The sequence below is a fragment of the Microcaecilia unicolor genome, chromosome 5, assembly GCF_901765095.1.
Source record: "Microcaecilia unicolor chromosome 5, aMicUni1.1, whole genome shotgun sequence".
Classification (NCBI taxonomy): Eukaryota; Metazoa; Chordata; class Amphibia; order Gymnophiona; family Siphonopidae; genus Microcaecilia; species Microcaecilia unicolor.
In genome coordinates, this window is record NC_044035.1 from 294,233,961 (window position 1) to 294,378,139 (window position 144,179).

The 144,179-nt window shown below is 43.0% G+C and overlaps 2 protein-coding genes across 2 annotated transcripts; one reads left to right on the forward strand and one right to left on the reverse strand.

The window, feature by feature from the left end:
- The first annotated feature begins 9,255 nt into the window (after nucleotides 1-9,255).
- On the forward strand, nucleotides 9,256-74,725 carry BACH1 (BTB domain and CNC homolog 1). Its single transcript, XM_030204290.1, is given in 6 exon segments — nucleotides 9,256-9,278; nucleotides 9,493-9,777; nucleotides 29,162-29,819; nucleotides 29,822-30,501; nucleotides 40,398-40,604; nucleotides 71,874-74,725. Coding segments are annotated over 5 exon segments (2,235 nt in total). The 5' UTR covers nucleotides 9,256-9,278; nucleotides 9,493-9,537; the 3' UTR covers nucleotides 72,324-74,725.
- A 31,171-nt stretch (nucleotides 74,726-105,896) lies between these two features.
- Nucleotides 105,897-106,607, reverse strand: LOC115471350 (claudin-8-like). Its single transcript, XM_030205048.1, has one exon. The coding sequence runs from the start codon at nucleotides 106,605-106,607 to the stop codon at nucleotides 105,897-105,899; it is 711 nt and encodes a 236-aa protein (XP_030060908.1).
- Nucleotides 106,608-144,179: the final 37,572 nt, after the last annotated feature.

Here is a 144,179-nt window from a genome sequence, read left to right on the forward strand (position 1 = left end):
ACGAGAATAGCATGGTGATTCAAGAAACAAATCTGGAAGCGGATGTTCGAATTCCCGCACATACTTGTTGCAAATCCCCTCTAGGACCCACTCGTCAGATGTAATCTGGGTCCACCTCTGGTAAAACTGCTGTAACTGAGTCCCGCTTGCACCAGGGGCTAGACCCCCGCACCTTCATTGAGAACTGCACACTGGACCGAAAGTCCCTGAAGCCAAGTTGTGACCTCCATGACGTGCCACCCCCCGAAAGAACTGCGTCTGCTGAAACAAAATGACCTCTGGGAGCTCCCCAAGACCTACCCAGTTGATAACGCCTAGTCTCTCAAAACTGGCCACGCACCAAGCCACCATGACCACGCGATTTGGACCGAACTTCTGGCAATCGCAGAACCTTGGCTTCTCCAAGATCTCGCACCAACTTATCCAACTCTTACCCAAAAAGCATGGAACCTTTAAAGGGAAGAGAACACAACTTAAGACTTAGAAGCCTCAAAGCCAACGGAGTTTAAATTTATTCCCATTTAATTAGAATGCCATCTTTATAACACCAGGCTTCCCAAGACAGATTGTAAGATGAACCCATCAGGAAACAAGACATCCTCACTGCCATTTGGCTATGTACTACTGTATTGTATAGAACAGTGTAGAAAAATGAGCACAAAAGAGTTTATTACGGCTATTTCTACCAGCTACAATAATTTTAATGCTGTTTTAGTGATTTTCAATATTATTTAATGATATATATCTACATATGTTTATGTTTATTTCTTTACTTGACATACTACCGCCTTTACATAGGTGAGGCAAGCTTTAAAAAAAAAATCATTATCCTCTATCTTTTAAGATACTGCCTACCTATCCAACTGGAACAGCTTTAGACTTTTTACAGATAGACCACGCATTGAGAGTCCGTTAATTCTAAAAAGTATTTTCTATTGTTTTCGCGTACGCCTTGTGGCGCTATAAAAATGATTACTAGTAGTAGTTTTCAATAGCATTTGCTATTAGTGACTGAATGTGGCGGCAAGCTCCGCCTACTGGCTTCAGCCCATTAGGCTCACGCCGTCTCCTCCTGTTCTTTTCCAACCCCATTCCACTCAATAAATCACACGCGCCCCTCCCCTTCGTCCCCATTTGGTGCCGTGCTCTCTCTCTTTCTCTCAAATCCCAATCCAGCATATGTCTTTCATTCTCAAACTCCCCACCCCCACATCCCATTAACTTGACTGCGTTCCCCAACTTCGCCCGTGCAATTTTCTTTCAGCAGCCACCCGTCCCAACACCCCCAACCCAACGCAATTTCCTGTTTCGGAAGGGCGGCTTGGGGCGGGAACACTGGTAAGGGACAGAAGTTGCGTCAGAGGGGGCGGGGCGCCTGAGAAGGAAATGGACGGGTCCGGTGGTAGGCGACTCGATCATCTGAGATTGGCATGAGTTTGAAGGTAGGATGGGGGAAGGAGTTTGAGGTTGGAGGGGACTGTGCTGGATTGCGAACGGGGAGGAGTGAGGGAAACATGCTGGACCGAGGACAGTGGAAGACAGAGTAAGATGACGGGACTGCGGGTTTGTACTCATCTAGTTATTCAAGTCCAATGCTAAATTTATATTTCTGACATTTAACTTTTCAGGGGCAGAGAGATCCTGGTTTGAAATATGTGGTGGTTAGGTTGAGCTGTTGCACTTCATGATGTGTTCTTAAATATGCTCAGGGAGCATTGCTGTGCAATGCATTCTGACAGTGAAGAAGGTAGGTCTTGCAGGGTTGTGGGCCAGGTTGCGTTTGGTTGTTGCTACTATGTGGAATAATTTTTTGGTAGAGATCATGCTTAAACAGAATTATTGTATATAGAGAAGGAAAGGGAAAGTGTATTTAACTATTATAATTATACGGTGTTTAATGATTGGTTGATGTGTGCTGAGCTACTGATGGTGATGGGTGGAGCAAGGTGGCAGCATTTGCTTTGACGTGTTATAAAACTTGTTTTGTCCTGGTGCTGTCTTTGTATGTTAATATATTAGAAGATTGTTCGCTGCTTTTGGGCAGAGCTTTTGAAGTTTTGGAATGTGGTTTGTAAGGTTTTTTTGTTTTAGTTTTTTTTAAATAAATGTGATTTTTGTGATTTCCAAGGTTTGTAAGTACCTAGTGAGGAATTATTTGGCAGTACATATAACTATTATGTAGTGTTGCACAGAAGTAGTAAGGTTCACTACCTTTTGTCACTTTACTATTCACAGAGAATAAATCAAAACACTTCACCATCAATTTAACACAAAGAACTTAAAGTTCTTAATTTTTATTTTTGTTGATACCACTGCCCTCAGGTTGTTGTAATGTTGTGCAGAGATGCATAATGAATAGTTTCTGCTCCTTACAGTTTATAATCTAGACATGACATAAGCCACACAACAAAACAAATAAGAGCCCCTTATGCCAAAACAGCCAACAAGGTTGTGCATAAGAATTAAAGTAGGTGGCTATTGACAGGATTAAACGGAGGATATTAATTTAGCTTCATTAAATATGATGCTAGGGTCTGTAAATACTGAGAAATCTGGTCATGAAAAAACACTGGTCCACCTTCTTATACAACTTCAAGCCAAGTACCTCCTAAGTTGAACAAGTTTCTACTGAGTAACCTCAAGCTCCAGTCTGCAGAGATTTTGAAATAGATTTTGTATTAAACAGTTAGCTAAGCAATATACGCTCCCTCCATTATAAAACACTATGCTTAGACTTGTGCAAAAATACACCCTACCATACCATTACAACACTAACTCCCAGGACTCTAAAGAACATTTACATTACATTATGTTACATTTCAGATTTTTATCCCGCTGACAACTTACAGTTCTAAGTGGGGTACAAAAGTCAAGAGGCCAGGACAGTCCCTGGGAATTAGGTAAACCCAACATAAAATACCCCAAACCTAATAACTAAATTTCCCGTAAAATATATTTCTTAAACGTGTTTTAATCTCCCTTCTAAACGTAAGATACTGTTGAGGGAATGCATAAAATTTACCAAAATCCCCCCAAAGCCTTGCTGCTTGAAAAGCCAATGATTTCTCAAGCAACAATCTGTGAAGAGACAGCATTGTAAACATTACATTGGGCCTAAAGCATCAATTTGCCATTGTGAGACAAAAAGAATAAACAGGACTGCTACAAGATCTCTACACCAAAGCTACATGCTAGCAGAATAGTTACATGTTCAAAACACAAGTGAACCTTTCAACAAATATGAAACAAGGGACCACAGGTGGGACACCAAAAGATCAGAGATATTAAGGCAAAAAAAAAAAACACTGAAGTGGAAACATCAAGAAGTCAGACTCTGCATATACAGCAATACTAGAGAAATAAGTACATAAGTACATAAGTAGTGCCATACTGGGAAAGACCAAAGGTCCATCTAGCCCAGCATCCTGTCACCGACAGTGGCCAATCCAGGTCAAGGGCACCTGGCACGCTCCCCAAACGTAAAAACATTCCAGACAAGTTATACCTAAAAATGAGGAATTTTTCCAGTCCATTTAATAGCGGTCTATGGACTTGTCCTTTAGGAATCTATCTAACCCCTTTTTAAACTCCGTCAAGCTAACCGCCCGTACCACGTTCTCCGGCAATGAATTCCAGAGTCTAATTACACGTTGGGTGAAGAAAAATTTTCTCCGATTCGTTTTAAATTTACCACACTGTAGCTTCAACTCATGCCCTCTAGTCCTAGTATTTTTGGATAGCGTGAACAGTCGCTTCACATCCACCCGATCCATTCCACTCATTATTTTATACACTTCTATCATATCTCCCCTCAGCCGTCTCTTCTCCAAGCTGAAAAGCCCTAGCCTTCTCAGCCTCTCTTCATAGGAAAGTCGTCCCATCCCCACTATCATTTTCGTCGCCCTTCGCTGTACCTTTTCCAATTCTACTATATCTTTTTTGAGATACGGAGACCAGTACTGAACACAATACTCCAGGTGCGGTCGCACCATGGAGCGATACAACGGCATTATAACATCCGCACACCTGGACTCCATACCCTTCCTAATAACACCCAACATTCTATTCGCTTTCCTAGCCGCAGCAGCACACTGAGCAGAAGGTTTCAGCGTATCATCGACGACGACACCCAGATCCCTTTCTTGATCCGTAACTCCTAACGCGGAACCTTGCAAGACGTAGCTATAATTCGGGTTCCTCTTACCCACATGCATCACTTTGCACTTGTCAACATTGAACTTCATCTGCCACTTGCACGCCCATTCTCCCAGTCTCGCAAGGTCCTCCTGTAATCGTTCACATTCCTCCTGCGACTTGACGACCCTGAATAATTTTGTGTCATCGGCGAATTTAATTACCTCACTAGTTATTCCCATCTCTAGGTCATTTATAAATACATTAAAAAGCAACGGACCCAGCACAGACCCCTGCGGGACCCCACTAACTACCCTCCTCCACTGAGAATACTGGCCACGCAATCCTACTCTCTGCTTCCTATCTTTCAACCAGTTCTTAATCCATAATAATACCCTACCTCCGATTCCATGACTCTGCAATTTCTTCAGGAGTCTTTCGTGCGGCACTTTGTCAAACGCCTTCTGAAAATCCAGATATACAATATCAACCGGCTCCCCATTGTCCACATGTTTGCTTACCCCCTCAAAAAAATGCATTAGATTGGTGAGGCAAGACTTCCCTTCACTAAATCCGTGCTGACTTTGTCTCATCAGTCCATGTTTTTGTATATGCTCTGCAATTTTATTCTTAATAATAGCCTCCACCATCTTGCCCGGCACCGACGTCAGACTCACCGGTCTATAATTTCCCGGATCTCCTCTGGAACCTTTCTTAAAAATCGGAGTAACATTGGCTACCCTCCAGTCTTCCGGTATTACACTCGATTTTAGGGACAGATTGCATATTTCTAACAGTAGCTCCGCAAGTTCATTTTTTAGTTCTATTAATACTCTGGGATGAATACCATCAGGTCCCGGTGATTTACTACTCTTCAGCTTGCTGAACTGACCCATTACATCCTCCAAGGTTACAGAGAATTTGTTTAGTTTCTCCGACTCCCCCGCTTCAAATATTCTTTCCGGCACCGGTGTCCCCCCCAAATCCTCCTCGGTGAAGACCGAAGCAAAGAATTCATTTAATTTCTCCGCTACGGCTTTGTCCTCCTTGATCGCCCCTTTAACACCATTTTCGTCCAGCGGCCCAACCGACTCTTTGGCCGGTTTCCTGCTTTTAATGTATCTAAAAAAGTTTTTACTATGTATTTTTGCTTCCAACGCTAATTTCTTCTCAAAGTCCTTTTTTGCCCTCCTTATCTCCGCTTTGCATTTGGCTTGGCATTCCTTATGATCTATCCTGTTACTTTCAGTTGGTTCTCTTCTCCACTTTCTGAAGGATTGTTTTTTGGCTCTAATGATTTCCTTTATCTTACTGTTTAGCCACGCCGGCTGACGTTTAGTCTTTTTTCCCTTTTTTCTAATACGTGGAATATATTTGTCCTGAACCTCCAGGATGGTGTTTTTAAACAGCATCCACGCCTGAAATGTGAGATATTAGAGATGTTCAGCCTCGCTGTATTCATTAGGTTTTGGAAATGTGCAACAAAGAGGAAAGGAAACCTGATATATATGCCCTTTATTAAGATAAATCAAATAAATTCAGGTGGTGTTTTACTAAAGGTTAGCTTGAGTTATCTGCAGCAGGTCTCATTTTATTCCTGTGGGCCGTGCTACAGATAGCTTGAGCTAATCTTTAGTAAAAGACCCCCTCAGGCTTGTAAACACACACCATGTTTTGGCACTACTGCCTGCATCAGGACTTCAAGTTTGTGATATAATACAATCGAAAATATGGCAAGTGCTCATAGAGTGCTCTTCATATTTTCAGTTGTCCTAGGATAACCCTAGATAAGCATATTTTTCAAACAGAAACTGCTGCTGTGCAGCCTTACAACGGAAAGAAATTAATCACCAGCTTGAGCATTTAGCCGTGCTTTTGCGTAGTTTGGGGTGCTGGTTGTTTTCCTTTAATGTGCTTTTCCAAATGCTGACACATTCTAATTAATACAACCAAAATAAAATAATGTTTCAAGACACTTCAATTGAGGTGAAGATCATTTCTTCATTTGAAATCAAGGGCACTTGTTGTGAGAGCTTTTTTGTTGTTGTGGTTTCTTTGCAAACAGATTGTGTTTTACGATCATTTTCAGTTAGATTGTTGATTGAGAAGGAAGTAGATTCAGTTAAAGGCTAGGTGTCATTGTTGGATATTAGTATAAGGGCTTAAATTGAAATAATATTATTAATGCTTATGTCCCACATTTTACAATTGTGTCATTTCAGTTTGACTTATATAGTTTTGAGAAAGACATACATAGATTATTTGGTCCTTTGAGTGTATGTAGTGTTTTAAAGAGCAGAGGATGAGAGAGAAAATAGATGGAGGACTGTTCGATTCAATATTTGAAGGGAGGATGTAGGGGAGGCATGTCGAGCATTAGTTGGAGTGATGATTATGATCTGATGATTAATGAGATTGGCAGTGTTAATAAATTTTCTTTGTTTTTGTTTGAAATCTTGCGTTTTTCTATGATGTGGGCTTAGTAGTTTTAAGAACATTTAGAGGCATATTTTCAAAGCACTTAGCTTTCAAAGTTCCATAGGTTTCTATGGAACTTTGGAAGGCTAAGTGCTTTGAAAATATGTTTTCTTTTCTTGATATTTTCTGTACTGGAATTGATTTCCTGTTTCATTTGAAGGATTGTTATTTGAAAATTAAAAAAAAACAATAACTTTTCTACCTTTTTGAGCATTTTATTTTTCCATTTACTTTGGCCCAATGTGTCTCTTCTGCTTTTCTCTATCACCCCACCCCCATCTTTCCAGGATCTCCTGCCCATTTGATATTTCTTTGCTCTTCATGCCCACCATCCATCTTTCCTCTGTGGCCCTATCCTCCCTTCATGTTGAGCACCTGTTCTTCGTGTCTCTATCCAACCCCCTATGGTTAGCATCTGCCCCGTGTCCCTGCTCTCCCCCTTCTGTTGGTCAGCATTTGCCCTTTATATCCCTGTCCGTCCCCCTGTTCCTACATTGTCCCTATGTGTCTCACTGTGCCTTTCTCTCTATTCCCTTCCTCCCGCACTCACCACTCACAGACCAGCATCTCCCTCCTTCCCGCCCCGCCACTCTCTTCCCCTCCCCCAGTTGTCTTTTTGTATTTCTCCCCCCCCCCCCCCCCATGTGTCCAGCATCTCTCCCTATCCACCTTCCCACCTCCCATGGTTCTCTAAATTAGCTTTTAGTGGCAAGCAACAATGGCTTTCTCTGGCCAGCCATGGGGCATCCATGTAGAAAACAGGAAGTTACATGAGAGGAGATGGGGCACAGTGGAGGGAAGAAGACCCCATGGCATTCAGAGGCAGCCTGTTTTAATAACTGCCAGCCGTCAAAGGCAAGTTTGGAGGACTGCAGGGAGGGAGAGGGTAAAAGCAGCCCTGGCTGTGTACCCCCTTCTGATGTCTTCATGTACCCCTTGGAGTACACATACCATGTGTTGAGAACCTATGGTTGTAGACTGTCTTTCCCAGTTCTGTGTAAGAACTGAGAAATGAGCTCCAGGTTTAGAGCTCAAACAGATGAACCTTAAATTCTTCCCACCCCACTATTCAAGTATTAAAAAAGAATAGGAGCAATTTTAAGCTATGTGTCAATTGGGGAGGACAGAATTTGCCAGATTTGATGCCTAAACATAGGTACATAATTTTTTAAAGAAAAGTAGACAAACATTGAACTTAGACCAGAGAGAAATGACGTTTTAGAATGTGTTAGTTTCTACTGGTTAATTTTGTTTTGACTTAAAAGTTCCGTTAAATATAAAACTTAAGTTTGTAGCTGTAGCGTCTGATGATTTGTTCCCAACTCTTTCTCTTTCTTTGCTTGCAAACCAAATTTAATGAAATTATTGTGATATGCTAATATTGGGCACTGCAAAATCCATACACATCCAGTCCTCAAGAATTTCCTTAGAAAACATGGAAAGAAATGTTCATGCTTTTACTGTCAAGAGTTGCTGGTGCCTCCACTCCTCCTGACTCTGAAAATAATATTGCTTGAGAATATGCTGACATTGCCCTACAGACCTTTCAGATGTTAGACTGTGCTGTATTTTTTCCCCTTTACCACTGTCTTCATCTCCACTGCTTGGCTCCCCCTCAACTTGGCATTTGTTCCTACATCCTGGTCTTGTCTGTACTTGAGAATGACATGGGGACAAAGTTTGTCCCTGTCTCATCCCCACGGGTTCTGTCTCTATCCCCACCCCATCCCCACAGGCCCTGTCTCCGTCCTTGAACCTGCCCCGTCCCCGTGGGCACTGTCCTCATCTGCTGAAGCCTCAAACACTTATGATTTTATATATTTAAATCTTTTTATTAAAGAATAAAAAGGAACACTATGCTGTGCATCTGTTGTGTATAAATTACAAATAGAAAACAATAATAACAACTGCCTTCCCTCTACCCTTCCAACCCCAACAATCCTAATTCACACTTAAAATGTCCAGGGTTATAAAATACAACCCGTTCTGTATGCCCTAGAGGGGAAAAATATGCCCTATGAAGCACTCTGTTTTTTTAATCTGTGGATGAATAAGTCATCATCAACAATCTCTGGATTTAGTCTAGCTCACCTGTCTTCCACAGTCCCTCCTGCAATAGAAGATGTTCTGGTAGCAGGATGTACAGGATCCCTCATGCAAATTTTGCTAGTTGTGGCCAGCATGTTTGCTTGTTTTTCCAAAAATTCAAAATATCATGGTAGGCGTCACTCAAACATAAATAAAAGTCCAGTTCATTAACAGGCTTCAAAGTAGAAAATTACATGGGGACAAAGTTTTCCCCCCACCCTGTCCCATTCCTCGTAGTTACTGCGGGCCCCCGTCCCTGTGTCATGCTCCAGTCTGTACCCTATCCCCTTTCCTTCTCCATTTAATGAGCTTGCAAGTGGGATTTTGCAGTTGTTGTTCACATTTTCATTTTACCATAATAAATAAGGAACTAGGTCATGCGGTTAAAATAGAAATATGTATTAATTCATAGGCTGAAAATAATTATAGCTTCAGAGGAGAGAGAGAACAAAAATGATCCTTTCTCTAACTTCAGTGGAGCAGTGCAGCGGTATCGGGGAGTAAAATGATTTGTTTTGGAAACTTGAAAGTTTTTCCAGTTTAGATTTTTCTACTACGGAGATGTGTTTTTGATAAGGGTAAAAACATTTAGAACAAATTTTATTCACAGGTTTACTTACTTCACTAGCATTCTTCTTCCAACACTGCTCTTTGTAAACTTCAATAGGCAAACTGCTAATTTCTGTGCCCTTCTCTTTTTTCAGATTTCTGGCTTTGAATTAGTATTGTGATTTCTTCATTGCTACATTGAATGCTGTATTTTAGAATTAACTTTAACCTTATTCTTTTAAGGTGTAATAAAAATTAGAGACATACTTATGGCATTTTTGGTGCAAAATGTCTGGAAGTGAACGGAATAAAGTGGTTTTTGCATACGAGTCTTCAGTGCACAGCATCAATGTGTTATTGAGTCTTAATGACCAGAGAAAGCAAGACCTCTTGTGTGATGTCACAGTCCAAGTGGAAGATCAGAGATTTCGAGCACATCGGTGTGTACTTGCAGCCTGTAGCGACTACTTCCTTACTCGAATTGTGAACCAGCATGTTGCAGACTTGGTCATAACACTGCCTGAAGAGGTGAGTCTTCCCCAGAATCTGTTTTGTTTAATTTAATTGAATGTGGTGCACGCAAGACAATGCACAGCATAGTATGTAAGCAGAAAACATAATAAAGAATTTAGAAGCTCACTTTGGCAACTTTGCCAGTTAATGTGCATGCTGGATTTATAGGTGTATGTTGGTGGTTAGAACCTTTGGCTTCTAGTATTAAATATTTAGCTTATTTTAGAAAAATTGCATGTCATTTATGTGCAGATTACATACATATATAAATGGTAATTTGAGAATGCTGCTGTTTACATATGTGGATGGCCCGGAATGCACAGATCTAAAGTGGGCACGGTTTGGGTGGGTTAAAAATGTCTATTTCCCATCTGACAATGGTATATAGGTATAGTTCAAAATTTTTTTCATTTGACTTTTGCAATCCTTCTGAAGCACACATACACAGTTCTGTAAAATATTCTTTTTGGCCAGGGCTTGAAACAAGTGATTGAAGGGTAATTGTGCGCTTAGTACAACCCCCCCCCCCCCCCCTCCCCAATTATCATACTTTAGCCTTCAAAATGTAAAAAGTAACTTTTTTTTTATTAATTGGCTGCACTTGTTATGTATATGTCTATCATACATGTAGATGTAGCAAAAATTGGTACTTCCATATAATTAATGACATATATATAAGATGTTGAGGGGGCCATACTTTTCTGGCATTTGTAGATTTTTTGAACTTGCTGCACCTGCTGTATGTGGTAGCAAATACATATATATTTACTGACACCCTTGTATGTATTTTACAGAGGCTCATGTAAGAGAATTGTGAACGTCCCTACCTGGACATATCAGTTTCAGGTGTTCCAAGTTACCTGCATAGCTGGTGACCTAACCTTTCCTTTTAAAGAAGCTTCTTTACAGCACAGACGGTGTATATTGGAAAGATTTACTGCAGGAGGAAGTTGTCAGTTGAGTTCTGTGTCATTTGACAAAGTACATCATGAAAGCCTCCAGAGGAAGTTGGAAAGTCATGGGATAGGAGGTAGTGTTTTATTGTGGATTAAAAACTGGTTAAAAGATAGACAACAGAGAGTAGGTTTCAGTGGTCAATATTCTCAATGGAGAAGGGTTGAAAGTGGGGTTCTGCAGGGGTCTGTGCTGAGACCACAGCCTTTTAACATATTTATAAATGATCTAGATATGGGAATAGCTAGTGAGGTAACTAAATTTGCTAACGACAGAGTTATTAAATCGCAAGAGGATTGTGAAAAATTGCAAGAGGACCTTACGAGACTGGGAGACTGGGCATCCAAATGACAGATAACGTTTAATGTGAGCAAGTGCAAAGTGATACATGTGGGAAAGAGGAACCTGAACTATAGCTATGTGATGCAAGGTTCCACATTAGGAGTCGCCGACCAGGAAAAGACTCTAGGGGTCATCGTTGATACGTTGAAACCCTCTGCTCAGCGTGCAGCGGCAGCGAAGAAAGCAAATAGAATGTTAGGTATTATTAGAAAAGGAATGGAAAACAAAAATAAGGATGTTATAATGCCTTTGTGTCACTCCATGGTGTGACTGCACCGTGAATACTGTGTGCAGTTCTGTTCACCGTATCTCAAAAAAGATGTAGTGGAATTAGAAAAGTTACAGGAATGTTGATGAAAATGATAAAGGGGATGGGACAACTTCCCAATGAGGAAAGGCTGAAGCGGCTAGGGCTCTTCAGCTTGGTGAAAAAATGGCTGGGCGGGGGGAGAGAGATATGATAGTGGTCTATAAAATAGTAAGTGGAGTGAAACGGTTAGACGTGAATCGCTTGTTTGCTCTTTCCAAAAACACTAGGACTAAAGGGCATGCAATGAAGCTACAAAGTAGTAAATTTAACACAAATCGTAGAAAATATTTCTTCACTCAATGTATAATTTAAACTCTGGAATTTGTTGCCTGAGATTGTTGTAAAAGAAGTTAGCTTAGCGGGGTTTAAAAAAGGTTTGGCTAGCTTCCTAAAAGAAAAGTCCATAAGCCATTATTAAGATGGACTTGGGAAAATCCTCTGCTTATTTCTAGGATAAGTAGCATAACATGTATTGTACTGTTTTGGGATCTTGCCGGGTACTTGTAACCTGGATTGGACACTGTTGGAAACAGGATACTGGTCTTGATGGACCTTCAGGCTGTCCCAGTATGACAATTCTTATGTTCTTATTCCCTTAAATATTGAAAGTTAATAATTGGACAGGTAAAGTTGAAATTTATCTAATGTTTTTATTTTTTTTTTTTATAAATTACGTGAACCAAAAGCAGGTGTCTGAAAAGTATAGTTGAGCACTTGTTATAGTGGAAACCCAGGATTTTAGGTCATCGTGTAAACAATGGAATGATATAACCATGGGAAGTGGTGCAGTCGAAAACAGGGACGGAATTTAAGAAGATGTGGGATAGACAGAGGTTCCCTATGTAGCATGAAGATGGAATACAAGTCAGAGCATTTCCACTTTTTTTTTTTTTTTAAACAAGGAATGGGGTAGACCTCACTGGGTGTCAGTTTTAACCTTAAAGACACAGTGGGGTAACCTGCACAGAGTCACAGGTAGAACTCTGGCAGCCTTTCTGGGCAGACTGGATTGGCCATGCTGTTCTTTAGGTGCTGTCTTTTGTTATGTTACTGTGACTAGGTTGACCTCTGTTCGTTCATTTCCAGATAAATGCATAAAGGCCAAAGTATGGTGTATGTCAGACAATTCTATTTTGTTATTTTCATAATTTCAAGGTTTTAATACCAAGATTTTTATGGCCACAGGTCAGCATTTAAGGAAAACATAAGAGTATTTAACTAAGCAAAAAGAATGAGTGATTTATGTTATTTTTAGAATGAGTAATATTAGATTTTCTACATTAGTTTTGTAGAAATGCAGGTTTCAAAGGGATGGGCTTTGGGATAGGCAAGAAGAGACATGACTAGGGGGCCTCATGAATGTCAGATGGTAATATAATCTAGAAGGCAGACTTTGTGGTGAAACGCCTGTTTAGTATTGGAGAGCATTCAGAGCTGTGGAGTGAGGCCATGTATATATTTATAGGTGAAGACAAGCAGTTTGGAAATAAGTTGCTTTACTGGTAAGTCAAAAAAAAAAAGGAGAAGAGCAGATTGTCACTAATAAAGTTGAAGAAATGAATGAAATGGCAGAATTCTGACATATTTGAAGAATGAAATCTAGAAATCCAGTGGATGCTATTGCAGTATTCTGAGCAAGGCAGACAGCATGGAGAAGAAAGTAACAAGCCTGAAAAATAAGTGCAGATTTGTGGATATTGTGGTTAGGTAGAAGAAATGTGCTAAAGGACACAGACAACTGTGAGTGACTTCCAGAACCAGAAAATAAAGGTTGCAGTCTGCTGGAGAGTAGGCATGACACCTGAACCTAGATGCGGAAGAAAATACCTTTACTTTTGGTGGGATTAAGTACCGAGAAGCAAGAGCATGTCTGGAGGGAAGTTGCCGCTAAAGAAGGATAAAAAGAGAACGTATGATTACATAAAATTTATCAGTTAAGTGGATGATGATCAAAGCATGGAACCTAGAATAGCAGAGAGTAACAAGAAAAAATCAGACACTTAACCAGAGTAACTGAAGGTGGAGAGAGAACAACATGGGGTGATTTGAATGTGAATTGTATTGAAGTTAGAAATAAAATGTCTGATATTGGAATCTAAGAGTTTAGATTCTTGGTCTTTTATTCCCAGCCCTAGAGGACCAACAACGGGTCAGATTTTCAGGATATTCTCAAAGAATATGCACGAAGGAGAAATGCATAAAATAGAGGTAGTAGGCATGCAAAATCTTTCATGCATATTCTTTAGGGATGAAAACCTGACCCATTGATTGCCTTCAACTGGGAATGAAGACCAAGGGTTTAGATCAGTTTGAAATAAAATGAAGGGAGATGGGCAACTTCAATTTGAGAATGTTAAATCTGGGATTTGCCACGTCTTCATGGCTTATATAGAATAAGACTGCAATCATTTTTGATGTCTTATCAGCTATCGGAATGTAGGTTGTCACTGAGATTACATTACAGTCCTGTACTATTTTAATAAGGCGACTAGAAACAAATGTGTCAGTCATAATTATAGCTGCAGATCATACCTTAGGTATCAAATTTGAAACTAGTAGAAAAACGCTTTGCAGTAATAGGAAACAAAGACCACTCTGACCTAAATAAAAAATGACCACCTTAATATTTCAAATGTGTGTGTAAAGACACCAGAGATACTCGAGTATACATATCTGCTGTTTAGCTGTAATCAATTGCTGATGTAATAACCATTGTTGGTCTTAAAGTATCCAAATTCAGAATTAAATCAAAACAAGCACTTAATACTGCTGACTTCCTGAATTGATGTTTTTAAGATTTCAGTGCCATGAGTCAGGTGAGTAGTCTTAATTATTTTTGAATATGCAATATTTATTTACACTCCAGTGGCTCTGAGGTTTCTATACTCACATTTGAAATATTAGAGTGGTCTTTTGTTATTTAATGTTGCACCAAGGGTCTGTTCTTTTTGGTACCAGTAGGAGGCTGGCTTCAGAATTTGAACTGGCTATTAGTTAAAGGATTTCTATAAACAAAACTGTGAGTCTAAACACTCAGTGCTGAAAACACCAATAAATTTTATATATACAGTGCAATCTGCTTAAGTGCAAGGGTCTGGGCCCAAAGAAATACACGCAGTTAACCGGAGCGTGCACTTAACCATTGTGATCCAAAATGCTTGACATAGTAACATAGTAGATGACGGCAGAAAAAGACCTGCACGGTCCATCCAGTCTGCCCAACAAGATAACTCATATGTGCTACTTTTTGTGTATACCCTACTTTGATTTGTACCTGTGCTCTTCAGGGCACAGACCGTATAAGTCTGCCCAGCACTATCCCCGCCTCCCAACCACCGGCTCTGGCACAGACCGTATAAGTCTGCCCAGCACTATCCCCGCCTCCCAACCACCAGCCCCGCCTCCCACCACCAGCTCCGGCACAGACCGTATAAGTCTGCCCCGCCTCCCGATCTTGACTAAGCTCCTGAGGATCCATTCCTTCTGCACAGGATTCCTTTATGCTTATCCCACGCATGTTTGAATTCCGTTAACGTTTTCATTTCCACCACCTCCCGTGGGAGAGCATTCCAAGCATCCACTACTCTCTCCATGAAAAAATACTTCCTAACATTTTTCTTGAGTCTGCCCCCCTTCAATCTCATTTCATGTCCTCTCGTTCTACCACCTTACCAACTCCGGAAAAGGTTCGTTTGCGGATTAATACCTTTCAAATATTTGAACATCTGTATCATATCACCCCTGCTTCTCCTTTCCTCCAGAGTATACATGTTTTGTTCAGGAAGTCTCTCCTCATACGTCTTGTAACGCAAATCCCATACCATTCTCGTAGCTTTTCTTTGCACCGCTTCAATTCTTTTTACATCCTTAACAAGATACGGCCTCCAAAACTGAACACAATACTCCAGGTGGGGCCTCACCAACGACTTATACAGGGGCATCAACACCCCCTTTCTTCTGCTGGTCACACCTCTCTCTATACAGCCTAACAACCTTCTAGCTACGGCCACCGCCTTGTCACACTGTTTCGTCGCCTTCAAATCTTCAGATACTATCACCCCAAGATCCCTCTCTCCGTCCGTACCTATCAGACTCTCGTCGCCTAACACATACGTCTCCTGTGGATTTCTATTCCCTAAGTGCATCACTTTGCATTTCTTCGCATTGAATTTTAATTGCCAAACCTTAGACAATTCTTCTAGCTTCCTCAGATCCTTTTTCATGTTTTCCACTCCCTCCCGGGTGTCCACTCTGTTACAGATCTTAGTATCATCCGCAAATAGGCAAACTTTACCTTCTAACTCCTTGGCAATGTCACTCACAAATAACAGAATCGGCCCCAGCACCGATCCCTGAGGCACTCCACTACTCACCTTTCCCTCCTCCGAGCGAATTCCATTCACCACCACTCTCTGGCGTCTGTCCGTCAACCAGTTCCTAATCCAGTTCACCACTTCGGGTCCTATCTTCAGCCCATCCAGTTTATTTAAGAGCCTCCTGTGGGGAACCGTGTCAAAAGCTTTGCTGAAATCTAAGTAGATTACATCTATAGCTCGTCCCTGATTCAATTCTCCTGTCACCCAATCAAAGAACTCAATGAGATTCGTTTGGCACGATTTCCCTTTGGTAAAACCATGTTGTCTCGGATCTTGCAACTTATTGGCTTCCAGGAAATTCACTATCCTTTCCTTCAGCATCGCTTCCATTACTTTTCCAATAACCGAAGTGAGGCTTACCGGCCTGTAGTTTCCAGCTTCTTCCCTATCACCACTTTTGTGAAGAGGGACCACCTCCGCCGTTCTCCAATCCCTCGGAACCTCTCCCGTCTGCAAGGATATATTAAACAAATCTTTAAGAGGACCCGCCAAAACCTCTCTGAGCTCCCTCAATATCCTGGGGTGGATCCCGTCCGGTCCCATGGCTTTGTCCACCTTTAGCTTTTCAAGTTGTTGATACACATTTTCTTCCGTGAATGGTGCTCTATCCACTTCATTCTAATTTGTACTATTTCCAGTCCATCGTGGTCCTTCTCCAGGATTTTCTTCTGTGAAAACAGAACAAAAATATCTATCTATTTAGCAAATTTGCTTTTTCTTCATCATTATCCACATAGCGGTTCGCAGTATCTTTTAGTCTCACAATTCCCTTTTTAGTCATTCTCCTTTCACTAATATACCTGAAGAAATTTTTGTCACCCCTCCTTACATTTCTGATAAACGTATGTACAGTACTGTTTTATACATACAGTATACAGTCTCCATTAACTGACGTTATATAGTTTCCGTTAACTGACGTTAGGCTTATTTGAAGTACTACTACTACTTATCATTTCTATAATCAGTCATAGTCCTCTGTACACTATTGTGTCTGTGAGTTCCATAGACTGTCTGCCAAATGGTAAAAACTGTCATAGCACTGACATCCAGTGGCCTCCAGATAGGCCCGTACGTTGTTGAGACTCTCCAGCGCTCTTGCAAAAGTGACAGGAGGTTGTTGAATTTCGTCAGCATGTGCCTCGCTGCTCATTTCATCATCTGTTTCATCATCAGCCGTTGCCTGCGTGTAGGTACATATCTGGATATCAGTGCTGTCGTCAGCTGTTTGTAGATCGTAATCAGCAGCTACGTAGTGATGAAACTCCTCTTCAGTAACACCGGCTGGGATGTCAATAGCCTGTTTATCTGACGCGTTTGCAACAGCTGCATCTGTTTCGTCCCTCTCCAAATCCTTAACAAAGCTTGCCCGCTTGTAGCAGTTCACAATGGTTGCCTGTGTAACATGATTCCAGGCTTCTTTCTGCATATGTAGGGAATCCAACAGTGATAGATTACAAGCTAGTTCAACAGCACGTTTATCCTTGCCAGTCTGGTCATCCATAACGCTCATCAGATGACGTAGCACAAGAGCCCGATAATGTTTTTTGAAATTGGCTATTATGCCCTGATCCATAGGTTGAATCAGAGAGGTAGTGTTTGGTGGCAGGAAGACCACCTTGACGTAAGACAGCCTGACATCATCACTGTGTGTGGCACAATTATCACAAAGCAACAAAATCTGATGCTTTTGTGCCCGTATTCTAGTGTCTAACTTCTTTAGCCACTGCTTCCAAATTTCCCCAGTCATCCATGAATTTGCATTAGCCTCGTATGACACAGGAAGTCGCTTAACATTCTTGAAGCAACGGGGCTGTTTGCTTTTTCCAATGACGAGTGGTTCCAACTTCTCACTTCCATCCATATTGCAGCAAAGGAGGCTCGTCAGTCGGTCCTTCGACGTTTTACTTCCTGTAGTTTTGGCTTGTTTGAATGCAAGTTTTCCATCAGGAATCGCTCGCCCGTAGAGACCGTTTTCGTCAGCATTGAAAATGTCACGAGGTGCAAACTCGTTCAAGATGGTAGGAAGAACTGAAACAACCCAATTTTCAGCACCAAAGTCATCAGCGTCTTGTTTTTCACCATGTTGTTTCTTGAATTTTATGCTGTTCCTCTCCTTCCATCTTTCCAACCATCCAACAGTGGCTTTGAATACAGTTAGTCCAAGACTTTCAGCTAGCTGATTAGCTTTCTCCATAAGCAGTGAACCACTGACAGGAAACTGTCTGCTCCTGACTTGAGAAAACCACCGAAGAAGAGCATCTACCTGCTCAACTTTTCCCGCCCGTTTTTGTTTCCGGTGTGAATTTGTATTGTTTTGCCGGTTTTCCAGAAGCTGATCTTTCTGCTTCAAGATACGTGAAATTTGACTGGGATTGACACCATATTCTTTAGCAATTGATGCTTAACTTTGTTTTCTAATTTTTTAAGAACTTCTATTCGTTCAGCCAGTGTTAAAGTCTTACAGTTGCGCGATGACGACGACTCCATTGTACACTCTAACAACTTTCTTTCGCTTATTCTGCCTGAGGCAGTTAACCAATGAGATTTCAAATTTATCGCCCCTTTGTCACATGCCAATCGGCTTCCATATTCCGTGCGTGTGCTTATGCGGAGTCTTTCCTGCAGAGGAGAGGTCTTAAACCATGCATATAAGCGAATCTTACACTTATAAGTGGTGCGCTAAACCAAAGTTTATCCCCAAAGAAATTGATGGCGCCAAAAACGGGACCGAAGTACGGCATGCAGTTAAACAGAGCATGCGCTTATCTGATGTGCACTTAAATGGAGTGCACTGAATATGATCAAAAAACCCATGGTACCCTATGTTTATTTTTAGTTATAGTCTAATTTTTATAGTCTTGCAAAATCTTTAAAGCTTCAACATGCCATATTCAGTCTTTCATTTCTCTGATAAAAATAAACACATTTTATTTTTGGTTCCCAATGGGATCCTGTTTCGCCCGGAGCTTTCTCAAGGGAAATACATGCGCTATCTTGTCATCTAATGCTTGCAATATTCACTGTGGGGTCTTGGATGTCGCGGTCAGCTCTGGGGAGTCCGGGGGAGGAGCTGGATATTGCCTCAGACCCTCTAGTCCCTCTTGGACTCGGGTTTGGAGGATTCTCCTCTGTGGGAGGAGGAGAAGGAGGAAGAGCAGTCTTGTGTGATCCGGCTTTTCTGTCGTCAGGAACTTTCGCGTCTTATTGAAACTTTAGTCAGCTACCCTTTAGGAGTTGCTTGCTCTTTGGGGAGGACCTGGAGAAACTGGTAAAGGACATGGAATAGGCCAGGCTCCTTTGGTTTCTGGAACTGAGGCAGAGGAGCTTCCAGGGCTTAAGCTGTTTTTGAACAACTCAATGTGCTCTCGCTTAGTCCTCTAGCTTGGTGAGGCCTTTTCATCCGCAGATGGTTCAACAGTGGCCCGTCCTGTTTAGTGAGAACATATGAAGTTCCTCGGTGGTGCAAGTGGAGGCCAGGTTATCCCTCTTCCTCACAGTGAACCCACATCATATTGGACCAGTGGGTCCTGGAGGTGATCGAGAGGAGTTACTAGAGGAGTTACTCACTGGAACTCGCCTGCCCCAATTCCCTATGCCTTCATGGCTTTCTCATGTGGCTCAGAGAAAGGGCTCAGACCCTTGCTGTCAATCACCTTCTAGCTCTCTGAACATTGGAACAGGTGCCTTGCGAAGAGCAAGTTCAGGGTCATTATTTTATTTACTTGGAGGTCCCCAAGAAGGATGGATCGTTGACTAGAAGGGGGTAAATGCCTCTTTGAGAGTGCAGCATTTTCTTAAGGAAACGCTCCGGTCTGTGATTGCCTTGGTCTGGTTAGGTGAATTCTTGATGTCTTTGGACCTCACGGAGGCCTATTTGCACATCTCCATCACAGCTACTCACAAGTATTGCCTTCGCTTCTATGTTCTGGGGAGCCATTACCAGTTCCAGGCCTTTCTCTTTGGCCTTGTTATGGCCCCCCTGCACCATCTCCAAAGTTGTGGTGGTGGCTTATCTGTATTACCAGGGGATCAGAGTACATCACTACCAGGATGACTGATCAGGGTGGGTGGATTACACTAAGGGGCCATCCTGGACACCGCTCAAGTTATTTCTCGACTGGAGCCCCTTGGTTGGGTAGTGAATCGAGGTAAGCGTCACCTGGTCCCCTCCTAGGTCCTGGAGTATCTGAGACTCCGATTCGATACTGCTTGGGTGATAGTGTTCCTCCTGGAAGACTGGGCAGAGAAGCCGTTTTTGCAGATTCGCCGGTTGTGTGAGCTTTGTGGGACCATTTACGGTTCCTGGGGTCTGTGGCTGCAACATTGGAAGTGGTGCCTTGGGCAAGGGCCCAGATGCAGCCCTGCAGATGGCCCTGTCGTTGCAGTGGTCTCTGGTCTCTGAGGAATTCCACTACCCTCTGCCTTGCCCACAGCATGGGTCAGTTTGCTCTCGTGGAGCTCTCTGCATTTCCTGTTCTGACATTATGTAATGTTGTGGCCCGCCAAGGATAGTACTGACATTCATATGGCACTCTGTATAAAGGTTCCCCTACCCCTGCTCCAGCATCTATCCTTCTTGAGACTTAGAAACCCTTGCTCTAGAACTTTCACTGAAAAATGCTTACCTTGTGCATTAATAATCTTAAGATATTGCATGTATTTTATTCTGTCCTCCTGCTCTTCTAAGTTTCATGTTTCTCATTGGTGAAGGGATAAAAATTCAGAGTAAGTTTTTTATGATGGAAAGCTATGAGTATTTGTCGTCCACTGATTGCACACAGCTGAGTGTTTTCTACTTCTGGAGGAACATACTGTTCTTAAACCATTTTAACTTCAGGAAGTAAAGTGGTGGTAAATGCAATGTGTTAAATCAACCTGAGCAAACATGCTATCCTTGTATCACCATAATGTGCCAGAAGGAAAGCATTCACTTTTTTTTTAGTTTGCTTTCAGGCTCAAAATGTAGTGATTGTGCTTAGTGTATAATGGGAAGGTAAAGTAGTTGTACATCACCACTACAGTAAGCTTTACTCTAAGACAACATTCTGACTTAGTAATATTTATGGTGTAGAGGAGGGGTAGGCAACTCTGGTCCTCGGGTGCTGCAATCTGGTTATCAAGACATCCACACTGAATATTTGAGATGCATTTGCACACACTACCTCTGTTATATGCACATTCATGGTAGACAACTCCAGTCACGTTCTCAAGATAATTCTGTGGTGTAAAGTGTAACATTTGCCACTGGCTGCTGTTGCTTCTTAAAATCTTGGGGCATGCAATCAACTGAAATAATAACTATTAGAGCCACTTTGCTAATTACATTTGTGTTTGAACAGGACTTAAATGTGATCTTGAGACTTTACTTTAAAATGTCAAAGACCCCTTTTTATGGGGAGAAAATCTGGATTTATCCTGATGTTACTCGACAGACCCAAGACAGGAGGAAAGAGTTTTTGAAAATGAAACAAGAAGTTCTGAAACTGGGAGGGACATTTTCCCTTGCATATCCTTGTAAATGCTTGGTCCGTTTTGCTGAAACTAAATATTCCTTTTTTCTTCCAGAACAGTTGAAATCCTTTCTAGATACTAAACAACTGAGATAATAATATAAGAATCATGTGAAGCCACCACGTGTAGCCTTATTGTATGTTAATCCACAAATAATTCTTCTCAAGTTTTGACTATGTCCCCGAATAGTGGTCTAAGGAAACGTTGAATATATATATAATGATATGTTATGAATAATAATGTATGATAGTTTCCTTTTTTTGGCTTATATTTAACATATTTCTGTACAAGTAGAATGCTTGTTTAAATATTGAAACTAATAAATAGATTTAAATATAAAAAATCATAAAAAAAAATCTTGGGGCATATGGGATCAACCTATGTTGGATGAACTTCTTGTTCATAACAACTGTGCTTTTCAAGGCCTTTAAAGACCACGGAGCCTGCTGAGTATCTTGATACTGTCCTATCAGGATTGTAAGGAAAGGATTTTGGATTTAGTTTATGCCTCTTAGTTGTAGCTCAGGTACAGTAGCTCTCAGAAGGTTTATAATCTTAAGTTTTCTGTCTGAGTCAGTGGAGGGTTAAGTGACTTTCTGAAGATCACAAAGAGCCGCAGTGGGGTGTGAACCGGGCTTCTCCTTTTCTGCCTGGGGTACCAGTAGGCCTTATTAAAGGGTAGGATGTGAGTGTTCCATGCTACTGCTGTAGTGGTAGTGGTGATTTCAATCCACTTATAGTTCCTTCTCCCTCGATACCCCATTTGTCTAGGGCATCAATTCCTAGAACACCAATACACCTCTACTGGGCTGATGTAAGTTGTACATTAGATTAGTGTGCAGAAACCTCTGAACCAAAAATAAAGCTGCTTTTTTTTTTTTAATTATTCCCTGTCTTTGGACATTTTGAGCCCCATCTTAACATCTGTCTTCACACTGTCCAGCCTCCAATGCTTCTGAGAGCCCACTTCTCCAGTCCTACCCTGATATGGTGAGGGAAAGAGGGGTCTGGGAAAGCAGTGGGATAAGATGAGATTTAAAACTTGGAGATGTCACGTACTGTCTTCAAAAATAGAAGTCTTGAGTCAAATTATCCTACTTTCAGAAAAATATCTGAAAACAAATATTTCCTGGTGTGAGAATCTGGTATGCTGGTATGTTGTATTGATTTTGTTTTATCTATCCACCCATTCCTGGTCGTCACTCATTTTTAACTGGGGCTACTTTGTATCCAAAAAGGCTGGTGGAGAGCTGACATTTTTTATTCACACTGCTGGCCGTATGCCAGTAAGATCATATCCCTTTTTTTAATGCTGTTTACGTTAGCTAGCAGTTTCTTTCTTTCTTTCTTTCTTTCTTTCTTTCTTTCTTTCTTTCTTTCTTTCTTTCTTTCTTTCTTTCTTTCTTTCTTTCGCACCCATGCTCTTTCCTTGTCTGAGCTGCACCAGCTGCTTCTCTGGGATCAAATATCTCTTCCTCTCTCTTTACCAACAACAAACAGGGCAAGGGGGACGACAAGTAGCTTGCAGCCACCTCATGTCTGCTCCTGTCTGGCACCATTCTTTCTTCACCTTTTCCTGTACCTTTGGTATCGGTATTGAAGCTCCGTCCCCCTCTCCCTCAACCACTTTACGTCATGGTTACAACCGAAGCTGGCTCTGGAACGAAGGGAACTGCTGTGGGACCCCCCCCCCCCCCCCCCAAAAACAAAAAGGGAGGGAGGAGGGAATAGTTCTATAATGTAGCTATGTTTTCCTCTCTCCACTGACTTGAAAAACTAAAAACCTGATGACTGTACCGGGAGCTTAAGGGAACTCCCTTTGGCCTTGTAGTGAAGATTACTGATATTATTGCCTTGTTTACCTTTCCATGTTCAATTCACATATTCTTAAAACCTTACTATTACTATGTTTATTTCAGTTTGTAGTATTCTCCTAACAATACTTTATAATTCTATTTACTATGTAAGCCGCATTGAACCTGCTGTGTGTGGGAAAGCGCGGGGTACAAATGTAATAAATAAATTATGGTGGTTGTTGCATATGCTCCAAATAAATTGAGCAGTGAAGTACATCAGTCTATCAAAATTTTACTTCACTGAAACGTGTTGACGCTGTTTAGTTCTATCACTGCCAATAATTATTTTTGTGAATTTATCAGGATGTTAACTAATGGGAAGTGTTTGTACTGATGATTGAAAGCTCTTTGAGTGTATAGCATGGAGCCATTTATTTTAGCTTCTGAGACTTTTCCTCCCATTCATCTTTTACTTTAGATTTCCTGTTGTCACTAAACTTGCAGTTCTGTCCTATAACTATAACACATAAGAGGTCATATGCTGGATTTTATAGCTTACTTTAGAGATAATGGTTGAGCATGACAATTGTCTCTCTACATTCTAAGAATTCCAGAAAATCTGGTAATTATTGAAAATAGCTGGAAGAATAAAAAGGAAATTATGTCTTGTAGGTTTCCAGATATAGATATTTTTTGGAACAGGGTCTTAACACAGAATCTACTGCTTCAAATGCTCATGGGGTAATTCAAGTATGGAATACTGCCATTTCTGGAGTATTAGATAGGTTAGCGCCTTTGCATAGAAACTTAAAGAATAAAAAAAATCTGATAATCCCTGGTACACTCAAATTTTGCAGGATTTGAAAAGGAAATGCTGAGTGATAGAATGATAATTGAGAAAAACTAGAGATTATATTTTGTATCAGGCTTGGAGGAATAGTATTCAGGATTATAAAAAGGCAATAATGGAAGCAAAAGTTCAATTCTATGATAAAAAGGTAAGTGATTCTGAAAATGCTTCCAAAACATTATTCAAAATTTATATTGAATTAACTAGTACTCATAGAACTTGCTAACATTTTTCAATCTAAGGTTAACATTAGACAGCTATTTGTATTAAATAATATTGATGCTGATTTAGCATTGATTGAATTGCAGGTTAACCAGATAGTTGATATACCAGCAGATAAATTATGGAAAGAATTTTCCCCTTTTTTTCTACAATGACGGGAAAAATTCTGGGAAGGGTGACCAAGAAAGGAAGTCCTTTGGATATTTGGCCATTTTTTAAAATTTAAAAGCAATTCCTTCTCAAATCTTTTTTTATTTATTTATTTTTTATTTCTTTATTAAGTTTTCAAAATTTACAAGATAATACTTATAAATCAGAAATACAGCGAAGTAATTAGAGGAATAGCATTATTCATCAATATCCAAAAAGGAAAAAATATTAATCTCCACAACTAATATGCTTTCTCTAAAAAATAGGTAAAATAAGCATAAAAAGAAAAGATAAATCGCTTTCTTAGACCACAATCAGTATAGGGAGAGGGGACATCTAGTTGAAGGAGAAACATAAAAGTAATACATTAACGTAAATGGCCTGGCTCGTATACCTCCAGCTTTATATACTATTTCTTAATACTCATCAATCACTATCTGGACAGTTTCTTACTATCTATAAACGTTTTAAGCTGATCTGGTTCAAAAAAGATGTACTTATTTCCCAGGTATTTAATACAGCATTTGCATGGATAAGCCAGTACAAAAGAAGCTCCCAATGCTTTAACCTCCTCTCTGTAGGCAAGAAATGCTTTTCTACGATCTTGTGTGGATCTAACCACATCTGGAAAGATCCAGATTTTATGACCAAAAAATTCTTTATTTGAGTTCTTAAAGTAAAGTCTTAATAAGGCATTCATATCCTGCTCAAAAACGAATGACACCAAAAGCGTCCTTCGAATTGATACTTCTGATATAGATTCTTCCAACAATGCTGATGTCTTGTAAATTCAGTTCAGGTGTCTGTATCTTTTCTGCTGGATTCGCCTTAGATTGTTTAGATTCAGGTAAATAATAAATATTATTTATCGGTGGAATTGCAGATTGAAGATAAGCCAAAACTTCCATCAAGTATTTTTTCAAGAAATCAATCGGGGCGATTCCAGGTGAAACAGGAAAATTTAAAATCCGTAGATTCAAACGTCTATTATAGTTTTCAAGAGTTTCTAATTTTAAGGAAACCTTGATTTTATCTTTTATCAGAGTATCTGTTACTGCTTTCAGAGATGAGATTTCAGTTTTTTGAATAGACAAATCTGTTTTAACATCCTCATGAGCTAACGTTAAAGCATCTATTTTATTTACCAGCAAAGCCATATCCTGAGAAGTTTTTGTAGCCAGAGTCGTTAGTTGTTGGATAGCTGACCAAATGGATTGTAGAGTTACCGCTTGGGGAACTGCATGTTCCATGGTTGTAACGTCTGATTCCTGGGGCAGAGTACCTCCGTCTGAGGGCCTTCGGTCACCGACTTCCGGTTCCTTCGCGTCCTCAATACTCGACCGCTGGATTGCAGGGCAAAGCGGTGGATTAAGGTCCGGGGGGGATAGCGATGTCTCTACCCCTAGTGGAGATGTCACTCCTTCTACATATCCAAATGCGGGGTCCCTCTCACCGGTTCTCGCTGGGGTGCTGGAGACATAATGCAGGAGCGTTTGCTGACCGGGGGCAGGTAATTGGGCTGGCGGTAGTAAACCCTTTACCACCCCCTTCCTCTTAGTGTGCAGCATATGGAGAAGGAAAATAAGGTTGAACAGCAGAGTTTCAGCTCATGCTAACCGCGGAGTCTCCAGCTCGAGCCGCCATCTTGACTCCTTTCCTTCTCAAATCTTAATGACTTGCTGCATTTATAAACAATATGTTACTGGAGGTTGTTTATCCTGATGAAATTGCTTCGATTGCTCGTACTTTCATTCCTAAAAATATAGACAGAGATCTCACTCAAGTCGAAAATATTTAGACCAGCGGTGAGGATTCCTTAAATAGTGAAACTCCTTTGAGTTTTTGGTGAACTATCCTCGTTTTTTTTTGTTTGTTTTTAGAGGAATCTCTGTATTTGCATTCCTCACAGCATGGTTTTCGCCCGATTCATAGCACAGAGACAATGCTTTATAGCGCTTATAATGGAAATAAAGCGATGTACAGCCTTGGGTAAGGAAGCTGGCCTATTGCAACTTGATATTTCCGAGGCATTTGACACCATGGATCATGATTTGCTGGGAAGTTACTTAGTCTTTAAACATTTTTTCATTATCATATGCGGATGACATTTTTGTTTTGTGCCCTGTTCAAGATTCTTTGGGGAATACTTTTTCATTAATAAGGTATTATATAAAAACTAGGATAAAAGGCCCGTTTCTGAAACCAATGAAATGGGCGCTAGCAAGCTTTTCCTCAGAGTGTGTGTGAGAGTGAGTATGTGATAGAGAGTGAATGTGTGAGTGTGTGACAGAGAGAGTGAGACTGGGTGCGAGAGTGTGTGTGTGAGAATGAGAGTGTATGCCCTCCCCTCCCCCCCCCACCAGTTCCAGTGTTTTTCAACCCCCTCCCAGTTCTAGGGTTTTTCCCCTCCCTCCCTCCCACCCTCCCAGTTCTAGAGTTTTCCCACCCCTCCCTCCCTCCTAGTTACAGGGTTTTGCGTTCCAGTGTTTTCCCACCCACCCTTCCTCCCTCCCTCCCAGTTCCATGTTCGTTCCTCCCTCCCTCTCTCCCTCCCTCCCTCCCAGTTCCAGTGTTTTGTGTCCCAGTTGCAGTGTTTTCCCTTCCCCTCCCTCCTTCTCAGTTAGTGCCTGTTCCTGCAGCACCATCGCCAGGTGTGTGTGTGTGTGTGGGGGGGGGGGGAACCCCTGAAGCAGCTGCAGAGAGATCTAGTAAGACCTCCCGTCAGTATCAAAAATATATTGTAATAGACTTCTGGCAGCTTAGAAAAGTATGACCACCGCTCGCCCTGTCCTCACGCTCGTAGTGCGGGAGACGGACTGAAAGCCAGGAAGAAGAAAGAGACCAAGACAAAACCCCTTTCCCCACACGGCTTCCCTACCATTTCGCAAACAGTTCTTTCGCATCCTTGCTCTCCAACCAGCGACACAGTTTAAGTGATAGAAAGTGGAAAGTAAATTTTGCAGCATGCGGCCGAGATCCTTTGAGAGAGAAGAAAACGGTGACGTGTGGTCCGTACCTTGCGCTTTAAATGTTTGTAGGGGGGCTTGCGGCGGCATTGCGGAGGCAAGTAACTCATTTTCTGTTTTCATTACCCGCCTTCGATGTCATGACGTTTTGACGCGAGGGCGGGGTGGGTGAGCGATGCTATTCGTTGAGTGCCATTGCTCTTCCCTCGACATCATCATGTTGTGACGCGAGGGCGGGGCATACACTCATGGGGAAATCGTGATCTACACAACTACAAAGTTATAACTTGGAGGAGGCTGCATTAGAACGTTGGAGGTGTGTTTTATAGAGAGATGGGGCGTGGCTAAGGGCGGGTCTATGAGTGAGGGTGAGTGGTGGTGAGAACCTATAGAGATGGGGCATGGTTGAGGGCGAGTGTATGAGTGAGGGTGAGTGGTACTGAGTGAGCTTCAGAACGTTGGAGGTGGGAATTATTTATATAGATAGTAGATGGCTGGGCTTTGGCTAACTTTTTTAAACCGAATACACAGAAAGTACGGTGTGGTGACTAGCAGAAGGTCTCTTATGAAATAATACATCTTTCCTCAGGTGCACCTTTAAAATTTGATAATAAATGAAAACTACTTGGTATAATTTTAGATTCTAAGCTATTTTATGAACGCCAGATTAATGCTTTGGTAAGGAAATTGAGCTATTAGAGCATCCTTAAGGCCTGGTGGATTTCGAACAATAGCACAGGCAATTTTGCTTCCATTATTGGATTATTGTAATTCTTTTTATTATGGCATAAATAAACAACAAATGCGCAACGCCTACTGAATACAGCTGCTAGATTAATCTTTGGATCAAGATTCCCACTTCAGGCACAGGCAGCTCCTTGTGAGTCTGGGCAAGTCACTTAACCCTCCATTGCCCCATGTAAGCCACATTGAGCCTGCCAAGAGTGGGAAAGCTCGGGGTACAAATGTAACAAAAAAAAAAAAAAAAGAAAGTAGGTTTTGTGAAGTTAGCCCCTTATGTTGGCTAAGATTATAATCTTGAATTCTATTTAAAATAGCCTGTCTGGTTTATAAATATGTTTATGGTTCTAATTAATTTATTTTAGTTTAAATGGTGTGCTGAATCAAATTCCATGCTTGTCTAGCATTGTACTGGTATGCATTGTTATGAATTAATTTTATGAAACAATTCTTAGAAATGGAAAATTTTCAACGTAAAAATAAAGCATAGGAAATATTTTCTACCTCAAATTACTGGGGCTGTCACATGTATCATATGCAGAAAACTTATAGATTGGAAACTAATTGTATTGTTATTTGAATATTTTTACTGCTATAATTTTCTATTGCTTATGTTTGATTTATTCTTATGTATACTGCCTTGAGTGAATTCTTTCAAAAAGGCGATAAATAAATCCAAATAAATAAATAAATGGCCTCGCCTGCCCTTTAAATGTCCTCTGTGTGGAACATTCAGCATGCTGATTTGTTTATTAAGTACTAGCTCTTTTTCAAGAAGGGATTGTGTTCAGTTTTGCAAATAAAATATTTGATATCATAGTACCATGAAGAACTTCAGTCTTTGAAGATCCTAATTCAACCCTTTAGTTTTTTAGTTGGCTAGGTGAAATGGAGCAAGCAATTTAAAGCTGAAATGTAAGCTTTTCTTTGGGGGGGGGGGGTTGCGGGAGGGATGTTATAAGTAGGGGAAATATCTTTCACAGTTTTGTGTATATAGTTAAAATGCTGTATGGCATGAAGCATCTTTCCTTATTTTCTGTTTTGTAATCTGAAGTTTAACTTGGAATGGTAGACTTATCTTCCTTGTTTATGAAAGAGTGGTAGTGTGTTACAGTTGTATTATCTTTTTATGTGGCATAATAAGAAACATGTTCTAGAAACTTTTTACCGTTTTTTCACAGGTGACTGTTAAAGGCTTCACTCCTTTACTTCAGTTTGCCTACACTGCTAAGCTTCTTTTAAATAAAGACAATATATCTGAAGTCTGTAAATGTGCAGAAATATTGGCTGTACATAACATAGAGGCATCATGCTTCCAATTTCTGAAATTCAAGTTTTCAGAAAATGAAAATCAGCAGCAAGACTACCCCAGAAAGAAATGCTGCAAATCATTCTGTGAGAAAGTGAGCCAGAAAATTTCCTGCGTTGATCCTGGTGATTTAGAAATAGATGAAGTTGAAGAATTTTTGGATAATGAGCACCTCAGCATTCCTTGTTCAAAGTTTCACAGATGCCAAAGTGATGAAGGGTCTGCTCACTGTCAAGTCAATGCTAGTCAAGGATGTGAGGCCTTCTGCTTAGAGAAGCATAATACTGCTGGTTTCTCTTCCCTTTGCCCCAAATACAGGAAGTTCCAAAAAGCTTTTAAAAGTGGCCAGATCTGCTCTCTAGGTGCCACTTCCAATTCTCAGGTTGTTCAGTCCATATCAAGTGAATCTTTTGCTAACGGTGACTCTCAGAAGTCTCATGACAGTGCAGATACTAAAAAGAAACCAAGATGTGAACCACATTCAGTTGAAATGCAGAAAGTAGCAGGGACAGAAGATTTAGAATCTGAAACAGATGCTTATACTCGAGTGCATTATGTTCTATAGAACAAGCTGATGAGCATACTCTTTCCTCAAGTTCTGATGTGGGACTTCATGGCCTTCATTCAGTGCCTTTTCCATCCAGTTATGAGCCATGTGGTCTACACAACAGTGAGCCTGGCCTGGCTGAGAAAAGTTCAGCAGATATTGAAAATGGACAAGAAAAACAAAGAGAAAATTTGAGCCCTAAACAGGTTCCACCATCCGCCTTAGGCATGCAAGAAGAAAATAACTTAAGTCTAACCAGTCTCAGCAACGTGGAGAGAGAAGTAGCTGAACACCTGGCTAAAGGGTTCTGGAGTGAAATTTATAATACTGAGGCAGCATGCCAGGCACCATTGTTACCTGCAGCAAGAGTGTGTACAGAACAGATTAATTCCGAAAAAAAGTCTGAGTGTCCATGGCTAGGTATGAGAATTGGTGAGAGTCCTGAAAGAACGTTTACAACCCTCAGTTCTGTGCAGTGCCCTTTTATTAATACTTTGGCAACAGAAGGCTGTTCAAATAGTTCTGATTTAAGTAGTGGAGATTATGTCAAGGAGAAACAGCAAGAAAAATGCCTTTACTCTTGTGTTGTAACTTTGGGAGAAGAGTCTGAAACTGATACTGAGGGAGACAGCGAATCATGTTCAACAAAAGAACAGGAATGTGAGGTGAGAATTTTTTCTATTTTTTCAAACCTGTTTAATGCTCAAAGGTCTCTTACAACTTTTATAGTTTTGTGCTTCACTTGCAAAAGTCCCTATTCAAGAAGGTAGTGGTGGTTTGTAGATATTGTGAGAGTTATAATTTACAAAGTGAATATGTATGATAAATTTGGAATCATGTGATCTAATTGCACATTGAGCAGCAGTGCTAGCAAAATGTAAAAAATTTGTTTTGTAACTATGAGGCACAATCATATATTCCTTTTTCCTTCTGATTTATTTGTAACTTAATAGGACATATCGTCAAAGTTTTTTAAAGTTTTTTTTTTTTTTTTTTTTTTAATGTAGTCATTTCTCCCACCATTATGAATTCAGATATATTGGGGTACGGTACTCAACCCAGTGTTGATATTACACTAAAATGTCAGGTGTGAGTACAACTTGTTCAGTATTCATGCGCCTTCAGTATCTGCGCTTACAGTAGCAGCACCAGCTTTGTTAGCCTGAAGGGGATACATTTTTTTTTTTGTATTCTCGTTTTAATATTTTTAGCAAAAAAACAATAGTACAAAAAATGTTATTAACTGCCTTTCTGAAGAGATTTCACCCAAGGTGGTGACAGCAAGAAATAAGGTACAAGCCAACTTTGAGTCACTAGAGTAATTAAACCTTTCTTGGACTAGGTTTTTAGAAAAGCTTTACATAGAAACACGGAAAATGATTGTAGATAAAGCATAGTTGTATACTTGGAATGGGTGTTCGCCAGGGACAGCAAAATCCTACAGCAAAGCAAGTGGGGTGACATTAGCGGATGGAGTCAAATTGGCTTTGGCTTTTCTCTCCTAGAACTCAGAAAATTCTGTAAGTTGTCTGAGTTTGGGCAGGTGTTTGTCACTCTAAGATAAGACAGTCCCCTTTGATTAGGTGCTGAGACAGGACCTACTCTGGAGAGGAAAATTTCACTGATGAGTGTTTATTTGCTGGGAAATTGTGTTCAAACTTGAATAGATGGACTTAGAAGTAGGTAATTTCAATGTCTTTAAATTACTCTGCTTGTTTAACTAGAGATTGGTAAACCAAGGAGGAAGTGCATGCCAATCTCATTCATATTTATTGTGAATATGTAGAAAACCTGACGGGACTTGGTGTGCCCCGAGGACTGGGTTGAGAAGCCCTGGGCTAGACTGGCAGACAGAGGTATATAGTAGAGACCTATAGGAACATAGAGAAGTCCTACTTTGTCTAGCAGTATCTGTGCTGCCATGGAAGAGAGAGGTCACCTGAAAGGAGAGTATTACCTTAGTGTGACAGGAAGTGATCCTGAAGCCAGGGTCTGCGCTCCAGGGCATACAATATCGTCTTGCACTGAGATCACAGGGAGCAGCAGTGGAATTTGAATCGGCCACCTTTTGGATGTCAAGACCGGTGCTCTAACCACTAGGCCACTCCTCCACATCCGAAGGACTGATGGTGATAGGAGTCTTTATAAAAATAGATTACACAGATAGTACAGCTACTATCATAGGTATTTAGGCATATAATAGCATCAACAACCCAAAATATTCAAAATGTGTCATAGCATATATTTCTATTACAGTGCTGAGAATGAAGTATTTAACACAAGAAAAACAAGAGTAAGCACTAATCCCTTGAACAGATTAGAACTCTGCCATCTTAGGAAACACTACCCTTCGTATTCCAAAAAATGAATACAAATAAAGGTCAAAAATGTGCTGAAGTAAACAGCCACAGGTAAAACCCCTTAATTAGACCGAACATATTTGTGAGGAAGGACAGCTGGGGGCAGTATTTTACACTCAGTGATGAAACCGGAGGCCAGTATAAAATAGGTATATCACTTCCCCTGTGAAGGAAGTGGGAAAATAAGAAAACTCAGAGCAGGGTTATCCATGTATAAATGTGTATAATGCCCACGCCCAAATAGGACATCAGCACACACAGGGTGTTAGAGGATTGGGTTAAAGGGTTTGATAATGGCCACATTCACATACCAGTGTGTTGCTTTGGTTCCATGTGTAAGTAGTGTGGTACCTGTCAACATATATTTGCCTTCTTGCAATCCCTGCGTCCATAGCAGAGCTATGACAGAATGTTTCCAATCCCATGTTACCCAGTAGTCTGTTCTGGGCCTTCTGTAGAGAAAACCAACCTGGTGACCAAGAGGTAGAGAAACTTGTCGGGGGCTGAGAGTGATCTCTGGGGTATAACTGGTGCTCTCTACTGAAGGCATCCTGTTCAGAATGGGTGAAAAGAGGCCAGACAGTTCTGCAGTAAAGGAAGGATTTCTTACCTCAATATGTAATTAAAGTCTGGAATTCTTTACCAGAGAATGTGATAAAAGCAGTTAGCTTAGTAGGGTTTAAAAAGGTTTGGACAAGTTCCTAAAAAAAATACGTCCATAAGCCATTATTAAGATGGACTTGGGGAAAATACACGCTTTATTCCTGGGATAAGCAGCAGAAAATCTGTTTTACTTTTTTTGTGATCTTGCCAGGTACTTGTGACCTGGATTGGCCACTGTTGGAAGCAGGATTCTGGGCTTGATGGACCTTTGGTCTGACCCAGTATGTCAGTGCTTATGTTCTTGGGTATCTCAAGGGGCTCTTGCCCAGGAGGGGAAGGGTTAGGATGACCATTTTAGATGGAGATTTAATTATTAGGCATATATATATATATATAGCTGGGGGCTGCAGGCCAAGAGGATTGCTTGGCCACTTGCCTGCCTGGTATTTGAAGGTGGTGGACCTCATACATCTAGATAAGATTTTAGACAGTGCTGGGGAGAAGCCACCTGTCTTGATACATGTGGGTACCAGTATTCCCTCTAAGGTGAGCATGTGAGAGATCACTCATACAAACTGGGAGTATTATTCACTTCGGATCAGTGTTCGCTCACTGTCTTGTTTCTCCCTGTTTTCCTCTCCACTGACGCCCCGATGCACCTCAAGCCCGGGAATTCACCAGCCTGTGAGCTAGGCAGTACAGTGTTGGCCCTGCCCCTTCAGAGAGTGTTATTGCTCACAGCCCAGCAAGCAGTATCTGAGTGTACCAGGTTTGAGGGAGCCCTGCTGGACAGTGTGCACTGGAACATCTTATTTGTTTTGTGAGAACTGCTGCGTCTTACCTGATTTACATCATCTTTCTGCCTCCACAACCCATGAGCTAAGTGGTGTGGCGCTGGTCACAACCCTTCAGAGAACATAATCATTCACAGCCCAGGAAGCAGTATTTGAGCGTACCGGGTTTGAAGCACGCCACCTCAGGTGAGCACTTCTGGCAGGGAGTTGAGGATAGACTGAGGCCTGTAGGGACTAGTATAGGCGAGGCGATTGGAAGTTATTCTGATGCCTTGATTCATATTGTCTTGATTCCTATTCCAAAGGCACTAGGATCAGATCTAACTAAAGTAGAGAATTATAGACCTGTTGCCAATATACCACGGCTTGCTAAATTTGCTCCTTACATAGCTCAGAGGGAAACCCTCCCCCCGCCACTCTTTTTTGGTTTAGTCTATTTTCGGCGCTCACTTGAAAAAAAATTTGCACGCATCAGGTTGCTTCTTAGAGGGAACACCAGTGGGTACCAATGACAGGGAAATGTTGGAGGGAAGTTTTGGAAACCAAATTTAGTTTCTTAAGTAGAATGTTGAAACCCAGAACCTCAAGGGTAGTGCAGGACCCAGGAAGCAGGCAGAGCCCCAGAGTCTCAATGCATCAATGAGACAATTGTGTATGGATGAGGGATTTAGATTTCTTAGGAACTGGGCAACATTCTAGGGAAGGGAGAGGCTATTCTGAAAATATGGACTCCATTTTAACTGGGATAGAACTCGAACTTTTGAAAAGAAGATAGAGTAGCTTTTAAAGTAGGACCTGGGGAAAAGCTGACTGTCGCTTGGTGTGAAGTATCTTTAAAGGATACAATCAAAACATGGAAGTTAGGACATCACAGTAAGAGTACCACAAAGATAAAAGTAAGCCAGGAACCTTTTAAGGGAAGAGCAGAGTAAAGATCGCAAATTTATCCCTGTCAACTGCTAAGCAACTTGTAAATAGAAACAAAAACACAACATGTCTGTATACAAATGGTAGAAGCCTAAAAAAAGAATTATCCAAGGGCAAATGTTACGTTCTTACCATCAACAAACACTATGCAGTATCACTTTCCCTGTATGAATAGATTTAATATCAATTTTGTTCAAATCATGAAGTACCAGAAATTTCCTCCTGATCCTCTGGGTTTCCAGCCTACTTAGAACTAGGGCTGAGGTCTAAGCACCTATATGGTGATTTGTTTTTGCCCCCCCAGTTTTGTTTTGCCTCTTAACTGGATTCTAAAATTGTTTCCTATAGTTTCTATAATCCAGATTCTCAGATTATTCTTAACTAATGAAAGGATGGAAAATCCACTAAACATCAAAATTGTGTCAAACACTAAAAAAAAAAAAAGTGGAATAACCTTTTCATTGTTAAATCAAACATATAAACGGCAAGTGACCGACTCACCTGCAAATGCGCAGTAGAGTCAGAACGCTAAGAGTGTAGAAGTCCAAGCCTCGCCTCCACCAGCAGTACAGCCCAATAGGGAGGAGGGCTTGGTCATGGGCATGGAAATCGGAGGAGGGAGCAGGGAGGGAAGGAGGGGGCGGAACTGAGGGAAACACGCTGGGGGGAGGACAGGGGAGAGAGCAGGGCTGGTGGGCGGGGCATAAGAAAACAAAAAACTAGCCCGTTGTTACTGGCTTAACGGCTAGTATACCAATATACCACTAAAGACCAAATTAGTGTAGGGTAGGAAAAAGACCTCAGCAGACCAAGTGCACTCAAGTCACAACTTTATAGCTTGTGGTTCTGCCTCTACTGGCTCCCGTTGCAATCATTGGTCAAAAAACCTCCCAAGGCTTCTCACCATAAAATAAAGAAAAACAATTGGGGGAGACCAATGTAATTCCAGCCAGGGGAACCAATTTATTCATACTAAAAATATGTAAGATACAAAGAGGCATATTTTCAAAGCACTTTGGGAGGCTAAGTTCCATAGGTTTCTATGGAACTTTGGGAGGCTAAGTGCTTTGAAAATGAGCCTCAAAGGCTGATAAGTCCAAAATATCAAGAAGACTGAATAGACTCGACGCAGTCCTGCATTTTGGAGCAGCAAGTGCCTGCCTCAGGAATCGGAGATACTTTTTAAACACACAACCGATCTCATTTCTATATATTGTGGAGACACGGTTGATGCTCCTGGGAAGGGGGTTGTGGTTGTGGTGGTGGTGGTGGTGGCGGTGGCAGTGTGGGGCATGAGAAAAGAAATAGCTGTGGATATGTTGGGGTGAAAATGATGGTAGAGGATGTCTGAGGAACTGTGAGGGGATGAATAAGGAGATTGTGGTGAGGAAATGAGGGGGTATTGAATGACTGAAATATTGTTTGGGATGGGGAGCAAGTGCCTTAAGAGGGGATTGGAGAAGGTGTGGGTTTTAAGGAGGGATGGAAGTGTGTGAATGAGGAGATTTAAAGGGGTATCCAGGAAGAGAGAAGGGATCCAAAGGGGTGTAGGAGGGTAGGGTGATTAGAGGGGCCATGGGAGAGTGGGATAAAGTAAGTGAGGGGAAGCGAGGTGGGCAGAGGAGAGAAGGGATCGGGAGTGGTATTCTGTGATGTGAATAGGGATCAGAGGTGATGTGGGAATTAGAAGTGGCAGGCAAGGAGAATATGAAGGGATATGAGGGGCTGTGGTTTAAAGTGGATCACTTCTCCCCCCCTCCAGGATCCCCTCTTTCTCCTCTACCCTCATTTCTTTCCCCTCTTCTGCTTCATGATTCTCCCAGTCCTCATTCCTATCCATTCTTACCTCTGCCTATTTTGCTTGAGATCCTTTCTCCATTTCCTAATGAGATTACTGTGCCCAAGTCAGTCACTAAGATCTCTTCCACTTTAGAAAGGTGGTGGTGGTTCACTTCTAAGAGGCATCCATCTGCTGACCTGATGTGATGTCCCAGGGAAGTATGCTATCTTCCTGGTCCAAGATTGAAGATCTTTAGAATATCAGATATGATCATGCCCAAGACATGCTCTTTTTGTGCACAGAAGTATTTCACCCCTTATACTGTACTTCTCCCTTGGGCTTTTGAAACCCAAGTGCATGATCCTGCTTACTTTAGCATTAAAGTTTAGCTACCAAATGTTGGACCATTCCTCAAGCATCACTAGATCCCTCCTCATGTTATCCACACCATCAGGGTGTCTACCCTTTTACTTACCTTGGTATCATCCACAAAGAGGCAAACCTTACCACACAGCCCTTCCACAGTATTGCTTACAAAAATGAAAACAAAAAAAAACCCCAAACCAAAACAAAATTGGACCAAGAACCGATCCTTGTAGTGCACTGCTGGTAACGTCCATTTCCTCTGAGTTAATTTCATTTACGAGTACCCTTTGTCTCCATCCACTCAACCAGCTCCTCACCCAATCAGGCACTTTTGAGTCTGTACCAAGAGCACTCATTTTATTTATAAGTTGCCTTTATGGAACCGTGTCAAAGGCTGCTAAAATTTAAGTACACCACATCTAGTGCTCTCCCTTGATCCAAATCTCTGGTCATCCAGTCAAAGAAATTAATCAGATTAGTCTGACAAGAGCTACCTCTAGTAAAGCCAATGCTGCCTTGAGTCCTGTAATAATTGGATTCCAGAAACCTTACTATTGTCTGTTTTAGAAGCATTTCTGTTAACTTACTCACCACAGAAGTCAGACTGACCGGCCTGTAGTTCCCAGCCTCCTCCTTATTTCAACTTTGGGAAGAGGGACCACATCTGCCCTTCTCTAGTCCTCTAGAATCACTTTTGTCTTGAAGCATTGAAAAGGTCAGACAGTGGAGCCTCCAGCACTTCCTTAAATTCCTTCGGTACCCTCTGCTATATCCCATCCATCCCCATTGATTTGTCTACCTTCAGTTCAGCTAGCTTCTTACAAATAGTTTTCTGAAAATCGTTCAAGGTCTATCACACTTTCATTTCTATTTACGTTTGTCTCCTGTGGTCCTTTTACGGCCCTTTATGTGTGAACACAGAACAGAAGTATTTTAACAGTTCAGCTCTGTTCTTATCTTCTACATACTAAGACGGTTAGGGCTCTTCAGCTTGGAGAAGAGGCGGCTGAGGGGTGATATGATAGAAGTCTACAAGATAATGAGTGGAATGGAGCAGACAGACGTGAATCATTTGTTTACACTTTCTAACAATAATAGAACCAGAGAACATAAGATGAAGTTAGGTAGATTTAAAACAAATAGGAGAAAGTTTTTCTTTACTCAGCGCATAGTTAGACTCTGGAACTCGTTGCCGGAGAATGTGGTGACAGCAGTTGGCCTTGCTGAGTTTAAAGGAGGTTTGGACAGATTCCTGAAGGAAAAGTCCATTGAACATTATTAATTTAAATTTTTTTTTTGTTTTTGGGTTTTTGCCGAGTTCTTGAGACCTGGATTGGCCACTGTCTGAGACAGGATGCTGGGCTTGATGGACCCTTGGTCTTTTCCCAGTATAGCGGTGCTTATGTTCTTATGTTCCACCCTTGGGTCTCAGTGCCAGTTTTACACTTCCTCCTGTCACTAACACATATCTTAACAAAAAAAACCACACACACACAAAAAAACTTATTCCCTGCCCCTCCCCCCTCACACATTTTACCTTACTGGTTGTTTTCTTCCATTTTAATCTTTACTTTCGTGATTATTTTACAAACTTCTCTTTACTTTTCCAGATATTTGTCGCCAGTCTTCCTCTTTCTATCTCTTGTCATTTTAGAAAAGCTGACTGCTTTCCCCTTACCTTTTCAGCCTCTGTTTTTGAGAATTGAGCAGCCTTCATTTCCTTTTTATTTATTTTTCTAACAAAGTTTTGTAGCTCCTTTCAGTTTTGCCCACTGCTTCTCTACTTCCCCTAGATGTTCCCATGTAGATAATATATATTTTTTAAGTCTAGAACTTTCAGTTTCGAATGAACCCTCTTCATGTGTGTTAATATTGATCCTCACCATCCGGTGATTGCAGGGTGTTAGATTTTCACCCACTTTAATATCAGAAATACTAACTAGATCAAGTATAATTCCAGCCCGTGGGCTCCATTACTAGCTGCTCTAACAGTTCTCCCGGTAAAGAATCCAGGATCTTCTTACTTCTAGATGACTTTGTAACAGGGATGCCCCAACATAGTAACATAGTAAATGACGGCAGAAAAAGACCTGCATGGTCCATCCAGTCTGCCCTACAAGATAAACTCATATGTGCTACTTTTTGTGTATACCTTACCTTGATTTGTACCTGTCCTTTTCAGGGCACAGACCATGTAAGTCTGCCCAGCACTATCCCCGCCTCCCGCCACCGGCTCTGCCACCCAATCTCGGCTAAGCTCCTTAGGATCCATTCCTTCTGAACAGGATTCCTTTGTTTATCCCACGCGTGTTTGAATTCTGTTACCGTTTTCATTTCCACCACCTCCCGCGGGAGGGCATTCCAAGCATCCACTACTCTCTCTGTGAAAAAATACTTCCTGACATTTTTCTTGAGTCTGCCCCCCTTCAATCTCATTTCATGTCCTCTCGTTCTATCGCCTTCGCACCTCCGGAAAAGGTTCGTTTGCGGATTAATACTTTTCAAATATGTGAACGTCTGTATCATATCACCCCTGTTTCTCCTTTCTTCCAGAGTATACATGTTCAGGTCATCAAGTCTCTGCTCATACGTCTTGTAACGCAAATCCCTTACCATTCTCGTAGCTTTTCTTTGCACCGCTTCAATTCTTTTTACATCCTTCGCAAGGTACGGCCTCCAAAACTGAACACATTACTCTAGGTGGGGTCTCACCAACGACTTATACAGGAGCATCAACACCTCCTTTCTTCTGCTGGTCACACCTCTCTCTATACAGCCTAACAACCTTCTAGCTACGGCCACCGCCTTGTCACACCGTTTCGTCGCCTTCAAAACTTATTAACCAAACAATTAATTGCAATTACAACTTTTAATCAAAATGCAGCCCTAAAAAATTAAAGAATGAAAAGTAATAAAAAAACAAGAAATACAAAATTCAAATTGAAAAATTACAAATTTAAGCATCTAAAACAGCATGCAGAATAGCTATAAACAGCCTTATAGTTTTCACAGCCTACTTTAGAAAAGCAAACCTAATTTAAATATCTCCATTGTATAAATGCACAAGAGGCAAGTCTATTTCAGTTGGAATGAATGGGCGTAGGATGAAATTGAAAGGAGAGAGACTTGGGAGTAATGTAAGAAAATATTTTTTACAGAAAGGGTGATGGATGGGTGGAGCTGAAGACTTAATACAAGAAAGCATGGGACAAGCATGTACAATCTCTAAGGGAGAGAAAGGGATAATGGGTAGTTTGGCTAGGCAGACTTGATGGGCCATATGGTCTTTATCACCATCATTTTTTGTTTCTTTGACAAGGACCAAATAAACTGGGCACATAAGAAATGCCAGAAAAAAAAAGAATACAACTTTTAATATGTAAATCTTTGAAAATGTACCACCTAGCTGCCACAGAATCTTGACAAAAATCTGCTGCATTAAACTAGGGGCTGCAGTTATACTGCAACATCACTCGTTGCATAACTTACCAAAAGAATCAGTTTAAGAAGAGTAACATTAATATAAAGGGCTAGAATTATGGCTCAGACATTTTCATGTTGCTTTACAGTTAAATGATACAAGAAACCTATATGTAGCCTTCAATTGTACTTATTTAATCAGATACGATTTTAGGATTTTTGTTCATAAGTTTAATATCGCTATTTATATCATTTAATTCATTGTCCTGCAAAACGCCTTTTTTGTATAAATTTGTTCACTTATATTGCAGGTGAAACTGCCATTTAATACACAAAGGATCATTTCACTTTCTAGAAATGATTTTCAGTCATTGCTGAAAATGTATAAACTGACTCCTGAGCAACTGGACTATGTCCATGATATACGACGCCGAAGTAAAAATAGAATTGCAGCACAGCGCTGTCGTAAGAGAAAACTTGACTGCATACAGAACCTAGAGAGTGAAATAGAAAAACTGGTATGTATCAAATCTAGTGCCTCAAAGCATACTGATATACATATATTCAATTTTAATAGAATAATTTTATTATACTTCACACAAAATGGCCTATGAAAATTTTGCTGTTTTATTAACATCTGATCATTAAAAGCAGAGTACTATGTATGCATTACACTTTTTTTTTTTTTTTAAACAGTTGTAATTTTTTAAACCAGTTGTTCCTAAACCAGGTCCTGGAGACACCCCAGCCAGTCAAGTTTTCAGGATATCCACAATGAATATTCATGAGAGAGATTTGCATGCACTTCCTCCACTCCAAGAACAGGTTTGGGAACCACTGGTTTAAACCATTTTCATTTGGGTTCATATAATCTAATATTATAATTTGCTCCTCCAACATTCCAGTGTGTCTCACTGGGATCATAACCACCTACTGACATCACTCCTCCAACGTTCTCCTCCAACGTTCCAATGTGTGTCACTGGGATTGTAACCACCTGCTGACGTCACTCCTCCAACGTTCTCCGTCCCCCCTCCCTCCCAGTTCCATGGGACCCTGGAACTGGGAGGGAGGGACGGAGGGACAGAGGGAGGGGGACCCTGGAAATGGGAGGGAGGGAGGGGGGCCTGGAACTCGGAAGGAGGTGGAGGGGGCAGGGGAGAGATGCTACACATGGATGGATGGAGGGGGCAGGGCACAGAAGACGTTGCCTGCATATGGATGAATGCAGGAGAGAGAGCATAATGCAGGGGAGGGAGGGGACCCTGAAACTCGGAGGGAGGCAGGGAGGGGATGACCCTGGAACTCGGAGGGAGGGAGGAGACGACCCTGGAACTCAGAGGGCGGGAGGGAGGGGGGACCTGGAACAGGGAGGGGGGGCCCTGGCACACACTCTGATGCTCACACACACTCTCTCTCACAGACACATTCGCACCCAGTCTCACTCTCTCTCTCTGTCACACACACACTCGCACATTCACTCTCTCTCTCTCTCACACAGTCACTCTCACACACACTCTCTCAAACATACACAGTCCAAGGAAAACCTTGCTAGCGCCCTTTTCATTTGTTTCAGAAACGGGCCTTTTTTACTAGTGTAAAATAAAGGCGTTAGCTTGGAGTTTTCAGAAGCTTTTGAATTGGCTCACTGCATATTCCTACCACTGTTGTGTGGGGCAACTCTGAAGGTTTTCAAAGTTTTGTTGGCCATTCAAATTGTTTTAATTCAGAGACCAAAAATCAAGTAACAATTGTTCTGTGTCAACAAGCAGAGAGGAATGGGATCCTATTTTCTATTGGAAGACTGTTGGCATATGGAACTGGTTCATATCTCATGGAATGACCCTCAGGGCTACATATCTGTGAAAGAAATTAAGTGGAATTTTACAAACGCACAAGGATGAGGTGGTGGCTTGCAAGATTTTTGTTTTTCAGTGTGGGGCAGCCCCACAACAAATCTTTTTGCCAGACTTTACAAGAAGGTTCCTTAGTTCTGCTGCACAATAGGGGCACATAGTAAACCAGCACCTAATGCCTTCTTCCTAAATTGGGGACTTCCGTATGCATATCCTCTCATCTCTCTTAGCAGACTCTTGTGAAACTCAAAACAGAGCCAAGGAGCAGTGATTCTCATAGCCCCTTAGTGGCCAAGCCAGATCTGTACCTTCTGTTATGTTTCCAAAGGATCAGTACAGACTAATGGATTATGCCCTTGTGCCAGCAGGAGGAGATAGATAGCACTAATGAGCTGTGCATTCTAGGGGCACTCAGCCAGTATTTTCTATCTCCAGCAGGTGGATAAGACGTCCTGTGCAGCTCTGTTACTTTGTGGTCTTCTGTTCTATTTGCAGGTTCATTCGAGTTTGGGGTTGAGCTATTATTCTGCCCAGGTGTAAACCTAGTGGTTCTAGTTCCCTCCCTGTTTCTCCACTTAACCACTTTCTGCCTCTGTTTCTTCCCCAACTAATTTTCTCCTACCTCTTTTTAAGAAGAAAAAAAAAAGAAACACTATCTATCTGAGCATTTCTGTCATTTGGGGAAGATTGGGCTTGGCTTTGCCTTTGAATTAAACAGACTGGCAGTGTTTTTTCTTCAGACTGTAAGTACTGCTTCTTATATGGTGTCTGACCATGTTATATCTTGTACTCGTTGTGGCAGTTGCCTTTTGCTGTCGGGCATGTGCAGTCTGTGGGTAAACCCAGCAGACTTGTCATTTCAGCCGATTTTGGGAATGGGGACCACATCTAAAGGGGTGCAGGATAGTTTCTTTACCACAGCAATTTTGGCGGGTGCTAACTGCAAAATGAGATGCTACCACAGCCGTTTTAAATTCAGTGTCCCCACTTAATTTGGCACTGCAAGAGCCAGTTTCTGCAGTCGGGACCACCTCTTTATCTTTTTTGTTAGGCATTTCTGGTTGCTTTTTTTGACCGGGCATTTCTTCAGGAGTGGAGGAGTAGCCTATTGGTTAGTGCAGTGGACTTTGATCCTGGGGAACTGAGTTCGATTCCCACTGCAGCTCCTTGTGACTCTGGGCAAGTCACTTAGCCCTGCATTGCCCCTGGTACAAAATAAGTACCTGAATATATGTAAACCACTTTGAATGTAGTTGCAAAAATCTCAGAAAGGCGGTATGTCAAGTCCCATTTCCCTTTCCCTTTCACCAGGCGTTTGTTTTAAAATGCTCTCAGTCTATGGCGGCCACTCCTTCCTCACACTCTTCTTCTGAACTGCTTCTCTCAAAAAGGAGAAAATTGTTTTGAGGGATATAAAGGAAGTTTCACCTAATTCTCCTCAAGATTCAGAGGCGGGCTTGTCAGTGGCTTCTGAGCATTTAGTTTCCCAGGATTTGCCAGACTGTGAAATATCTGGTGGTGAAGGTGGAGATGACCCTACAATTGCTAGGATGTTTCTGAAAGAGGAGTTACCTATATTGATATCCAAGACATTAGAAGTTTTGAATATTTCCTCCCTGTATTGATATCCAAGACATTAGAAGTTTTGAATATTTCCTCCCTGGCTGCTCAATCTGCCTCTACAACTCCTGTTATAGCTGGAACTAAAAAGCACCTTCATCTTCATGAGGTCATGTAAGAACTTATGGTGCAGTGGGAGACCTCTGACTGTAGTCTCAAAATGGCAAGGGCAACAGCTAAGCTTTACCCTCTTCTACCAACTGACTTAGAACAGTTTATTTCCATATCATCATGCTGATCAATCCATAGACTGGTGGGTTGTGTCCATCTACCAGCAGGTGGAGATAGAGAGCAATCCTTTTGCCTCCCTATATGTGGTCATGTGCTGCCGGAAACTCCTCAGTATGTTCTCTATCTCAGCAGGTGGTGGTCACACACAGCAGCAGCTCTGGCTAGGTCTCCAAGCCTAATTCTTAGGTTTTGTTGAGTACCTGGGGTTGAGGGCTCTTTTTGAGCAAGTGCAAACCTGGTGGTGCCAGGTCCCTCCTTTTCTCCCCCCTCCCGCTGGCTCCGTTAAAAAAAAAAAAAAAAAAAGTTTTTTTGGACGTCCTTTAAGGGCGTTTATTTCAACGTTTATATCAGCGTTTATTGCAGCTGCTCACTGGGACACCAGTTCGTCACAGCTCGGAGCGAGAAGCAGGTAATTTTACCTTTTTATAGCGGGCAGGGGGTTCCCCGTTCGGTCTCCATGTGGCTTATGGCGTCGGAGGGCGAGGGCGCGAGGATTCGCTCCCCGGACCGCATGTGTGCGTCTAGCAGGGATGCGGGGGTTTCAAAGCCTGAATCGCCTTTGTTGGGCATCAGTTTGGAGTCCGGTCAGTGTCCCGGTTCTTCCTCCGGTGCGGCGGTTTTTCCCGCCATAAGCGCCCATCCCCCGCTGCTAGCCCACTCCATGTTGGCCAGCCACTCTGCTCGGACGGCTTCTTCTTGGGCCGCCCTCGAGCTGGGAGACGTTAATGCTATGGTCGCCCTTGATACGGGCGACGGCAAGAAAGCGGCCAAAGTTAAGCACCGTTCTTCCCGCGCGGCTGCTTCTCGGAGTTTCGCGCCGGACGCCATTTTGGATGCGCAGCATGTTTCTCCCCCGCTCTTGTGAGCGCCGGTTGAGGGTGCGTCTAGGGCCGTGGCCCAGGCGGCAGAAGTGCACAGTCTAGGGGGTTTCTCCCCTGAGTTCATTTTGCTGCTGCATCAGGCTTTTCTTATGATAAACGCTGCCCCGGCTCCCCCCTCTGATCAAGGGGCTGAGGCCTCCGGAAGCAAACGCCCTCGGGTGGACTTCCAGGCCCTAGAGGACTCGGTCTCCTCTGATGTAGATGAGGGCAGTGTATCTGAGTTCTCCCAACGGTCCTTTGGGGATTCCTTGGATGAGACGGATTCCCGCTCGTATGGAGCGGATGACCCCTCTGCAGCACGGATCTTTCGCTCAGAGGATTTGCCCAACCTGTTAGTGCAGGCCATGAGCATTTTGAAGAGTTCCTCTCCGGAGGACGTCTCTCCCTCAGCCTCTGTTGGCTCTGCCATTATGCGGGGGACTAAGCGCCCACCTAGAACCTTCCACGTGCATGAAGCCATGCACACCTTGATTTCGGCTCTATGGGATTTCCCAGAAGCGAGCCTTAAAGTGGCTAGGGCTATGTCCCGCCTCTATCCTCTGCCTGAAGGTGAACGGGAGGCCTTTCTTGGGCCTACCGTGGATTCTTTAATCACTGCGGTGACTAAGAAAACGGTGTTGCCGGTGGAAGGTGGCACGGCCCTAAAGGACGCCCAAGACAGGAGTTTGGAGGCGGCTTTAAAGTCGTCCTTCGAGGCGGCTGCTTTAAGTTTACAGGCCTCAATTTGTGGCTCCTATGTGGCCAGGGCGTGCCTGACGCGCAGCGGGCTTCCCCCTCGGATCCTTCCTTGAGGGCTGATTGGCCAGCCCTGGAATCGGGCTTGGCCTACTAGTCAGGCTGGCTGTATGATGTCTTGAGAGCCTCGGCTAAAGGTATGGCTCAGACAGTCTCTGCACGGCGGTGGCTTTGGCTGAAGCATTGGTCTGCTGACCACGCCTCTAAATCTCGCCTGGCTAAGTTGCCTTTTAAAGGCAAGCTGCTCTTTGGGGTCGAGCTGGACAAGATTGTGACCGATCTCGGCACGTCTAAGGGCAAGAGGTTACCGGAGGTCAGGGCTCGGGCCAATGGTGCCCGCCCCGGTTCCTCCAAAGGACGGTTTCAGAAAGCCCATCGGTACTGTCCGGGCAAGTCGAGCTCCTCTGTCCCCTCTTCCATCAAAAGGAATTTCTCCCCCAAGCAGCATTCCTTTCGCAGAGACCGCCATCCCGGAGGTGCCTCCTCCGGTCTTCCCCCAGGGTCTCGTACCCAATGACGGGGCGCTGGTCCATGGCCCAGAGCATATTGGAGGACGCCTATCTTCATTTCTGGGCGAGTGGACCAGGGTTACTTCAGACGCTTGAGTGCTGGAAGTCATCAGAGATGGCTACAAGCTAGAGTTCTGCCGACCCTTAAGAATCGGGTTTGTGCACTCTCTCTGCAAGTCTCCGGTCAAGCTGTGGCAGTGCAGCAGACTTTGGACAATCTGATCCGCCTGGGTGCGGTCGTTCCGGTGCCAGAAGGTCACCCTGGCAAGGGACATTACTCCATTTACTTTGTGGTACCTAAGAAAGGAGGTTTTGTCTGGCCTATCCTCGACCTCAAAGGGGTCAATCGGGCCTTGGAAGTTCGGCACTTCCGGATGGAGACTCTCCACTCTGTTATAGCGGCAGTGCAGGCAGGGGAGTTCCTGGCATCCTTGGACATCATGGAAGCTTACTTGCATATTCCCATCTGGCCTCCTCATCAACGCTTTCCGCGTTTTGCAGTTCTGAGGACACTCCCAGTTCAGAGCCCTCCCTTTCGGGTTGGCTACTGCTCCGCGGACCTTCTCCAAGTTATGGTGGTCATCGTGGCCTTCCTACGCAAGAAAGGAGTACAAGTCCATCCTTATCTGGACGACTGGTTGATCCGAGCCCCCTCTTATGCAGAGTGCGACAGAGCTTCAGACCGGGTGATTGCTCTTTTGAGCTCCCTGAGGTGGATCATCAACTGGGAGAAAAGCCAGCTGTGCCCGACTCAGTCCCTGGAGTATCTGGGAGTTCGATTCGACCCCCAAGTGGGCAGAGTGTTCCTGCCAGACAATCGGATTGTCAAGCTTCAGGCTTAGGTGGACAAGTTCCTAGCAGCCTCTTCTCTTCGGGCTCGGGCCTATGGGCAGCTGTTGGGCTCTATGACGGCCACGATGGAAGTAGTGCCCTGGGTCAGGGCCCATATGAGACCTATACAGCTCTCTCTGCTGCAGCGATGGACTCCAGCTTCGGAGGATTACGCTGTGCGCCTTCCCTTGGATCAAGTGCTGAGCTGGTGGCTGAGGTCAGACAAGCCGTCCGCAGGAATGCCTCTTGTGACCCCGGAGTGGGTTTTTGTCGCGGCGGACGCCTCTTTGTGGGGCTGGGGAGCCCACTGCTTGGGAAGGACAGCGCAGGGGCTCTGGTCCCCTGCAGAGGCAGAGTGGTCTATCAACCTCCCGGAACTCAGAGCCATTCGGTCGGCGCCTTTGGAGTTTCTCCCGGGCCTGGCGCTGAAGCCAGTACGGGTCCTGTCGGACAATGCCACGGCTGTGGCCTGTGTCAATCACCGGGGAGGTACCAGGAGCGCCCCTCTAGCCAAGGAGGCCATGAAGCTATGCCTGTGGGCGGAAGTAAACCTGGAACAGCTGTCGGCGGCCCACATTGCGGGAGTCATGAATATTGCTCAGGCGTTCTTGGACATCACGAAGCGCTGGGGCCAGCCGAGCCTAGATTTGATGGCATCTTCAGCCAATTGCCAAGTGCCGCGCTTTTTCAGCAGAGGACGGGACCCTCGATCTCTGGGAGTAGATGCTCTTCTCCCACAGTGGTCGATACAGGAGCTCCTCTTTGTGTTCCCGCCTTGGCCCATGTTGGGCAGGGTGCTAGGCCGGGCGGCAAAGCATCCGGGCCGGATAATCCTGGTGAGTCCGGATTGGCCCAGACGTCCCTGGTGTGCGGACTTGATCAGGCTCTCAGTGGACGGACCTCTGCAGATGCCAGCGGAGCGGGGCCTGTTGCATCAGGGTCCTGTGGTGATGGAGGATCCCTCCCCCTTTGGTCTTACGGCCTGGCTATTGAGCGGCAGCGTTGGAGCAAGCAGAGCTTCTCAGACAAGGTCATTGTCACTATGCTGAGAGCGAGGAAGCGCTCTACTTCTACTGATTACCTCCGGGTTTGGCGTACCTTTGCATCGTGGTGTGAGGCAGGCTCACTTTCTCCCTTCACTGCTCCAATTTCATCAGTGTTGGCGTTCCTGCAAGAAGGTCTGGAAAAAGGCCTGTCGCTCAGTTCCCTTAAGGTCCAGGTAGCGGCTCTTGCTTGCTTCAGGGGTCACCTGAAGGGTGTTTCCCTGGCATTGCAGCCAGATGTGGTGCGCTTTCTCAAGAGAGTTATTCACCTGCGCCCTCCTCTGCACACAGTGGTACCTGCGTGGAATCTCAATCTGGTGCTAAGAGCCTTGCAGAAGCCGCCTTTTGAACCCTTGTCGAGGGCATCTCTGAAAGAATTGACGTTGAAAGCAGTCTTTTGGTGGCTATCACTTCAGCCAGAAGAGTTTCCGAGCTCCAGGCGCTATCATGTCGAGAGCCCTTTCTGCAGTTCACTGAGGCAGGAGTGTCTATTCGCACAGTGCCTTCCTTCCTGCCCAAGATTGGTCCTCGCTTCCGTGAGAATCAGCAGCTCTGTCTTCCATCCTTTCGTAGGGAGGACTACCCAGAGGAGTACTCTGCTCTCAAATATTTAGATGTGAGACGAGTCATCATCAGATACTTGGAAGTGACCAATGATTCCGGAAGTCGGATCATCTGTTTGTGCTGTTCACAGGTCCTCGTAAGGGTCTGCAGGCTGCCAAGCCTACAGTGGCACGATGGGTCAAGGAACCCATTGCAGCGGCTTATGTGGCCGCAGGGAAGGTGCCATCTATCCAGCTGAAGGCTCACTCCACTAGAGCACAGGCGGCCTCGATGGCAGAGGCCGAGTCTGTCTCCTTGGAAGAGATTTGTAGGGCGGCAACTTGGGCATCGGCTCATACCTTCTCCAGACATTACCGCTTGACTGTGGCTGCTCGGGCGGAGGCCCGGTTTGGAGCTTCAGTGTTGCGGTCAGGGATTTCTGTGTCCCACCCTGGGTGAGTACTGCTTCGGTACATCCCACCAGTCTATGGATTGATCAGCATGATGATATGGAAGGTAAAATTATGTATCATACCTGATAATTTTCTTTCCATTAATCATAGCTGATCAATCCATAGCCCCTCCCAGATATCTGTACTGTTTATATTCTGGTTGCATTTCAGGTTCAAGTTTAGTCTTCAGTTCCTGTTCAGGAGGACTTCGTGTTCAAGTTTTTTCAATTGGATTCTTCAGGAGTTGAGACGATTTTGTGTTACAGTGAGCTGCTGCATTCCTCTCCCCTCCGTTTTACGGGGCTGGATTGAGACCTAAATTCTGCCGGCGCTCCCTCCCCCTTCGTGCGGCTGTAGGGCAGCTTTGTACCCCTTCCACTTCGGCGGGGTTAGGGTCAGTCAGCTCCTCCCGCGGTTGCAGGATAAGCCAGATCCCCCTGCATCGGTGGGTGTGGTGTCCCTCCCCCGCTCCGCGGGGATGAGCTGGACGGATTCCCCTCCCCCGTTTCGGCGGTGGTGAGCTGGGCAGAGTGTCCCTTTGTGGGTGAAATTCTCTAAGTGTTGAGTCCTGCGGATGGAGCTTTGATAGCGACATACTGAGGAGTTTCTGGCAGGACATGACCACATATAGGGAGGCAAAAGGATTGCTCTCTATCTCCACCTGCTGGTAGATGGACACAACCCACCAGTCTATGGATTGATCAGCTATGATTAATGGAAAGAAAATTATCAGGTATGATACATAATTTTACCTTATCCTACATGCCCTAATCACAGCAGTCACTAAACGGAATTGTATTCCTTTTGAAGGAGGCACTGCACTTAAGGATGTGCACAATCACAAACTTGAATCTTTAAAACTTGCCTTCCAGGCAGCTGCACTAAATTCTTAAGCAGCAATTTGCTGCTCCTTTGTTGCCAGAGCTTCTTTATCTTGAGTCCAGCAATTATCTACTTTAGACTCGCTGCCTGACTTTTTACCTTCTTTAGAAGCAGGGGTATCCTACCTGGTAGATGCCTTGTATGACATACTCAGAGCCATGGCCAAATGTATGTCCCTAGCTGCCTCTGCACGGAGGTGGTTATGGCTCAGACATTGGGTGGCTGATATTGCATCCAAATAACGTTTTGCTAAGTTACCATTCAGAGGCAAGCTTCTCTTTGAGATAGATCTTGAAAAGATAATTAAAGATTTGGGGGATTCTAACATGCAGCAGCTTCCTGAGGACAAATCCAGGTCTCAACTCAGGACAGTTAAGGCTTGTTTTAGAGAGGCCAAACGATACAGACCAGGGAAATCTAGAGCTTCTACTCAGAAGCCGCGTTTTCTTTTGTGGAGGAAAGAAATCATTGTCGGTCTCTTCTAGATCCTCCACTTCTGCTAACCCCTCACAATGGTGGAGATAAGGTTCACTCCATGTCGCACATTATAGGGGTCTGTCTATCCCTCTTTTGTAAAGAGTGGGCCGACATCACATCAGATCAATGGGTCTTAGACATCATTTGTCAAAGTTACAAACTGGAGTTTTGCAGGCCAATCACAGATCTATTCTTAGTCTCCCCTTGTACCAAGCTGAGCAAGTGTCAGGCAGTTCAGGAGACTTTGATGTCATTATTACACCATGGTGCAGTTCAGCCCATTCCACAAAGGGAACAAGGAATGGTAAGGTATTCGATCTGTTTTATAGTGCCAAAGAGAGAGAAATCCTTTTGTCCAGCCTTGGATCTCAAGTGAGTCAGCCAGTCCCTGAAGATACAGCACTTCAGAATGGAAACACTAAGATCTGTCATAGCCTTGGTCCAGCCAGGAGAGTTTCTCGCATCTCTGAATCTGAAAGAGGCTTACTTCCATATTCCAGTTTAGTCTCCTCACAAAAAAGTTCCTCAGGTTTGCAATCCTAGACGCTCGCTTTCAATTCATGGGCATGCTGTGTGGTCTGTCGACTGCTCCCTGCAACTTTTCCAAGGTCGTGGTAGTACTAGCTGTGTTCCTTCACAAATGGGCGTAAACACTCCTTTGCTTGGATGCTTTTGGGTCTGGGGTCCAAGTGGGCTGGAGCCCCCGTGAACGGGGGGGGGGGGGGGGGGGGGGGCCTCATTCATTGGTACACAGTGCTTTCAACTGGGGAAAGAAGAGTTAGCGGGTGGGTTTACCCTCTTCTCCCCCAGAAAACCCGAAAGTCCAAGTCCAAAACCCCTGAGGGAGGTAAGGTTGGCAGTTAGATTTGGCTGTCTTGGGGGGTGGGGGGGGGACTGTGATACCATGTCTAGTCCAAAATGACCACTCCGCAATCAGCAGTTTAACTCAAAAACCAGTTTATTCTTCAACTGTAGACCACAAGGATATTCCAACTGTATGATCTCTCCACCAACGAGTGCAAACTTTAAACAAGAGAGATTTTTGACGTTCCCCAGGGGAGCTCCAGTATTCTTCTCCCTCAGGTGTATTTACAAGGTGCTTTGAAGTAGAATTATTTACACATTATCCATGCCTGTTCTCTTAGCAGCAACAGTCTTTTTTTTTTTTCTATAGCCAGTGTGCTCACTTCTTTAGTTCTGAGACTTCCCTTTACCCTCCAGGTCAATGGCAGGGGACCCTGAGGCAACCGGGGACCAAAAAATGACCCCCCTCCCCCCCTAAAGGGCAACCAACACTTTTTTAAATTAAACACTAACTCCACCTCCCCTGTCTCTTCTATCCAGAAGGGCACTATCTTTCTGCTTTTTGTTCCTCCCACCCAGGGACCTCCCAGTCACTTTCTCCAGTCCCTCTCTACAGAGACTTGCTCTCTTAGTAATCCCATCTAAGGGGGGATTCAGGTCCACCCTTTCCTGAATGATTGGTTCCTTCAGGCCCCATCATGTCAAGAGAGTCTTTGCAATAACACTATAGTAATATCTCTTTTGACTTCTCTAGGTTGGGTGGTGAACCACAACAAATAAATACCGACTCAGTCTCTTGAATATCTTGGTGTTCGATTTGATACGAAGGAAGGGTTTTTCTACTTCTATCTTGTCAGAAACTGTAACAGATTGTAAATCTAGCCCTTTCCTGTTTGAGAGCTTGGGATTATGTTCAGGTTCTTGGAGCAATGGCAGCTGCACTGGTTGTTCTCCCTTGTAGTTCCATATGAGATTTCTTCAGTCTTCTCTGTTGAGTTGGTGGTCATCGGTCTCATAGAATTACGATGAGTTAGTAGCTTAACCTGAATTGTCCAAGGTGAGTTTGCAATGGTGGCTCCATTCTCCATATTCAGGCAGATCTTCCTTTGTACACTCCAAATTGGTATGCACTCACTTTCGACACTAGCCTGTTGGGCTGGGGGGCCCATTGCCTTCAACAAACAGCACAAGGCCGATGGATGTACATAGAAGCATCTTGGTCTATCAACAGATTGGAGCTCCGAGCAGTTTGGAAAGAGTGTTTCCCTAGCCCGGGAATCTCGACTTCTTTTCAGTGGGCGGAGATGAGCATTCTTCCGAGATCGGCGACCCATATTGCAGGATCTTTAAATACTCAGGCAGACTACCTGAGTAGGGTGTCTCTAGATCCAGGGGAATGAGAACTTTCAAAAGCAGCATTTCATCTCATCACAACCCGCTGTTGCATCTTCTTCAACAGAAGGGATTGTTGCATCAAGGTCCCATTCACATGGAGGATCCCTCCTCCTTTGGTCTTATGGCCTGGCTATTGAGAGGGTGTGACTAAGAAAAAAAGGTTATTCAGAACAAATTATTACTACATTTCTTCAGGCACAGAAGCGTTCAACTTCAGCTTCTTATGATAGAGTTTGGAGAACCTTTGAAAGCTGGTCAAAGGAGAGTGGATTTACTCCATTTAAAGCTTCTTTACTCTACATACTAGCCTTTCTATTCAAACAGTTCCTTATTTCCTTCTGAAGATTGTCTTTTTGTTTCATATTAACCAAACTGTGTTCTTTTTCCAGGGAGGACTATCCATCACACTATTCTTCTTTTCACCTCTTGGATGTAAAATGAGTTATCATGTGTTATCTCAGTGCTACTAATGATTTCAGGCACTCTGATCCAAAGCTATAGTGGCAAGATGGTTGAAGGAGACTATATCTTGGCTTATATACTCTCAGGCAAACCTGCTCCATTACAGGTTAAAGCTCGCTCCACCAGGTCTCTTTTTTTTCTACTTTTGATGATTCACTAGCTGTCTCGTTAGAAGAAATCTGCAGATCAACAACATGATCTTCTCTTTTTTTTTTTAATGTTATTTATAAGAATTTAATTTTACAAGCACTAAAATAACTTGCCAGAAATACAGACAAAATAATACAAGAATTATTTCAATCAGGTAATTATAAACTCTTCCTTAGACCTCAAAATAGGGAGAGTGAAACAAGACAAGGAGATCAATTAAACAACAGTAAACAAAGAAAACGTGGTATTAACCTGATTATCCCCACTTATTTATTATCTGAATCATTATTCCACATTGATCGTCTGGTTGGCTTCTTCAAACCCAAAACGGTGTATAGTCAATTTATTTCGTTGGAAACATACTTATTGTCCAATATTAGTGGAAATAATACAACTGATTTCATTTTTTCTCTTTTAAAACCAGAAATTATTTAACAATACAAACACTTGAGTCTCTAATCCAATTCCCACTAATTAAGGTAATCCCAGTTTCACAGGCTTCACTCCTTTTGAATAAATATACTAAGAGGAATCATTTCAGAGGAAAAAACTTTAGGAGTCATACCCGGAACTCTGGGAAAACAACAATCTCGATATTAATCATCTGTAATAATATTCATTTTGTTCAAATTTTTTTGGTCTATTATCATATTCAAAATCTTAACCATTTCCTATTCCTGTAGAACTTAATTTGCCGTATCAATTTTTCATTCTCAAAGGATTCAATTAGATTATCCATGTGGCTCACTAATAAGATTATATTGGAAGCAAACTTATTTACTACCACCGTTAGGTCCTGGAGCGCCTTCCAGATGATATTCAATGTAATCTCCACGGGAGCCAAAAACTCCAAGCTGATAGCTCTTACGGGTTTAGGAGTGGCACCGCCGACATGAGTTCAGCTGTAGACGACTTCCGTTTCAGCATACACTCCTAACTCACTCCTCCACTCCTTTCGACATGGTGGTTAAATGATTCGGGAGCAATGAAGTTGTTTCCAGGTCCAAGAGCGTCGACGCTCCTTCGCCAGCGCTAATCAAAGACTCACCAACCCAGTCATCTGTAGGCAGCTCGTCACGCAGCGGTCCCACACTTGCTGCACAGGGGACAAAACGCTGGCCATTGGCGGCTGACCCCCCGATTGTCCCCTTCCTCTCAGTTAAGGTAACTGCAATTGCAGAGAGGAAATTTCAAGTAAACAAAGACAAAGCTTCGGAGTTCAGCTGGGCCGTTGAGTGTACAAGCTTCAGGTCGCCATCTTTTCACTCTCCCTCAGAGGCCTGTCTGATATGAGTAACCCTTCAGCATAGCCCTCTGAGTCATTGAAACACGGAAGCCCCTCCACCACTACAAGGTGGTGTCCCTTCGGAGGGGAGCATGGTCTTCTCATTCTTTTACCAATTGTACGTTGCAGTGAGATCAGATGCCTTCTTTGAAGCTCAGGTGCTTTTTGCAGGATTATCACATTCCCTCCCTACTTAAGGACTTCTTTTCTACATCCCATTAGCCTGGACTGATCCTTTTGGTGACGTAATGGAAGGAAAAATTAATTCTTACCTGATGATGATTTTCTTTCCTTTAGTCCCAAAGAGTCAGTCCAGAACCTGCTCTTCTTTCATATTCTGTTTGTGAGTGTACATAGTTATATTGTTTCTTTACTCCTAAGGCACATATTTAGTCCACTTTTCAGTTGTTTCTATTGTTCTAATAGAGGTTGGAGTTTTTTTTTTTTAAGCTATGTCATTCCACTGCTTAGCTATAAAATTCCGGCTGAGGTAGTCTACACTCGTTCCTAAAATGCACAGATCATTAGTGCTCTCTGTTTCCACCTGCTGGTGGATGGGCATAGCCCGTTAGTCTGGATTGATCCTTTGGGACTAAAGGAAAATATTATCAGGAGAGAGCTAATTTTTCCCTTCTCTTCTGGAATGTTCGTTGAGATTGGAGCTCTCCAACACTGATCACGCACACTTGGAATGATGGTGAATCCCAGCACAGAGTCCCTAGCTCTCATAGCTTAGATGTTGAGAGGGTAGCTTTGACTTCCCTGAACTAGTTAGTGTGTCTCAACACCCCCCCCTGCTTAAATAGTCTGTGTAAGCCAGGTTTTAAAAATAAACCCATTTCTGTACATCCTTTAGTTGTTTGCGCTTTTTATATGGGGGTTACTTCTTTTGAAGCCTCCATCAAGTCTTCTGCTGTGTTGTGGGACTTCCATGTAGTATTAACAAGCTGATAAAAGCTCCTTTTGAGCCATCCAGCACCTATCATCTGGAGTACCTGACCTGGAAGGTCTTATTTTTGGTGGCTTTACAGCCATAATCCCTAGTAAGATCCACCTTATATAAAATTTTACAACAGAGTAGTTAGGAAGAGTACAAATATGTTCCTTCCTAAGGTGGTGTAGAGTTTTGTCTGAACCACTCAATTGTCCTGCCGGTATTTTTCCTAGGCCTGATGCCCAAAAGGTGAAAGCACACCCCACCCTCTTAATTGCAAGAGAGCCTTGGACTTCTAGCATAGATTAAAGCCTATAGAAAGTCCACCCAGCTTTTTGTTTCAACCCTAACAGGATGAAGGCTGGCGCTGGCAAATGTGTACTTTTTTAATTATCTAGTAGACTGCATTCCCTTCATGTATGCCAAGGCAGGTTTGACTCTTGAGTGCATATTACAGCTCATAATGCTAGAACTATGGCAGTGTCAGTAGCCCACTTAAGGTGAGCTGTGTGGAAGAGATTTGCAGCATGGACATACATTCACATCCCATTACTGTTTAGATTGACAACTAGAGTAGGTTTGTCCAATCGGTCCTTTCAAATCTCTTTGGGGATTAGAATCATAAGAATATAAGAGTAGACATACTGGGTCAGACCAATGGTCCATCTAGCCTAGTAAACTGTTTCCAAAAGTGGCCAATCCTGGTCACAGGTACCTGGCAGAAACCCAAATCCAGCTTCATCCCTTCTAGACCCTATTTCTTTCATTTCTAGGCTGCGTATCAAAAAAAAAAGGCAAAATACTCAAATGGCTTGTTGCAACAGGTAGACACCAACTGTTTTTGGTGGCAATGTCATTTAGCATATTTGCCTTTTTCTGTTGAAGGCATCCTGTAGCTAGAGAGGACTTGCTATTCTGCTCTCTCCTTAGAGAAAAAAAAGTTACTTACATGAAGCGGGTGATCTCCAAGGACAGCAGGATACATTTTCTCACATACTCTCCTATCCCCCTATGGAGTTCTATTCTATATTAAGCTTTGAGAATAGACTGGAGTGGTGCAACCTGGAGTAGCATTCCCATGTCCATGTTGTGAAGACTTGGTTTTATCTGAGCTCTATCACTAATGTGCATAATAGCAAATTAGCGAAATGGTCTGAGGCAGAGCAATACAAGATGAGTAAATAAGGAAGGAAGGAAGGAAGGATAACAGCATACCACTTTTAGGGAGGTGATTACTAAGGTGTGCTAAAAGTGGGCCTTTTAGTGTACTCTAGTTTACCACAGGATTCACTAACTTGCATTATCTTAGTATTGCAAGCTAGTGCCTCCTGTGATACAGGAATGGTGCATCTTGTGATAATGCAAGTTGCATTATTTATTTATTTATTTATTTATTTATTCATTCATTCTTGTATCCCAAAAACAAGTGTGGCCTGATGCTTCCATAGAGCATATCTTACAGGAGCCTGGACTGGGGGAAAAAGTAGCAGTTACCACCAAACCCTCCTGTTCTGAAGACACATTAGTCAAGCCCTTCACCCACTCTCTAGGCCCCTCGTAGCTCCAAGTTCAAAATGATGGCTGTGACCTCTAGTGGTAGACTTGCACTACTGCTGGGGGTTAGGCTTCTATATAAGGTCAAAAAGCTCATATATGGCAGTCTGACTTCTAGCGTTATTGCTGTGAGATTGTTAGGGGTCAGTGACACCATTTTTTTTTTTTAAACAATTTTTATTGATCATAAATACGGTACATCAGGTAATATGCCATTTCTCATTTTACAAACCATCTAGCAAACACCGCACAGGAAATGTCATCAAGTTTACATCTTTTCTCCCCTAAACTCCCCCCCCCCCTTTCTATCCCCTCCCACAACTCTACCTCCCCTACAGGTTCTGTTAACAGTTCAATATCCTGCTTCTCGACTAATGAAACTATCCTCCACTTTTTTTGTTTCAATAATTTTTATTGATGACTTAAGAAATCAGCCAATACAAATATTTCGGGAACAGTCAAATTCAAATAACAAGAAAAGGAAAGATTCTTCCACCTTTGATTCTCCAATCGTTATCATCAACTCTTTTATCATTTTATATCCCACCTCCCCCCTCCCTTTATGTTGAAATCTTTTTATTAAAATAGATAAACATGTCTAGGATTGGCAACAGATCAAACGAAAAGACTTATACATCAAATAGCTACCCAGCCTCTTTCAAAGAATAATTCCTTATGTTAACTCCCTCCCCCATACTGACCAAGCAGCCATTTATCTAATCTCCTAGCTGCTGAAACAGCCCGCAAACCTTATCATTAGTCCATTCTATCCATAATAAGCCCCCCACCCCTCCTCCCCCCCCTTCCCTCCCTTCCCTCTTTCTTCCCACCCTCTCCCCCTCAGAGTTCTGGGTTTGGGATCTGACGTCACTTCTTTAAGACAGTTGAAGGTGCTATTGGCGTCTCGACACTCCATTTCCATTTGTGTAGAATCCGCTGCCTTGTGTGGAGCTGAAGGGTAGTCCAATAGCGCTCCCACACCCTGCGAAATGCATTCCGCTCTTGATCTGAATGGGCAGACTTAGCAAGTCCACACAGTTCCAGGTGTAACAATTCTGTCATCTTTGTTCTCCACAGTTCTCTTGTAGGTGCCTGAGTCTCTCTCCAGCTGAGCAAAATCACTTTCTTTCCGGTCAACACTGCCCTTCTGAGAAAGCCTGTGCATCCCACCGGGATCGGTTTGGCAATAGCATATATGTCAAATAATATCAACGGGGTGTCTCCCACTGCCCGCTTCCAGCATCGGCTAATCTCTGCCAAGATTTGCTTCCAAAATGTTCTAATCTGTGGGCACAGCCAGAACATATGGCCCAAAGTTGCCATTTGCTCTCCACATTTAGGGCAGTTCCCTGTTCCGAAACCTGCCCTTCGCGCTCTGGCTGGTGCTATGTAGGCCCGTGTAGCAAACTTGTACTGCTGCTCCCATTGCCTGGGAAATACTGACCTATGCAGAATGGATAGCAGGTAACTTTGTAGTATATCAGCCGTGATCTCAACCTTTAGCTCCTGCTTCCAATCTTGCGCCACTTTGCGATAATCAATATCTTCCGTTGTATCCAGGAGATGTCTGTGGTGAAATCGCAGTGGCACAAACTTTTCCGATCCCAGTGTGAGTGCTGTTGAGATCGTTTCCTGCACATCCTCAGTCAGGTTTATTGCTCCCAATGATTGGGCATAGTGCTTCACCTGTGCATATGCAAAGAAATCTGATGCAGTCAAACCAAATTCTCTTTGTAAGTCTGCAAGTGGCTTGACCTGCCCTTCCTCATCTAGCAACTGAGAAAGGTATTGAATCCCCTTCATCCTCCAAGATTTAAAATGTTTTGCTGAGGATCCATCTGGAAAATCCGGGTTCTGACTCAGTGACACAAAGGGAGTAGCCTCCGCTGCAAAGCCTTGCCTGCGACACAACCAACGCCACATCGCTCTTGCTGATCGCACAAAACAGTTCAAAGGTTGCTGTCCAGCAGGTCTTATTTTTGAAGTATGCACTAAGCAACTAAGATGCACCCCCGGCACCAGCGAGGCTTCCAGCTGGGTATTTGTAAACTGCTGGCTTCCCACTAGCCAATCACGCACATATCTCATGGTGCAGGCAATTGTAAGGTACCTGATACTGAGTAATCCCATGCCCCCATGTGTTTTAGGTTTACTTGTCTATTAGATTGTAAGCTCTTTGAGCAGGGACTGTCTCTCTTTGTTAAATTGTACAGCGCTGCGTAACCCTAGTAGCGCTCTAGAAATGTTAAGTAGTAGTAGTAGTAGTACATAGCACATTCAACGCTATTCTGGGGCGTTTGTTATTCCACAGAAACTTCCTTAAAACTGCATGTAGTGTTTTCTCCTCCCTCCCCCGCAGATACAGCGGCAGCATCTGAAATCTGTATAGCCATTTTGGCGCTATCATCATGTTAAAGAGGGCAATGCGCCCCGTCAGGGAGAGGGGACAAAAGCCCCATATCCCCAAGAGGCGTCTAGTTTCCACCAGCAGCGGCTGCACATTCCTTCTATACAACGTGGACAAATCCACCGGGATATCTACCCCCAGGTATTTAATCTTCTCCTCCGCCCACTTAAAAGGAAAGGGGCCATTCCAGCTAGATCTGATGGTGGGGGACATTGGGAGCGCCAAGGACTTTCCCAGGTTTAAACTAAACCCCGATAACATCCCATATTCCCCTATCTCCTCTAGTAATCGGGCCACTGATGTTTGCGGGTCCTCCACCAGAAGCAGTAAGTCATCTGCATATGCCAATAACTTCACCTCCCCTTTACCCACCTTCATGCCCCGAATTCCCGGCTCCGTGCGAATTATGCATAATAAGGGTTCCAACGATATCAAAAACAATAGTGGGGACAGAGGGCATCCCTGCCTTGTTCCCCGCCTTATCAGGAATTCTTGAGTTCGGACCCCATTTACCAATAACCGGGCCCATGGATCCGCATAAAGCATCTTAACTGCCTGCAGGAACCAGCCCCGTAAACCTATCCACTGCAACGTCTCAAACATAAAGGTCCATGTTACCCTGTCGAAAGCGCGCTCTGCATCCAAACTAATCACTAGACCTGTTGCAGCTTCTCCAGGCACCTCAATCACAGCTGCAAGCAGTTTCCGAACATTTAACACTGAGTGTCTGCCCCGCACGAATCCCACTTGTTCTTCCCCAACTATAGATGGGATTACACACGCCAGGCGCTCCGCCAAAATCCGAGAGAGGATCTTAACGTCCACATTGATTAGTGAAATAGGCCTATAGGCAGCTGGGTCTGTCAAGTCTCGCCCTGGTTTGGGGATTAAAGTGATCAGTGCTTCATTTGCGTATCGGGGGAGCTGACCATCTTCGGTCGCCTCCTCAAATAGACCTATCAGGGGCCCCACTACTTGTTGTTTTAACAATTTGTAAAATTCACCCGAAAACCCATCTGGGCCGGGTGCTGAGTGCATTTTCAAGGCCTGTATTGCCCTCATCACTTCCTTCGCATCCAAGGGGGAATCTAGCGACTCCATTTGGTCCCCCGTCAAAAGTGGCAGTTTAGACCGAGTTAAGTATTCTTGAATCTTCCCCTGCGTCTCTCTCTCTCTGTCTGCTCCCCCGAGTACACCCCCTCAAAATGCATTCGGAAAATCTCCGCAATATTCTCCGGGTTCGTGGTGCACGAATGAGGGCCACTGCGTAATCTAGTCATCACTTGCCTTCTGCGGGCTCCCTTAATCAGCCGGGCCATCATACCTCCCGGGCGATCTCCGAATCTATGGAGGTGATATTTGCGGGCCACTGTCGCTTTCATGAACCTTTCCTGAAGCAGGCTATTAAGCTCTGTTCGTGCTGCAATCAAGGACTCAAACAAGTCCTGTGTGGGGTGGGCAGTATACTTCCGCCTGGCCTGTTTTACCCTCCTCTCTACCTGTACCACCCGCTGCGCAATTTGCCTATTCCTCCTGCTGGTGTATGCTATCACATCCCCCCGGATTACTGCTTTTGCAGTGGACCAAAAAAGTCCTGCATTGCCCACGTGCTGCGCATTATTCGATTGAAAATCTGCCCACTTATCAGCTAAATATGCGGCAAATTCGGAGGAAGAATAAAGGTATGCAGGGAATCGCCAACCTCCGGACGCTCGATAATAAGGTTGTGCCTCTATGTCCACCCAGATTAATGCATGGTCCGATATCTCATCGGGACCAATAGTCGCGCTCAAAACCTGGGAAAACAGCTGCTGCGAAACAAGAATATAATCTATGCGGGACTGGGTTCCGTGGGCCCGCGAGGTATGCGTAAAGTCACGTTCTGTATCATGCAGCAATCTCCAGGGGTCCACCAAACCCAGCCCGCCACAGAAGGTTTCCAGCACACCAGGAGTCGACGTCCCCCCCCTCGCCTGTCGGCCCGTCCTATCTAATCCCGGCTCCATGACCTGATTCATATCTCCAGCAATAATTAGTGGGTCAGAACCATATTCCTGGCATTTTGCAAAAAGACCTGCAAAGAAATTCTTCTCTCCTGTCTGGGGCGCATAAACTGCTACGAGCAGCCGCGTCTGACCCTGCCAATTCAATTGCACCCCCACATAATGCCCCCCACTGTCCGCAAATAGAAGTTTAGCTCTTATTGCTGCTGCCTTGTGTATCAGAATTGCCACTCCCCCTCTCCTCCCCACCGCTGAGGAGCAAAAGACCTCTCCTACCCAGTGCCTTTTTAGTTTCTGATGTTCTATCTGAGATAACCTGGTTTCCTGTATACAGGCCACTCCCACCTTATGTCGCTTTAATGCACCTAAGATCTTTGCCCTTTTAACCGGGGATGTAATCCCACCTACATTCCAGTAGATCAATCTAGTCCCTCCTCCCGGCAAATTAGCCATCTCCTCTATGCACAATATATGACGTCAGTTTGCACTCCACACCGCTCCTCAGGGGACCCAGCCTCCCCCCTTGGAATGTCCATTTCCGTTTGCACCTAATCTGTGAATTTACTAGTCTCCCCTTCTGCTCAGACCCCTTCCTCTTTGGTGATTCCCATCTTTCCAATAATCCCTTCTGATTAAGACCCCCGGTCCCTACCCCCCCTCTCTTCCCCTCCCATTCTCCCTCCTCCTCTCCTTTGAAACTCCCCTTAACCCCCGTCCCCCCTTTCTCCCTTCCCTTGTGGTCTTCTCCCATTACTATTAATGGGTGTTGGGGATTTCCCGTGTCCCCGGGTACCGGCTCCCCCCCCCCCCCCCCCCCCCCCCGCATTAACTCTACGTCAGTATTGGAACTGTTTCATTACTCAGTATAGGTCCCCAAACAACAAACCTTTTGCGCTGCAGATCACGCTTTCCATGTGCACTTCAGCTGTTTACCGGCTCAGCATTTCCTTGCTGGTCACTTTTCTCCAACTCCAACACAAATCTCTGTGCTTCTTGGATGTCATCAAATTGCTTCCACCGGCCTTCATGCTTGATTTTCAATATTGCTGGGTAAATCAGCATGAAAACCTGTTGATTTTCATGCAATTTCTGGCACAGTGGGGTGAACTTTTTTCTTTTTTCCTGCAGCGCAGCTGAGTAGTCCTGGAAGATACGTATCTGTTGCCCCTCATACTGCAGCGTGTTTCTTTTTTGGCGAAACCCTCTTAACATTTCTTCTTTGTGCACATAGTTGTGCACTTTTACGATCACCGTCCGTGGGGCCTGCCTGCCCTCCTGCCTCCGACCTATGCGATGAGCCCTTTCCAGGCACAGCTTCCCTGCATGGTCCGATAGCGCGAACTCTTCTGCCAGCCACTTTTCTAGGAAGTCTGATAACAAGCGGTCATGTACTGACTCTGGCAGCCCCACTATGCGAAGGTTCCTCCGCCGTGACCTGTTTTCTAGGTCTTCCATTTTTGCTGACAGGGCTTCTAGTGTAGCGGCCATTTTCTTTTCCCTCTGCGTCGCGGGGCCTGCCGCATCTTCTACAGCGGAGATTCTTCTCTCCAGCTCTCCAGTTCTTTGGACCGTGTCCGTGATAAGTGCTTCCAGATCGGACACTTTAGTGTATAATTTTTCCAGCTTCGGATCTAATGCGGTGTCCATCGCTTCCACAATCTGCTGTAATTGTTCCGTGGTGAACAGGATTCCCCCGCTCGCCGGGCGTTCCTCCGCTATCGTGGTTGGCGCCTTTGTTTTTTCTTTGTCCTTTCTGGTCCCTCGGTTCGCCATTACACGTGTTGGCGAACTTAGATATTTGTCCATGAAGAGCTGGACTCTATCTTATGTTGTTTTGGGGGAGATGTAGGCTGATAGTCCCAGTTTAAAAGCGATTTAAGGAGCCAGGGCCCAGGAGATCGCGGGACCACGTATTCCTCTCTTCAGAGCATCACGTGACCCCTCAGTGACACCATTTTTAATCTGAAACCAGCACAGGCACGACCAACTGGGTTTACTCCTGCTCTGGAAACCTTTGGAAACCATGAATGCATTATGGTAGCCCTGGGGGTGGGGGAGCCTGTGAAGAGGGTAGGGGTTTTTTTGTGATGGTAGTGAGTGGTTGGGGGAACAGAAGGTAGGGTAAAATGGTAATTTCTCTCAATGGAGGAGTGCCGCAGGGATCATTTCTGGGACCAGTGCTATTTAACATATTTATAAATGATACGGAAATGGGAACAACAAGCGAGGTAGTTAAATTTGCAGGTGACACAAAACTATTCAATGTTGTTAAAACACATGTGGACTGTGAAGTATTGTAGGAAGACCTTAGGAAACTGGAAGACTGGGCATCCAAATGGCAGTTGAAATTTAATGTGGACAAATGCAAGGTGATGCACATTGGAAAGAATAATCCGAATCATAGTTACCTGATGCTAAAGTACACCTTGGGGGGGGGGGGGGGGGAACTTCACTCAAAAAAAAGATCTAGGTGTCATAGATAATATGCTGAAATCTTCTGCTTAGTGTACGGTGGCAGTCAAAAAAGCAAACAGGATGCTAGGAATGATAAGGAAAGGGATGGTGAAAAAGACCACAAATACTGTAATGCATCTGTATTGCATTCAGTTCTGGTCACCGTGTCTCAAAAAAAGATATAGCAGAATTAGAAAAGGTTCAACGTAGAGTGACCAAAATGATAAAAGGGATGGAACTCCTTTCATATGAGGAAAGGCTAAAGAGGTTAGGGCTCTTCAGCTTGGAAAAGAGATGGCTATATGATTGAGGTGTACAAAATTCTGAGTGGTGTAGAATGAGTAAATCTTTTTTTTTTTTTTTTTTTACTCATTCCAAAAGTAGAAAGACTAGGGGACATTCAAGGAAGTTACATGGAAATACTTAAATAGGAGGAAATATGTTTTCACTCAACGAATAGTTGATCTCTGGAACTCTTTGCCGGAGGATATGGTAACAGCGGTTAGTATATCTGGGTTAAAAAAAAGGTTTGGACAAGTTCCTGGAGGAGAAGTCCATAGTTTGCTATTGAGACAGTCATGGGGAAGCAAATGCTTACCCCAGGATTGGTAGCATGGATTGTTGCTCATAATTGGGTTTATGCCTGTTACTTGTGACCTTGATTGGCCACTGTTTGGAAATAGGATATTGGGCTAGATGGACCATTGGTCTGACACAGTATGGCTACACTTATGTTCTTATGGAAACCAGATCTGTTAGCTGAATTTCCTGGGCCTGATTGGAAATGCAGTGATCTTTGAAGATGTGTGTTTATATGTATGGATGGATTTTTAGTAGCCTGGCAAACCAATTTGTTTATAGCAATATATTGCCATTCGCAATAACAATCACAGAGCAGTTTACATGGTTCCTTGACCTCCTGACCTCAGTAGTTTCCCCTCTTACTTTGGGGGAAAGGTAGTCAGTTTTTTATCAGCGCATACTACCAGGCCACCTTGAGGCCTTGTGTAGTGTAGTTGCTGTGGTGGGGCACTTGCGCCTTCCACACCTGTCTAAAGACGACCTTGTAACGCATGCACTATTTATCCAAGCGTGATGTCATTTAATTAAAAAATTGCATTACAAGCAAGATAAATTTCTGTTACAAAATATTAAAATATGCTTAGCTAGCATAGAAAACCTATCGCTTAAGATAAATTTTATACACATAAAGTTGCTTTGGTTTTATTTCTTGTTCTACAAAAGCAAGCATCTATTTCAGATGATTAACTTTCATACCATTATCTTAGACCCAGACCTAAAATAACCCTTCTACTAAAGTGCCTTAATTTGCTCTAAGAGAATAACTAGGTTGCAGTTTTCTAAAGTACCATGATTTTCTCCTCTTATTCGACTCCTTGGGGGCCTTCCCCTTCCATGTCCTGTCTCGGTTAACCACCAATCTACATTCCCTTGCAGATGAAATTGTCAAGAGAATTTTATTTCCAGACCTCAGCAGGGTTTAAGTGGTGTTGACAGTCAAGATTGAATGTATGACACACAGATAAGAGTGTGTGTGTGTGGGGGGGGGGGGGGGGGAGGAGGAAGATGAGAGTGTGGTGCCAGCTTCCATTGCTTATTTGAAATGGGTAAGCAGTATGTAAGGATTTTGTTAATATTCAAATAAATGCTCTTTCTTTCATCTATGTATGGACAACCCCCCAAAACAAAACTATTTCATACGTGTTTAGTTCCGAATATTAAGTATTTAAAGAAATAGCATTTGCATTTCATTTGTGTAACCATAATTCTCCGAGGACAAGCAGGCTGCTTGTTCTCACTGATGGGTGACGTCCACGGCAGCCCCTCCAATCGGAAACTTCTCTAGCAAAGTCCTTTGCTAGTCCTCGCCCGCGCGCACCGCGCATGCGCGGCCGTCTTCCCGCCCGAAACCGGCTCGAGCCGGCCAGTCTTCTTTTGTCCGCACTCGGTACGGTCGTGTTTCGCCGTGTCGAGCCCCGGAAAGTCGACCTCGCGCGTCCAAATTTATTTTTGACGTGTTTTTTCTTCGGAAAAGTCTTTAAAAGTGTCGGGAAGTGCTCCGGAAACCCCCCCCGGGTTTCGTGTTAACCCCTTCCCGTACTTCCAGCTTTTTGCCCCGATAAGTTTTCTTTCGTCGTCGGGGTAGGCCTCTTTTCGGCCTCGGTCGAGATTTTCTCCCTTAAAAATTTTTGGTGCTCTTTTTCCGTCATTTCGGATTTTGATTTCGCCGGCGTGATTTTTCCGCCCATGACATCGAAGCCTTCCAGCGGCTTCAAGAAGTGCACCCAGTGCGCCCGGGTTATCTCGCTCACTGATCGACACTCGTCGTGTCTTCAGTGTCTGGGGGCTGAGCACCGCCCTCAGAACTGTAGTCTGTGTTCCCTGCTTCAAAGGCGGACTCAGGTAGCGAGATTAGCCCAGTGGAACGTGTTGTTCTCGGGCTATTCGTCGGCATCGGCACCGGGATCTTCGAGTGCATCGACGTCGTCAGCGTCCAGACCATCTTCCTCGGCCGCCCCTGCATCGAGTGCATCGAGGCATCGGGCCTCTGCATCGGCGCCAAGGTATCGGGCGACTGCATCGACGTCGGTGGTACCGGGACCTCGTCTGCTGATGTCGTCGGACGGTGGTGCATCGTCAGGAGTGCAGGTGAGGGCTGTCCATTCCCCTGCTGGTGGCGGTGAGCCTTCGGGTGGGTCTCCTCCTACCCTGAGGGCTCCTGCGGTACAGCCCCCCCGAGACCGACCTCCTTCGGCCTCGGCCCCGAGGAAGCGACGGCTGGATTCTACGTCCTCCTCGTCGGTGCCGGGGAGCTCCGGTGACATGCTTCGGAAGAAGTCGAAGAAGCATCGACACCGGTCGCCTCCCCGCGTCGGCACCGAGAGCTCTGGGTCGCCGAGGGAGTCGGCACCCAGCAGGCATCGGCACCGAGAGGACCGCTCACCCTCTGTTCAGGAGGTGTCGATGCGCTCCACTCTGGACAGCCCGGAACAGCCTCCTCGCCCGGAACAGGTTCTGACGTCGACGCCTGCATCGACCTCTTTGCCTTTCTCTGCAGCCGCTCTGAACGAGAGCCTCCGGGCCGTTCTCCCAGAGATTCTGGGAGAGCTGTTGCGCCCTACCCCTCCGGTACCGGCGGTGCTTGCGCCTCCGGTACCGTCGAGCGTGGCGCCGGCTGGCCCATCGCCCGGGGTGAGGTCCCCGACGTCGCGGTACCGACTGCGGCCACCTCCCAGGAGGGCTCCCCGACTACGTCGGCGGAGGGAGCTTCGCCGATGCGGGCGAGGGAGTCTACCTCTCGACGCCCCCATCGTGGACGTGGCTCCACCGAGTCGAGCCGGGCGAGGTTGCAGACACAGGTTCGTGAACTTGTGTCTGACACCGAGGGTGAGGCCTCGTGGGAGGAAGAGGAAGACCCCAGATATTTCTCTGACGAGGAGTCTGAGGGTCTTCCTTCTGATCCCACTCCCTCTCCTGAAAGACAGCTTTCTCCTCCTGAGAGTCTGTCTTTCGCTTCCTTTGTCCAGGAGATGTCTACGGCCATCCCCTTCCCGGTGGTTGTGGAGGACGAGCCCAGGGCTGAAATGTTTGAGCTCCTGGACTATCCTTCTCCACCTAAGGAAGCGTCCACTGTTCCCTTGCACCATGTCCTAAAAAAGACATTGCTTGCGAACTGGACCAAGCCACTAAGTAATCCCCACATTCCCAAGAAGATCGAGTCCCAGTACCGGATCCATGGGGACCCAGAGCTGATGCGCACCCAGTTGCCTCATGACTCTGGAGTTGTGGATTTGGCCCTAAAGAAGGCTAAGAGTTCTAGGGATCATGCTTCGGCGCCCCCGGGCAAAGACTCTAGAACCTTAGACTCCTTTGGGAGGAAGGCCTACCATTCTTCTATGCTCGTGGCCAAAATCCAGTCTTACCAGCTCTACACGAGCATACACATGCGGAACAATGTGCGGCAGTTGGCGGGCTTGGTTGATGCTCTTCCCCCGGAGCAAGCCAAGCCTTTTCAGGAGGTGGTCAGGCAGCTGAAGGCGTGCAGAAAATTCCTGGCCAGAGGGGTGTATGACACCTTTGATGTTGCGTCCAGGGCCGCTGCTCAAGGTGTGGTGATGCGCAGGCTCTCATGGCTGCGTGCCTCCGACCTGGAGAATAGACTCCAGCAGCGGATTGCGGACTCGCCTTGCCGTGCGGACAATATTTTTGGAGAGAAGGTCGAACAGGTGGTAGAGCATCTCCACCAGCGGGACACCGCATTCGACAAGTTCTCCCGCCGGCAGCCTTCAGCCTCTACCTCTACAGGTAGAAGATTTTTTGGGGGAAGGAGGACTGTTCCCTACTCTTCTGGTAAGCGTAGGTACAATCCTCCTTCTCGACAGCCTGCGGCCCAGGCTAAGCCCCAGCGCTCGCTCTCGTCAGCAGCGTGCGCCTCAGCAAGGCCCCTCGGCTCCCCAGCAAAAGCAAGGGGCGAGCTTTTGACTGGCTCCAGCAGAGCATAGCCGACATCCAAGTGTCAGTGCCGGGCGACCTGCCGGTCGGGGGGGAGGTTGAAAGCTTTTCACCAAAGGTGGCCTCTCATAACCTCCGATCAGTGGGTTCTGCAAATAGTCCGGCAAGGATACACCCTCAATTTGGCATCAAAACCTCCAAATTGTCCACCGGGAGCTCAGTCTTACAGCTTCCAGCACAAGCAGGTACTTGCGGAGGAACTCTCCGCCCTTCTCAGCGCCAATGCGGTCGAGCCCGTGCCATCCGGGCAAGAAGGGCTGGGATTCTATTCCAGGTACTTCCTTGTGGAAAAGAAAACAGGGGGGATGCGTCCCATCCTAGACCTAAGGGCCCTGAACAAATATCTCGTAAAAGAAAAGTTCAGGATGCTTTCCCTGGGCACCCTTCTCCCCATGATTCAGCAAAACGATTGGCTATGCTCTCTGGACTTGAAGGATGCCTACACACACATCCCGATACTGCCAGCTCACAGACAGTATCTGCGATTTCAACTGGGCACACGTCACTTCCAGTACTGTGTGCTGCCCTTTGGGCTCGCCTCTGCGCCCAGGGTGTTCACAAAGTGCCTGGCTGTAGTAGCAGCGGCACTTCGCAGGCTGGGGGTGCACGTGTTCCCATATCTCGACGATTGGCTGGTGAAGAACACATCCGAGGCAGGAGCCCTGCAGTCCATGCAGATGACTATTCGCCTCCTGGAGCTACTGGGGTTTGTCATAAATTACCCAAAGTCCCATCTTCTCCCAGTGCAGAGACTCGAATTCATAGGAGCTCTGCTGGATTCTCGGACGGCTCGCACCTATCTCCCAGAGACGAGAGCCAACAACTTGCTGTCCCTCGTCTCGCGGGTGCGAGCGTCCCAGCAGATCACAGCTCGGCAGATGTTGAGATTGCTGGGCCACATGGCCTCCACAGTTCATGTGACTCCCATGGCCCGCCTTCACATGAGATCTGCTCAATGGACCCTAGCTTCCCAGTGGTTCCAGGCTGCTGGGGATCTAGAAGACGTAATCCACCTGTCCACGAGTTTTCTCGAATCCCTGTATTGGTGGACGATTTGGCCCAATTTGACTCTGGGACGTCCTTTCCAAATTCCTCAGCCACAAAAAGTGCTGACCACGGATGCGTCTCTCCTGGGATGGGGAGCTCATGTCGATGGGCTTCACACCCAAGGAAGCTGGTCCCTCCAGGAACGCGATCTACAGATCAATCTCCTGGAGTTGCGAGCGATCTGGAACGCTCTGAAGGCTTTCAGAGATCGGCTGTCCCACCAAATTATCCAAATTCAGACAGACAACCAGGTTGCCATGTACTATGTCAACAAGCAGGGGGGCACCGGATCTCGCCCCCTGTGTCAGGAAGCCGTCAGCATGTGGCTCTGGGCTCGCCGTCACGGCATGGGCCTCCAAGCCACATATCTGGCAGGCGTAAACAACAGTCTGGCCGACAGGTTGAGCAGGATTATGCAACCTCACGAGTGGTCGCTCAACTCCCGAGTGGTGCGCCAGATCTTCCAAGCGTGGGGCACCCCCTTGGTGGATCTCTTCGCATCTCGAGCGAACCACAAAGTCCCTCAGTTCTGTTCCAGGCTTCAGGCCCCCGGCAGACTGGCATCGGATGCCTTCCTCCTGGATTGGGGGGAGGGCCTGCTGTATGCTTATCCTCCCATTCCTCTGGTGGGGAAGACTTTGCTGAAACTCAAGCAAGACCGAGGCACCATGATTCTGATTGCTCCCTTTTGGCCGCGTCAGATCTGGTTCCCGCTTCTTCTGGAGTTATCCTCCGAAGAACCGTGGAGATTGGAGTGTTTTCCGACCCTCATCACGCAGGACGAAGGGGCTCTTCTGCATCCCAGCCTCCGGTCCCTGGCTCTCACGGCCTGGATGTTGAGAGCGTAGACTTTGCCTCTTTGGGTCTGTCAGAGGGTGTCTCCCGCATCTTGCTTGCTTCCAGGAAAGATTCCACTAAGAGGAGTTACTTCTTTCTATGGAGGAGGTTTGCCGTCTGGTGTGACAGCAAGGCCCTAGCTCCTCGCTCTTGTCCTACACAGACCCTGCTTGAATACCTTCTGCACTTGTCTGAGTCTGGTCTCAAGACCAACTCTGTAAGAGTTCACCTTAGCGCAATCAGTGCATACCATTACCATGTGGAAGGTAAGCCGATCTCAGGACAGCCTTTAGTTGTTCGCTTCATGAGAGGTTTGCTGTTGTCAAAGCCCCCTGTCAAGCCTCCTACAGTGTCATGGGATCTCAATGTCGTTCTCACCCAGCTGATGAAACCTCCTTTTGAGCCACTGAATTCCTGCCATCTGAAGTACTTGACCTGGAAGGTCATTTTCTTGGTGGCGGTTACTTCAGCTCGTAGAGTCAGTGAGCTTCAGGCCCTGGTAGCCCAGGCCCCTTACACCAAATTTCATCATAACAGAGTAGTCCTCCGCACTCACCCTAAGTTCTTGCCAAAGGTTGTGTCGGAGTTCCATCTGAACCAGTCAATTGTCTTGCCAACATTCTTTCCCCGTCCTCATTCCTGCCCTGCTGAACGTCAGCTGCACACATTGGACTGCAAGAGAGCATTGGCCTTCTACCTGGAGCGGACACAGCCCCACAGACAGTCCGCCCAATTGTTTGTTTCTTTTGATCCCAATAGGAGGGGAGTGGCTGTAGGGAAACGCACCATATCCAATTGGCTAGCAGATTGCATTTCCTTCACTTACGCCCAGGCGGGGCTGGCTCTTGAGGGTCATGTCACGGCTCATAATGTTAGAGCCATGGCTGCGTCGGTAGCCCACTTGAAGTCAGCCTCCATTGAAGAAATTTGCAAAGCTGCGACGTGGTCATCTGTCCACACATTCACATCTCATTACTGCCTGCAGCAGGATACCCGACGCGACAGTCGGTTCGGGCAGTCAGTTCTTCAGAACCTGTTTGGGCTTTAGGATCCAACTCCACCCCCCGAGGGCCCTGTTTGTTCTGTTCCAGGCTACACTCTCAGTTAGTTGGTAAATTTTTTAGGTCAATCTCAGTTATGTCCTCGCCGTTGCGAGGCCCAATTGACCATGGTTGTTGTTTTGAGTGAGCCTGGGGCTAGGGATACCCCATCAGTGAGAACAAGCAGCCTGCTTGTCCTCGGAGAAAGCGAATGCTACATACCTGTAGAAGGTATTCTCCGAGGACAGCAGGCTGATTGTTCTCACAAACCCGCCCGCCTTCCCGTTGGAGTTGTGTCTTCCCTTGAAGTGTATTGTCTTGCTACATACTGGACTGGCCGGCTCGAGCCGGTTTCGGGCGGGAAGACGGCCGCACATGCGCGGTGCGCGCGAGGACTAGCAAAGGACTTTGCTAGAGAAGTTTCCGATTGGAGGGGCTGCCGTGGACGTCACCCATCAGTGAGAACAATCAGCCTGCTGTCCTCGGAGAATACCTTCTACAGGTATGTAGCATTCGCTGTCAGAGAGAAGCAGCTGTGGCTGATCATTTGCACTTTGCTCAAATAAGGGGAAGGTGCTAATCAAATTTACCACCCCCCCCACCCATTTACTAAGCGGCACTAGCGGCTGCTGTGTTCTAATGCTGACACACTGCTCCACTTTGAATGGGCTGTTTCGGCATTGTTGTGCAGCAGCTGTTAGCGCAGCCTAATAAATGGGAGGGGGGGGGAGGGATGAAATACATGACATATTAATGTTTTTTAAAGAACACATAAGATTTATGTATGAGGTCAGGAGTGAATGACGACTCTGCTTTTTGCAGCAACATGAGAAGAATAACCTGCTGAAGGAGAGAAATCGCATTTTGTCAACTTTGGGTGAAACAAAACAGAATCTGATGGGACTTTGTCAGCAAGTTTGTAGAGAAGCAGCCCTAAGTCAGGAGCAAATACAAATCCTTGCAAAGCACTCCTCTTCAGAGTGTCCACTTTCATTTTTAATCCCAGAGAGAGACCAGCCTCCTCAGTCTGAATGTGAAGCCATAGTGTCCTCTGCGTTGCCCGATGGATTTTGCTGTTTGCCAGCAGTCACCGAGCAGCGCGTCAGTTCTTGTGAAGGAAGCACGTTTGGTCCAACTAACTGTCAAGAACCAGAAGTGACTCCATTTTCCACAAGGGTCTCAGAAAAAGCATTAATTGTGGAGCATTGTGCTCCGAGCGGGATGATGGATTTTTGTCAACAGATGACTGATAAATGCACTACAGATGAGTAAATGTGGTATTGTATTCATTTCTTGCCATCTATAGTATGGAGACGCCATGATTGACAAAGGTATTACTTGTTTATATTTGGTACAGGAACATATCCCTACTTTAGGTTTTTTTTCTGAAAACTTGGCACCCCTATTTTGAATAGAGGGGTGAATTTATTTTCAGGGTGTGTTTTTATATCTGTATGTCCTCTGTTACTTATGTTTCAACCCAGAGGATTATTCATTGTAGTTGCTGAGTTTTCATAGCTTGCCATGTCACACATTGTTGGGTCTTCCTTAAAAAGTAAAATTGTGATTACTTGCTGCTAGAAGCAGCTGCCTCAGAATCCTTGTATTTAAAAGGATAAAATCACATGAGAAAGTTGAAGAAATACTTACTCTGCAATGACTTTGTAAACGGGAGATATTTGATGTAGGTCTGCATAAATGTTTAGCCTGTTAAACTGTTGCTGTCAAATTGTATATATTTGTGTGTTATTGGCAGGTGCTAACACTGCCCGTTGTGGAGTAAAATATTATCCAAGTATTAGAAGGGTGTGAGGCATGTAAGTCTGATTTTCAGGTTTTTTTTAATTGGAAAACATAATGACAGTGACTTTTTTTCACTGGTTTGCATGTATCTTTTTCACGTTGGGTGCATGAAACAAACATGGTTTAGTTTTATCTTAGCACACAGGACCATTATTTGGATTTTCTAAGGACATTTTTTTCCTAATAAACCATTGGGAGAAGAATTTGCTCCCATGCAGTGACTTATTTCTAGATAAGAAAATGTTCAAGTACTGAGCCTCACAGGAAGAGTGTTCACTTTAAAATATGCAAGTTTACAACACACACATATTGGTAAAATCAATGTCCTACCTCAATAAGTGCATCCATCTGTGTGCATGTAAATATAGCAGGAAAACCTTGTGCTGCCCCTGCTGCTACTATATAAAATATTTGTACTTTATAAACATAACTAGGTGTTTTCATACAAAATTAATGCCTCAAATTTTCTTCATGGCTTAGCTATTTTTTTTTGGTGGTGGGGGGGGATGTTTATTTTAAAGCTAATATAGTGCTAGATGTACTAAATGTTTTTTTTTTCTTGTTTGTGTCTGTCGGCATGGAGGTGAGGAAGCTTAGTACATCTATCCTATAGTTATCTACATAGCATTAAATGGTTCAGTTATGCCAACTGTCTAAAAAAAAAAAAAATTTCTAAACAGCATCTAGAAAGGGTACTGCTAGCATTCAATATGATACTACTACCTCCACACCCAAAGGCATTCCAGTTCAGAGAGGCCTGCAGAGGGCGCCGCTGTATCCTCTGAAAAATAGAGGAACTGAGGATGCCCTGAACTTGAAGTATAATCACAGGCCTGTAAACTTACAGGTCTAGCGCTCGTTGATTTTCGTGTGATGAATTTGTGCATGTACAGTATTTCATAATTCATTCCAAACTTGTTTTTTTCTGAACGATAGTGCCATTGTGCAATGAGACGTCATGAGGATAAATGACATTTTGGCTTAGAATGCGAAAACTAATATCTCCCATCACTTACATGCAGACTTCAGCTGTATAATCTTGCAGAAATAGTAAATGGGAGTGATGAAATTTGGGTAATACTGAAGTCTCAGGTATTTTGTTTTTCAATTAAATGCAATAATATAGATTATTTCTAATGTAGATAGTATGCTTGCCAAGATTTGGTGATTTTTAACATTTTAAAGCCATAATAGTAAAGCTATAGAAATAGTGAAATAAATTTCAACCGATTTGTTTTTTTTTCATTATGGAATTATTTGCTAGTAATAGATACCACTGTCATTTAAAGAAGTCCCTTTTTTAATTGTTGTCCAATGTGTAGCAATTTTAACTGTTTGCTTTTTTTTTTTATATGATACTAAAACTGATTTGTAGTATAATAGAATGGACATAGGTTTGTACCAGAAGTATCACATCTATTTTAAGAATTAACAAGAAATCCTTTAACGTACTTCCACCAAACAAATATCGAACCATATAGGTTGTTTATATATGTAAACTGAAGTCAGTCAGTACATTTAGAGGCTCATTTTCAAAGCACATAGACTTACAAAGTTACATAGGTTACTATGAGGGGCATTTTTGATATGACGACTAAATCCAACTTTGGACGTTTTGTGGAAAACATCAAAAAATCCAATAGCAACCATGGCCATTTTGTGAAAATAGAAAAATGCCCATCTTTTTGTTTTGAAATTGGCCATTTGGTAGACATTGTGCTCAGCATTCTTAGTAAACTGGCCACAAATACATCACAGTGGGGCATCCTAGGGAGGACTGCAGTAGACTTTCCATAAAAGTTCCCAGGTACACATCTCACTGTTATCTCCTTATATTGTATGGGGAGCCCTCCAAAACCCACCAAACACCTACTGTACCCAACTGTACACCACTACAATAGCCCTTATGGCCGCAGGTGTTATAGTGGGTTTTGGAGGGCTCGCACTTTTACATAGTGGGATATGGGCTTGGGTTCCCTTGTCTACAGTGCACTGCATCGACCACTGGGCTATTCCAGGGACCTGCTTTCTGCTCTAATAGGACTAGCCATAATATCTGATGCTGTCATAGAGCCTGGTAGGTTTCTTTCACATCTTGTGGGGGGGGGGGGGGAGGGGGTAGGAGGGGGGTCAGTGGCCACTGGAGGAGTAAAGAGGAGGGTCATGCCTTAATCCCTCTAGTGGTCATCTGGTCATTTAGGGCATCTTTTTCTGACTTAGTCATGATAAGGTCTAGATTGTCTGTCTAAATTGTAGCCCTGAAAGATTTTGTTTTGTTCCATTATGGCAGGAAAACTTCCAAGTTTTGGGAACGCCCGAATCCCACCCCCAACATGCTCCAGACATATGCCCTCTTGGTGATTTGGGCACACTACAGATGAACTGCATAGAAAAATGTTTTGAAAATAATGATTTGGACATTTTGGCAAATACGTTCAGATGCTGCTTTTTGGACATTTTTCTGTTTTAAAATGAGGCCCTATGTAACTTTATAAGTCTATGTGCTTTGACAGTGAGCACCTTAACTAACACAGAGTGCACTCTGTGGAGAGAACCCAATTCCCAAACTCAAGAACAACATAAATGTAACCGCTTTGGAACAAATTTTGCCAAAGTTACTATTGCTTTAAGTTTTTCATGGAGCCATTTTTCTTGGTTGTTTTTTTAATGTTCTTAAGACATTTTAATCCAGAATATATTTACTTACCACCAGTATGAGAAATTTGAGATGACTTTTAATATCCTGCTTTGACCTCATGATTATTTTGCAGGTAAATGTATCTAGGATCAGGATTTAGTATTGTAATTTAGCTAATAAAACATACCAAATATATGCTTTTATGTGTACTTATTTTTGTTGTGGATGTGTTTAAGCATACAATAAAACGGACTGTTTAATGTTTAGCAAGAATGATATGTAGAGAGCCATCTTTTAAGAAATCTGGTTCTGTAATCACTGATTGACAAATGCAGTATTAAAATGCAATTTCTTTATTTTGATTTTCTTAACATTTATTAAACTACTTTCTAAGAAATTCAACCTGGGATTTTATGCAAAGACTTGTATTTCATAAGAACTGTTGAATAGCTTTACTTTGTCATGTGTAACTTCATCTGTCTTTGATGTTTTGTCTTATACGGAACAAACCTGATAAACGTATAATCAAAGTACCTAAAAAGTACGTATTCAGGTACAATGTGGTCTAAATTCTCTTACTGTGATTATATAGCTAGCCTTTTTTTTTATTTATTTAACTTAAAATGAGTTTTTTTTTTTTGTAAGAATGCTTTTGCTTTGTCTGATATCAATATCAATTACAGCATTAGCCAGCCATAACATACTCCATCATGAGTGCATATGTTGGACTCTGTTACTATATAATACAAATCAAGTGAGATCAAGAAAATATATGTTGCTCAATTGACATGAATTTACACAACACTTTTAATGTTTAAAGGATGCCCTCAAGAAGCCCCCGGCTATATATATCTATATGTATAGCTCATGGGGGTTGGGCTGCTTCATCATCGGCCCAAACCTCAAGATTACATCAAATTTTAAATGTTTTTCTTTTTTCAAAACTCCAATTTCCTTTCTTATGTATGAGTTTTCAAACTTATCAAACTGTGCCAATATGTGCCAAAAATCCTTATATATTCCAAATTCTCGAGATTACTTAGCTTTTTAAAGTCAGGTCCTCTTAACAGGGAGAATTTCTTTAACGCTATTCAAGACCACGGCCAATGGTGGCCATCGTTTCATCACCTGCTTCAGGGTCCTGTGGTCTGCTTTAATCTCCATAAAAAGTGATTCAACTCCTCATGGACCGGCCTTTCCTTTAAACATTAAAAGTGTTGTGTAAGTTCACGTCAATTGAGCAACATATATTTTCTCAATCTCCTCACTTGATTTGTATTATATGGTATATGTGAAATGAGAGGAGACTTCCTTCATATATTGAGTAGTTGGGGCTCTGTTATTAAACATTTTAAAGGTGAGGGACTGGGAGAGCTGGGTGGATGAGGAGCAGGGAGATATGCATGGTGATAAGAGGGTGACAAAGCAGTAGAATTTTATGGTTTATAATGGGCTAGAAAACCCAGATCTTTAAGTCCTGTCTGGTGGTTGTCAAAATATTTAATCATTCTGACTTCAAAGGTTTTACATTCCTGTATTGTCTTAAAGTTTCCTTTTAGTATTCTCACTATAAAGTCATTGAAACAGTGTTCTGGTTTTGTAAAGTGCTGCTGGGCTTTACATACTGACACTGATGCCTCAGGCCTTCTTAGCATTTTATAAATCTATGAAGAATTAGAAGTTGCAAAAGTGTTATCTCTTACTGTAGCAGATGAAGCTTGTTTGTTTTTTTAAATTTGGCTCCTTTGCTGGTGGTCTTCTCACAGAGATCAAGGTGTGATAAAGGTTGGTATCATGGAATCTTGCTACTCTTTGGGATTCTGCCATGTACTTGTAACCTGGATTGACCACTGTTGGAAGAGGATGCTGTCCCATTGTGGCTATTCTTATGTTCCATTTCTTTTCCTCCAGTCAGCAAGCTTAAATCTAAGAGAATGTCCAAGTCTTTCTTAACCAGGCAGACAAATGTTGGAAGCTATTACCTTTTGATTTAAGGGCTGTTACTAATTATATTTGTTTTCGTAGGAAGTTAAACTTTTTTGTTAAATAAAATCTAAACTTCTAAATATTTTAAATCTTATTTTATGTTTGGTTTTTCTTGTTCACAATGAACAATCTGACTGTGGACTATAAGTACAGTACGGTATTGTATTAGAAATGTAGACTTCAGTAACAACTACTGTGCAAGTAGAGATAATAAACTTTGCTTTTTGCCACACTGCACATCTGTGCCACATGGCTTTGGCCAATGTTTTCTTTGCTTTTGACATTTGTTTCCCACAGGTTTTGCCAAAGGCTACGGGGCATACGTTCTCTGTGCTGCCATCCTAGGCAACACTCATAAAACTCAGACTTTACTGGGTATTGGACTTTATCACTTATCCTCTGTATGCCATTGTGGCCTTATTTTGAGGCTCAATGGTCTTCTGACAGCTTGTCATCTGGAGGATTGGGTGACTAGAGCCAATGTTGGAAAAATAAATTCAGCCACCTTGGAGCAGTTGCTGTTCCTGGAACAGGATCCCCAGTTGGCACCTTGTCTGTCAACTTTATTCTCCTTAGGGTTTGGGGTCAGTTAGAGACATTTTTGGAAAGTTTGAGTCAGCCTGTCTGTTACTTTGATCTTTGTTTCATTATGGAGAATTTAGGAGTTGTTTTAAGTTCAGTGGAACTATGTCACAACCCGAGGGTGAGAGGGTATTATATATAATTGTATACAACAAAACTCTCTCATGTAATGGCAAAAAATAGTAAGTTCAACAACAAAGATTCTGTGGAGTGCATCTGTTTTAAAGGGAATTAAGGGAACAGCCTCTGAATTTAACCCAACCTCCAACCCAGGTAGTCATTTAGTAATAACAAGGGTTGAGAAAGCTTCTGCTGGGAATTATATCATCATAGGCAAAAACCCTTCTAGTTCCAAAATGAATGAAAAGATGCTAAAAGCTCAACAGAATCAGCTCGGGATTCATATAGCATGTGAAAGTCAAAAGAGTAACTTAGCTTTCAAGTGCAGATACAAAGCAACAAGTGGGTCATCGGTGTGTTTGACCGATGACCCACTTGTTGCTTTGTATCTGCACTTGAAAGCTAAGTTACTCTTTTGACTTTCACATGCTATATGAATCCCGAGCTGATTCTGTTGAGCTTTTAGCATCTTTTCATTCATTTTGGAACTAGAAGGGTTTTTGCCTATGATGATATAATTCCCAGCAGAAGCTTTCTCAACCCTTGTTATTACTAAATGACTACTTTAAAAACATTTTTAGTTTGTGATAAATCCTGTACTTTCTCACTACTGCTTTGTCATAGTTTTAAGTATTTTTTTTTCTGTGGAACATACCATAGGAGCCAACTTTTCAAAATTATTGGGGGTGCTTAGCCCAATGCCCATAAGCCAATAAGCCCAAAGCCCATAAGCCACACTGAACCCGCAAAGAGGTGGGAAAATGTGGGACACAAATGCAATAAATAAATAAAAATGAAAATAACCCCTCCCTGGACACATACAAGGAATTTTCTCAATATTGGGGGTGCTCAAGCACCCACAGAGTCGGCTCCAATGGAACATACTAACCTTTCTTCTTCCCCAGTCCCTTTGGGTTACTGTCTTGTTGGGACTACTCAATCCAAAACTTCTCTCTCAGATTTTGATACTCTTAACTTTGTGTTTGAGCTTTATAGTGTGAGCCAGTTCAAGAGATTGTGGTGCTGATGAGCAACTTGTTTCAGCTCTTTCTCCCTCCTCCCCATTGGTGTGCCTGCTCCCATTGGCTTCTTGATCCTTGTGATTTGGCTTATCTCTCTCTCTCTCTCTGTCCATTGTTCTCTTCCCCCTCCCCCAGCGGTTCTGTAAACATTGTGAGTTGCTCACAGCAGCAACAAGAAGATAGGCTGCCTTTAGCCAGCCTCTGGGTCTTCCTTCTACAGTGTCCCACCCAGTGGCGTAGCCAAGGGTGGGCTCAGGTGGGCCCAGGCCCATCCAGTAGCAGCACACCTATGATGTGGCTGGCAGGGATTCTCAAGCCCTACCAGCTGAAAACTCTCAAAAACTGTCCCTCCTGCATACCTTGTAGATAGCAGATCTTTGCCTGCAGCGAGCAGCAAGTGATATATGCTGTGGGGCCAACATGAGCAGTGTGTATTAGATGCTGCTCACTGCTGGTGAAAATATGCTATTTAAAAGATATGCGGGGGGGGTGGATGTTTGAGAGACCATATGGTATACAAGCGAGAGAGGGAGAGATCAAATCACTTGTGTGACAAGGTGCAGGTCTTCTGCCCACCCATCTTGGGTCCAGGCCCACCCAAAATTGGGTGTCTGGCTACGCCCCTGGTCCCACCTCTGATGTAGTTTCCTGTGGGCAGGACACTGCAGAAGGAAAGACCCAGGGGCTGGTTGAAGACAGCCTATCTTCATGTTGCTGGCAACCGGTGTAAAGGTTTTTGGAGGGAGAGGCGAGGGAGTGATGATGATGGACCCCCGGGGGGGGACAATACAAGGGGGTGGGAAGAGAGACTGGACCTGGGAGAGGAAGTGGGGAGAAGAAGAGAGATGCAAGATGAATGTTGGGGGAGGGGGAGAGTGAAGGCTTAAACATTGGACCATGTTGTGACAGCAGAGGCTGGGGATTTTGACACTCTTTGTCACCAGTGCTAACTTGGTCCAATAGCAAAAACAATGAGAATCTAAACTCCCAAGAGGCTGTAACCCCACACATTCCACTTCTACTCGTGTGTGGCCAGAAACCACTCCACACAGAAAGTCTGGTCTCTTATGACCCGCCATCACGTTCATTAAACAGGAAATATTAAAAGGAAAACTTTTATAGGAGAAGGGGTACTGAGAGGGCAAACTGCAAATAACCCCTTCAGGTCCTGCACCTCTATGCTTGAGAGAGAGAGAGAGAGAGAGAGAGAGAGTGCATTGGGTTAGACTCTAGAGCCCAATCAAACCCAGTATGTTTGGTTTCGGCCACAACCAAATCTGTGACCAAAATTGGCTGCTTGGTTTCGGTAGAAATTGAACCCATAAACAAAACTTTCCCCCGCTCCAACTCCTGACCAAAAAAGCAGCAGTCACCCTTCTGTGCAATCACTTCCCTACACCACATCCCACCTGTAGCCCCCCCCCCCCCCCCACCCAGCCTACCTTAGGAAGGCTTGGTGGTCTAGTGGCATCTTTGGGGGCAGGAATGAACTCCACTTGTTCCTGTCCTGTGCCATTGCTCCATTGCAATGGCTGATGAGACTGCTGTGGGAGGTCCTGGCAGCCATTTTGTGATTGGAACCAGCAAGGGTGAGGGATGCTCGCCCACTGTGTATGCTCAAAAACCAATGAGCATGGTCCGAGCCTCTTCCATATATGTTCTGCTTTATAATTGTGTGTGGGGGGGGGGGGGGCAGCGTGGTAGTGATGTAGAGAAAAGCATTGCCAACTGCCAGGCTTCCGGAAGAGAAGGGCTTTCTGCTGGTAGGGCTTGGAGACCCCCGCCAGCAGAGGCAGAGAGCGTGGGGGTGTATTCACTTTGGGATCAGCACCCCGCCCCCCGCAACCTGAGGTCTGTCTGTACGCTTTGTAAGTGTTAGTATTCATATTCTGTAAATTTTCACATGCAAGGGGCTTTCAAATGGGGAATAGAATCAAGGAGCTGCACTTTGGATCAGTGGGAGCCACCACTGGTTCTTGGACTTTACAGTGAAGAATACTGATAATAGAGCACATGTGACTAAATAACTAATTTCTAGATACAGCACCCTAATTATTATCTATTTGAACACACCACTTTCTTTATGAACTCAATGGTATGAATTGAGGATTGTGTTCAAATCCCTCTCTCCTCTCAAATCAGTTTGTCACAGTCTAATGCCATAGATAAGATGGTTCCAGAAGTGGAGTTAGGTGGAGGAGTTTGCTTACAGTGCATCCTATAAATAAGCAAAAAGCCTAAAATGAAAAACAAAAACACAATCCCCCACCCCACAAATGACTGATCTCATTAGAAAGAAATGAAATAGCAAAATCTTCCAAGTCAAATTTTAAGTGTCATGATACAGAAGTATAGCAGTTTAAAAATAGTTATAAAGAATAAAAGTAATAAATAAAAATATATAATGAGAGTTTTGAGTGAAATTTATATAGTTGCTACCTGTTTGAAAGTAGTTTTGAGCAAGAAAAACTTACCTATCGCCGGCTACCAAAATTGTTATTATCTGACTACAAATTCTGATTAAAATGAGTGATTGGTTGTAATTTTGAACACGTGACTTCAAATTTCTCCATAATCGTAATGGTATTAAGACCTAGTGGCCTTTTTACTAAAGTATGCAAAGCGTTTACCACTAAATTCTATATAGGCTGCCCAGATCTGTGTGCTAAGATTTGGACGTACTTCCGAGATGCCTTGCAAATTAATTGAATAATGAGCTCAGAACATCAATAATTGGGTGCTAACAACCAATTATTTGAAGTTAATTATCACTCAAAATTTACATGCGCATTTGGTTGTGCGCTATTCTATAAGGCAGAGCGCCTAACTCCCATAGTGTGTATCTGAAAAGGGGACGTGGCCATGAGAGGGACATGGGCGTTTCAGGGACATTCTGAAAATTAACGTTTGTTGTTACAAAATACTGCCTCAGCAAAAACAAAAAAAAACACACAAGGGTCTTCAAGACTGGGACAAGAAATGGAAATGTATTAAAAAAATGACCCGACACAGGCAGTGTTTCGGCGGGAATCTGCCTGCATCAGGTGTCTCGTGTGTTTTTGTTACCATCCTAAGGCATTTTCGCCTGTTCCTCTTTGGAGCTTACTCTTTAGAATTCGGAGAAGGCAAAGAGGAACAAGCAGGGACTTTAAAAAAACTTACGAGTTTAAATATGGTAGCAAAAGTGCCTGATTCACATGAAACTCCTGATGCAGGTTGATTCTCGCTGAAACACGGCCTGTGTCGGGTCATTTTTTTAAAATACATTTCCATTCATTGTCCCAGTCTTGAAGGCCCTTGTGTGCTTTTTTGTTTGTTTGTTTGTTTTTGTTTTGGTTCATGTACCTTTGATCCCTCTTTTGTTGTCTGAAAGTACTGCCTCAGCACACCTGTTTCAGCAGGTGTAAATCTGGTGCCTAAAGTTTGGGTGCGGGAATCAGCACTAAGCGTGATTCTGTAAAGGGTGCGTGCTTCTCATAAAATCATGCTCAGCGCTGATCATTCTTGGTGCCCAGGTTTTTAATATGATTTATAGAATTCACCCTTAAAAGTGGGCTTAAAAGTGTATAAGTTACGGTAATAGACTATGCATTGTAGTTGGTGCACTGTACATTACAGCAAGCTATTACTGTTGCAGATAGCACATACTATTTCTTATATAGGAGGCAGTCATTGCATCTGCATTGTCAGTACATTTATCACATGGTATTTTTCTAAGTGGTCATCAGTGTTCCCCTTAATTTTATAAGTAGCATATGTGGATGGGCACAATCAGGTGTGCAGGCTCCTTTAATTTTGAATGGAAGTTAGTGAAAATACATAGGGCAGTTCTGCAAAGCTGTCTAGAGTGGATTAGTAGGTCACGAAGTGTGATGCACATTACTTGCAGTTATGTACTGGAATAAACTCTAAGGTGGGGCTGCAAAAGGGTGAAGAATCTTTAATTATTTTATAGAGCAGTATCTCAATGAGCACAGCCTGTTGATGGGAAACTGGCAGCGTATCACTTGCTGCTTTTCTCTTGTGATCAAAAGATAACACTGTTTTGCTGACACGTTGAAAAGGTATCAGTTGACCAGGGCAATATCTTGAAATTAACTTGAGACCTTTGTAACTCATGAAAGCCATTGTTTTATATTGTTGTCCCCCCAGTAAATTATATATTTTAAATATGCTCACCTGTTCTGTATTTCTATCTCTTCTGGACTTCTATTTAAATTCTCCAATGGCTACAACCTTTGAAGGAAGAAGTGCTGCAGTGCAGACAATAAAAATGCCTCCAAGGATCTCACCCCTGGGGCACTGGCTTCTTTCTTGTCTTGCTCTGGGCAGCTACTGCTACTCTACCATTTCTCCATCATGTGCAGCTTTATCTTCTCTTGCAGCTGCAGAATTGCAATGGTAATTTCATCTCTATAAGGGTAACCTGGAGCAAAACATCATGAGATTTTTAAAAAATGTAATTATAACATTTTTTATCTGCCTTTTCAGACTGCAGAACATACACGGCAATGTACAAAAAACAAATATTAACAAATAATAAAAGAAAATTATATAAAAGCACAGTCCATAATAAATAACTAGTGTCAATAAAAGTAAGCCATCCTGCGACTGTACTCCCATAAGTTTTAACTAGTGGTGGATGGATTCAAATATTTAGATTTGCCTGCTTTGGATCTGTTTGACTTGTTTGAGATTCAAATATTTGCAGCATTTCTATTTAAATCTCAAATTTCCACTATGAATTTTTTTAATGCATGTCCAGAGTGATCTAAATAAATCTAGGTTAATTAAAAAAAATCCTATTTAAATCAGGATGAAGCAGAATTTGGTTATCTGAATAAGTCTTAGCTTCATAGCTGCCAGGTTTGTGAGTGCCAATGGGTGCTGAGCACCCCCAAGATTGAGCAAGCTCCAATTTGTCCAGGGAGAGGCAATTCTTTATTGTGTTTAGCACCTTAAATCATTTTGAAATGGTGGTTCCTATGCCCAGATCCATAAATAAACATAAACCTAGTTGCTGAATTTCCCCATCATGAGGCCTGATGTCCACCCAACTTTTTCTCGTGCTGCAGCTCTCTCTCCCTACCCACTCAGTTCTTCCTCCTTCTAACTCCCAGTAAGACCTTATGATTTTTGGACATTTGTTTTGAATATTGCCACAATCCAGATCAGTTCCAGCAGTGATCGCCTCATCTGGATATTCAGTGCCAGCCACAATAAGGGCAATTCTATAACAAAGCACCTATAATTAGACACCTGGAGAACGTCTGGTAGGATCCTATTCTCTAAAGTAAAGTAGGCACCTATTTTCCGCTGTAGAATACTAGCCTAATCGGATATATACACACCTATGTTGTTAGGTGTGAGCATTTACACCATAGTGTTGGTATAAATACTTGCACCTAAAAGCCTAAGATACGTGCATACTTTATAGTATTCTATAAATTATGGGAGCTCCAACCATGCTCTGCCCCGTCTATGCCCCCTTGCAAATATCTTCTATCCAAGAAACGTATATTTTCAGAAAAGTGCTTAGGCTGAATATTGGCATATACATGTGTATGTGTGCACATATATATGCTAGTATTCTAAATATTTATAAATTCTATAAACTGTGCTCAAAATTTGGCACCAAAAAAATTAGCACTGAACAGTATTCTATAACAAGTGTTCTGGGATCAGTGTCCTTTTTAGAATAGCAAATAGCGCCAGGATTCACACTTGGCTTTGCGCGTGAGTAGTTACTGAATCCAGGTAAAATACAAGCAGCAAACTTAGGGCTCCTTTTACAAAGCTGTGTTAGCAATTCCAGTACGGTAAATGCGACGAAGCCCCTTCAATTTCTATGGGCTTCATCGCATGCCAGAATTGCTAACGCAGCTTTGTAAAAGGAGCCCTTAAGCTTTGCAATGGTAATGTATATCTGTGAGCAGTTAGAGCAGTTAAGTAAGTCTCTTTCTTCACTACTAGATGGCAGCATTAGTAACATTAATGTGTCTGGATGGACAGATTTGTTTCTTTATTTGAACTAGTCTTTGTTTACTACATTTCTTTGAAAGGGTGAATAAACAGGTGCATAAAGGTGGATTTTAAAAAAGGCATTTGCCAAAATACCTCATGAAAGACTCCTGAGGAAATTAGAAAATCATGGTATAAAAGATTATTTTCTATCTTTTAACCAGTTTTTAATGCACAATAAAACATTGAGAGTAGTGTCAGTATTCTTAATTAAGAAGAGTAGATAGTGGGGTTCCCCAGGGGTCAGTGCTTCTTAACATATTTATAAATGATCTAGAGATGGGAATAACTAGAGAGGTAATTAAATTGTTAAACTGCAAGAGGATTGTGAAAAATTGCAAAAGGACCTTAAGAGACTGGGAGATATTTTTTAAAGCACTTAGACTTACAAAGTTACATGGTAACCCAGGGCAGACTGACCATTCAGGCAACTGGGCAGTGCCTGAGGGCCCACCCCTGCACAAATGCTAATAGTAGTAGTATTCTCCCTGATTGCACTGCTGGATCAGGCACTACAAATCCCACAGTGCTTTAGGATCTAGGTTCAAACCCAGGACTGGCCTAAAAGTCTCTAGCTTGGAACTGGGTAACTTGGCATCCCTGGGTTTAAATCCCACTGGGACTCCTTGTGATCTTAGGCAATTCACTTAACCCTCTATTGCATCAGGTACAAACTTAGGGCCTCTTTTACAAAGTCGTGCTACCGATTCTCGGTGCGGCAAATGAGAGGAAGCCCATTCAATTCCTATTGGCTTCCTCTCATTTGCTGCGTGGGAATTGCTAGCACGGCTTTGTAAAAGAAGCCCTTCAGGAACAGGGAAATACCTACTGTACCTAAATGTAACTTGTTTGAGCTACAACTGAAAAAGATGGGAGCCAAATATAAAGAAATAAGACTTTTAGAGGCAGATGCACTAAACGTTTTTCATCGTTAAATGAGCCCTCGGGGAAGAATTTCCGATCCTTTCCATGCACTAAAGCCTATTTTTCGACGGTAGTAGCAGCTAACGAAAACGGAATGGAGATGAGCAATTAGTGTGAAAACCCCATTGAAACGACATGCACTAACCTTTTCCGATTGCCTTTACGCAGGAAAAAGGCAGGAAAACTAACGAGAGGTCTGGACCTCTCGTTAGGACAGCTCCGTGGCAGGAAAAAGTGTTAAGTGAAAAAATAAACAAACTTTGAGCCAATCCCAGCGCATTAGCAGAGCTAAAAGCGCTGTGATTGGTCCAAAGGACCTCAGAAAACACATAAAAAAATAAAACTAAAAAAGGATCGGGAGGGGGCAAGGGCGCTCATCAGGAGCGTCCTGTACGGACGGCCTTGCCCCCCCCCCCCCGCTGCTCCCCACTTTCCGCTGCTCCCCCCACCCCGAAAAAGCAAACTTGTAGAAGCCCCTGCCCCCCTCCCTTCCTCACTACTCTCAGCTCCGCCTCCCGACATCCTCCGTCTGTGCCCCGCCCCCTTTGGGGATCGTCGCCGCCATTCCCCTTCTCCATCGGGCCCCCCTCCCTCTTACCGGGCCCGTGCAGCGCCTCTGTCCGAAGGCGCTGCACGGGCAAGAAGAACGCTGAATCAGCTGATGCCTGCCTTCGCGATAGAGCGTCTTTCTCCTCCTGGGCCCGCCCCTGTCTGACGTCAGTAACCTACGTAGGTTACTGACGTCAGACAGGGGCGGGCCCAGGAGGAGAAAGACGCTCTATCGATGCCATCGCGAAGGCAGGCATCAGCTGATTCTGCGTTCTTCTTGCCCGTGCAGCGCCTTCGGACAGAGGAGAGAGGCGCTGCACGGGCCCGGTAAGAGGGAGGGGGGCCCGATGGAGAAGGGGAATGGCGGCGACGATCCCCAAAGGGGGCGGGGCACAGACGGAGGATGTCGGGAGGCGGAGCTGAGAGTAGTGAGGAAGGGAGGGGGGCAGGGGCTTCTACAAGTTTGCTTTTTCGGGGTGGGGGGAGCAGCGGAAAGTGGGGAGCAGCGGGGGGGGGGGGCAAGGCCGTCTGTACAGGACGCTCCTGATGAGCGCCCTTGCCCCCTCCCGATCCTTTTTTTATTTTTATTTTTTTATGTGTTTTCTGAGGTCCTTTGGACCAATCACAGCGCTTTTAGCTCTGCTAATGCGCTGGGATTGGCTCAAAGTTTGTTTATTTTTTCACTTAACACTTTTTCCTGCCACGGAGCTGTCCTAACGAGAGGTCCAGACCGATGTGTATTGTGATTCTTTGATACATTGTACGTTTCACTACCGATCTCAGCATGTGTGACTTTTTTTTTTGGTGCATTTTTCGTTATTTTAAAATCGTTAGGGACTTTAACGATTTAGATTTTTTTACGTTTGGTTGCTGCATCTGCCTCTTAAAAGACAGTGAGGCAGATGCACTAAACGTTTTTCATCGTTAAATGAGCCCTCGGGGAAGAATTTCCGATCCTTTCCATGCACTTAAGCCTATTTTCCGACGACAGTAGCAGCTAACGAAAACGGAATGGAGATGAGCAATTAGTGTGAAAACCCCATTGAAACGACATGCACTAACCTTTTCCGATTGCCTTTACGCAGGAAAAAGGCAGGAAAACTAACGAGAGGTCTGGACCTCTCGTTAGGACAGCTCCGTGGCAGGAAAAAGTGTTAAGTGAAAAAATAAACAAACTTTGAGCCAATCCCAGCGCATTAGCAGAGCTAAAAGCGCTGTGATTGGTCCAAAGGACCTCAGAAAACACATAAAAAAATAAAACTAAAAAAAGGATCGGGAGGGGGCAAGGGCGCTCATCAGGAGCGTCCTGTACGGACGGCCTTGCCCCCCCCCCCCGCCGCTGCTCCCCACTTTCCGCCGCTCCCCCCACCCCGAAAAAGCAAAATTGTAGCAGCCCCTGCCCCCCTCCCTTCCTCACTACTCTCAGCTCCGCCTCCCGACATCCTCCGTCTGTGCCCCGCCCCCTTTGGGGGTCGTCGCCGCCATTCCCCTTCTCCATCGGGCCCCCCTCCCTCTTACCGGGCCCGTGCAGCGCCTCTCTCCTCTGTCCGAAGGCGCTGCACGGGCAAGAAGAACGCTGAATCAGCTGATGCCTGCCTTCGATAGAGCGTCTTTCTCCTCCTGGGCCCGCCCCTTTCTGACGTCGGTAACCTACGTACGCAGTGCTGCACAAACATAGAAGAAAGACAGTCCCTGCTCAAAGAGCTTACAATCTAGTAGACAAAAAATAAAGCAAACAAATCAATTAATGTGTAGACATTAATTTTTATAGACTCCTGATGCAGGCCAGGTAGCTGAAACGCAGGCCCATGTCAAGTCATTCCTAATTTTGGTTAAAATTGTGATAGCACTACTATTGCCTTTGTGTGGGTTCGTTGTCATCTTCACTGTGTTGGATCAGCCCTTACTGCCACCCATTTTGGAGGTCGTAAGGGCTCACTCACTAACTGGTTATTATGTGGCAAAATAGCTGCACTAACTGATTAGCATAGAACATGCCCACTTTCCACCCCAGTCACGTCCCAACTGTGAAAAAATTAATTTTATTTTTTAGTGAGTGCATAGTGCACACACATCCTAAAATTACTGCAGGACGTCTCTGTGTGCTTCGTGTTATGTAATTTTTTGCTGTGGTAAACACGCAGTTGTGCTCGGTGCAGCTTTGTGAAAGGACCTCTTAGTTTTTCCCCATTTTTGATTACGTTGGCAATTTAAAGAAACTTTGTCTTCCAATATGCATTCATATTTTTTAAGCCTCAATATTCAGTTCCACAAAATATAAATAGATAAATTAGAATTATCTTTCCAGTGACTGATCAGTAATTTTAATGCAATGGAAATTATGACATCAAATGGAGATTTATCTTCATCTGCTTGAGAATGAGTTTTAGAAATAGATTTCTAGATTTTGGGGATGATTTACAAAGCTGCGGTAAGCACTCAACGTGTGCTTACTGCAGCAAAAAAAGGAATACCTTGGGGGTGAGCTGAGGCATCCCGTAGTAATTTTGAGATGTGTGCGCACTACCCATGAAGGTTGCAAACATAGGCAGTGAAAGGATTCAGAAGAGATTAAGGAAAAACTTCAAAAGACTCCGTTCTGTGGATAAATCTCTCTTGTCTGTCCCCTTCTCCTCTACTGCTAATTCCAGACTCCGTTCCTTTTATCTCGCTGCACCTCACGCCTGGAATAGACTTCCCGAGCCTGTACGTCTAGCTCTGTCTTTGGCCGTTTTCAAATCCAGGCTAAAAGCCCACCTCTTTAATGCTGCTTTTCAATACTCACTTGCCCTGTACCAGGGGCGTAGCCAGATAGCAGATTTTGGGTGGGCCTAGGCAAGAAGTGGGTGGGCACCAAATGTTCTCTCCCCCACCTCCACACCAAAAAAATATCTCAGCTGATGGGAAAATGCTTCTCTCCAGTCTCCACCTTGGTAGTCTGCAGCAGGCATGCGCTGAAAACTGAGCCAGTATTGTGGAGAGCAGCATTTTCATTACCATGTGCTACTGTTGGATGGGCCTGAGCCCTAAGTGGGTGGGCCCCGGCCCACCCAGGCCCACCTGTGGCTATGCCTCTGCCCTGTACCCTTTTATCCCCATCTCTTTAATTCCCTTACCTCTTAGTTGTTCTGTCTGTTTGCCTGTCCTATTTAGATTGTGAGCTCTTTGAGCAGGGACTGTCTTTTCATGTATGATGTACAGCACTGCATATGCCTTGTAGCGCTATAGAAGTGATTAGTAGTAGTAGTAAAAGACTCATAAACAAGATGGGCGGATGCTGAGTCTTTCTTGCTGCAGTGTCTGTTTCTGGCTCCTGAAAGAAGAAGTGCATTGTACTGTTAAGATAAATCTGGCAGATGTTCTTTCTTTTTTGAGCCGCTATAACATTTTGATAATTATCACAAGAGCAATAGCAGGAGAAGTAAGGGAAGAAGTTGCATCACTGAAACAAGTGATGATGTCTTAGAGTCTTCTGAGTAATATGAACTGGACACAAGTCTTAGCAGAATAGTTGTAACTGGGTGTGCGATTAGCTAACGAATTGGTTATATTAGTGGACCTGTCTTTTGAACTGTCTGTCATATAAAGGGCAAAGTCTAAGTTCCAAATACCAATCTGTGAACAAGAAGATACATGCAGTGTTTTTGGGTGTGAGAGATCAAATGCATTGAAATGATGATCCCGTTTATCCATGACACGAAACATCTCATATTTGAAGAGATGAATGCTGAGATATATTATATTATTAGTAAATTTAAAACAAATCAGAGAAAATATTTCTTCACTCAACATGTAATTAAACTCTGGAATTCATTGCCAGAGAATGTGGTAAAAACAGTTAGCTTAGCGGTGTTTAAAAGATTTGGATATCTTCCTAAAAGAAAAGTCCATAAGCCATTATTAAAATAGACTTGGGAAAATCCACTGCTTATTTCTAGGATAAGCAGCATAAAATTTATTGTACTGTTTTGGGATCTTGCCAGGTACTTGTGACCTGGATTGGCCACTGTTGGAAACAGGATACTGGGCTTGATGGACTTTTGGTCTGTCCCAGTATGGCAACGCTTATGTTCTTATAAACTAATTAATAGAAAGAGACAGTTGCAGATTCTTTGAAATGTTGTTTTGTTTTATTTTAGACAATGCCACGTGTGCTAAGATGCTTTATATACCAGATCAAATAAACTAAATAATGGAATGAGATAGTTACAAATTGACCTATACTACCAGTACTATTACTTATTTCCATTGTGCTACTATTTCTATAAAGACCTAGATGGTGTTGGTTGAAGAAACAGTTCTAAATAATTTCTTATATTTATATGTACAGAAGTAATTTCAGTTGTATGGAAATAGAACAAGAGACATACTTCACACTCTGGTCAATATTGAAAAGCACATGTATTACACCCAGAATCACATGGCTGAAAAGGGGGCAGTGTTTGGAATGTTCTGGTGGTGGCGCTAGCTACATATGTAATATGTACATGTTAACAGCGATATTCAGAAGCTAAACAGAGAAATTAAGAGGGTGTCTACTTTTCCTATAAGAACACTAGTACAAGTGTCAGAAATTATGTGCGCCACTTGGTGCCTGCTATTGACATGGGCTGAGAAGGCCTAAACATGAGCATACCAATGTCGACATATGCTAGTATTCTACAGTGGAATCTTGGCACCAAGATGCCCTTGTGAAATTGATGCTTAGCCTCGGATTGTATATATGGCATCTAGAATTGCGCACCTAAATTTGGGCATGCGTCTGAGATGCACACGCAACTTGATTGAGTAATGAGGCTTTAACTATCAATAATTGGGTGCTAACAACTAGTTATTGATGTTAATGGTCATTCATTAAAATCTGCACATGCATCTGGCTGCACACTATTCTGTAAGGAATAGCATGTGACACAAAAGGGGACCTGGCCATGGGCGTGTCATGGGCGTTCTAAAACGTTGCCCGCTGAATTATAAAATATGGCCTCAGCGTGCCTAAATTGTGCACCAACGCGTACACTGAGTTTCAGCAGACATAAATGGTGGCATCTAAAGTTAGGCACGGGAACCAGCCCTAGGTACCCTCTAAAGAATTATGCTTAGCGTTGATTTTCTATGGCACCAAATTTTGAGAGCTATTTATAGAATTCCCTTCTAAGTGTATGGCATAGAATTGTCCCATATCAGTGTATTTCTGGTACTTAGACATGAACATTTACATCAGCCTAAATGCTATATGTAGCATGTAGAAACAGAGTCTGTGAGTCTGATGTCCTGCACATACAACGTGCAGCGACGTCAGACTCCGAAACTGGATTGCAGCTCTTTGAATGAACAGCACACCATGGAGGACGAAGAAGAACAGAAGACCCCGCCAGCTGAAGGAATATTTTTAAAGGCAGGAGGAAGCGGACGTCGGCTGGCGGGGGATTGGGGTCCCCCGCCAGCAAAGGTAGGTGACACCGTCAGGGGAGTCGGCAATGGCGGCGGCGGCAGGGGGGCCGGTAATGGCGGCTGCAGGGGGGGAGCTATAATGTGCCCCCTCACTCTGGCCCCGGCCCCCCCTACCGCCGAACCTCAGATACGCCCCTGGTGAGTACTATGAGACTGCTGCTAGGGGTCAAGGTGGCCATTTTATAAAAGGAGTCATGATGGGAATATTTGAGGATTTTTTAATGCAACTCACCTTGTTTCAATTCCATTGCTTATCTCAGGGCTAGGACCAACTAATTAACATGAGATTGGCCAAAAGTTGTTTGATATCTGATCTATTATCCTGTAATTATTGATAGAGAATTTGTTTTACTGATCATAGTCAATAATTCAAGCCACGATCTGAGTATCGTATCTTCTCCAAAGCTGAACAAATTTCTTTCCATGGAAAAGATCCAACCCAAGATTCCCAGTACCCTTACCACCATTGTAAAAACATAGTGATAGTACTCTGTCATCCTTTCCATGGCTCTATGAAAAGAAAATAGCATTGACCTTGATCATTTGAACTGCATGGAATGTTGCTATTTGGGTTTCTGCCAGGTACTTGTGACCTAGATTGGCCACTGTTGGAAACAGGATCCTGAGCTAGATGGACCATTGGTCTGACCCAGTATGGCCATTCTTATGTTCTTAACAGATTCCAACGTTCAAAAGACCTTGAATGAACAGTGAAATTATACCCATTAGCAGTTGTTTTCAGTTTTTTGAGCTTCCTCCTTAACAACAGGGGCACTAAAAGGGCCCTGCATAATTGGATATTGGTGGACTCTTTCCAATAAGATGCGGGTGAGCTTTGAGAGACCCTTTCCTGGGACAGGAGCTCTGACACATGAAGAGCGATTCTCTAACAGGGTGCTTCGTGGGAGCCTATTCTTTAAAGGAAGGTAGGCCTAACTGGGTATATACATAACTAACAGAGCTTGTGTAAGTTGTGAGAATCAGAGGAGCCACAGAGCCCAGAATGCAGGGGGGGGGGGGGGAGAGAGAAAAGCCAGAGTGGAAAAACTACAGATCCCAGAATGCATTGCGGGAGGGGAGGAGGCAGGAACGTAGAGAACACAGATTTCAGACTGCCTGGAAGAATAGGAGGGAGGAGGACAAACGAGTACCTGAGCCGCAGGAGAGGAAGGGGCTGATTGGGAGATGGAATCAGCTGAGGAGAGGGTGGAACACCTGAGGGAGGGGGTGGAGAATGAGGGGATGGAATGGGAGGAGTTGGAGCAGGTAGGAGGAGAAGGTGTGGAAGAGGAAATGGAGGTGGGAGAGGAAGTGGCTGGAGAAGAAGAGTGACTTCTAGAGGAGCCCAAAAGTATCAGGAAAAGAATAATAGTCAGGAGAGATCCGGCGGGTGGATGTCAAGAGGTAAAGTGTTGACAAATGAGGGTGGTGGATCTGTAAAGCCTGGCTAAGCCATGCGTTGTAAAAAGCCTAGCTAAGCTGAACTGTTTTGAGGCCTTGCTGAAGAGGGCGGTGTTTGAAAGCTGGGCTATCTGAACTTTGGGGAGAAAGCCTGGCTAAGCTGGGCTGTGTTTAAAGCCTAGCTAAGTTGAACTGTTTTGAGGCCTTGCTGAAGAAGGTGGTGGGGGAAAGCCTGGCTAGCCGAACTATGTTTGAAGCCTGGCTAGCAGAACTGTGTTTAAAGCCTGACTAGCTGAACTTTGTTTAAAAGACTGGCAAGCTGAACTGTGTTGCACCACCTTGCTAGCGGAACTGTGTGGCAGTGAGAGCGAACGGCACTGACGAGTGTGGAGTCGGAAGCAGACAGCATGGATAAGGGAGAGAGACAATTACGCGACTGAGAGAAGCGGCTGACAAAGTGTTTGCACCTAAGTGTGTGTAACTTACAGTATTCTGTAAATTATGCATATAAGGGGGAGCCCTACCTATGCTCCGCTTATGGTGCACTATGTAAGATTATTGGTTATTTACAGCAGTGTTTCCTAAGTCCGGTCCTAGAGTACCCCTTGCCTATCAGGTTTTCAGAATATCCACAATGAATATGCATGAAAGAGATTTGCATATAATGGAGGCAGTGTGTACAAATCAAGTTCATGCATACTCATTTTGTGTATCCTGAAAACCTGACTGGCAAGGGGTACTCCAGGCCTGGACTTGGGGAAACACTGATTTTCAGAATAGCACTTAGGCAGCATTTAGGCTCACACATGTCCACATACACACCTAAATGCCATTATTCAAACATTTATGTGCAGCACCTTTGTTTATAGAATTGCCCCAAAGTGTTCAAGGTATGAGATACCCTTTTCTGTAAGTCATAATAATTGTGAGTGCTGAATTCAAGCCAAGTCAAGGAGTTTATCAACATTGAGGGTATTCAAGCACCTCCTGCACTCAGAGCTTGGGGATCCCTACCAGCTAAGATACTTAGGGGTAGATATTCAGGTGGCGGCAGTTGGCATTTTGCTGACCGCCAATGACATTATACCCAAATATTCAACGCCAGGCAATTTCCAGGCTCCAGCATTGAATATCTGGGTATATGCTGCTGACTAAAACTTAGCTGGATAAGTGCGATACATAGCACTTAACTGGCTACAAAGAACTGCATAAGAATAGGACTGTTTTATGTGCTGCTATTTATATGGTTATCTTGGCTTGTTAAGTGCCGACTCCACCCCGCAGGACGCCTACAAAATAGCCAGTTTCGGCTTGGGTGCTAACCGGGCATTTCCTTTGGGATCATCAGAATTCACAGCGCCAGCATTGCTACAAAAGCCACTCTAGGCAATGCGTGCAAATCTTCATCGATCCAATAATTGACTTTTTTTTTTCATTTTTTCAAACGGTGTAAACTTATGATTTAAAAATTGTGATTAAAGCCACTTAAATTTCAGCAGCTTCCACAGCAGCAAGAACCTCCGCCGACATGGCTATGTTTCACGACTTCTTCAGGGAAGAGGTCCAACTCCATATATCTTGTTCCCTTTCTCACACAGAAAAAAGATGGTACTGTGAATTCAGATGACTGTCCCCCCCAAAAAACAATTTTTTTCCTCTCTACATTGTGAAATTAATATAGGATTCCAATGTGATAGTGATATTTGAGGAATGTTTAAGTAGACGTTGCTGGGAAGATATTATTGAGTTGTATATGTTCCTGCACACATAATATTTTTATCCTGTTTATTGGATTAACAGGGCATTTTCAGAAGCACTATCTGATTAAATGCTGATGAATATGCCTGGTTAGCCGTGGACAAGCAATTTAAATGGACAGGAGCTGTTTCTGGCCATTTAAACGGCTTTGAATATTGAGCCCTTAATATTTTAAGTTGAGTTGTGGGGGGGGGGGGGGGGGGGCGGAGATGACATTATACCCACCCATTTTGACTGTAGGACCACCGATGATTTGAGGCCTGGTTATGCTATATTCACCACTATCAGTGTAATAAATGAAAAGGATTGGTTCTTTTCACTGGTAACACTGTACATTGTTCTATACCTGTTTAAGAATTTATGCAACTGTTTCATGTGCGCAATTAAAAATCATTACAAAAAAAAAACCCTTCTTGGTTTTCTTCATTTCCTTGAGCAAAGGCCTATCATGTTTCTTCTAAGAAGAAAAGGGGCTTTGATGAGATCTTGTAGATGAATTAGACCTAAAGGATGACAAGACATCATACCAGTCCAATTCTATGGAATGATAATTAATGTAAACTAAACTTATACAGCATAAGTAGGTCAAACCAGATGCTGGTAATTAGAGGATTACTGTATACCATTTGGCACATTGCAATTCCTGAGAAGGTGATGTTTATTGTGCATGGGGAGGACAATTTGCAGAATCCATTTATCCGGCTAAGTACTCTTCCACAACATATGTACTTATATCTGCATCAGCAGGCTGGATTCCACAGAAGGAAATTGCATTTTCAAATCAATCCATGTTAAATTGCATATAAATATCTCTGCCAGTGCAAATGTCTGGCAGCAGTTCTCCAAGTGAAAGTTATTTTATTCTTTGGATTTAGCTCATACCTTCTCAGTAGTAGTTCAAGGCTAGTTACATTCAGGTACAGTAGTTACTAACACTGAGGAAACTGGAGTGAAATGTATAACAACTGCCCCCTATAACACCTTACGGGAGTGATCTCGAGTAATTTTCTGAAGTTTGAATATCTTACACCCAGCACGGTTTATTTCAGAGTAAGAGTGAGTAAATCAATTTAAATAATTAGAGCAGAACTATAGCAGGGTGTGAATGGACAGTGAGAAATTCAAAGCATTCACGACCTGACTCTGATTCCCATATTTGCCGCATCTGATTTCTTTGACCTGCTTTGGATGCTAACATTAGAAGACTTACACTTGGGGGTAATTCCAAAAGGAGCCTCCTAAGGCAATAAGGTGTGTAAATGACATCTCTTGTGTTCCATTTACTCCTTGTTCATTTGTCCTATCACATACCTCCCTTGTTGATTCTGATACTACAGTGGATGTCCTGAGCCCTGGCGGTGGGGGCGATGTGTCCTGGGTGCTGCGGCGGTGTCCTGAGTTAACACCTGCTACAGGCGAGCAAAATTACCTGTATGCCTTTGAACAGGACGGGACCCTGCCTGCAAAGCGTCTGACTTTATCCTACCACCGGAGGAGCAGAGGAACGAACAAGCACAGACTTGGACAAGAGAGCAGTTGGTGGAATGCATCTCCAAACCTTCTGCCCGCACAGGCCAACTTCTCTTTGTTTGCTTGTTGGAACATTGTAGCAAGGCACTCTTGTGATAAATTACAAGCATAGACGCTTTAATTGAATTGCTACTTTGTTTGCCGAAATACTGTAGTAAGAAACTCTTAAGAATCTGGCCAGCCTAAATGTTTCAACTGCACGGCTACTCTTAAATGTATCTCTAGGTCTTTCAAATGCTTTACTTAGTGCCTTGCTTTTAAACGCTTCTAACTGCCTTGCATTATAAACGATTGCTACACTTAAATGTTTAATGTTAGCACAAATGTTTTAATTGCCTTGCTACTTTTAAACACATGCTAAAGCCTTTCAAATTGCTCTGCTTCTAAACGTTCTTAAATGCCTACCTTTTAAATGTTTTATAAATGACTTGTTAGACATCTAATAATACCATAAGGAGGCACGTACTGCTATCTGCTATATAATCTTAAACACATATTACGGACTTCAATACAACAGCCAACATGAATACCAACAAACTGATTATGATAATCTACTTTCTCCCCATAATACATCACGCATGGACTATTCCTAACACAAACACCAATCTACCCACAATACACGCACCCTACAGACAATTTACGCATAACCCACCAGAACAAAAGAACAACAATCAATTAAAAGGAAAAACAATTATATATGGAAATAACCAAAATAAAGGGAAGAAAGGACACAACAAAACTAGACACCAGGACAACAGGCAACTAATAAAGATGAAGACATCAATGCCCCAAACTGAACCCTACCACTCAATCCAAATGGGATACGTAAACGCCAGATCAGTAGTAAAAAAAACAGAGACCATAACTGACTGGATCACTGCAGACAACCTTGACTTCCTATTTATTACTGAAACCTGGATCCACAACCTCCAAGACCCTATAATCAGAATTATGCCCACCAGGATACAAAATTACACACTGGACAAGAAATGGAAAAAGAGGAGGAGGAATAGCCATAATATACAAATCTGAGTTCATCATCACAAACACAGCTGAATCCATACTACCACAACTTGAAATCGCTTCCATAAGAATCAGTCACCCAAAATTGCAGGAATACCTTAACGCAGTTATACTTTACAGACTGCCAGGCAACTGGCGAGATTGCCAAACACACTTCATGGACTTTATCTCTAATACCTGTATCTTCTCCTCTAACCTCATCATAATAGGAGACATTAACCTACACCTGGAAGATCTCACCACAACAAGTACCCAAGACTGTAAAGAGTTCCTACAATTATGGGATCTACAAGGACCAAATACGCAACCAACACACAAAAAAAGGACACACATTAGACATCATAACACACAAATTTGACCACGATGCAAACTTTATATTAACGAATACTAAATGGTCACCTATACTGTGGTCAGACCATTACAAAGCACATATCACCCTCCAATGGAGAATGAAAGACTCACCTAACAAGCAAACACGAAAAACTTACACCACAAGAGGAAAAATAGATCCGGTTGAATTCTGGCAACAGATCTACATTGACGATGGACAATAAAAACAGACACAATCCAATTCCTCTCAGAATGGGATAATAGATGTAAATCAATACTAGACACCATTGCCCCAATCCAAACCAGAACCTTGCACAGAAAAAACTCAACACCATGGTTCAACGAAGAACTGAAAAAACTCAAAACACAAGTTAGGAAACTAGAACGTGCGTGGAACAAAAAGAAACAACTCCGAAGGAAATATAAATATACCATAAGACAAACCAAAAGACGATACTACAAAACTGAAATCGGACCAAACTACAAAGACACACACAAACTCTTCCAAATCGTGAATAAATTATTAGATACCACCCCAGTCACCAACAACAGCATAGACACACCAGGAGCTGACGACTTGGCGAAATACTTCAAGGAGAAAATCATACAACTACGACTCAAAATACCTGTCAGCCTAATCGAATACACTACACTCCTAGAGTGCCTAGACCTGGACCCTGGAGTCTACCCAGTAGACAGGATCTGGAATGAATTCACAATACTACCAGGAGATCTTATCTCACAAACACTTAAAAGATTCGCCAAATCTCACTGCAAACTAGATATATGCCCAAACAACCTCATGAAGTCGGCCCCGAAACAATTTATAACAGACCTAACAAACCACATGAACTTTATGCTACAAAATGGACTCTTCCCAAGGGAAAAAGGTAACATTTTACTCACCCCCATACCCAAGGATGTAAAGGAAAATGCTAATGAACTAACGAACTACAGACCAGTAGCATCCATTCCCTTAATTACCAAAATAACAGAAGGTATGGTGACCAAACAACTCACAGAGTATCTAAACAAATTCTCAATATTACACAATTCCCAGTCAGGATTCCGCTCTAATCACAGTACTGAAACCGTACTAGTTATGCTCATGACCAGATTCAAACAACTGATAGCAAACGGCAACAACATACTACTGTTACAATTCGACATGTCGAGCGCATTTGACATGGTTGACCATGGAATCTTATTACACATCCTCGAATACCTCGGAATAGGAGGCAACGTTCTCAATTGGTTTAGGGGGTTCCTAACTACACGTGCATATCAAGTGACATCAAATTCGACTACATCAGCTACATGGACACCTGAATGCAGAGTTCCACAGGGATCCCCCCTCTCACTGACCATATTCAACCTAATGATGACACCTTTGGCCAAATTACTATCGAATCAGAATCTAAACCCATACATATACGCCGATGATGTAACGATCTTCATCCCATTCAAACAAGACCTAAGGGAAATCTCCAATGAAATCAACCAAAGCCTACACATTATGAATTCCTGGGCAGATGCATTTCAGCTGAAACTAAATGCAGAAAAAACTCAATGCCTAGTACTCACCTCGCAATACAATAAGAATAAATTTACCACCATCAACACACCTAAACTAAGTCTACCAGTTTCGGATACCCTAAAAATTCTTGGAGTTACCATTGACCGACACCTAACACTTGAGAATCATGCGAAAAATATAACTAAAAAGATGTTCCATTCAATGTAGAAATTAAAAAGAATCAGACCATTTTTCCCAAGGAATGTCTTCCGTAACCTGGTACAATCATTGGTACTCAGTCATCTGGAACACTGTAGCTCAATCTACACCGGCTGCAAAGAGCAAATAATTAAAAAACTCCAGACAGCCCAGAACACGGCAGCCAGACTAATATTCGGCAAATCAAAATACGAAAGCGCAAAACCCTTACAAGAAAAACTACACTGGCTCCCACTAAAAGAACGCATCACGTTCAAACTCTGTACCTTAGTCCACAAAATAATCCATGGTGATGCCCCAGCCTACATGTCAGACTTAATAGAACTTCCACCCAGAAACGCAAAAAAATCTTCTCGCACTATCCTCAATCTTCATCCTCCCAAGTGTAAAGGCCTGAAATACAAATCAATGCACGCATCTACCTTTTCCTATATGAGCACGCAGCTCTGGAACACGTTGCCACACAACTTGAAAACTGTCTATGAATTGATCAATTTCCGCAAACTATTGAAAACCTATCTCTTCGACAAGATATATCACAAAGATCAACACATGTAACTGTACAATCAATAATTTATCCAGAAATGTTCTATACTATCTTTTGCTTTAACACTATCATGTAACCCAAAACCCTCTGTAAAACCAAATGTATATTCTCTTCTACTTCCAGTATCCATGATGAATTGTAAGCCACATTGAGCCTGCAAAGAGGTGGGATAATGTGGGATACAAATGCAATAAATAAATATTCTCTTGTTACCATGTAAGCCGATTGAGCCTGCGATGAGCGGGAAAGCGCGGGGTACAAATGTAATAAGTAAATAAATATTCTTGGTTCTACGAGGTTGTATTTTATAAGAGGCTACTTACATATGTAAGTGGCCTTTTATAAAATACCACCTAATAGAAAAGTTTGCACCATGATTTGATGGTGTGCACTTTGCAGTTGGGCAGTGTGTGGGCAGAGTGCACAGGCACAAGCGTAAATTATAGAATGCTATCATTTCCATGCTTAAGTGCTAACCTCTAGGTGCAGACATGTAGATAAAGCACTGGTGTAATTGATCATACCTTAATTTATGCATGTTTTTGGCCATTTATGCTAGTGTTCTATAATGAAAAATAGGCACCTACTTTTCTTTATAGAATAGACTTAAAATAGGTGCCATAAAATATGCTTATAGTGGGCCCCCTGTTATAGAATTGCATTTCTATGATTTCTGCGTCAATATATTTTTAAATACTTTCTTGACTCAAAATCTCAAACATTTGTCCAGATCCAAACCAGTATACAGATTTTAGCTTCAAGACTAAGCTAAGGCAAAATCACTTACCCTCGAATTCTATATAGTTTACCCAAATTTGGGCCAGGAGCCCAGATATGCATGCAGACTACTTAGTCAATTGGGTGGTAGCAACCAATTAACATTGATTGCAGTTGATTGCCACTAAATTGGGATTAATTTGAATTTGCACCCACATGTGCCAATGTGTTATTCTATAACACTGCACGTCCAAAATACTTCATGTGTAAGCCAAAAGGGGGCACAGCCATGGGAAGGGCATGGGCAAGTCAAGGGCATTCCAAATATTTAGGTGCAGTGTTTTAGAATACTGGGGTTATGCATCTAACTTGCACACCGGGATTTACACCAGGTTTCAGCTGGTGCAAGTCCTCACACCCAAAGTTGGGTGTGGGAATCCTCTCTAAGCATTATTTTATAAGGGCCATGGATTTTCCCCAGGGCCTAAATTTGAGCGCCATTTACTGAATCTGGCTCTTAGCTCCTCCTCCCCCCCCCCCCCCCCCCCAATATTCAGCTCATGGCAGTCAACAGTTTCAAGCCACTGAGCATTGTGGGCTGAATGTAACCCAGATATTCAAAGTCAGACCATGTCTGGGAATTATGGAAATTATATTGATGCTGGCTGACATTTAGTCAGAGGGGGAGATTCAGTATCACTGTGCAGTTAAGCATAGGCAGTCGGTAACTCAGACATTTGGGGAGGCTAAAGAGGGGCGGGGCAAGTTTAAATCCTTAGGGGATATCATCTATATCAGTTGTAAATGGACAGCAGGTAACTTTTGAGCACAGCAGGGAAGGATCCCTCTACTGTGTCGCTCTGGTGCAGCTGCATATTGTTAATCAACACAAAACCCTACAAATGTCACTCAAGACCTATAAAGCAATTCTATCATACCATATAGCACTAACTTTCAGGAGTTACACAACAAGGCCCTACCCAGGGAAAGATAACACTGTAAACATTGCAATGGGCAGTAGAACATCACTATACCTAATCAGCTTTGTACCAATCATTCAACGTTTTTTAAAAATATTTTTTATTTATAACCATTTAAATTTTTACAAGCGATAAAACAACTTGCCAGAAATACAGAGAAAGTAATATATAGGAATTATTTCAGTCAGGTAATTCTATTCTCTTCCTTAGACCACTAAATAGGGAGAGTGAAACAAGACAAGGAGATCAATTAAACAGTAAACAGAAAAAAAAAGTGGTATTAACCTGATTATCCCCAGATATTACTCGTCTAATTCATTATTCCACATTGATCATCTGGTTGGCTTCTTCAAGGCCAATACGGTGTATCATCAAATCATTTCATTGAAAACATACTTATTTCCAAAATTAGTTAGAAATAATACATCTAATTACATTCTTTCTTTTTAAAAACCAGAAGTTATTTAACAATACATATACTTAAGTCTCTAATTCAAATCCCACTGATTAAAGTAATCCCAGTTTTCACAGTCTTCACTCCTTTTAAAATAATAATTGAGGAAATATTTCTGAGGAAAATTCAACGTTTTTAACACATAAAGAATACAGAGTAACAAAACACCTGTCATGACATTATGCAGCGAGTTAACTAGGCATCGGTCTGCATAGTTGCTGGTGCCCGGTTAACTTCCTGGTCAGTGGATATACCCATGTATTCAATGGTGGGAGCCACACATGCTCCGGCACTGAATATCTGTGGCTGGAAGCTGTTTGCAAGCCACTTACCAGCACGGGCTGAACATCGATCCTCTTGTTTCTCTAAACTTTAGGGGCCCTTTTACTAAGCCACGTGGGCATCTTTATGCACCTAATGCACGCCAATTCGTAACTACCACATGGCCCAGGCGGTAATTTAATTTTTTATGTGCATCCAGTACACATACCGGAAAATATATTTTATTTTCCAGCGGGCAGTGCTAACTGGGCAGTAATTGGCATTGTATGTGCACTGACGATTACCACAGTTAACAAGTGAGACCTTACTGCTAAATGAATGGGTGGCGGTAAGGTCTCAGGCCCAAAATGGACATGCACCAATTTTCATTTTGCCACATGTCCATTTTCAGCCAAAAAAGGCCTTTTTTGCTGGCACGCTGAAAAAAGGACCTGCGCACATTCAATACACGCGTCTACAACAGCGCAGGCCATTTTTCAGTGCAACCTAGTAAAATGACCCCTTAGTTAGTGTAGAGTATGTTTCAAAAGTTCCTCCATTCTATGTGCTTATGTTTGTTTATTACAATTTTTTATATGCTTACTGTTTATGTGTGTGGTGGGGTGGGTGAAATAGAATACATACTTTGGAAAACACCGAGTACCGTAAATGTGCTGTTTTTCTCCCACTACCTACACATATAGGAATGCCTCTTTTTAACCCAGTTAGAAGTCTGGAAGTATTTTAGATGGATAGAGAAGGGCAGTTTCCAGACAGACCAAATTACCCAGAGGTAGAGCTAATCAGCTCCTGACTAGAATGATATGTATTTACTCTGTCCTTTTAAATATGGTTATCAACTTGCCCTCAGTCTTTTTGTTAGTAAATCCAACTTCATCAACCTTTCTAAGTCATATTATGTAGATATCTTTGAACTTCCCTAAATTTTGAAAAATGTATCTATGTTATTTGTAAAGTGTAGAGCTCTTAATGTTGACAATATTATGGATTTTACTGTAGATGGGTAGATCGGTAAAATTTGTGTGAGCTCAATGAAAAAGAACAGTAAAGTGATATACAAAAATAAGCAATATTTTTAAATAATGTATAATTCTATATAATAATTCTCACCTCCAATGTTCTAATCTTGCTGCCTGTGTCCATGGCTCCTTTGGAGTTGCTGAGCTAGGCTCCGTAGTCAGGTTCACGTCACCGTTGGAATTATGCTGTGAACTTCAGAACCTGTGAAAAAAAAACATTCCATGCCTCACAACTGATCCATGTCCAGCGACCCTCCTCTCTCCCCTGCCCCCCCTGCAGCCACCCATGTCTAGCGACCCTCCTCTCCCCTGCCCCCCTGCAGCCACCCATGTCCAGCGACCCTCCTTTCCCCCTGCCCCCCCTGCAGCCACCCATGTCCAACAACCCTGCTCTCTCACCTGCCTCCCCCTCCAGCCACCCAGGTTGTGTAGCGAATTCTTCGGGGCAGGCAGGAAAGATCCCTGGTCCTGCCTGCCGCTGCTGGCCCTCCCTCTCCCCCGCTGCTGGATCGCTGTTAAAAATGGCCACCGACACTTACAAGGGCGTCCTCCAAGACTACAGCAGAAGTCACGAGTCCGCCATTGGAAGTCTCGGTGGCCATTTTGAACAGCGATCCGGCAGTGGGGGAGGGTCAGTGCCAGCGCCAGCAGCGGGCAGGCAGGACATGGGTGGCTGCAGGGGGGCAGGGGAGAGGGAGTGGGTGAGGGGGGTCCTGAGACCAGAGAGGTGGGGGTGGAAGGGGGTCCTCAGACCATAAAGGGGTGGGGTGGGGGCACACTCTCACTCTGTCTCTAACATACACTCTGACACACTCTCTGTCTATCACACTCTATCTGTCACACACACACAGTCTTACACACACAGAACACCGTCTCTCACACACTCTCTCACACAAACACACACACACTCTGTCTCTCTCTCTCATTCTTTCTCTGACACACACACTCCATCTCTCACACACACTCTCTCTCTCTCAAACATACACTCCGAGGAAAACCTTTGCTAGCGCCCGTTTCATTTCTGACAGAAACGGGCCTTTTTAACTAGTATATACACAAAACTTGGAAGTGCATTGGAGGTTTTTTTTTTATTTTAAGAAAAAGTACACACAAAATGTGGCAATTATTCAACATGAAAACACTAATCAAACAGTTCTAATCCATATATTGCATGCAAGATTCAACATCAGGGGAACAAAAAGAATATACATTTCAAAAACAATATACAAGTGCTGAATCAATAGTTATTCATAATGATTCATTTTCTTCCTCTGTGTGGGAGATACATACAAGCAATTTTTGAATCAAGTCTTATGTGCTTATAACCATGCAAGAGGCACAGTTTAATAGTATTAGCACTTCTTATAAATTAAAGCCAATCTTTCTTTTTCTTCCATCGTCTAATTGTTTAAATGTTCGGTACTATGTAATGCATACTACCTTCAGTCCATTTGATTACATTTACAGAATTCTTTCCTAAATATTAGTGGAATATAACATCGTCAGTGTGTTATGTATTTCACATTTACTTTTATACATTTGAAAAGAATCACCGTAGAAGCTGAGCATTTTATAACAGCATAGTAATATGAACGCACAACCCATGTCATTTAATGCAGGAACAATTATAACTGGAATTCATGACTTTCATTTCTCCAAGGCATCATTCCTGCCTACTTCTCAGCACAATTTACCTGACTGGGCAGCATTTCACGCATTTCTTTCACTGTATCGTTATTATGCCATATATCCAAGATATATTAAATTATTAATAAAATAAATTACATACACACGTGTCATATGTGTGAAAACAGTCATTAAAACTGGCAACTAACCAGTTAATACTGAAAACCACTTGAAATCCTTCCACAGTTTTCTATAGTGCAGAGTTCACACAGCAGTTCACATTTTAAAGTGAAACAGTAAAGTCTACTTGAAGGTAACTGTGTTGTGCTCAGAGGTGCAAAGAACTGCTAGATATATTGACTCTTGGAATACACACTTGGGGTTTTCTTAATCTGACAAGTGTATAGAGACTTCTGCGAGTGATGCGAGTGATGCACAGAGGGTGTGTAATCGGAGCTGTCCTCTCTCTCAACACGAGGACGGGAGCAACACAGTACTAAGCCTGCAATGAGCAGGAACAGGATAGTGGGCCAGGCTAGGAAAATCGCCTCCCCCATCTCCAGTCGCTGTGACGTTTTACACATCGCGTCGTATTCTCTGAAGATGCTGTGGGTGGTCCAGCTCACTGGGATGAGCACGAGAAGAGCAGCCAAGACGAAAGCCGTCCCAGCAGTCGTGATCAGGTAATACTTGCCTCGCTCGTTCTTCCGAAAGTAGTGGGAGAACAGCATACCCATGATAGCTGTCAGGAAGGCAAGGATTGACAGTATTAGTGCAAAGACCATTAGCACTCTGCCAGCCTTAAGATCAGCTGTGACAGTCACCAAGGAGTCGTAGCTGTTGCACTGCATCTGCATGTTGGATTGACTGATGCAAGTTGACCACAGTCCGTCCCATCGAGTCATCCACTGGCCGTCAATGCGCTTTTGGGCAGTCTGGCAGTTGCTTTCTACCATGATGGAGATTCTCCACTGAGGCATTCCCGTGACAATACCAGTCAGGATCAGGCCAATGAAGCCCAGTATGATTCCGATGATTTGAATGATGTAGTGCGCCATTGTCGCCGGACTTCAGTGGGTTTCCAAACGCTGTTCTCTACCAGAAGAAGAAGAAGCACTTTTATGATAAAAACTTCTCAGGAGTTTTCTCGCACGGAAAATAAAGGAGCAAAATAGTTTTCTTCCGTGACGGCTTCTTCAGATCAAAGGAACTTGAAATCTGGTACAGTTGCAGAAGGCAGCTTTTCAAATTCAAGTGCAAAACGTATGGCACAAGTAAGTGCTTTTATTAATCAAGTCACGTGTGACAGTGACCGCCTCCGAAGGAATTGATACTACACCTATGCGTGACTAAAAGTGGAAACATTTATAATTACTGGTTGTCAGAAAATGCATTTCGCAATTAAAAGGCAAAAAAGAAAGGGGACTTCTTTGAATTATTAATTGTACTTGGGTGTGTCCCATATCTAACCCCTCATTTCCAAATTTCCTCGATTGTCTGCAGTGGTCCTATTTCGAAGACACAAGGCAGTTTTAAAGAGGGCTTTTAATTTATTATCTTTCTGTGGAGAAAATCCCTTGTTGAATTAGGCTGTGTTCCACTAAGCTCGTTTGTTGATTAAAGTGTTCAATAATGCAGTCTTTAAAAAAAAAAAAAAAATCAAAAACATCAGTCATTTTGAGCTCAATGCCTGTCCCTCCTGGGCGGTTCTGAAATACCATTTCAAAATTTGTACATTGTGATCTGTTTGTAACTCCTAGGTTTGCCATATGTTTGGTTATTATATATATATATTTTAACTAATTCCTGCAGTTCATTTTGCAGTGTGGAACAGTTTATATTATATGTGATTTTATTGTTTTTAAAATAATTATGTATGTTTGTTTTTTATCTGCCTAGATAATAGATGGAACTAGAAATGAGATAAATAACTGTACAATTTGTACCAAATAATGAAAGTAGCAGGGGCCCATAGCTGTTGAATGTTTTCCCATTTGAGTAAATTATCAAGGGCTCCTTTTACTAAACCAGGTAAAAGGTGGCCTGTGGTAGTGTAAGCGTGTGTATTGGATGCGCGCCGGGCCAGTTTTTACCGTGTCTGCAAAAAAATGACCTTTTTAATGGGACGGGAAAAGGGCCTGTGGTAAAACTGAAACCAGCGTGTACCCAAAACTGGCCTGAGCCCTTAATGCCACCCATTGATCTAGTGGTAAGGGTTCACGTGCTACGCCAAGTGCCAGAAACGATGCATGTGGGAGGAAATAAATCAGGTGGTATGGGCGGATGCCAAATCTGAAATTACTGCCAAGGATCGTGGTAGCCTGGTTGTAGTCTCATTTTGGCACATGCTGCATGCACATAGTGCCTAAGGCACCTTTGTAAAAGGCAGTGGCGTAGCTACATGGGGCCACAGGGGCCTGGGCCCCCGTAGATTTGGCCCTGGACCCCCCTGCCGACGACCATCTCGACCCCCCTCCCGCCGCCAACCTGCCGTCGCCTACTTTTGCTGGTGGGGGACACCAACCCCCGCCAGCCGAGATCCTCTTCTTCCAGTGCGTCTTCATTCTGTTTCTGAGTCTGGTAGGCGATGGCGGGGGAGGGTTGGTGGCAGGAGGGGGGTCAACAGGGTCATTGGCGGGGGGGTCAAAGTTGTTGTTGGTGGTGGTGGCGGTGGTTGGCAATGGCAGGGGGGTTGGCACTGGGGGGGGGGGCTAAAATGTGCCCCCTCACCTCGGGCTCTGGACCCTCCTCCCACCGAAGTCTGGCTATGCCCCTGGTACAGGTATAAAATAGGCACCTTTTTGGGCTTTTTATATAAATATGAGCGGAGGAGTGGCCTAGTGGTTAGAGCACCAGTCTTGACATCCAGAGGTGGCTAGTTCAAATCCCCCTGCTGCTCCTTGTGAGCTTGGGCAAGTCACTTAACCCTCCATTGCCTCAGGTACAAAATTAGATTGTGAGCCCTGCAGGGACAGAGAAGTACAGTGTACCTGAATGTAGCTCACCTTGAGCTACTAATGCAAAAGGTGTGAGCAAAATCTAAATTAATAAATAAATAAATATCTGGTGTTAAATTACCTTCCACTCTTAAGCTATTACAATCTTCCACTAGCCAGTTGCACAATGATCAGGACTCCCTCTTGGGGGGTTTTGAACACTGATTTCAGAACTCGTGTCTTAGCTAACCTTTTTAAGCAGCACTATGACCTTGGATGACCCAAGATCTCCTGTACAGCCCATATGTCTTCTTGATACAAACTATACAGCATTACTATTGGTATGCTTTCACACCTTATTATAGTTTAGGAGCTACTTTCTGATTTCTTGAAATGAAGATACAAGCTCTGCATAATTATCAGGAAAATAATGTCTATTTATATTCGTTTGATAGTCTGTCTATTTTCCGGGGAAGGCACAAGACCGATTACATAAAGGATGATGGAAACACTGAGCACAAGACTGATTGCATAACACGTGTGGGATACATTGAGCAAGAGTAATGTATATAATGTACTAAGTTCATCGAGTTTAAGAATAATGTTGGATGCACTGAGCTCAACAGGGGAGAGGACAATAAGGCAACAAGAAGAATCTTGAGGCAGAAACTTTGTAGCTACAAACTAGTGTGGGTAGCCAGATAAATAATGTGGAGAAGGACTCTGCCATGGTGCCTATCAGAAAGCTTGAGTCTCTGAAAAAAGTTAAAGGGAAAGCCTGGGTGAACAACTTCACCATTTTTTCTGTAAGGTGCTGTCGCTCTAGAGGTTATTATTGTTCCCAATTTTTGGTGCAAGCCTCATGGTTATTAAACTTGTTAATGACAGAGGTGGGAAGGACAGAAGGGTCTGTTGAATGGATCAAAGCTTTCTCATGGGAGTGTATGTGAGCAGTAGCTGGGCTTAAAGATACTCGGGAAACAATTGATTGAAGTATTTGAAAACAAAGCATAGTGAATATTGGTGAATGAATGTCACGGATTGAGTGTTATGGTTTTGCTGAATTCTATCCCACAGGTCTGTCTATTTGATTGTTTGTTTAAACTTGATTACCTGTAAGTACATCAGGTTAGGTACAATAAAAAATTGTATATAATATTTAAAAAACGTAAACAAATTAGGGGCCCTTTTACTAAACTGTGCTAAAAAGTGGTCTGTGCTATGACTAGAGCATTGGTTTCTCATGGGCTGAGGCCACTTGTACTGCAATAATTGCCTCATATTAATTTTCCTATTAGCATGTGAGCCCTTAACTATATCTATTAAAGGCTCATGCGCTAATCAGTTAGCATGTAGCGATGTAGCTGCATTAACTGATTAGCTCTGGTCATGCCTACTCTCTGCTCCCATACACGCCCCCAGCATGGGAAGCACATGCACTATGGTAGTGATTTTTAACCTGCAGCTTAGTAAAAGGGCCCCTAAATTCATAATCTGTATGCCTGATCTGACACAACCATCAAATATAACTGTGAATAACCTGATTGAGCATTTTAATTCATCACTAAGGTCATAACATTTTAAAGAACTAAACAGAAAGAGCCGTGAAAATGCAAGCCATTTTCTGTTTTTCTAAGCTCATGGGAAAAAACTAAGAGCTCTTTTTCTGGTCAAGTCTAATTTTGCTGAAAAAGAGAGTTGGTGATGCCGTCAATAACCATTGGCATAAGTTCAAGGCCCTTGTGGGCTTGTAAGAGCCAAAATGATTTACCAAATAACCAAGGGGCCCTTTTACTAAGTGGTGGTAAGCCCTAAGCGGGGTTTCCGCTCGCCAATTGGGAAGTACCGCCAGGAGCCCAGCGGTAATTACCACCCCCAGCACAAGTCATTTCCGGCACTGCAAAAATATTTTCTATATTTTTAGTGCTGGTGCTTACCCAGCGGTAATCACTGCCTGGTTATTGCCAGGTTAGTGCAGGATTCCTTACTGCTACCTCAATGGGTGGCGGTAAGTGCTCCCCCCCCCCAAATGACTGCATTGTAAGTGGTTCACTTACCGTACAGCCATTTCTTGACCAGAAAAAAAGGACAGCCTTTTAACTGCTGCAGTAAAAGGGGGCCTCAGTGCATGTCAAAAATTTCTTAATCTACACTTCCCCAGCTGTAAAGGACTAAAATACAAGCTAATACATGCGACTACCTTCTCTTACATGAACACGCAACTGTGGAATGCACTACCAACTGAATTGAAAATAATCAACGAATTATCCAACTTTCGCAAATCTCTGAAGACGTATCTCTTCAACAAAGCCTACAAAGAGAACCCATAGATTAACTGCACCACTTCGTCAATCTACCCTGTCATATCTCTTTAACTATCTGCTTAGATCTTTATCTTTCTTCTCATCCTTAATCCTGTTACATTACCAATTGTATCTGATATCCTGGAATGGTGTTGCCATAACAGATCTCTGTAAGCCACATTGAGCCTGCAAATAGGTGGGAAAATGTGGGATACCAAAAGCAATAAATAAATAAATAAATAAATATACCACAGCCTAGTAAAATTGCCTCAAGTTGTCTGGGTTTAAGCATTTATGGATTAATATAAGTATTTTGAATCTGGCTCTGGTTGCAACTCATAGCTAGTGTAGGTCAATAAGGATTGGGGGTAATGTGGGTTACCTTAGAACAGCCTAAAGCCTCTCCAGTGCTTTGTAAAAGCTACAGGTACTGTAGGCTGTTCTTAGGTAGTTCATAGTATAAGAAACTGTAATAATCTACACAGTATGCTATCCACAAATGAATTAAGATTCCAAGATCGTACCTTTCTAAATAGGGGCACAACTGACAAATCTGTGAATGGCTTCAGAATATAGATCATTCTATTGCCAATATTTTACTTATCTCATCGGTATAGAAACCAACAGTCACTAGGCTATATTTCCAGGTCTCCTCTCTACCTAATCCATAATGCATCTGACATTTGAGCTAATTAAAAACTGCCCCCAAGTAAGGATTCCATTTAGAAACTGCTGCTTCTTGGTCATTGTCAACATCACTGGCTATCATCAGCGTAAACGAAATGCAACAAGATGCCCATACCAAATTTTATTAATATAACAAAAAGGAAAAAGATGTACGTCTGAACAGTTAATACAAGCAAAATAAATTTGCCGCTTTAGATTACTTGCACCTAAAAACACTCCTTTAAAAAATATGCTTTTATATATAATTATATGCTTAAAAGTTAGTTTAATTTCTATCTCTCTCAAAAACCACACACATAATTCAGTAAGATTCCATTGCATCATAACTTCATAATTATAAATCCAGTACTCATTTTCATAGTTATAATAAATCCAACACATCGTTAGCCCAAGCTGTTATGAGCCCATACCACGGAGCAAACATCTCTCAAAAGGCCTTACGCACAAATCTATCTCTTGTTCTGGCTGTGTCAAGAAGATGTTAAAAAAGACCTTGTAAGTCATTCTTCAACTTAGTACTTCAGTCAGCAAATAAACAGCATTCACTGCCATAGCTGTCTATGATATCCAGTAGAGATACTAAATATATTAAGATGAGCAGGAGACAAGTCTGAACCCTTAGGAATTCCACAAGTTTGTTGTGCTGCAGTCTTAGAAAGTATATTGATGGTTAATCTTCCAAGTTTGGAGGATAGGTATATGGCTTTTACACATACTATTGGGACATTTCTTACATTGCATTGCTGAATTTGCACATGATTTATATGCTCCTATGCCTTTACAGAAAGTGATGAATATACCCCCTAATTTTATAAATGTGCGTGCCCAATTGTGTGCTTAGTGTGCAAAGTTGCATGTGCAAATTATAGAATAGTGTCAGTTGTGTGCATAATTTAATTGAACAATTAGCTGATAATTGGCATTAACTACCAATTATTAGATATAATTGGTGTTAATTGGCACTAATTAGCAGTTATCCCCTGGATTCTATATATCACGCCTAGATTTCCGCTTGGAAATGCAAGCCATAACAATGTGCATAGCTTGGTTAACAAGCCAATTAGCACTGTTAATTGAATGTTAACAAGCAATTATCAGCACTAATTGGCATTAATTAGAACTTACACGCAGAACTCGCTAAGTACATTCTATAATGTGGTCCCCGTAAATTGTAATGTGCATTGTCAAAAAGGAGTTGTGGCCATGGGTGTGGAATGAGCGGGTTATGGCCATTCTGAAAATTTATACACAGGGTTATAGAATATACCTGCTCTGCGCCTAACATAGGTGCCAGAATTTACACCAGGTTTTACTTGGCGTAATTCCTTGCAACTAGATATAGTCACGTTGATGTTGATAAGCGTATTCTATAATATGTGTGGAAATATTACAGAATATGCTTAGGCGGAAATGTTTTCCGTGCGGATTTTCCAGGTGCTATACATAGAATCTAGCCCTATGCGTGTAACTGCCCTTGGTATTCTATAAATTGCGCATGCAAAATCTATCATGTGCAACTGCAAGGGGGGAATGGATCTTGGAGAGGCATAAGCAGCTCAGGGGCGTGCCTAACACTTTTGTGTACAGGTTATATAATACAATACTAGTGGTTACGTGCCTGACCGCCTACATTTAGGCACGAGCATTTGCACCAGCCTTTGAGCTTGCACCTAAAATTAAATGTGCACCTATGGAGTGGAGGAGTAGCCTAGTGGTTAGGGTGGTGGACTTTGAAACTGAGTTCAATTCCCACTTCAGGCACAGGCAGCTCCTTGTGACTCTGGGCAAGTCACTTAACCCTCCATTGCCCATATAAGCCGCATTGAGCTTGCCATGAGTGGGAAAGCGCAGGGTACAAATGTAAAAATAAAACCTAGTATTCTGTAATCGCAGTTACATGCTGGAAAGGTTAGGGAATTATCTATAAGTTTTGATAGCTAATTTATTGAACATTATAGAACAAATGAATCAATATTTATGTTGAAGTATTTTTACAATAGATAGATGGACCAATCAGCTTCTGAGTTGTGCTATCAGCTGTAGCTTATTTAAATGATAGCGGCTGTGGAAGACGCCACAGCCATTTTTTCTGTATGCGCAGGAGCAATTCTAAGATGGTGAGATCGCAGTGTGTTATAAGATGTAATATAGTAAGGATTAGATGATATGAGTACATATTTTAAAGGAAATCTACTACTTTTTTATTCCAGCACGCCTCTTCCCTGATGAAGATTCTCGAAACCTGGCCATGTTAGCGGAGGCTTGACTTGGAAAAAATACTGCTGCTAAAAGTTTTATAAGCTAAGTACTAGATATTAGATAATATCTGACACTAACAGTTGGATTTAACGTATATCACGTATATAAGTAGATTTGGATATAAAATTAGGAAAAAAGCAAATAAATAGTAAAAAAATACGTTCGGGTTGATCAATGAAGAACGGAGCGTCACCAAAGAAATACTGGGGAGTTCCCCAGATGCTAATGGTGATCAAAGTAATCTGATGATCCCCGTTGAAGATAGGATGTGTAATTGTATATAAATATGCATGCTGCGATTGACATTATTATCAAAAGTGAGAAAACATGTAGTGTTTGAGATATATGCTAAACTTTGAACTTTGAATTGATCTCCACACTATAAATGTAAGGTCCCCTCTATTTGAAGTATTTTTACTGGCATTATACAACCTTTCAGCGCAAGTAACAGATACCATAAAAAGTACCAAAAATAACTTACTGTGATATTGCCAAACATTTTTCATATAACCTTCCTCAATCAGTTCCATTCTATTCCTCACTTCTCTAGACTTCATGGTATCCAACTTCTCTCGTGCAATATTGTTTGTTTCTTAGAAACCACAGGGATTCACACATGCAAAGAGGAGGCACAGATCTACCAACTAAACCCTTTCCCTCCTCCTCCCCCAGGAAGGACAGGTTGCCCCATCCCACTCCCTACTGTAAACCAACATTCACTATGCCCTCATGCAAATCTGTTTAGAACCAGACTGTATGCTTTAGGTGAAAGGGAAAATAAATAATCTCCCCAGATAGATAAAAAAAATTTCATTCCAATCCGGGGAGCCCTGAGCATCCTAATGTTCTAATAATATCAAATCATGAACATTCTGCCAGTCCCAATATGAGGGCAGTTTGCAGGAGCCTCAGCCCTTTAAGATCACTTTTTTGCCACTAGACTAACTTTCTGTACAAATTTTATGGTCAGATGAACCTTGAGCTTCACTGCCTTGGGCATATCTAACATCAATCCCTCTGGAGTACCTTGAAACCTCTGACCCACCACTCCCCCTATATAGGTCATTATCAGGCTTACTTTTGAAAGAGAAGGGCGCCCATCTTTCGACACAAATCGGGAGATGGGTGTCCTTCTCTCAGGGTCGCCTAAATCGGCATAATCGAAAGACGATTTTGGGTGTCCTCAACTGCTTCCCATCGCGGGGACGACCAAGTTCCAGGTGGCGTGTTGGAGGCGTAGCGAAGGCGGGACTGGGGCATGCCTGCCTAACAGATGGGTGTCCTCAAGTGATAATGGAAAATAGAAGGGCGTCCTTGACGAGGACTTGGCCGACTTGGTCCATTTTTTCTTACGATCAAGCCTCAAAAGGTGCCCGAACTGACTAGATGACCACTGGAGGGAATCGGGGATGACCTTCCCTGACTCCCCCAGTGGTGACTAACCCCCTCCCACCCTGAAAAACAACAACGTTAAAAACGTTTTTTGCCAGCCTCAAATATCATACTCAGGTCCATCGCAGCAGTATGCAGGTCCCTGGGGGGGGGGGGGGGGGAGGTGTGTGTGTGTCAGCGGAGGCATAGCGAAGGCATGGACATCCTTCGAACTGCCCCCCCCCCCACAGGGACGGCCAAATTTCAAGGGAGTGGAGGAGTGGCCTAGTGGTTAGAGCACTGGTCTTTAATCCAGAGGTGGCTGGTTCAAATCCCACTGCTGCTACTTGTGATCCACAATCCAAATAATTAAATAAAGGGGGTGACAGAGGCATAGCAAAGGCGTGGACATCCTTGTCACAGAAACATCCACATTTTGGGCGTCCAATGGAGGTATAACAAAGGCGCCTAACACGTGGACGTCCTTCACCCATACTCAAAAGAAAAAGATGTCCCTGATGAGCACTTGGACGTGTTTTTTTAAGGTTGCAGACGGCTATTATACACGCAGCTTGTCTGCATGTATGAAGCTGTCTTTGGTATGTGCAGAGCAGCCACGCATAACGCTTGGCTGCTCTGCACTGGCTTCCCCTCCTTAGGAAGGAAATCGTGTGCAAATGAGCTAACAGCGAGCAGCTCATTTACATGTGATTTCCTTCATGCATGCCCGTTCCTTTCCGAATTGGTAAGCGAAGGGCTTTTTTCATTCAGTTAGTGCATCAGTTAGTTCACTTCAGTGCCCCCTAGGGTGCCCGGTTGGTGTCCTGGCATGTCAGGGGGACCAGTGCACTACGAATGCTGGCTTCTCCCATGACCAAATGAGTTGGATTTGCTCGTTTTTGAGATGGGCGTCCTCGGTTTCCATTATCGCCGAAAACCAGGGACGACCATCTCTAAGGTCACCATCTCAACATTTATGTTGACCATCTCTAAGGTTGACCTAAATGTTGAGATTTGGGCGTCCCCGACCGTATTATCGAAACGAAAGATGGACACCCATCTTGTTTCAATGATATGGGTTTTCCCGCCCCTTTGTGGGACGTCCTGCGAGGGCGCCCTCAGGAAAACTTGGGCACTTATTTTAGAATGGTCACTGTGCCAGCTCAATATCGAGGCCATAACATTTTAGGCTACAAATATTTGGAACATTATTGAACAACTTGAATTTATTTATAAAAGAGAATTTTAGGTTCTTAACTGCACAAGAGTGCAGTCTACTGCAGAAGTAGAACAGACAACCAAACAGCAGCAATGATCCAAGGAAGGACAAACACAGCAAGAGATTATCCAAATGTCAGCTTTAATGGAAACAGGACCCAACCTGGCCAAGTTTTAGAAAAACCTTCGTCAGGGATCTACAAACAAGAAATAGAATAAAATCAATAAAAGTATAAGAACGATCATGGTTAAAATGAATTATATAAAAATGAAAATAATAGTAAGAATGCAGACTTTACCACATAGGTTTCCACAATACATTCACAAATTCAAAGCATGTACTGCAATACCACATAAATATCATTATTACTGCCCATAATATATAGCTTCAAATATGATAAAAATCCTAACCCTCCCAAGGAACACCTCCTTGATACATGCATATGTATTAGGAGGTTTCGAAAACCCTAATTCTGTACAAAAACCTTTTTTAATGTGCAGAAATGGCTTTGGGGGTCTTTTACTAAAGCTTAGCTCGGGTTATCTGCAGCAAGGTTCATTTTATTCCTATGGGCCCTGCTGCAGATAACTCAAGCTAAGCTTTAGTAAAAGACCCCCTTTGAAAATTGACCTCTTAAAAATAGAATTTTTTGATTAATGACATTTTTTGGAGAGAAACACAAGCCCTTTTATACCGTTGAAGAAAGCTTATGCCAGCAAAATCTGTATTTAGTAGCATAGTAACCTAGTGAATGATGGCCAATAAAGACTGAAATGACCTATGTTCAGCATGGTATTTATGTTGACCGGCAGAATTGGTACAAGTTTTACCAGTTGTTCAAGATATCGTGAATGCCTAGTCATAAAAAAGCATCTTTCAAGTGACCTACTATTATCCAGTTAAAGGAGTGAATTTCTCCTGAGCAATGCATATTATAGGACAGTGACCTTAAAACAATATAGAGCTCCAGTTCTGTATATTTAAACTACATACATATTGTTAGGTTGGAAGTTAAAGGACCTATTCAGCAAGGTGTTGGCCAAAGCCAGAAGAATTCTATGATGCATTGGGAGAGGCATCATCAGTAAATAAGAAGGACGTGTATCAGTCAGGAATGACCCTAGTGAATGCAGGGTCTGGTGTGATTCAGCCATAGCACTCCCTCTTGCCAAGGCTGAAAAGGTCCCTCCTGAGACTGAAGATAGGAGTGGGAGGAGGAGGGGATGGCAACAACATTGTACCTCATGATCCAGTGCCGATGTCTCCATCGTGACTTCAGCCCTTTTGGCACTCCAGAGAAAGTGATATCTGATGTCAGAGGTGAGGCTTCAGTGGCATCTGAGAGGCCAGGGCAGTTGCCCTGGTTTACCTTGCCCAAGAGAGGCTCCTGCCTGGTTAAATCTTGCTGGCCGGGTCAGGAATTGCTATTCAGTGTCTCATAACTGGACATGATGCTGAATATCTGCTCTGACTGCACGACATTAGTGTCAGAGCAGTTCAGCAGTAGAATCGGGGCAGAGCTGGGAGTTATGTGGACACTGGTGTTATTTTGTGTCAATGCCCAAACAGCAAACTGGGTGTGTTGGGTCACATAAAAAATGGTCCTATTTATACCCATTTAGCTATGCGGATATAGTAATGAATATCGGCCATACCTGGATAACTTCTAGGTGCTGTCAAAGACTCGGATATTCAGGCATTGAATATCTGGTTCTAATTTAGCCAGTGACAGTCAGGGGTCCTTTTACTAAAGTGCGCCGAAAAGTGATCTGCGCTGGTGTAGATGCATGTATTGGAAGCGTGCAGGTTCATTTTTCAACGCGTCTGCAAAAAAGGTCTTTTTTTTTTGGCTGAAAATGGACGTATGGCAAAATGAAAACTGGCACACATTCAGTTTGGGCCTGAGACCTTACCGCCACTCATCGACCTAGCAGTAGAATCTCACACGTTAACAGGGCGGTAATGGTCTATGTGAGTACAATGCCTACTACCGCCTGGCTACTGCCATGTGCCAGAAAATTTCCGGTGTGCTTAGTGGACGTGCGTAAAAAATAAAATTACCGCCCGAGCCAGGTGGTAGTTCAAAATTGACGCACATAGGATGCACGTAGGCACCTACGCAGCTTAGTAAAAGGGCCCCCAGTGCTTTTTAAAAAATGCTGACTGTCACCAGCTGAATATTATATCAGAAAATATGTTTTTTTTTTCATAGAAAGGGTGGTAGCTGCATGGAGGGGTGGTGATAGATGCAAGAACTTTAATGGACTACACACAGAGGATTTCTAGATTTGAAGAAGGGGAAACAGAGATCAACTGTGATCTATAGCTTTATACCAGAAGTAAATTGGACAGACTAGCTGGGCCTTATGGACCTTATCTATTGTTATATTCTGCAATCCCATCCTGTGTTTATGATCCATTTTTAATTCATTAATTTAAAATAATTTGGATTCTTCCAATCTACATAATCTTGGCAGATTAGAAACCAAACACATACTGACTGGGTAGTTTAACAAAAAAGCAGAGAACACATGTGGAGGGGCATTTTCGATAAGATGTCTAAATCCAATTTTGGATGTTTTGCTGAAAAAGTCCAAAACTCAGTGGTGAACATAGCAATTTTATTTTATTTTATTTATTTTTATTACATTTGTACCCCGCACTTTCCCACTCATGGCAGGCTCAATGTGGCTTACATGGGGCAATGGAGGGTTAAGTGACTTGCCCAGAGTCACAAGGAGCTGCCTGTGCCTGAAGTGGGAATCGAACTCAGTTCCTCAGTTCCCCAGGACCAAAGTCCACCACCCATTCGAACTAGAAAGAAATCTCTTTTTGTTTCGAAAATGGCCATTTCCTAGATGTTTTGTAGACTTTGTGCTCAGTGCATTTTACTTTTGTGACCATTAAAAAAAAAAGGAGTCCAAGGGAAAAATGTACAAAAACAAACCATTGGCACATCTGTGTGGCCAGCATTCTTAGTAGATTGGCCACACAGACATGCCAGCAGAGCAGTGGGGCACCTTACGGGGCACTGCAGTATCCTTCACATAAAAGGTCCCAGGTACATATCTTATCATTACCCTCCTTACATTGTATGGGGAGCCCTACAAAATTCACCAAAACCTACTGTATACACCACTACAATAGCCCTTAAGTCTGCAGGTGTCACCTATATGCGGGTACAGTAGGTTTTTGGTGGGTTTTGGAGGGCTTACACTTTCCACCACAAGTGTAACAGTAAAAATGGGATATGGGACTGGGTCACCCTTCTTTATAGTGCACGGAACTAACCACTAGGCTACTCCAGGGACCTGTTTACTGCTCTAATAGGACTGGCCAAAACCTCTGAAGCTATCATAGAGGCTGGTATGTACTGTTTTTTTTTTCACATCTTTGGGGGGGGGGGGGTGGGGGGTGGGCAGTGCATGCCAATTTTACGCTTCCACACTACTGCAGGTCACATTTTAGCACAGCTTAGTAAAAGGACCTCTCAGAGCGCACCAGGGGTGTATCTGCTATGGGGCCACAGGGGCCTGGCCCCCGTAGATTTGCCCCTGGACCCCCCTACCGATGACCCTCTCAACCCCCCTCCTCCCGCCGTCACTCTGCTGTCGCGCCTCACCTCCCTTTGCTGGTGGGGGACCCCAACCCCCGCCAGCTGAAGTCTCCTTCCTTCCTTCGTTTGGGTTTGTTTTCTGACGTCCTGCACGCACGTACAATGTGCAGGATGTCAGACTCACAGAAACAGAACTTGTTTCTGTGAGTCTGACGTCCTGCACGTTGTACGTGCGTGCAGGACGTCAGAAACCAAACCCAAACGAAGGAAGGAAGGAGACTTCGGCTGGCGGGGTTGGGGTCCCCCACCAGCAAAGGGAGGTGAGGCGCGACGGCGGAGTGACGGCGGGAGGGGGGGGTTCAAAGTAGTTGAAGCCAGGTGGTGGTGTCGTCGTCTGGGGGGAGGGGGTGGTGGCGGCGGCGTCGTCTTTGGCGAGAGGGGGGTTTGAAGTAGTTGGAGGTGGTGGTGGTGTCGTCGTCTTCAGCGGGGGGGGGGGTCAGCGGCGCCAGGGGGGGGGGCTAAAATGTGTCCCCTCACCTCGGCTCTGGCCCCCCCTACCGTTGAAGTTCACATATGCCCCTGGAGCGCACTAAGCTTTAATGAAAGGGTCCCCCAGTCTGCTATCTGGATAACTTATCTGGATAATTTAGAGCAGCCTTCTATCTGTCCTAAGTTATCCAGATAGCAGACTGAATATTGCCATGAGCTGGATAATTCTGGGTCCACCCTGGCTCTGCCCATGCACCACCTCCAAACTCTTTGTATAGTGCAAAGGAGGTCTATAAAGATATTCAAAAGCACTATCCAGATAATGACTCTGAATGTCCCAGTCAGCATCATTTATTCAGATAGTAGCACTTTTATCTGGATAAGTGCTTTTGAAAATTGACTTCACAATTACTAAGAATACAAATTGAATAAACTGCCAAGGCTGTTTTATCTTAAACAACAACTAACATGTTTGTCTATGTTATTTATTTATTTATTAGAACTTATTTGTCAGCTTTTTGAAGAAATTCACCCAAGGGGGTGTACAGCAAGTGTAACCTGGACATACTTCTTACTACTTATCATTTGTATAGCGCTACTAGATGTATTCAGCACTTCCCTGCTCAAAGGAGCTTACAATCTAATGAGGACAGACAAACAAGACAAATAAGGGATAAGGGAATTACTAAGGTGGGAATGATAAAACATACACGGGGTACTGTACAAGTGAATAGAGGTTAGGAATTAAAAGCAGCATCAAAAAGGTGGGCTTTTAGCCTAGATTTGAAGACAGCCAGAGACGGAGCTTGACGTACCTGCTCAGGAAGTCTATTCCAGGCATATGGTGTAGCAAGATAAAAGGAACGGAGTCTGGAGTTAGCGGTGGAGGAGAAGGGTGCAGATAAGAGTGATTTACCCAGTGAACGGAATTCCCGGGGAGGAGTGTAGGGAGAGATGAGAGTGGAGAGGTACTGAGGAGCTGCAGAGTGAATGTACTTATAAGTCAATAAGAGGAGTTTGAACTGTATGAGGAAATGGATAGGGAGCCGAAGAAGTGACTTGAAGAGAGGGCTAATATAAGCATAGCAACACTGGCGGAATATAAGTCGTGCAGCAGAATTTTGAACAGATTGAAGGGGAGAGAGATGACTTAGTGGGATACCTGTGAGAAGTGAGTTGCTATAGCCCTTACTCCACTAATTGTTAGGACTACTCACATTACACTTTTAACTACCATCACAAAAATGGCTTAACATTTTTTATAAAAAACACTTTTTATAAATTATTATATGTGCTCAGAACTGGTGCCCACTGTGGAAGAGGCGACCATCCATCCCATCATAGCACATTTGAGTAAGAAATCGGTTAACAATGTTCAAGTTCTTAAAGCCAAAACTTATCTCAATAGGCTGCTTCTCCGATGCGATGAAACTTGATTCAATATAGACATCCTCATCCACCACTATACAAATGTGTTATGAGTGATCCAGTGGAGTGCTTAGTCTCAGTAAAGCCATATTTAGAATTTTGCATGGTTTTGTTACCAACCCTCTGAAAAAACATTTGTGAAACACAGCTAGTGTTGGGAAGATTATTTCGGAGCAGATCATGGGAAGACTATTTAGAAGCATATTACGTTTGTATGGTGGTGGTATATGATCATTTGTTAAATAATTGCAGCCATAAAAGTATTCAAATAATGAACATTATAGTACACTACTTACAATGTCAACACAATACGTATTAAAACATCTTAATAGTCAGCATAGGGGTAAGTGGAGAAGACACATATACACAGGTAAGATAACGTATCAGGAGTTTATCCCATCTAGATAATTCACCACCACCAACCCTTCTCTTTTCTTCATTGTAGCCTTTGGAGTATTCTGTTTTGGTGATTGCCCTCTTTTTACAGTGATCCTAGGTCTATATCTCTATTCTGTAACTGAATTTAAGGGAACTCAGAGGTGGTGTGTACTCTGTTACATAAAGTGGATATCTTCCAGCTTCCTTGGCTTCCAGCTTCCTTGGCTTCTTCTCTTGTTGTCCTTTCAGCTTTTCATTGTGGCTTCCGTGTATAAGAATCTATCAATAAAACTTTCATCTTTTTACATGTTCCTCAGTCTGGGCACCACCTCCTGCCACTCCCTGTGTGATTTTACCAACTGGAATCTCTCTCTGTAGGCTGACACTGATTGACTGGAATGTACATACCACATTCCCAGCAAATGCATTGGATACCAGAAACCTGGGTGGAGGCAGCCTGTGTAGCTTGATCACCTTCAAGATCCCACTGGTGCAGCATCTTCCAGCCATTATGAGTGCTTGTACTGGGTTTTCTTTCTCAAACTGCAAACAGCTATTGTCATTTGGCTGTTGCAACTCTGTTTTAAAAGCTACAATTGACAATAAATTAGACTAAAGCAACACAACCCCCCTCCCTTCCTGTCCTGATCAGAGTTGAGTGAAATTATCTGTTATTCTGCAAAAGTGTGAAAACTTTTCTGTTCAGCCAGTACTGAGGTGTTTCTTGTTTTCTTACTATTTTGTAGTTATTCTGATTAATAAGAAAATGCAATTTATTTTTATTTTCTTTTTGAGATCTGATTAATACTATGATTGTTTATTCTGTAACATTTTTATCTGATAGTTAATATTTCTTAAGTTTTTATGGTTGTAGAATATGTTTCTGTAAATTATGTTTTGCTTACTATGTACACTGCATTGAACCCAGATTATGGGAAATTAGCCTTGTTTAATAATCCGCGCTAGAGGCGCATTAGCAATTTTAGCACGCGTTAACTGTGTAGATGCCCATAATATTCCTACGGGTGTCTACATGGTTAGCACACGCTAATTTTTAGCGCACACTAAAAACGCTTGCATACCTTAGTAACAGGACCCTTTAAGAATTAAATATTAAATATTTTTGCTCCTGTATCTTTTATTTTATTTTTTACTGCATCCACTCTGACTGGGGGAAATGATGGCAGAAGCACAAAACTAATACGTATCATTTCTATAATGCTGTTAGATCTACAAATGGTAGAATATCCTTTTAAATATGGCATGTTATGAATTTATAATTTAAGGATAAGGAAAGACATGCAAGCATAGTCACATCCGTGCTATAACAACAACGGGCCATTACTCAAGAATGAAACTGGTTTTGCTGCTGATACTCCACCTTGCAGACTAATTTCTGTTCTATCCTGAGGCAAAAATGTAAGGTTGTATTGAATGAATCCATGTTATGGCTATTAAAAGTATACAGCAAGAATACAACTTGCATGGATGGCTGAATGAATAGCACGGATGACATCTTTAATAACAGGCGTGGAAGTAGGATGCATTTCATTCTTAAAAGGAGTCTATAATTTAAAGATGAGAAATCAGGAAGAGGATTCCAAATTTATGATCAGAACACTCAAACAATACCGGAACTACTATGTTTTGCAATGGAATGTATAAATGGTGCATTGTTTACAGTGTTACAGGGCTCATTTTTGAAACAGAAAAATGTCCAAAAAGCAGCATAAAGTGGCAGATGAATCGTTATTTTTGAAACCCGTTTTAAAGATGTTTTTCTATGCAGTTCAGCTGCAGTGTGTCCAAATCACAAGGGGGATTGTCAGGATGGGATTTGGGCATTCCCAGAACGTGGACATTTTTCTACTATAATGGAACAACACAAAAGTATCCAGGGCTAAAAGTTAAACGTTTTAGTCTAGACATGCTTCAATCACACCTAAGTCACAAAAAGGTGCTCTAAATGACCAGTGAATGGATTAAGGCATGACCCCTGCCTTACTTCCCCAGTGGTCACTTACCCCCTGCCACCCCCTAAAGATATGAAAGAAACAGAACATATCAGCCTTTATGACAGCTTCAGATGTTATGGCAAGTCCTATTATTTATTTATTTTCAGCACTTGATATACCGCAAGTGATCCCTGAGGTGACCACGCGATTTACAATTTCTATTACAGGTACTTTGCACTGTCCATAATGAACATCAAACAGGTCCCTGGAGTAGCCTGATCAGTGCAGTACACTGTAGAGAAAGGGACCCAAGCCCATATCCCACTTTATTACACTTGCGGTTGAAAGTGTGAGCCCTCCAAAACCCAACAAAAACCTACTGAACCCACATATAGGTGACACCTGAAGACATAAGGGCTATTGTAGTGGTGTATAACTGGGTACAGTAGGTTTTTGGTGGATTTTAGAGGGCTCCCTATACAATGTAAGGGGGTAATGGTAAGATGTGTACCTAGGACCTGTTAGGTGAAGTCCACTGTTGCGTTCCCTAGAGTGTCCCACAGTTCCTTCATGTTGTACTCAGAACAGGGCAATCATATCTCTGGACTTGACATTTCTCTGGGACCTTATTTGTTTCTATATTAATACCTTTCAAGTATTTAAATGTCTGTATCATATCTCCCCGTCCCTTCTCTCCTCTAGGGTATACATATTCAGGTCTTCCAGTCTCTTCTCATATATCTTTTGGCGCAAGTCCCATATCATTCTTGTCGCCTTCCTCTGGACCGCTTCAAGTCTTCTTACATCTTTAGCAAGATATGGCCTCCAAAATTGAACACAATACTCCAGGTGGGGCCTCACCAATGACTTGTACAGGGACATCAACAATTCCTTTCTTCTGCTGGTTACACCTCTCTCTATACAGCCTAGCATCCTTCTGGCTACGGCCACCTCCTTGTCACACTGTTTCATCGCCTTCAGATCCTCAGATGCTGTCACCTCAAGATCCCTCTCCCTGTCTGTGCATATCAACCTCTCACTGCCTAGCACATACATCTGCCTTGGATTTCTACTTCCTAATTGCATCACTTTGCACTTCTTAGCATTGAATTTTAATTGTCAAACATTAGACCATTCTTCTAAGTTCTGCAGATCTTTTTCATGTTTTCCACTCCCTCCAGAGTATCCACTCTATTTTGCAAATCTTGGTATCATCCGCAAAAAGGCAGACCGTACCTTCTAACCCTTTGGCAATGTCGCTCACAAATATACTGAACAGAATCGGCCCCAGCACCGATCACGAGGCACTCCGCTACTCTCCTTTCCTTCCTCCGAGCGAATTCCTTTAACCACCACTCTCTGGCATTTGTCTGTCAACCAGTTCCTAATCCAGTTCACCACTTTGGGTCCTAACTTCAGCCTCTTAGGTTTATTCAAGAGCCTCCTATGAGGAACTGTGTCAAAGGCTTTGTTGAAATCTAAGTAGATTACATCTAGCTCACGTCCTCAATCCAATTCTCTGGTCACCTAGTCAAAGAATTCAATCAGATTCGTTTGGCACAATTTACCTTTGATAAAACCATGTTGTCTCGGATCTTGTAACCTATTGGATTCCAGGAAATTCACTATCCGTTCCTTCAGCATCGCTTCCATTACTTTTCCAATAACTGAAGTGAGGCTTATCGGCTGTAGATTCCAGCTTCTCTGTCACCACTTTTGTGAAGAGGGACCACATTTGCTCTTCTCCAATCCCAAGGAACCTCCCCTGTCTCCAAGGATTTATTAAACTAATCTTTAAGAGGATCTGCCAGAACCTCTCTGAGCTCCTTCAATATCCTGAGATGGATACCATCCGGTCCTATGGCTTTGTCCATCTTCAAATTTTCAAGTTGCTCACAAACACTCTTCTTTGAATGGTGCTGTATTCACTCCATTCTCATATGTACCTTTGCCAGTCAATCGTTGTCCTTCTCCAGGATTTTCTTGTACAGTTCAGTGGGAAATCCTGCAGCACTTAAATAAGGTGTTAGCTCAGTCTATAGATACATAAATTTATTATGGAGAAACGTTACAATCAGTGGCTTAGGATGGTAGCAATTATTATGAGCAGCAGTCTTTACAAGTGAATATATGGAAACCCTACCTCTACTCTGCAAAGACTTAGGTTAATAGGGTTATGAGGATGGAGGCTAGAGTGAGGGTAGGGATTAAAGGTCAAGAGAAAGAAGGCTTTAGACATCAGAGATATTGGAGGGAAGGAACTGGAGGATGGGGAAACACACCTTTATGTTGTACACCTTGATATATGCACCAGTGGTATAGCCACAACAGGGCCTTGGGGGGTCTGGGCCCCCACCACTTTGGGCTCAGGCCCACTCCACAACCCAAAGTACCTGTTGAATGGCTAATGGGGGTGCCCAACTTGCTGATGCTCTATGTGCATGCTTAGTTCACATATGAACTAAGCAGGCGCAAGGAGTGCTGGTTGCGTCTGGAAAGGCCATCGACTTCTTCACAGCTTAGGCAGCACTGGGGCAGTTCAGGGCAGCGGATCTCATCGGCTGGTGGGGATTGGACATCCTCACCAGCAAAGGTAAAATTATTAATGTAGGGGGAGGAGGAGTACAGATAAAATGCATTGCCCCCCACCAGTCCACCCCCAAAAATTGAATCCTGTCTACGCCCCTGGTATGCACACATATGATTCCAGTTACAGAATGGAGATATTTATAATCTCAATATGAATGAATTTTGGTGAAACTTCAGCTGAGTTGCAATATGAGCTAGTGAGTTTCTGTATGTTAACACAGCACACTTACCACGTGAGTGAGGAGGCTGAGCCATGACTAATACTACAGTAGTAATTTTTCATCAACATTTGTTGTGTCTGCAGTTACGTATTCAAATGAGTCTGTCATCTTGTTCATTTGAGTCACCCTTTCTACTTACTGCTTAGTTGGCTCCCCTATCAAGAGAAATGTGGTTCTGAATCTTAAAACACCACCCAGTGGCAAGCACTGTAATTACAGGTAAGTTCATTTAATTCAGTGGACTGATTTTTTTTTTATGTGTAATGGTCTTTTTATGTGTATAAAAGGGCCTTAATGAAATTACCCCAGGGATTATGTGTGTAAAAGTATACAAAGAGCCAGGAAGGCACGTTCTTTTACACAACCCCTGTGGTAGAATCATGATTTATGAACACAGATGATAAAATATGTGGGTATGCACATACTTTATGCTCCAACTTCTACACCTAATGCCCATGGTTTCAATCTAGGTGCGATTTCTGCTTCTTTCCCCTAGTATTTTATAAAGACTCATAGACACCTATGTGGCTTTATAAAATAGGTTGGAAACAGGCACCTGCTTGGTCTTCACGCATACATGGCCTGATATAAAATTGCTTTCACAAACCTAATGCCATTCATGCTCATAAGGGGAGGGAAGGGGTTGGTGGGGGTTTCATACCCCTGGTGGGCACCACCACTAGAGGGGGAAGTCAGTTGGAGGGGACTAGTTGGGAGGTCACTTTGGGGAGGGGTGGCCTTGTTGGGGGTGCTCTAGAGGACCATTTGGCTTTGGGAGGACCCTTACCTTGTGTGCTGAGCCCCCCAAACCCTCCAAACCCCACTACCCCCAACTGTGCACCACTACCATAGCCCTTACGGGTGAAGATGGGCTCCTATATGTGGGTACAGAGGGTTTCTGGTGGATTTTGGAGGGCTCGCTGTTTCCTCCACAAATGTAACAGGTAGAGGGGGTATGGGCCTGGGTCCACCTGTCTGAAGTGCACTGCACCTACTACGAAACTACTCCATGGACCTGCATGCGCTGTCATGGACCTGAGTATGACATCTGAGGCTGGCAAATAATATTTTTAATGATGTTTTTTGAGAGTGGGAGGGGGTTAGTGGCCACTGGGGGAGTAACGGGAGGCCTTCCCCAATCCCCTCCAGTGGTCATCTGGTCATTTCGGGCACCTTTTTGTGCCTTATTTGTAATAAAAACCAAATAATGGCTAAATTTCAAAGTCTCAGCGCCAGTCCCAAGTATATCCAGCACACTTCTCAATCAAATAGGATCCGGCAACAGTCCTTTCAGATCAAATTCTTCACAAGAAACTATTTTTAGGTTTTCAAGGTTTTTTTTATACACTCAAAACATTCAAATCACGCATTGATAGTTTTCAAATTATACATTAATACTTTTCATGGTGACCTCAGCGGTGCTCATCGCCAAGAAAGTAAACATGGCAATGCAACTAGCACCCACTTCATCAGTCCACCCGATTTCTTTAATTTTCTACTATCTCTATTATCTCTCTTATCAATTAGATTACTTATCTTTTCTTTTTCAGTATCAGACTAAGGGATTTAGCTGCCCGACATGCATGTTTCGCTCTGCCACGAGCTGTATCAAGGTCATTCCCCTATAATAGAAAATCCAATATATTTAGTTTACTCTCCCAGCGGTTACAAAAACCTTCCCTCACAGGTTCTCAAACCAGGGTAATTTATAAATACAGCAATTAAATATACCTCTTACCTATAGTCTCTCCTAGCGCCAGCTCTACTATGTTTTAATGGGTTTACCCCTTTTCCAAGATGGCGCCTGCGTTCTAATCTCATGATTAAATACCTTAATTATTTCTGACGTCATAGATCCTCCCCTAATAAAAACAGGTCCGGGTGAACACATCCAAGTTTTAGTCATGGTCATCTTTGCTTTTTTCCATTATGGCTCAAAGACATCCAAGTCTAAGAAATGCACAAGTCCTGCCTCCACCACGCCTCCGATATGCCCCCTTGAGATTTGGATGTCCTTGTGATGGACATCCGATAAAGACGTCCATAATTGGGTTTCAATTATACTGATTTGGACGGCTCTGAGAGATGGACGTCCAAGTGCCGATTTATGTCACTTTTTGGACGTTCATCTCTTTCGAAAATGAGCGTGTTTGACACAAAAATAAGCTAAGTGCCTATCTATAATCTAGGTATGTCCTGTCATAAAATACATTGAACTTCTACATACCTGCTTTAGGATCCCCAGTATTTCAGAGGCAAGAGTCAGTAAGTTCAATGTAGAGGAACAACATGGTACCCTCTCCCCCTCCCCCCATTTCCAAAAATCAGCCAGACTTAATTCCTTCTTTCAGGCAATATGCTTCTGGTAGTGGTATGAGCCTGTTTTGCTGTTAAAGAGGTGACACCAAAATTTGCTTTTTACCCACTGCTGGGGCAGCTTCCACAAATGCAGAGCATGTTTACAGAACCTGAGGTGAGGACCCACACCGGAATTCTGTCCTATTCTGTACAGACTTCATTCCCATATTGAATAATACTATAGAATATTTCATAGAAGGACCTTTGGACTTTTAGGGCTAGATTCTATACATGGCACCAAAAAAAGGGGGTATTCTATAAGCCACACTTAAAGTTAAGAACATAAGAATAGCAGTACTGGGTCAGACCAATGGTCCATCCAGCCCAGTATCCTGCTTCCAGCAGTGGCCAATCCAGGTCACAAGTACCAGGCAGAAATCCAATTAGTTGCACCATTCCATGCTACCAATCCCAGGACAAGCAATGGCTTCCTCCATGTCCATCTCAATAACAGACTATGGACTTTTCCTCCAGGAACTTGTCCAAACCTTTTTTAAACCCAGATATGCTAACCGCCATTCTTCTGGCATCCTCTTACATACTCCTATTCATTGAGCGAAAAAATATTTCCTCCTATTTGTTTTTAAAGTATTTACATGTAATTTCATTGAGTGTCCCCTGATCTTTGTACTTTTTGAATGAGTGAAAAATTGATTCACCTCCACCTGCTCCACACTACTCAAGATTTTGTAGAACTCAGTCATATCACCCCTCAGCCATATCTTTTCCAGGCGAAGAGCCCTAACCTCTTTAGCCTTTCCTCATATGGAAATTTAGGGGCCCTTTTACAGAGCGGGCTTACCACTTGCTGTTTCAGGACTACCACCGGCCCAACACAGCCATTGACGGTAGTCCTGCCCCGAGTACGCTCCATTTCTGGAGGAAAAAGAAAACCCTCGGAAATGGCTTGCACGGCGGTAATCTGGCAATAATCACGCATCGTCATGTGCTGCCTGGTTACCACTGGGTTAGCATGGGAGCCCTTATCGCCACCTCAGTGGGTGGCAGTAAGGGCTCCCCGTCACATGGACATGTGGTAAGAGTTCTCTTACCACATGGCCATGTCTGCTGGGGGCTTTTTTTACCTGCTGCAGTAAAAAGGGCCCTGGCACGTGGGAAAAATGGTCCCCACCGCCAATGCAGGGCCCTTTTCCTGCAGCTTGGTAAAAGAGCCCCTTATAGAATAGCACTTACACCCGGTAATCATGCCCATTTGCACCAACTGAAACGTGCTGCCAATGTATGCACCTACATTAAACGCATATCCCAGTTATCCTATATAATAATTTGCACCTCCAACGTTCCATGTCTGGCTGCCTGGGTTCGTAACATCTCCTGACATCAGCCAGCCTTCAGCGTTCCATTCCCCCTCACTGTCCCACCCTTGCGTGAAGATGTAATTACATCAGAGGGGGAACAGTGAGAGGGAAGGGAATGCTGGAGGCGAGCTGACGTCAGGAGGAATATTACGAATGGAACGGAAGCCAGCGCCAACCAGCCAAAGAATGTTCAGGTACAAATCGAGGGGAGGAGAGAATCGTGGGACATCAATGGGAGGGAGGGAGGAAGGGGAGGGCAGGGCAGGGCAGAGGAGAACTGATGGACATGGATGGGATGGGAGGACAGTAGAGGAGAGAATCACAGGACACGGATGGGAGGGCAGGGAAGAGGAGAATCGCTGGATATGGAGGGGAGGGAAGAATCGCTGGATATGGAGGGGAGGGCAGGGGAGCCAGAAAAAAAAGCTTACATAACAGCCTTCCTAGGGCCCGTTTCATTGTTGAGGAAACGGGTATGGTTCCACTCGTTCTATAAAAATGCTCGTTTTTAGGAACATTCCTGTTCTGCCCTTGATCCTCCCATTTCCATGCCCCCTTTTTCAAAATCGCATGTAAAATTTAGGCGTGGATCCTATACCTAAATTTATGCACATTAAAGTTCAATTAAATTTAATTTAATTAGTGCCAATAATTACTTAATTAAATGCACACAAATTGTGCATGCATCTAAATATGTATGTTCAATTTTTGGCAACTTTACAGATTTAGGGGGTTAGTGTCTTTTATAATTAATTTATAGGCAAGGCCATGCCATGGGAGTAGGCAAAACATATGGAACTATTACTTGCTTGTCCCCTCAAATATTTCTTCATAGAGACACCGCTGAGACAGACCCAATCATTATGCAATTGTGATATCTAACGACTAGATGTCAAGCCCCCAATTGCAGGGTTCCTGAGGTGCTCTGGTGTTGGAAAGTGAATATAAAATAAGGGCAAAACAGCCAGGTTGTTTCATAGCACCATAGCCCAGTGAAGGTCAATTCTGACTGACTTGTAGCTGAACACAGCATAAGAACATAAGAATAGCCACACTGGGTCAGACCAATGGTCCATGTAGCCCAGTATCCTGCTTCCAACAGTGGCCAATCCAAGTCATAAGTACTTGGCAGAAACCCAGATAGTAGCGACATTCCATGCTATCAATCCCAGGTCAAGCAGTGGCTTCCCCCATATCTATCTCAATAACAGAGTATGGAGTTTTCCTCCAGGAACTTGTCCAAACCTTTTTAAAACCCAGATAAGCTGAATTTCTGTCTGGTTGAAGTTTAACAAAACTTTTGTATTTTTGTCAGATTTGCTACAAAGTATGTTAAATGTTTCCTATAGGGAATAATCTGATGGCTTCTGTGCAGATGTACAGGAAACAAAATTGAATTTAGCCACTGGAGATCCTCTTGAAATGGGTGTTTTTTTTTGTTGTTGTTACATTTGTACCCCGCGCTTTCCCACTCATGGCAGGCTCAATGCGGCTTCCATATTGTATACAGGTACTTATTTGTACCTGGGGCAATGGAGGGTTAAGTGACTTGCCCAGAGTCACAAGGAGCTGCCTGTGCCTGAAGTGGGAATTGAACTCAGTTCCTCAGTTCCCCAGGACCAAAGTCCACCACCGTTGAAGATTTGCCTCAAAAAGGAATAAATACTGGACTGCTTTCGAAGGCAAAAGTTTGCAGTACAAATTTGAGGAACCACAGATTTGTTACTGCATCATTGAACTGGTTTGTAAACTTTGAAACAATTTTTTACATACCCTTAACTAAGCATAAATAACAACTGAACAGTTATCAAGTAATGCTACTAAACTGAATTTTATGTAAGTAGAATGCAAATTGAAAACACATTTTAAACACACATCTACAAGCCAGGATGCAGCAAATAATTTAAAATATTGTTTTTATTTGGAATTACCAATTAAAAATAAATATTATATATTTAGATGCACAATTCATGATCTGGAAACCAGTTAATACTGTGTATTATCAATAAATTACAATATTATAATGAATAGATGCTACAAATTCTACTTTTCATACAGTACGAATTTATAATGTGATGTTATTAATAGTAGTGTGCATTTGTGAACACTGCTGTACTGTAATAGAAGACAAAAGACAAACTAAATGTATTGACTTATGGACTGATGACATGATGATCTGTCATCCATCTGATAAATTTCCCGGTCTGGCTGAAGAGGTGGGGCACTATATTCAGAACCCATGCTCCTGTCCACATGAGGGTAAAACCAGCACAGTATTGACCCAGAAATTAGGAGAACAAGAATGGTTGGCCAGCCTAGGAAAATGGCTTCTCCCAGTTCTTGTTTTGTTGTGCAAATTGGGTTGTACGCTTCTCTGACGACATTGCTGGTCGTCCAGCTCACTGGGACCAGAACAAGAACAGCAGCCAAGATATAGCAAATTCCTGCAGCCAACAATAAGCAGTTTTTGCCATTCATAGACCTTTCAGAGCATCGATTGAACAGCATGCCAACAATAGCGGTTATAAAAGCAAAGATTGACAGTATTATTGCAAAGGACATCATTACTCTTCCTGCTTTTAGGTCTGGTGTGATGGTTACCATGGAGTCATAGTTACTGCAATGCATCTGGAAGTTGCCTTGACTGATGCAAGTTGACCACAGTCCTTCCCATCTGCTTATCCACTGTCCATCTATGCGTTTTTGTGAACTTTGGCAATTATTTTCGACAACGATAGATATTCTCCACTGAGGCATTCCTGTGACAATACAAGTCAGAAGCATGCCAATACCACCCAGTATCAGCCCAATGATTTGAACTATGTAGTGTGCCATGGTTCTTTCCACAAAGGAGAGACTTGGTTGGATTCACAGAGCACCTGTTTAAAAATCAAATGAAGAATTCTGTTAAGTTTCCTCACCTAGGTAATGATATACACATCAGTTCTGTCCTTGCTTTTAGAAACCTATTTGAATATGAAGTTTGGTATAGCTCACCTGAAGTTGTCTGCCTTGTGTTGGCTCTCAGATTGAAATGATGCTACATAACTGGCACTGATGCATTTATATATCATGTCACGTGTAGGAAATGGATATGGGTGTGACTAAACTAGGAATCATATTTATAATGATTGTTACTAACACTCAGAAAAATTGTTTATGTTTTGCTGTTCTAAAAACAAATGTATGAGACGTGTGTTCCCTAAGGCTATGTGAAATATTGGATGCTTAAAAAAATCATCACAACAGCCACCAGAAAAGAGTAAAAAAGAACTTGTTTTGAGTACTTTGTTGGGGGGAAACTGGAAAAGCAAGTTTCATCACAGAAAGAGTATAACTGTTGAGTGTTTTGATATGTTAATTTTATTGTGTTGTACTACAAGGTTCTTTTGCCTAATAAAAGTAGTCAGAGGGCAATTTTCATAACCATTGTGCTGAAAATTGCCCAGCTTCAGGGGCTGATGCATGAAATTAATGATAAAAAGTTCTGTGGCTATGCAGTAAGCAATGAGCAATTACAGCAGTACAGCAGTAATCCACAGCTCATTACCAAATGTCCCCCTTCCTGTCAATGTATCAGCAATGATTGGCTCACACATTGACATGAAGGGTGACATAAAAAAAACCAACAGGTCTGCACCCCAACCCAGCTTTCTGTACTGGCCCCTGTTATCCCTAGCAGTCTAGCGGCTTCCTCCCTTCCCAGACCCGATCCAATCTGATCTGACCCTACCTGCCCCCACCATAAAAATCAAACTCTCTGGTAGTCTAGTGGCCTCTGTCCTCTGACATGCCTCCTTCCTCACTACTTAAAAAAAATTCTCTGGTGTCTAGTTGCACCCCCAGCAACCCTTCACTAGGCACCCCTAGCCCCACCCCAGGGCATACCTTGAAAAGAGATAGGAGCAATGCTCACTTGTTTTTGCTTTCAGTGCTGCTGTCTTGGGAAAATGGCAGCACCCGACCCCACTCAGTGCATCCTGGTGGCACCAGAGGCAAGAGGGATTGGGCATCACTTTTGCCTCTTTTTCAGGTACACCTTTGTGTGTGCGCATGAGGGATGGGGTTGAGGAACAGCTGGGAGGGTAGTGCCACTAGACACCAGGGAATTTATTTTAAGTAGTGGGGAGGGGTTGAGGTGGGTGATGCCCTATACACTAGAGACGCCAGGGCTGATGCAGAAAGTTGTGTCAGCGCAAGGGATTCATGTCAGAGGGGTTTCCTTACCTTCCTACATTGCCTCAGAGCTGGTGGTAGATTTCTGATACAGTAGACATCAGAACACAACCCTGTATTGCTGTGGGTTAGTTTATAACCAAAAAAAAAAAGAAGCACATATCAAAAATTGTAATATGCTGTGTGTTCATGTCTACCATGAGAGTTAGCTTCAGCACCGAAACCCATTCTACATCCAGTGGCCAGTAAAGAGCATGTAAACTGCTCCTTAACCCCTGGATAATATATATGGTGGCCAAAATTTGCACACCCACATGCTCCCGAGATGTGTGCACAAATTAATTGAATAACAAACTCATAGCCATCAATAATTGGGTGCAAATAACCAATTATAAAAGTTAATTGGCATCCAATAAAATTTTGTGTGCACATCTGGCTGTGTGTTGTTATTCTACAAGGCAATGTGCCTATCTCCCATAGTTTGTATCTCGAAAGAGGGCATGGCCATGAGAGGGCATGGGCGTGTCACGGGGCATTTCAAAAAATTGTGTGTGTAGTTACAGAATACTGAATCAGCACCTCCCAGCTTGGGCACCAGCATTTACACCAGGTTTCAGCAGGCATAAGTCTGGCACTTAAAGTTTGGGCGCATGCCCTTTATAGAATATTGCTTAGCATCAGTCTTTTCTGGCGCCCATTTTTGAGTGAAATTTATAGGATCCAGCCCTAACTGTGCTCTTCTGCCTGCAGTAGCTTTCTGCATGGGCCTCTCAGTGTGTTACCAGGCTTGGGAGAGAATGGGCAATGCATATTTTATTGTCCTTCTTTTACATTAGCTGATTGAGATCGGGTGTATCAAACTCTTGCAGATGATTCTACTAAATTTCCTAAGCTTCTAATTTTGAGTGATTTTAATGTTCACTTTGATTTTGCCTCTCACCCTCACTTGGTTCACTTTAGGTCTTTCTTTGCTGATCTAGGCTTGAAGCAACACATTTTTGCTTCCACACATGCAGTTGGTCATATTCTAGATTTATCCTTATCTAATCCTGTTCTGATTCTGGTTGTTACAAGCCTTTTTCCGTTGCCACTTTCCTGATCTGATCACTATCTGGTTTCTTTTTCTGTTCACCCTCCACCGTCAGCCTTTAAGGCCCTAGATTTGACAAAATTATCTTCCTTTGACCTATTCCTTGATTCTTTTCTGGCTCTTCCCTTAGACACTCAATTCTAACTTTGCAACAACCTTCTGAAAAACAAACTTGATACTATTGCTCCACTTCAACTATTTCACTTTAGGAATTCTATGAGGAAAGACAAGGAGGGCAGAGCATATCTGATGGAAAAAGAAGACCTTAAAAACCATTGGACTTGTCAATCTCAACAGCGGTTTTATGCTTCTTAATTAAAGAAAGCTAGGAGAGACTTCTACTGTAAGGTGATATGTGGTTCCATTGACTCGTCTAAAATATTGTTCTCATTTTTTTCTACTCTTACTGGTATCTGGACAATTGTTTATTTCCCCCCTTCATTAACCTCTGATTCCCTGGCTCAATTTTTTCTTCAGAAAGTGTCATCTTTATGTTTTTTTTAGTTTCTAACTCTTCCCTGGGTTACTCTGATATTTCACTTTCTACCTTAGCTGTAACATGGTCTTCTTTCAATTTTCTTCAGTTGAAGAGATTAAAAAATTACTTGCAGGCATGAACATTACTACCTGTTGTTTAGATCCTATTCTTCCTTCATGGCCTAAACTTGCTAACTGTAGACCTTATTCCTGTTATGCAGCAGATTGTTTCTAAGAGTCTTTCAGACTGTCTGAAAACTGCAATCATTAGGCCTATCCATCTTTGGATCTTTCAGTTCCCTCTAATTACAAGCTAGTGTTTAACCTCCCTTTCCTTATGAAATTGATAGAAAATACTGTTTTAAAGCAGGTTCAAGCACATGCAGAGGCTTCATCAGTGTTGCATCCCCATCAGTCAGGGTTTTGACAGGGTTTTAGTACCGAGACTGTATTAACAGCATTACTGAGTGAGATCTATCAGAAGCTTGATGAGGAGTAAATAGCTCTGACTGTATCTTTAGATTTATCTGCTGCATTTGGTGTTATTGATCACAGCCTCCTTCTTAAGCGTTTATCCATTGTTGGTTTATCAAGCTCAGTGATAAATTGGTTCACATCGTTTCTTGATAACCGGTCCGTTAGAGTTCAGTTATCTTCTACTCACTCTGAAACCTATTCTCTACCTTTTGGAGTCCCGAGGGTGCCATACTATCTCTGCTTCTTTTTAATCTTAAGTCCCTTGGTTGCTGTAATTCATTCCTCGAGTCTAAGCACATATTTCTTTGCATACAATATTTTTATATGCATAGAAATATGTGCTTAGACTCGAGGAATGAATTAATGCACCCAAGGGACTTAAAAAGATTAAAAAGAATCCAGACAGATCTGGATTTAAGATTAATAATATTTTTATTATTCATCTTGAATCCAGATCTGTCGTTGTTACAAAACTGCTTGGATAAAGTTGCCGGTTGATCACATCAACAACATATGGTTCTTAAACCACAGAAAACTATAGCATGCAGGATAACTTGCCAAGCTTCTTCCCCTAACATGGTCCCTGTTCTTTTAGGTTCCTCAGTTCTTCCTGTTAATCAGTTCAAATATTTAGGGGTTATTCTAGACTACAAATTATCATTTTCTGCACAAATTTCTTCAGTATTACAATCAGGTTTTATTGTCCTATGTAGGATTCGCTCAGTATGTCATATGCTAGGTTTTAATTGCCTTCATACTTTGTTTCACACATTTCTGGGTTCTTGTCTAGATTACTGCAACGCTGTCTATGCTGGACTACCAAAACTGGAACTCAGGAGACTTCAGACACAGCAATTTGGATGCTTTGCTCTGCTCGTTGTCAGGATCATGTTTCTCCCCTTTTTCAGAAATTATATTGGTTGCCAATGAGTTTAGGATTCAGTTTAAGATTCTCTGTTTGACCTTCAAAGCATTACAGTCTGGCATCCCATATTATTTATCTAGGTTGACCATTCCATATTCTTCTGTCTGGTGTTTACGCTCTGTTAATGACTATAGACTTGTATTACCTAGCCCTTCTAAAGTATACTGGGAATCTACTTGGAGGCATGCATTCTGTTTTGTAGCCCTTTTTTGTGGAACAGCTTACCCCTTGCAATCTGGTTAGATTCTTCTTTAAATATTTTTAAGGCTAACCATAAGACCTATTTTGTCACTAATGCTTTTTTTTTTTTAATAGCTTTGATCTAGTCAGGGAATGGCTAGGAACAGCACCAAGGGTATGAATGTGGTTTTCTCCTGGCATGACTAAATACTTTACTATAGTTTAATGGAATTCTTTTCTTTTATCGTTTTTGGTTTTGTGAATTGCTTTGAATTTACTTTGTTATAGAAATGTGATTATAACAAATTTTAATAAATGCCAATTCTATAACTTGATGCCAAGATGTAGGCGCCACACTGGGATGTGCTTAGCGCCAGTTCTATAACAGATTCAGGACATGTCAACATCTTTATGGAACACTAGTGCACACTGAAATTTAGGCATGCCCATTTACAAAAGGCCAATGGCTGGCATAAGCTGGCATGCTTAAATGAACCATGCAATATGTACAACCGATAGTATTCTATAAGTTGCATGGATCACTTTCAACATGCCCATGGCCCGCTCATGCTCTGCCAATATGTATGCCCCATGCAGTTATGCGCTAACCACCAGAGTCTATATATGGCACCCATATTTGGGTGCAAATGTGAGATCTATGTGCAAACTAATTATTAATGAGCTGTTAACAATCAATTATGGGCATCAATTACCACTACTTTGGGCTTACACATGCATCTGTTATGTGCTATTCTGTAACGCTGAGCAGGAGCGAATTCCACTTGATCCTGCCTCTAGCGGCTTCATATTAAAAATGGCAACTGGTACCTGAACATTATGCAGATGCAGGTCAATATTTAGCAGCAGTACCCACATAGCTAAACTGGCCCTGCTAACTATTTGGTGTCTGGACCTGAATATTGCTGGAATCTGCATAACGTATGGCTCATCCCCTGCTCTGCCCCCTGTTACACCCCAGACATGCCCACTTGGGACATGGCTGGTGAGTGCCGATGTTCAGCGGCACTGTCCAGCTAAGTGCCAATGAATATTGGCAGCAAGGCAGGCACTAACAATTTAAATGGGCAGAAGGCTTTCATGCTCATTTAAATTGCATTGAATATCGGCCTGTTTGTATTTCATTTTTATTTTCTTCATAGTTTTCTTACCTTAGTACATTTCTGTGCAAGTGGGTTATAGTTTGGTTATTGTAATGTTGTAAATTTTATTAAAATTACAAAATAACAAAAAAACTAAGTACCTTGACCATAATGGTACTACAGACTCAGAAGAAATAGATCCTGAGAATGTTAGAGGTGGTACAGTATCAATTGGATGCACATGTTGTGTATTATGAATCTGTCATTTGAAGATGAATATCAGGATGCCATATATATTACTAGAAGTACATTGGTCACTGTTGAAAAATATAACATGTGCTACTGACAGTTGTCTAGCAGGTGTGGCAGCTGAATGAACTTGTCTCATAATTTTGGCATTTTAATGAGATAGCCTGGAGTAGTCACGTGTGCCCAGACCTACAGGTAAATTCTATTTCTTGCCTGGTGAATCTGTATGTCTCTGTTTCTGTTTCTGTCTCTTTCTATATATAAATTCTTTACTCCTTTTAATTTATTTCTGGATCAATTTTATTCTGATTTTATGCTAATCAAAGCCTTGGACATGAGATCAAATAGACCAATATGGTGGAAGATGACATGGGAACAAGATGTTTGGTCTGACATAACTTGCAGAACACTGAACTTCACTTTTAAAAAGCTCCTTTTGAAATTTTATTCTCATGGTAGGGAGGTGGGGATAAAAGACACTCATAAGAAAATCCAAAGACAAAAGGCCATATTTAAAATCATATGGGGGCACAACACTAAACATTCTTTCCTATCAACCTGTGTAGCAGGACATAAGTCTGAGAAGATATTGTAACATGTGGTTAGGGAAAGAAGAAAAAACAAAGTTGTAAAATGGGGATTTACTTGTGCTGGTGAACATTTCGCCAGTCAGCAATGTAGCTTGGAATTTTGAGAAGGGTTTGGAATGGGAAGCTAAGGAGGGGTTTCCTGGGAGACGGGGCTGGTTGGCAGTTGCAGAGAGGATCTGACAGCTGAAGAGAGTGGGTGTGCTGTTAGGTGTGGGATTGAATGAAATTAAAAGTTTTTGAAGTGAGCTTGGCTGGCAGTGAAGGCATTGAGGTGTGAGTGGTGGTAAAGGTGAGATTGGGAAAGGAGTAGATTAATGTTTCACAATTTTTGGGAATTTTGTGTAAATGTGGAGAGAATGGTGAAGGGAGAAAATGCTTAAGAGCAGGGGAATATTTAAAGTAACAGAAAACGGGAAGCTGTGAAAGCAAGTTGATTGGTTAGGAAAACGTTTGGAAAGTAATGGAAAAGAAGGTGATAAGTTAAAATAGGGAGCTGTGCATGGAATGTTGAGAGTGTTGTGCATATGACTGAAGGGTTGTCAGTCACTCTCAGTTTAGGGAACTAAAAAATATCAGTACAGGCCTGGAAAGAAAAGGGAATTTTGATTAATTTTATTTTAATAGATTAATTTGGCCACAGTTTTTGTAATATTTCCCAGTAGCAGGGAAAGGTGTAAATCCTACCTATAGGAAAGATAGGGTTTTGCCTTCTTTAAGTTCTTTAAGCGTGAAGTTTAGGAAGAAGCTTCGACTGGATAAGACTGCCAGACTTACAGAAAGCAACAAGGGCCCCTCCGCAAGGAAGTCTATGCTGCCAACGAGTGGAGACCGGTATCAGCTAAGTGACTTTTGAGAACGCAGGGAAAACTTAAGTAGAGAAAGACATTTAGGAAAAGAAAAGGAAAAAACATACTTACCTTGTTCCTTAGGAATAGTGAACAGAGTACCTGTGAAAACAATGAAAAGGGATACACAAAGAATCAATTCTTAAAGGTTATTAAAAAAATAAATAATATATTTTATATCTAATTTGAGGAATTGATTATTGCTAAAGGGAGATACCTATCTGAAAAGTGCTCTGTAAAGACGAAGGTGGTTTCTGTGAAAAGAATACAAGTAAAATAAGGTTATTATTGGGAGACCAGGTTGAAAGGATACAAAGTTAATATTTAAGGGGGAAGGGGAAATTCTGGTGTGCAGTGTAATTGATTTGTTGCTCTTTCCATAAGTAAAAGAATGTTTTAATAAAATTGTTATATTGTTTCTGAAGATCTAATCCCTCCTTATTGTCACCCAAGAAGTTAAAGGAAATCCTGAATTTAGTTTATTTTCCTCCTTGGTTTCTAGGGAGCCAAGGACGTGGTTAGTTTTTGTTACTCCCTCCTCCTTCCTGAGAACTGAATTCCGGAAATATTGCCACGACTACCTACATCCGACCAACCGGAACCCGGATCATCATACTCAGGCAGGAGGGGCGGAGTCACAATATTTACCCTAGCCCCTGGAATAAACCATTTGAATTCTTACAATACAGCTTCAGAACCCTGTTGCTATTTGCTATAGATAAGAGAGAGGCAACTAGAGTAGCCTTCTTGGTTTTGTCCTCAATTGATTTTTCAAGCAAATCATTTAGACAGATTAGTGTGCCTTCAAAACCATGCTTCTCGCAGAAGCAGGGGTATAAAATGCTCTCCTAATAGTTGATAATGTGTCAGAGGACAAATTAAGAGGCCCTTTTACAAAGGCATGCTGAAAAATGGCCTGCTGTAGTGTAGACACATGTTTTGGATGCGTGCAGAATCATTTTTCAGCGCACCTGTAAAAAATGCCTTTTTAAAATTTTTGCCGAAAACGGACATGCAGCAAAATGAAAAAATTGAGAAAACTTTTTTCCCCTCTCTTGATCTGACCATAGCAGCACTAAGTTATGGTCAGATCAAGAGAGAGGAAAAACATTTTCTCAATGCTTTCCCTGTCGAAGCACAGCCCTTGAAAAAGCCCACAAGCGAAAAGGATGGGACCACCGTCAGGCAACAGATAAGTGCTCGACTTTACTTTATCTTTGTAAAGCTGCTTTAGAGCACTTCATGAGAATCAGTGAAGGTTTTTATGAACCAAAGAAAATTTGAAGTTAGCATTGATATTGTCAATATATTTAAAAAGATTTTCTTGTAAAAAGAGCAAAATTGTTAAAATCTATTTGGAAATAAATTAAAAGTTAAAATAATTCTTTCCAAGCAAGGTTTTTATGACCAGTGATGAACACCACGCCCCCAGTTAAAGCTGCTGAAAACTGAAAGTAAGCGGTTGGGCATTTTGAGGTCTTTTCCTTGCTTTTTAGAAATATTTTGTTAAAATCAAACATTATATTTCCATATAAATTTTATTGCTCATTAGTTCAAGGATATATCAAGACCAGGTATACATAAGTATCACATACCATATGTAATGAGTTTATCTTGTTGGGCAGACTGGATGGACTGTACAGGTCTTTATCAACCATCATTTACTATGATAACATAGGAATATAAGAATAGCCATACTGGTTCAGACCAATAGTCCATCTAGCCCAGTATCCTGCTTCCAATAGTGGCAATCCAGGTCAGAAGTACCTGTCAGAAACCCAATTAGTAGTAACATTTCATGCTACCAATCCCAGGGCAAGCAGTGGCTTCCCCCATGTCTATCTCAATAACAGATTATGGACTCCCCCCCCAGGAACTTGTCCAAACTGTTTTAAAACCCAGATATGCTAACCGCTGTTACAACATCCTCTGATAATGAGTTCCAGAGCCTAAGTATTCTTTGAGTGAAAAAATATTTCCTTTTATTTGTTTTAAAAGTATTTCCATGCAATTTCATTGAGTATCCCCTGGTCTTTGAATTTTTTGAAAGACTGAAAAATTGATTCACTTTTTTTTTTGTTATATTTGTACCCCATGCTTTCCCACTCATGGCAGGCTCAATGCAGCTTACATGGGGCAATAGAGGTTTAAGTGACTTGCCCAGAGTCACAAGGAGCTGCCTGTGCCAGGAATCGAACTCAATTCCCCAAGACCAAAGTTCACCACCCTAACCACTAGGCCACTCCTCCACATGTTCTACACCACTCAGGATTTTATAGACCTCAATCACATCCCTTTTAGCCGTCTCTTTTTCAAACCCTAACCTCTTTAGCCTTTCCTCATATGGGAGGAGTTCCATCCTCTTTATCATTTTGGTCGCTCTTCTTTGAACCTTTTCTAATTTCGCTATATCTTTTTTGAACTACAGCGACCAGAATTCAACGCAATACTCAAGGTGAGGTGACCATTTTACGTAGCTTCTAAAGTTCTAAATTGGATACTTACTTAGGGGGAAAACTAGGTATCCCTTCAGCTTCCCCCCCCCCCCCCCAAAACTATTCCCATAAAGTCACCTTTAAGGGATCCTTCTCCAAAGGGACTAATATACTTGCTGGACTACAATGATCTACCATAATTAATTGCAACTTCCTCCCAGAAACACTTAACAGTAACTTGGTATCCATTATAGTAGAGTTAGTTCTTAAGGTTTATCTACATTCACAATCAATACTGTTAAATTGTGCTCTTCCACTAAATCTGCTAAATGCCCCTCCCTCTCCGTCAAAGGCATGGAGAGAGGAAGGGCCCATCCATACGACCAACTAGTAGGTAAGGAAGATGGTAGGTAAGGGACAGTACCAGGATGTTTTCAACTCAGGAGCTGATCCTTTATGACTGGGCATAGATAGAGTATCCTGCTGCCCCTCCACCTTCTCACTCTCAGTAAGAAAAGCATTAATATGGTCACAAGCTGTCTGGGAAGATTTTAATTTTACCCTTGTGTTAATCATTAAAGGAACCTCCAATCAAGACTCTTAATTTGAAGAAAGAAGTCTAGATTTCCTCTTGTTCTGTTGTGGCTCCCCAAGAGGAACACCCCTTAAGCCATGTTCCATATTAGGCACCATCTTGTGATGACACTAAGGATGTTCCTTCTGCCTGTACTGGAAGAAAGGCATAATAGATTTGACTGGCATTTGGTCAGCCACAGAAGGTGGATGTGTCCCTCCTGACCAGTTGTGGGCTTGTCACTACTACTCTCTACCCTTAGTTCTGTTCCTTCTTTTCATAGTCACGATTTCTGTATCAAGGTATTCTACAGAGCTATTCTTGCCCCTCAGCTTTTTCCCCATAATTCATCGGTGGCTACCTAATTATTATTTTATAATTTTAACAAGAGCACGACTCAATTTTAACATGAGCATGACTCTTTTACTTTCCTCAGTGACTCTC

What these genes read in the sequence shown, in the direction of transcription:
- LOC115471350 (XM_030205048.1), bottom strand. Translation starts at nt 106,607, where the DNA reads ATGGCGCACTACATCATTCAAATCATCGGAATCATACTGGGCTTCATT.